General features: G+C 42.6%; 4 protein-coding genes and 1 pseudogene across 12 annotated transcripts in view; 3 read left to right on the forward strand and 2 right to left on the reverse strand.

Moving 5' to 3' along the window:
- Positions 1 to 1,063, forward strand: part of EI24 (EI24 autophagy associated transmembrane protein) — a 12,838-nt gene extending 11,775 nt beyond the window's left edge. For all 5 annotated transcript variants that reach the window (XM_048217198.2, XM_026505473.4, XM_026505476.4 and 2 more), the window contains one exon: positions 1 to 1,063. This exon is cut by the window's left edge and continues 88 nt beyond it. In XM_048217198.2, the coding sequence (XP_048073155.1) occupies positions 1 to 75 (75 nt within the window). In that variant the 3' untranslated portion in view covers positions 76 to 1,063.
- Positions 1,064 to 7,217: 6,154 nt separating this feature from the next.
- Positions 7,218 to 31,681, forward strand: STT3A (STT3 oligosaccharyltransferase complex catalytic subunit A). The gene is made up of 18 exons (XM_026505472.4): positions 7,218 to 7,350; positions 9,401 to 9,527; positions 10,416 to 10,476; positions 14,112 to 14,233; positions 14,598 to 14,743; positions 15,931 to 16,021; positions 16,879 to 16,985; positions 17,614 to 17,778; positions 19,169 to 19,349; positions 20,141 to 20,296; positions 21,812 to 21,903; positions 22,560 to 22,715; positions 22,941 to 23,129; positions 23,959 to 24,075; positions 24,191 to 24,293; positions 29,416 to 29,604; positions 30,392 to 30,507; positions 31,119 to 31,681. Exons 2-18 carry the CDS (start codon positions 9,440 to 9,442, stop codon positions 31,155 to 31,157), a joined length of 2,118 nt encoding a protein of 705 aa, XP_026361257.1. The 5' UTR covers positions 7,218 to 7,350; positions 9,401 to 9,439; the 3' UTR covers positions 31,158 to 31,681.
- Positions 31,682 to 34,990: 3,309 nt separating this feature from the next.
- Positions 34,991 to 65,043, forward strand: CHEK1 (checkpoint kinase 1). Of its 5 annotated transcripts, none has more exons than XM_057316671.1 (14): positions 34,991 to 36,480; positions 37,211 to 37,285; positions 38,331 to 38,554; positions 39,833 to 39,897; positions 39,992 to 40,061; positions 50,153 to 50,341; positions 51,198 to 51,302; positions 53,274 to 53,369; positions 55,390 to 55,425; positions 56,848 to 56,956; positions 57,145 to 57,322; positions 57,585 to 57,716; positions 60,249 to 60,350; positions 61,541 to 65,043. In XM_057316671.1, exons 2-14 carry the CDS (start codon positions 37,221 to 37,223, stop codon positions 61,634 to 61,636), a joined length of 1,467 nt encoding a protein of 488 aa, XP_057172654.1. In that variant the 5' UTR covers positions 34,991 to 36,480; positions 37,211 to 37,220; the 3' UTR covers positions 61,637 to 65,043. The 5 variants fall into 5 exon arrangements, with proteins under 5 accessions (XP_057172654.1, XP_026361256.1, XP_057172652.1 ...); XM_057316669.1 differs by lacking the exon at positions 34,991 to 36,480 and adding an exon at positions 36,828 to 37,105; XM_026505471.4 differs by lacking the exon at positions 55,390 to 55,425 and having other exon boundaries at positions 34,996 to 36,480.
- A 17,053-nt stretch (positions 65,044 to 82,096) lies between these two features.
- Positions 82,097 to 87,414, reverse strand: ACRV1 (acrosomal vesicle protein 1). Its single transcript, XM_044386485.2, has 6 exons — positions 87,363 to 87,414; positions 84,969 to 85,037; positions 84,511 to 84,713; positions 84,417 to 84,450; positions 82,969 to 83,088; positions 82,097 to 82,221 (listed from the first exon to the last, which is right to left on the reverse strand). Exons 1-6 carry the CDS (start codon positions 87,412 to 87,414, stop codon positions 82,097 to 82,099), a joined length of 603 nt encoding a protein of 200 aa, XP_044242420.1.
- Positions 87,415 to 97,220: 9,806 nt separating this feature from the next.
- On the reverse strand, positions 97,221 to 103,201 carry LOC123001389 (40S ribosomal protein S20-like; annotated as a pseudogene).
- Between the last annotated feature and the right edge of the window lie 11,647 nt (positions 103,202 to 114,848).

Below are 114,848 nucleotides of genomic sequence, written 5' to 3' on the forward strand. Positions count from 1 at the left end.
AGCTCAACCTCTGCAGAGAAATTCCCTTCACCGCATCCGTCTCCCGCCAAACTGAAGGCTGCTGCAGGCCACTGAGTCGCCTGCCATCCAGAGGGGATGGGTGGGGTTGGAAGGAGGCTGTAGGGGCTCTTTTCCTTGTCCCCTCCTCTGCCAGGGAAGGCAGGACCCGCTCTGCCAAGGGCCCTCTGCATATTCCCTTCTCTCTGAGGAATTGGGATTTTGTCTCTGGTGCACTAAAGGCAGAATCTTCTTGACACCAGTGTGTGGATTTTTAACACCGGTGAGTCTGAATGGACCACAGGTTTTTCTGTAGCTCTTTTCTAGCACTTGCCAGCCCCCGTGCCTGGACTGATTGGAATACTATTTTTGTCCCTGTGCCATTGACCCTCCCAGCTCCCCGTCCTGCCTTCTCCCACCCTCGGATGAATGGATTTTGTAATTCTAGCTGTTGTATTTTGTGGACCTGTTTTTTTGTTGTTGTTGTTGTTGTTGTTTTTCTGTGAAGCACATATATTGGATGTGGGAGGTAAAGGAGTATCTCATTTGCTCCTGGTCACTCCCTTTATAGCCATCACTGTCTATTGTTTCTTGTAACTCAGGTTAGATTTTGGTCTCTCTTGCTCCACTGCAAAAAAACAAGCCTGAAGAGATGGGACAGGAGGAAAGACCTCATAGCCAGATCTGGGTTTTGAAGAGTGATTTTCTTTCTTCCCCTTGAAGGGGAAAAAGCTTTTTTCACTGGTACATTTAGAGTCCCCCAGCTAAAGGGAGGTACCAGTTCTGGACAGGTGCCACTGCAACACCGAATGCTCAGAGAACCTGAACTTGGAACTCTGAAGGTCTGAAGGGTACTGCTGGCCACTGCCGGGTCTGTCTGGTATTTCAAAGGAATATTGGGTGCTGCAAATAGGAACTGAAGGGGTAAACTTATTAAACCCATTAAGCCTGTGATTGGTTGGTATTTTCCTGTCATTTTAAAGAGACTAAATATGGGGAAAGGGGCAGATGTCAAAACACTTGTCCAATTTTAAAATGTCACAATTAAACGTGAGCTGGTTTCCGACAAGCGTGTAATGTTTGAATTTTCAAAAATCATCACCTCACGAAACGTTAAAAAGGTTAAGTGGAACACGTGACTTTGCCTTGAACAATTTGGTTGTAGTTTTGAGAGATTAGTCCTGAAAAATGTTCCCTGAGGAAGTGTGGATTATGTGATTATAATCATATTTACATCTTATGATAGAATTGGGAATTGTTTTTAAGTCCATTATGTATGTCTCCTGTGTATTCATGAAGGGCGAGAGATCCTTTCAGGTTTCAGTGTATTGAACATTTCATTAGGGAAGGGATTAGACATTTGGTTGAGAGAAACCTTCATTATTTACAAGACAGTAAGGATGTAAAAATCATTGCTGGGAGATGTACAAGCAAGTTCAAAGTACAGAAGGTTTTAAAATAGTGGGCATCTTGGAAGCGGGTGTTGTTAGCAGCTTGTGCACAAGAAATTGTAAAAGACATGAGATTTCGTCCCAATATTCCCCTCTGACCCCTCTGGTCATTCAACCAGGTTGCTGTGGGGTGGTTTGAAGAAGACCTCAGTATTTCAGCAGCCATTACCTTAAAGTGAACTTAAAGTTTTTACCACTGGCTTTGTTCTTTAAGGGCCCACATCTTAGCTGCCTGAAATTTGTGTTTGTACCAACTAAGCTGGTCTTAGTTTAGAAGGGTGAGGGGTTAAGTGGATGAAGGCACGTGATTCTTATCCAGCACTGTGCCTAGCTATAGAAAAATGCTCAAAGTTGGAAGTGAGGAATCTACAGAATTTTATTAATGTCATCGAAAGGCCAGGCCTGTACGATGATGGATTAGGCATATCTACAGTAAAAATCTGGCAACCATCTCAAATAAGATGTCCACAAAAGCTGTGTGAATTCCTCTTAAATTTTCACTAGGGCAGTGGTTAGGAAATCAGGATCAAAGGAACAGTAGGCTGTTTTTGCTAAGTTCAGAAAGGCAAGTTGAGGCAAACTGACTAACTGAAAGGAAGGGAGATCATACTGCTAAACATGAAAGGGCTTGAGTTTTAACCATGCAACCAGTAGGATCTTAGGCATCCTGTTCACAAAAGTTCTTGTCAGGGACAGGCATCAGCTTGAACAGGCGTATGGGATTCAAAACACTGCCCTTACGTCCTATCTAGAGCTCAGTTGCCCATGATAGCAACTTGAAAAATTGGCAAGTGGATACTTCAGACCTGAGTACGTTTGCTAAGTCTGTTGGAAACTTTTCAGTGGGCAGATTCATGTACTGACTTGTTAATTGCTCTGCACTTAGTAAGGAGCCAAGATAAAGTTGAAGAGGAATTGTGACAAACTGGAGCAAACCCAGAAGAGGGCAGCCCGTGGCTAGAGGTTTTTGAATCACCTTAAAAGGATAACAGCTGTGGGAATAAAAAGGCAACTATAGTTGTTCACCGTCTATTCATTTTCCATCCTCTTGTATTTTCTGATTATAGAAATAGTACATTCAGCTTCTGTACTCACGTATTTACATCCACCAAGACTGCTCTGGTAAAGGTTATCAGCTCAGTAGTACAATGGAATAGACCTTTCCCTCCTCCCCCATTAACATGACTTCAGGTCAGTGTAACATGCCTTTTGAACAATGACAGCCATGTATCAGTGAAGTATTTTGGATGGACCTAAAGCGAGTCCATAGAGCCCAGTCAAGGATTGAGTGGGGGAATGGATGGCTTCATCATGTAACATTTAAGTGCCTCCTCTGTTGGGCACTTTGCAAAGCACGGGGGATTCAAGGGCAAACCAGAAAGATGATTACTGTCCTCTTGGACCTAACAGCACAGTGAGGGAGAGTGACAAGTGATCAAACAAATTCAAAAAATAACACGTTCAAATAGCTACTACTTTCCATAGGTCTCAAAGCTAGATAAAACATTGAATTTCAGGGAATCTCAGTTGGGTGAGAGGTTAGGCTATACATTCAGCCTCCTATTCTTGTACTCATTCTCTGATTTCAAGTTTAAATATTTTGTAGTGCTTTCAGACCTATGGGGAAAATAATGACCATTTGATCATTGAGATAAATCTTAAATCATTTAGAAAAATAGTTCTCGATCAACATCAGAATCATCTCTGGAGCTTTCTCCAAATACACGTATCACCTGACCTGGAGGAAATTTAATTCCAGAACAAAAGGTAACTTTAAAAATTCTATTAACTATTCTCATAGAAATTTGAGAAACTATTGCATCCATAAAGTAAGAACAGATTGTTGTGAAAAGGGGGCAGAATAGGAAAGTTATTGGAACTTAAAGCAGTTGTGCAAGTAAAATGGCTTTTAAAAGTGATAGATGTGCACAGACATTTTTCCAAAGAAAACCTACAGATGGCCAAGAGACACATGGAAAGATGTTCAACATCACTCATAATCAGGGAAATGCAAATCAAAACTATAATGAGATACCTCACACCTGTCAGAATGGCTAAAATAAAAAACACAAGAAACAAGTGTTGGCGAGGATGTAGAGTAAAAGGGACGCTCATGCACTATTGGTGGGAATGCAAACCGGTGCAGCCACTGTGGAAAACAGCATGGAGTTTCCTCAAAAAATTAAAAACAGAACCACCCTATGATCCAGTAATAGCACTTCTGGGTATTTACCCCCAAAATACAAAAATACTATTTCAAAGGGATGCATGCACGCTTATGTTTATTGTAGCATTATTTACTTTATCCAAACTTTGGAAGCAGTCCAAGTGTTCTTCAATAGGTGAATGGGTAAAGAAGTGGTATATATATATATATATATATATATATATATATATATATATATATATATATATATATATATGGTGAAATATTATTCAGCCATAAAAAGAATGAAATCTTGCCATTTGCAATGACACGGATGGAGCTAGAGAATACAATGCTAAGTGAAATAAGGCAGAGAAAGACAAATATTATATGATCTCACTCATATGTGGAGTTTAAGAAACAAAACAAACGAGCATAGAAAAAAGACAAACCAAGAAACAAACTCTTAACTATAGAGAACAAATTGGTGGTTACCAGAGAGGAGGCGGATGGGGAGCTGGGAGGAAATAGGGGAAGGGGATTAAAGAATACACACCATGATAAAAAAAAAAGATAAAGTATAAAAAAGTGACAGGAGACTAAATTAGAGAATTGCAAGATAAAATTGAGGAAATTTCTCAGAACAGAGCAGAATGATCAAGACATGGAAAAAGTTAATCATGGAAATGTCCAGGAATCAGGAGGTCTGACATTCGTCTGAATAGCACCTTCAGAAATGAGAACAGGAACATGGAGACAGGAATAAAACCAAAGAAAATTTCCTGGACTTATGATGAAATTGGTATTTTCAGATAGAAAGGGCCTGCAGAGAGTAAAGATGAAAATGAGAGCAAAAATGAAAGGAGAACACAAGTACATGGGATAACTAAGGGAAAGTCATTTATCAGAAAAATAGGTTACTTACAAAGGACTGTGATTCACACGGGCATCAGACTTCTCAAGAACAACTCTAGATAACAGAAAGTAAAATTGTAATGCTTTAAAAGGGACACTTTTTTGTGTGGTCATGGGTATAGGCAATGTGTGCGTCCCTATTTTGTTCCCATAATTCTAGCAACGTTACAGAGGGCAAAACAAAGGCATTGTTTGCTTTCCATTCAGCTTTTCTGAAAAAGTTACTTGAAAAATCTACCAAAGGGAAAAATAAATCCAAGAAATAGATGACTAATTAAAACAAAAAGCATCCAACCAAACATGAAACAGTGAAATAAGTGCATTAAGAAGAAATCTTAGTAATGTAGCTTTGCGGCACACTTGGAAAGGTAGATTCTGGGGAGAGAATCTTCAAGAAGAAAATAAATACTGTTACTCTGGTGTGTCTCAGATAAGATGAAGGCATGTGTTTTTTTGATTAATGATGTAAAAGAGGTAAGTAGACACTTCAGGAAAGACCACGGGCTCCACAGGAATGACCTGACTCCTACAAAGCAAGCAAAAATAGCATTATTCTAAGCAATTGATGGAATAATAAAAATAGTGTTTCTGAAAGAACCAACTCTAAACTTCTGGTTCAATAAAGCAGGAGGGAGAAGGATTAACTCATATGCTGACTTCATGTATATTTTCTGGGTTTACAATAATTTTCGCCGTGACTTTGCTATCCCGACTTTGATTTAATTATAGATTAGACTTTCCCTATCAACTGGTAGTGAAGAATCAGCCTAAAAATCGGCTTCAAGGGGTGCCTGGGTGGCTCAGTCCGTTAGGCGTCTGTCTTCGGCTGGGGTCATGATCCCAGGGTCCTGAGATCCAGAGCCCGGAGACAGGTTCCGTGCTCAGTGGGGAGCCTGCTTCTCCCTCTCCTTCTGCAGCTCCCCTTGCTTGTGTGTTCTCCCTCTCTCTGTTTCTGTTAAATAAATAAAATCTTTTAAAAAATGAGCTTCAGTTTTAAACTTTGGTTTTTGGTAGTATATTTTGACTTTTGAAAAAGTTGATTTAGTTTTACTGCCCGGAAACTTAAGGATGCCCTTTAAGAAACATGTTCAATAATTTAAAAAAAAAAATTAATGAAAACCCAAGATCTTATGTTCTTCATTTTTTTTTTTTTTAAGATTTTATTTATTTGACACAGAGAGAGACAGCCAGCGAGAGAGGGAACACTGGCAGGGGGAGTGGGAGAGGAAGAAGCAGGCTCCCAGTGAGGAGCCTGATGTGGGGCTCTGATCCCAGGACTCTGGGATCACGCCCTGAGCCGAAGGCAGACACTTAACGACTGAGCCACCCAGGCGCCCCCTTATGTTCTTCAAAAAGTATCTTTTTTTTTTTTTTTTAACTTTAAAGGAATCTAATTTTAGTTCCTTTTTCTTTTTTGACAGAACCCGCCCCCCCCACACCCTAATTCTTGTTTTGAAGAAGCATTTACTTGAAGTTCTTCAAGTAATTCCTTCAGGTTCCGCTATAGTTTCCTTGCGTTAATAAAATTACATTGACCACACTGTAAAAACAAAACAAAAAAGCAGAGAGCTGTTGAATCATAACGTCCCAGGATTAACCTGGTCATGCGAATTGTGAAAAGCACTGATTTTGAAGCACAGATTTAAATGCGCTTTCGGTATGTTTGGTCTGTTGCATTCATTGTAGCTTAAATAGTAAGATAAACGAGTGGCACTGACACTGACTTTGAAGAGTTACCGACGCTCCCATTTTCTTTAGTGTTAACTTTTGCCCACTGCAGTGTGTGTGTATACGTGCGTGTTTGAGAGGCAATGGAATTGGCTGCTGAACTTCGCCCTCTTCTCTGCCTTCAGCATTTCTCTCTTGGGGGGAAGGTGGCTAAGGGGGAGAGAGGGAGGAGAGAACAGTGCTTAGGGCAGCTGGCAGATACCTTACGAAGGGGTGAGCTGACAAGGCACAGCAAGGCTGCGTGCTGGGTCTCCGGATAAAGCCTGTCTACTACTTGGAAGGGCTGCCTCTGCGGCAGTGGCTGACTCTTACTAGTCGGGCAGCGGAGACCCTAACAGTTTAACCCCCACGATCCCTTTAGGCCTAGGCATACTCGCTCACGAAGTCGGGGGCTTCAGAAAGGCATATGCCTCGAGAAACGTGGCAGGGCTCTCTCATCTATCGCAGTTCAGGGGAGCATTGTCAAAAACAGCTCTTGAGCGAATTCCGACAAATCTTGCACAAGATGTAGCGGCCTGGACCAGAAAGCATTTGAGTTTTCATTGAGAAGAGGTAGAAGAGTCTTCCCTCCTCTTGTTTAACCTTACGTTAGGTAACGGTCAAATTCTGCATTCTCTCCCTAACCGAGACTAGAAGTCTCCTGGCCCGGCTCTTTGGGGTTTGTAGATTCGGTTTATCGCTCCGCGTAGTTTCCGCTTCTGGTCACATGACTGGGGTAAACCCGCCACACCTTCACCCCGGCGACTCCTTCTCTGTCCGCAGACCGACACGTCACTCCTCGGCTCTCAACCAAACTGCTCCGAGCACGTTCTTTCCGCGCTCTCGCTCTCAAGAGCAAGCCTATCACAGCTCGGCGGGAGCACGAGGTCCCGCCTCCTAACTGCTAAGTGATATCTGTATTGTCCAGTTAAGAAGTGGGAGCGCGGCTTTGTCCACGCCTCTGGCTCTGACAGACAGTTCCTCAATCCTATCGCTCTTTCGAAGTGTGGTATCGACCCTGAGGCAGCCAATGGGAAGCGGTCCAGGAGGCGAACCAGGCCGCTGCCAAGGTTGGGTGCGCCGCTGAACGGATGGCAGAGGGAGCCGAGCGGATTCCTGAGGAACGCTGGCCAGGTGAGAAGGCCTTAGGCTATAACTTGAGAATTAGCTGCAAGTGCAGCCCAGGGTGTTGGTGGCGCTGAACGAAGAGCAGGAGGTGGGCTTATTGGAGGCGGGTGGGGTGTGTGAAGCGGAGTCGAGGGCCTTGCAGAGGAGGGGGCGTGGGATGTGGGGTGGGGACATCCTGGAATGGAAGGATGTGAGGGTCTGGGATGGGGCGTGCGCTTAGGCCAGAAGGGTGTGGGAAAGATCGGATCCTGGGACTAGTCCTGGAGAGGAAGGCGCTCAGGATGCTGAGGTGGTGGGGTGCCTGCGATGGCTAGTGTCAGAGGTGTTGAGTTATGTGAAGGTGGGAGGCAGGGAGTTGGGACCCGCTAGAGTGAGCCGAAGAGGGGCGTGGAGGGGAGTAAAAGAGTGAGAGGGTGCGAGAAAGTGTGTAGGCAAACTGGGCTGGGGAAGTTGCAGTCTTGGAAACTAGAACGAGGATGGGACTAGGATGCCACAGCTCGCAGCCACCGTTGAGGAGAGCAGATGGTAAGTATATGAAACGTGTCTTTGCCCTTATATGCTTTAGCGATGTGCTAAAAGGACCAGCGAGCACACTAAGAAAACTCCCCTAAGGTCCTGACTTAAATGACCAGTTCCTGTACTCAGTTTTCAGGTAGAGGTTCTAGTACTCTCATTTCCTCTGCTGACTCTTCTAGGTATATGGCTCATATCAACTCAGTGGTATAGACATTTTTCTGTTTCAGGCATTCCAGAAAAATACGAACCTGCGGGGTGTGGCAGGATTATTGACTTCCTAGAGTTAGGTGTTTATTTTTTATTACAAGATAGGGTAAAACTTTCGGGTTGTAATTTAAAAACATGTAAAACTGCCCCTCTGGGATAGTTAATTATGGAAAAGATGTTGGAGCTAGGAATGTATGATTGATTCTTAATGCCTTCCACCTAGTCCGGTGTTATTTTTTCCCCTCTTTTCCTCCAGTAATAGTGAGAAAAGGATTGGGAGGGATGAAGGTTCCTTTTTTCCCCTGCAGTCTTGAACAATGTTGCATATTCTTTATTACTATGTTCTTTATCATTTAGCCCTTGGTAGCTTATGGTTTAAGAAGGTAGCACTATCTTAAACAGAAATAGCTAACCTCCTTCCTTCAACATTTTACTTTAATCTAGTGTTTTTTTTTTTTTTCTTCCCTGCGCTTTTCTTGTCTCAGTAGGAAAAATTTGTTTTCTTTTCCTTTCGGATTGTCATCTAGTTCCATGAGCTGTCTCTGAGATCAGTGGCTTAAATCAGCAGTGTCAATTACAGACAAGTCTTGAGACAGGGAATTGGAAGTGGCTGTAGATCTGAGCAGTGTTGCAGCGTGATATATGGAATTGAAAGTGTAGTGATCTGTGTATGCATATCTCTCCCTCTTGAGTGCATCACTACCTGAATTAGTGATCAGTCATGCTCTTTAGTTGACCCTGTGAACCCGTTGGGATTTGGAACAGAAAGAAGCTTGTAGGCAGTCAGTTGCTGCTGAAATGTAGGGCAATAAATTGGGCATATTCAGTCATGACTTATTTCTCTGATTTCTACTTTCATCTCTGTACTTAATATTAATTTCCTGCTTTCTTTCATTCTGTCCTGCTTTTTTCTAGAATGCTCTCTCCATTTAATTATTTTTTTCTCTATTTCCAATTTTTCTGATTTTCTTTGCATCTTTTTCCCTAACCACCTTTTTTCTATTCCCATGTTTGCTCTTTACTCCTATTGTACCGCACTCTTGCCAGTAGTGATTATGTACTTGTTAGCTGTGAAGGAGTAGGAAGCGGAATTATGGTGATAGAGTCCAATCACTCCTTTTGCGTCTTGACACATAGACCTGACTTATGCCTACTTCCTTGCCAGTCAGTAATAACTCAGGCAAGGCTTGGGTGTTAGTATCAGCTCTGACCCTCTCGTGTGTGTTCTTTAGCTCCTGTCTCCTTTATGGTTTTTTGTCACCATAAAATATAAAAATGAATTAGATAAATTGACAGTGTTTAATAACCTATACTGTTGACTTTTCCATTTCAGCTATTTGAGTGTCATCTGCTGCTACCCATTGATGTCAAGATGACTAAGCTGGGATTTTTACGGTTGTCCTATGAGAAGCAGGACACACTTCTGAAGCTTCTCATTCTGTCAATGGCTGCTGTGTTATGTGAGTGTGCATGTGGACCTCTCTTTCTTTGGGGATGGAAAGGAGAAAATCTTGAAAAAAAAAATCAAGAATGGCTTTCTTAGATGCCTTGTTCTTTTCAGTAGATTGTGATATGTTCTTTTTACTGTTATCCATCAGCGTAATTTTATGAAGACAAAATACAGGAAACACGGGATTATAAAAGTCAGGGCTAGAGATCATCTGAGAAAGAATGAGAAGCATGCTGTACTAATTCTGTTTTTTCATAGGACTGAAAGATATACTGGGGACCCTTGTACACTGAATTTTTTAAAGATAATTATCTTCAGTCTAGTTGCCTACTTTAGTATTTCTGAAACTCTCTTCAGAACTTATTGTATTTTTAGATTTTCTAGCTCTTGATGAATCAGAAGTATAGTCTTGATTTGCCTTACCTCTTAGTTTGCTTCAAAGTAAGGGTTAGTTGTGGGGAGGGGAGGTTAACATATAAAAAAGATGACCATGTAAGTTGATTGCAGTATTAATAGGGGAATGCATTGTTACAGGCCTTGATAATAAGTAGTTAAATGTGTACTACCTACATGGAAAGTGTAGGTGTCATTGTCAGGGGAAAGTGAATTTCTTGTGTTTCTCCTGTGTGGGAGAGATGGATAAATACTTTATTCAGGGGTCTTCTCTCTCCTTTTTTTTTTAAAGTAAACTCTGCCCCCAACATGGGGTTCAACTCATGACCCCAAGATCAAGAGTCACATGCTGTACTGACTGAGCCAGCTAGGCAACCCTATTTAGGGATCATTTTATATTTCCTGTGACTTCTGTGCTGGATAATACTATTATCTCTATAATACTATAATCTATTATTTTTCATGGCAGACTACCATTAAAATATTAACTCTCTGGTTTTTGTAGCGTTCTCCACTCGTCTCTTTGCCGTCCTGAGATTTGAAAGTGTCATCCATGAGTTTGATCCGTGAGTACTTTTGCTTGGTCTGGTATTTGCTTTGGGAAGCTTTCAGGTTCATGGGTTTCAAATTGCAAAGTCTAATCAGCTCTCGGTGATGGGGATGTGCTTCCTATATATTTAGGGCGAAAAACCCTCAAGTTTTCCAAAGGAGATAATTGCTTCCTTTTGAGACATTTCTGTTGGAATTAACCAAGTAATTCTCTCAAGCTCATTATCTGGCTGGGCTAAGAGAAGTCTGGCTGCTCAGCTTGGTCCACAGTTAGTGATACAAATTGAGGGAAAGGGACCTGGTGTGTGTTTAAGGCTCAGAAGAAAATCACAAGTCATGAACTTGAGATTTATGACTTTTTGTTTAATAATTTATCTGATAGAAATTGGGCTTGTTAGTTAAGTTCTAAGATATTGGGGCAAATTTAAAGCCATGAGTTTGATTAGGGATTTTAGGGGAGTGTTCATTTTGTTTTAAACACTGTTTTACAGATTATCCCTAAATCCTTACAACCCTAAGGAGATGGAGGTGCTATTTTCTCCTTTATGTAAATGAGGAGACTGAGGCTGGGAGAGGCTATTGAAGGTTATGTGTTTGCAGGAGCCAAAATTTGAATCTAGGTTTGTCCATCTCTAGACACTAGAGTCACTATGTTGTATTGCTTAAGGTTCAGGCCTAATTAAATATTTGAAAAGCCAGAATCATAGGTTCTTCAAGTGTCATTAATATTTTAAAAATAGCATATTTTAGCTTATGGAACATTGATTCAAAAGTTGATTTGCGAATTTGTTATTTTGTGGAGGTATTTGAAAGCACTTTGGAGGCACACAAATATTTTCTTTGGGGCCTCTCAAATCAATTTGTATTTTTTTTTGTCATGAATGAGAAAACATATCCTTTCGTTTCTTGATCACCAGTCTGTTAAGGCTTTTTCTCAGATTCTCTAGGTGAAAAAACATTGAGGCGAGATGGTCAGGGAAAATGAGACTATCTGCTCTGTAGCCACAGACCTAGAAGGAACTGTAAAGATCTTGTGATTTGATGCTTTCTTTGGTGGAGCAGGAAACTGAGGCCTGGGTTGTGACTCCAGTCGAGACCTTTTCCCACTAATTTATACTTCCTCTGCGTTACTCTCCCTGCCTTTAGGTAAAGGACATAGTTCTCACACATGTTGACTGCCTGCTACCCTCTTCCCTGTGTTTCTCTGACAGTTACCAAAATAACACTCATCAGCAACAGACAGAAGGATAGAGATTTCTGCCATCTGCTGCTTCTGCTTACTTCAGTTGCTAAAACTTGACTGACCAAGAAGGGAGTAGGGTTAGAGGGATGGGCAGGAAAGGTGGTTAGTCATCATTACCTTTAGTAATGAAAAATTCCTTTTATTTATTTATATTTTTTCCTTATTTCTTTTTACTTTTTTAATTAAAATTTTATTTGAATGTAGTTGGTACACAGTGCTACATTAGTTTCAGGTGTACTACATAGTGATTGGACAAGTTTATACATTATGGTGTGTTCAGCACAAATGTAGCTATCATCTGTCACCATACAATGTTATTCCAAATCATTGACTGTATCCCTATGCTGTGCCTTTTATGCCTGGGACTTATTCATTCCATAATTGGAAGCCTGTATCTCCCTTGCTTTTTCATCCATTTAGCCCATTCCCCCAACCTCCACCCCTCTGGTAACCATCAGTTTGTTCTCTGTATTTGCAGGTCTGATTCTGCTTTTTGTTTGTTTTTTGTTTGTTTGTTGTTTTTTTTTTAAAGATTTTATTTATTTATTTGACAGAGATAGAAACAGCCAGCGAGAGAGGGAGCACAAGCAGGGGGAGTGGGAGAGGAAGAAGCAGGCTCCCAGCGTTGGAGCCTGATGTGGGGCTCGATCCCATAACGCCGGGATCACGCCCTGAGCCGAAGGCAGGCACTTAACCGCTGTGCCACCCAGGCGCCCCTTGTTTGTTTATTATTGTGAAATCATATGGTATTTGTCTTTCTCAGTCTGACTTTCTTTTAGCATAATACCTTCTAGGTCTATCCATGTTGCAGCAAATGGCATGATCTCATCTTTTTTATGGTTGTGTAATATTCCCATCGTGTGTGTGTGTGTGTGTGTGTGTGTGTGTGTGTGTGTGTACACACCACATCATCCTTATCCATTCATCTACTGATGGACTCTTAGGTTGCTTCTGTATCCGTAGATAATGCTGCAGTAAACATATGGGTGTATATATCTTCAAATTAGTGTTTTCATTTTCTTTAGGTAAATTCTCAGTAGAGGAATTACTGGATCATATAGTATTTCTGTTTTTAATTTTTTGAGGAACCTCTGTACTGTTTTCCACAGTGGCTGTGCCAATTTACATTCCCACCAGCAGTGCATGAGGGTTCCTTTTTTTCCACATCCTTGCCAATACTTGTTATTTCTTATCTTTTTAATATTAGCCATTCTGACAGGTTAAGGTGATATCTCATTGTGGTTTTGATTTGCATTTCCCTGATGATAAGTGATGTTGACCATCTTTTCATGTGTCTGTTGGTCATTCTTATTTTTATTTTTTATTATTTTTTCCTTATTTCTTTTATTTATCTATTTATTTATTTTTTATTTTATTTATTTATTTTTTTTAAAGATTTTATTTATTCATTTGACAGAGATAGAGACAGCCAGCGAGAGAGGGAACACAAGCAGGGAGAGTGGGAGAGAAAGAGCAGGCTCCCAGCAGAGGAGCCTGATGTGGGGCTCGATCCCAGAACGCCGGGATCACGCCCTGAGCCGAAGGCAGGCACTTAACCGCTGTGCCACCCAGGCGCCCCTCCTTATTTCTTTTAAAATAAGAAACAGAAGAGGTTACATACCTTGGATCTAAAGAATTGTGTCTTTCCATGTATAGCTCCAAGCATTTTATATCAATTTTTAAAAAGATCTTATTTTTAAGTAATCTCTATACCCAATGTGGGGCTCAAACTTACAACCCTGAGATCAAGAGTTACATGCCCTACCAGCTGAGCCAGACAGGCGCCCCTCAATATTTTTTGTGTAATTTATATTTTAATGCTATTATGTAGGTGGCATTCAGAACTATTTTAAATAACATGAGTAGGATTGTTGTAAGTTTAAGCACTCGTTAAGAAGTTTGTGTACTGAGTTGATTAAAAAAATTGTTAGGTGTATAGGTGTTATACCAACATCTTTAGAGATGCTTATCATTTGAAGGTATCCTTGTGTCCTCCTGTGTGGTATCAAAATGTTCTTTTGTATGTTCCTGTCTCTTGGAAAGGGCCAAATTTATTGGTGCTTACATCTCAGCTGTTGTGTGTTTGGTGCTTGAATTCTCTGACTGGTGCTGATGCCAACTAATTGACAGGCTGGTGAAGGATCCTGCTTGAGTTAGGCTCCGGTTGCATTTCCTTCTTAGAGAAGCAGTGCTTTAGTTGAGACAAGCATGGAGCTAGAAGTGAGGGGACTTAACGGTAGTGAAAAATGATTTTTATACTTGCCATAATTTTTGGTACCAAATTGATTTTTATTGGAACAATGATAAGTTCCTCAGTGGCGAAACCTGAGCAACAAAATTCTCTGCAAATTGGTAAAAGTATTTGAGTATGAAAAGGAGGAGACACCGATCATTTCTTTCTTGCCATAGGTACTTTAATTATCGGACTACCCGGTTCCTGGCTGAAGAGGGATTTTACAAATTCCATAACTGGTTCGATGACCGGGCCTGGTACCCTTTGGGACGAATCATTGGAGGAACAATTTATCCAGGTGAGAGGAACAGGATTTTTTTGTTTTTTAAGTTTTTTAAGAGAAATAAGGCATTTCTATATTGTAGAACAGTTTCTCTTATTTCTAGTATATTCATTTTGTGACAATTGTCACTTCATTCTGATTATAGATTCCTAAAAATGGGTCTAATATGTACAAGAGAATATGTATGGGAGATGGGATGGGTGGATTTTTCATAAATTCTGGAATTTATGGGCCTACCACAGTTGCTGTGTTAGTATTTCTGGTGGCTTGTCAGGACCTATGTTATCACTTTATTGATACTTCGATTTTCTCTTTCTCTTTCCCTTAAGTTCTTTGTCTTACTAAGATAACCTAATGGGGTTTCTTCTTCCTGTTACAGGCTTAATGATCACCTCTGCTGCAATCTACCACGTACTTCATTTTTTCCACATCACCATCGACATTCGGAATGTCTGTGTGTTCCTGGCCCCTCTCTTCTCTTCCTTCACCACCATCGTCACGTACCACCTTACCAAAGAGCTCAAGGTGAAGGATTTGGGGTGATAGGCTTGGGAATGAATGTTGTTGAACCCCTCTAGTAATTGCTAACGAGTGGGGGATTGAGAGCCTCAGAAGGGCAGGGAGCCAGAGACAGCTTTGGCTAGCCTGAATTACTGGGTTCACTCCAGCCCCTTCCTAGAATATGTGGTTTCTCTTTATTAGCAACTATTTGCCCTTATAAGAGAACATTTGAAGGTCAAGTGTAAATTTTTACATAAGGAAAAAAAAAACATTTAAAATGTAAAATGTGAGTTTTAAATTTTGAAGTCCTCACAACCTGAGGGAGAGGAAAAATAACTACAGGAAGCGTTCCAAAACAGTTAATTTTTCCTACTGGCAATGCACATTTAGCAATTACGTGTTGATTTTTTTTCAGCATTTATTTAAAAATTATTAAACTACTTTTGTAGTAGGCTCCATAATACTGACTCTCTGTTTCTAGGTTTCTATATTGCTGATCCTGGCTCCTTGGATGCTATTCTTAGTTTGTGGCTATGGTGTCAGGGAGATACCTGAGAGGTGATACACTAGTAGGAGGTCTTGGGACACTTGAGTTTAGTTTGGAAACCTTTTCATCCTTCTCTTTGCTGCCCTTGTTCCAAATTTGACTCTTACCAACAGACCAGTCCTTACTCTCTTTTGGAGTGAGTCATATTTCGTTGTTCCTCTCTTCTGAGCTCACAGATTGCCTTGTGATATTCCAGCTTTATTATCCAAACTCCTGGCATCGTTAGTCAAGATAGATGATCACCTTTTGGCTTTTTAACTAAAATAATAATTGTCTTCCTTTGATTATCTTTGCATTCCTTTTAGAGGTGTGACTGTTCGGCAGTGCGCAGATATTGTTAGAGATAGGGACTCATAAGCCTTGGAATACTCCAGCAAACAGCCCATTCTGGGGCAGTGTCTGATGTCTGACAGCTTACATGATTCGTCTGTCCTTAGCATATGTGTATTCAGTTTCAGACAAGCTGGTCTCATCATGGGGAATTGGTTGTGAAGTTTTTAGCTTTCTTGTGCTGCAAACATTTCTAGCATTTCTTGCATCACTTCTACCTTGGAAAATGTTGGACTGTTCTCTGGGCCCATTTTAAGTAGAATGGACTAGTGGATTCTCTCTTCTCTTTTAGGAGTGGATAGTGTTAACTTCCTGTTACCCTCTTTTCTTATAGGACGCAGGGGCTGGACTTCTTGCTGCTGCCATGATTGCTGTAGTTCCTGGGTATATCTCCCGATCTGTGGCTGGCTCTTATGATAATGAAGGTAAGATTTAAAATGCTGAAGATTATCTGTTCATCTCATTATTCAGTAGATCTTCAGGAAGTGCAGTAGAATCTGAGTTCATATCTGATGTTTAGCAATAGCAAAAATGGTATCTGGGTGAGAAGATTAGAAATGGGCAGGAAGAGACCTCAGACAAATTTAAAGTCTCTCTCTCTGTCATCTCCTCCAGAAAGGTAGATGGTAATTTTCCTTATATAAGGCCTTTTGCTCTTTTCTGTATTCATAAAAGTAGAGTTAGTTTAGTGTTGAATGTTACTAATATTTGAACATTATAATCATTTGCTTTTTTTTCCTAGATAAGAGAAATGGATATTCTTCTTTTTTAAGGTTTTATTATTTATTTATTTAATTATTATTTATTTTTTCAAAGATTTTATTATTTGAGAGAGAGAGAGAGAGAGAGCAGGAGTGGTGGGGAGGGGCAGAGGGAGAGGGAGAGGCAGATTCCCTGCTGAGCACAGAGCCTGACTCAGGGCTTAATCCTAGGACTTCAGGATCATGACCTGAGCCAAAGGCAGGTGCTTAACCGGCTGAGCCAGGCAGGCGCCCTGAGAAATGGATATTCTTTTTTTTTTTTTTTTTTTCAGATTTTATTTATTTATTTGTCAGAGAGAGAGAGTGCACACAAGCAAGGGGGAGGGGCAAAGGGAGTGGAAGAAGCAGACTCCCCGCTGAGCAAGGATCCTGATGCGGGACTCAATCCCAAGACCCTGGGATCATGACCTGAGTTGAAGGCAGATGCTTAACCGACTGAGCCACCCAGGCACCCCCAGAACAATATTCTTAAATAGGATGCCAGTATGGCCTTTTACTGAATTGTTCTGTTCTTTCTTCAGGAATTGCCATCTTTTGCATGCTACTCACCTACTACATGTGGATCAAAGCAGTAAAGACTGGTTCCATCTATTGGGCAGCCAAGTGTGCCCTTGCTTATTTCTACATGGTAACTTTTCACTCCTTTCTTCCATGAGTGGCTCTATTGGGATCAACTGATATAAACTGGAAATAGCTCTTGGGCTTTGAGACCATGGATTGGAGGCTAGAAGTCTTTATTGTCTCTTGTGTCCCTACAAAGCCCAATCCAAGGCAGGTGTGGATGTCTATCCATTGTGTAATAGCAAGGTAGAGATAATGTTTTTAATTTTTAAAGTTCTTCAGATACCATGTGTCCTATGGGTACATATTGGTTATATTTTTTCCTGTTCAATCTTATGTATTCACTTAGACTTCTTCCCTTAACTGCTTCCACTTGCTGTGTATCCTTAAATCCTCCATATAACGTTATCATAGATTGCATCTAGATTAAGCCCGAGGGTTGGATCCTTCTTCTTTTGTGATCATGATGGCAGGAGGCATAGGGAATAGGGGATTGAGGTACAGTAATAGGTGTGAATTTAATTTTCCTATTTAAAGAAATCAGTTATTTAAACTCTTCATGCCACTTGGCATAAATGAAGTTTATAGTTACTGTAAAGAAATGTTCTTTGCAAGGTCATAGGTAATATCCTAAGGTATAGCGGGGGCCTGAGGAGGAATGCTTAGAGGAACTCTTCCTTTTAATTCTGTCATAGGTCTCTTCATGGGGAGGTTATGTGTTCTTGATCAACTTGATCCCTCTCCATGTACTGGTGCTGATGCTCACAGGACGTTTCTCCCACCGGATCTACGTGGCCTACTGTACTGTTTACTGCCTGGGCACCATTCTTTCCATGCAGATCTCCTTTGTGGGTTTTCAGGTGAGCCCTAGACTGAGTAGAGTTTTTAGCTGCTTCTGCTTTCTCTAAACAGCCCCAGCTAGCTTGATTTATCTTGGATTCCAGTGAAGAGAGTAAGATTTATTTGCAGTCTAACCTTGGACTGTTGTGTTAACTGAAGTGACAGAATCATTGGTCATTAAAGTCGGCTTCCAGGGTGCGTTAATATTTGTTCCATAAAGTTGGAATTGAATGACTGTTAATTGGGCTTAGGTTTGTTGGAGGAGAGATACTTTGATCTGAGTTGATATAAATGCAAAGTTATTTCCAGTCCTTTTTAATGTTGATGAGTTCATGTATTGGTAATGACCCCTGAACTTCTTGATGGGGCCTGTGTGAAAGTCCTTTAGGAAGCAAAACACAAACGTAACCACATTACTCGTAGGGTTAAGGGACAATTATGAAACCAAAGAATAATGTGGTATGTTTGATTTCTCATGTAAAATTCTGATGGAAATGGAACCCTTATTCAGAGGTCAGCAGTATTTTCCTTACTGATCACCTACTGTATGCAGTTTGCTAATCAGTGAAATATAAAAATTAAAAATAGGATCCTGGTCCTTAAGGGAGTTACAGTCTTGCAGGGAAGGAAATACATGCAGGTGTCTATATTCTGTTATATAACAGTTCTGGAAATGTAATTCCTGGGCCAGTAGCATCTGGGAACTTGTTAGAAATACAAATTCTGGGAGCAGCTGGCTGACTCAGGGCATGCGAGTTGATCTTGGGATTGTGAGTTTGAGTCCCATGTTGAGTGTAAAGAGTACAAAAAATAATAATAAATTTCAGTATTCTGAAGAAGCAAATAAATTCCAAATTTTTTATTTTAAAAAATGCAAATTCTGGGGCTTTATCGAGATTCACTGAATCAAACTATAGGGGAAGACTCCGAAATCTGTGTCTTAACACTCTTCTTTGCCCTCCCCATTTATGGTGTTCACTAGTTTGAGAACCATTGGTCTAAGCAAAGAAAGAATTTATAAGTAATGGAAGAGATCTAAAGGGCATGGAACATAGAGAGTAATGGATTTCAGGTTAGGCAGATTAGGAGGAAATGGTATTTGCATTAGGCCTTGAGTGATGAGAAATTCTGTGAATGTAAATTTTGGGAAAGTGAGAAAATTGCTATCTAGGCTAACGAAATAGCCTGAGCAAAGTCCAAAGTTATGATAATGATAGAGTATTGGATGCTTTGGAGGACTCTTTGGAAAATGCAGCAGGCGAATTAGACCCTCCCCTCCATTGGCCCTAATTCCTCTGAGGCCTCAGAACTCATTTGACCCTTTGTTTGGTCCGAACTAGGTCAGGATATTCAGGTCTCGGCTAGATCCATTGTTTTCCAGCATTGTCATATATATGCTTTTACCTACAGCCTGTCCTTTCATCAGAGCACATGGCGGCCTTTGGGGTCTTTGGTCTCTGCCAGATCCATGCCTTTGTGGATTATCTGCGCAGCAAGTTGAATCCACAGCAGTTTGAAGTTCTTTTCCGAAGTGTCATTTCCTTGGTAGGCTTTGTCCTTCTCACCGTGGGAGCTCTCCTCATGCTGACAGGTAGGGAAGGCTCACAGCTTTTGTAAATGGGTATGGAACATATAATAAACTTTAAAAATATGGGTTATTTCTTGACCATGGAAAGGTTCATTCTTTTCCTCCTCAGAGTATAAATTCCTGCTTCTCACATTCAGTCCACTTGTCATCCCATTGTTTGGATTCTGCGTAGTTAAGAACGTCTGGTTAAAGTAGCTCTTAATGTCAGAAACATCACACTTAGTGAAAGGACTGTATCTCACCTTGCTAATTTCTCTCTCTCTCTCTCTCTCTCTTTTTTTTTTCCCTTTCCTGTTGGTAGGGTGGGAGAAATCAACACTGCCGGCCATACCCTACAAAGATGGCCTTGTCTAATCCCATATGCACTAACCCGTGGCTGTTTAGCATGCTATGTTTTCTTCAGTTCTCAGAGGCTGATTTGATTCTGTCCAAGTCTCTGTGTATTGTCTACTTTGGAGCAGCACTGGAGGGTATAGCTGAGTTAGTTTATAGAGTTGGCCATGGTTTGGCCAAATTTGACCTAAAACCCTTTGAGGTTTTTTTGCCTCCCATCTTTTGCCTCCCATCTCTGAGTTTATGTACAGCCTGACTTTATTCTGCTAGCTGTGCTGGCAGAAGTACTCTCAAGTTTGAAAGAAACGATGGTTGAAATTCTCAAAGTATTGATGGCATTTTAACAAAAACCTACTCTGTCTCAGAGACTTTTACTAAAATGGAAAATTGTGATTAGTTAGGATCAGAGGTTATTTTGTTTCAGGAGTGATTGTGAAATGTTTTTTGCTTCTTTGCTCCAGGAAAAATTTCTCCCTGGACGGGGCGTTTCTACTCACTGCTGGATCCTTCTTATGCTAAGAACAACATCCCCATCATTGCTTCTGTGTCTGAGCACCAGCCCACGACCTGGTCCTCATACTATTTTGATCTGCAGCTTCTGGTCTTCATGTTTCCAGGTCTGTCTGCCTTGTGTTCTGAGGTGGCCTTTTGGAAGAATCTCCCACTGATTGAAAATAAGTAAATTACCCTCATCCCTGTGTTTCGTTGTTTCTGTTTTTTGCCTGTTTTACCCTGTGCCATACAAATGATGGCTAAGCATTTTTCTAATATTTGAGGGAGAGTAGGAGTCAGAAGTTGAACAGTTAGAGATGCTGGCAAGTTCAGAGCCTCCTAGTTTTCTGTTCATTTGTGTTATAAGTTAAAATTCAACTCGAATTTGAATTCAGGTTTTGGCTTTTGTTTTTGAGTACCTTCAGTGTACCTCTCTCCCACCCCCCATCCATTACTCCTCCCTGGTTGTTTCTTGGCAGTACTGAAGTTTGAGAATAGGCATGGCTGATTGTAAAGACTCAGCTACTTATCTTCTAGCCAATCCAGATATGTTTTTGGATTTACTAGAGGCGGCGTGCTTCCTTTTTTTTTTTTAAATTGTGTAACTTCTATTTTTTTTTTCCAAATGAAATTAAGTTGTCTATTGTAGAAAATATAGACAAGTTAAAAAAAAGTAAAAATTTCACCACACATCTGTTGCTAGTGTTAACATTTTGATGTATATTCATCCAGTTATTTATTCATTTATTTATTTTAGGTTTGTTTTTTTTAAGATTTTATTTGAGAGAGAGAGAGAGAGCACTTGAGGTGAGGGGCAGAGAGAGAAGCAGACTCTCCACTGATCAGGGAGCCCTATGTGAGGCTTGATCCTGGGACCCTGGGATCATGACCTGAGCCTAAGGCAGATGCTTAACCGACTGAGCCACCCAGGCACCCCTTAGTTATTTTTTTTAATTAAAAAAATTTTTTTTAGTAATCTCTGTACCCAGCATGCAGCTCAAACTCATGACCCCAAGATCAAGTGTTACATGCTCTTCTGACTGAGCCAGCCAGGCCCCCTCATCCAGTTATTATTGAATAAAAATAAGATGATATAGTTTTTCCCCAATTTTTTTCGTTTTATAAAGAATCATAATTTTGTTGTTTAGTGTTATTTTAGAGATATGATATTTAAATACATTATCTGTTTTTTTTTTTTTTTTAAAGATTTTATTTATTTATTCGACAGAGAGAGACAGCCAGCGAGAGAGGGAACACAAGCAGGGGGAGTGGGAGAAGAAGAAGCAGGCTCATAGCAGAGGAGCCTGATGCGGGGGTCGATCCCGGAATGCCGGGATCACGCCCTGAGCCGAAGGCAGGCGCTTAACTGCTGTGCCACCCAGGCGCCCCAAATACATTATCTGTTTTAAGTACAGAGATATGTAAAGAAAGCAAATGGTCCGTAATATCTTGCAGCAATATTTTAATTGATGTATTGTATTCTATTATATAAATGTACTATAAAAACTATCTCGTTTATGTTGGAAAATAGGTGGTTTCTGAATTTTTGCTATTTTAAAGAGTTCTGTAGTAAACATCTTTGCTCGTATCTATGATTATTTATTTTAGTTGCTTACTTCTTTTTATTTTTACTTTTATAGTTGGTCTCTATTACTGCTTCAGCAACCTGTCTGATGCCCGGATTTTCATCATCATGTATGGTGTGACCAGCATGTACTTTTCGGCTGTCATGGTGAGGAATGCCCTCAGTCCTAGCAACAGTTCTGCCCCTGACTCTGAGGGGCATGGCAGGATTCAGAATGTACTGATGATTGTGCCCATGCTTCCCTCGGAGCATTTGAGCACTGAGTTGTAAAGCTGCTCACTGTTGCTGCTCCTTCTCAAGGATGTATGATGGACTCATACATTCTGGTTGTGGGGCCCAACTTGCTTGGATTCATAACCTTGTGTCAGGAAGGGGCACATATACTCTGCTGGAGAAAGTGACTGTAGGCAGGTTTCTTCCCCTCTCTTTCTGTATGTCTTAAGAAAGGAGCTGACATTTTTTCCTTAAAGCCCTGGGAGGATTGCCAAGTGTTAGATTGTTGAAAGAGGAGAGATTTTATATATTGTAGTACAACAGTGTTTCTTTTAAACCGTAGTTAAATACGTTCTTTAACATATCGTTATTCGGGACACATACATATATACATACATAACTGAAAACAGTTTAAGAAATACATACTTATACTGTAGATATATCAAGTATCTTCTCATATTTTCTTCTTTTTTAATTGAGAAATCATGTTTGTTGAAAACCACTGAACTGATGTCATGATGTACTAATAGGTTGAAATCTGTAATTTGTAAAACGCTGATTGGACTGTGTTTGCTTCCTGTCTCTTGTAGGTGCGTCTAATGCTAGTGTTGGCACCTGTTATGTGCATTCTTTCTGGCATTGGAGTCTCCCAGGTGCTGTCCACGTACATGAAGAATTTGGACATAAGTCGTCCAGACAAAAAGAGCAAGAAGCAACAGGATTCCACTTACCCGATTAAGAATGAAGTGAGAATTAAGCAACACTAAGAACAGACTTGGGAAACTCTGTGTGTGTGTGTGTGTGTGTGTGTGTATTTTTTGAGTGAGGAAATAGAGTGTTATCATAGTGGTCAGAGTGAACTCGTATAGCCCCTGACTTGTTTTGATTCATCTCATCTATATTGTGTGTAAGAAGCTGCTCTGAGTTGTATACATTTAATTTGCTTTACACCACAGTTCTTCCTTATTTAGGTGGCAAGTGGAATGATACTGGTCATGGCTTTCTTTCTCATCACCTACACCTTTCATTCAACCTGGGTGACCAGCGAGGCCTACTCTTCTCCCTCCATTGTGCTGTCTGCCCGTGGTGGGGATGGCAGTAGGATCATTTTTGATGACTTTCGAGAAGCATACTATTGGCTTCGTCACAATACTCCAGAGGTAAAAATTTGGGGGGAGTGGGATTGAGGGGTACAGGGAAGTGGGAGCCATTTGCTGTGATAGTGAATCATATAGCTTTTAGATGGGTGGAAAGCCTGGAGAAATTGGAACTATAGAACCCTGGTGTTGAATGAGCCCTAAAGGTCATCTTCCATTCAATTCAGGATTTCTTCTGTATCCTTACTGGTAATCATCTACACTCTGACAGTGTGGTGATTTTATTATGAGGTAGACCATCCCAATTGTAAAGAAATCAGAAAATAGAAACAAGAAAAAAGATACTGATTTTCCGTAAAGTGATCACCTGATGATAAGCACTTTTAACATTTTGGTTTGTACTTTCTGAGAACCTGAAGTGATTTTCTTTGCAGTAGCTATTGGGAATAGCCCTTCTGAGTTAGACTCTTAATCAAAGCTGTTGAGAATTTCTTAATTCTTGTCCATTATATTCTGTGGTTTATATTCCCTCCCATCTTGATATTAACTGTTTTTTGTGTATTGTGTTAAATATTGTTAATAATTATATTTAATATGATTATCTGATGATACCAGATTATTTATTTGGAAATATTATGCAATCCCCTATACCTACCTACCTTCCTATTATGCTTGTTTATATAAGGTGATCTGAGATGAAAGTATTGGAAATGTTGGATTGTTTAATTTGCACTGAGATTTCCTACATTTATATTATAAATGTAGGACCAAGTGCCAAGATTTATCCTGGTTAGGCAGTGCCTCACTTACTATCCGATGCCTTTCCAGTTCTTCTCTTGTATTTGATTTTTGGAGGCAGTGACCTTATTTTCATTTCCCATTCTTCTTTCAGGATGCGAAAGTCATGTCATGGTGGGATTATGGCTATCAGATTACGGCTATGGCGAATCGAACAATTTTAGTGGACAATAACACATGGAATAATACCCATATTTCTCGAGTAGGGCAGGTAAAGTGAAGGAATCATTTGAGTGCTTGGCACACAGGATTCTGTTGGGGAATATTTCTCTCTGAGGGATATGACTTGGAATTTTGCTCTGAGAAATGTGCATTTATTTTTCTAGGCAATGGCGTCCACAGAAGAAAAAGCCTATGAGATCATGAGGGAGCTTGATGTTAGCTATGTGCTGGTCATTTTTGGAGGCCTTACTGGGTATTCCTCTGATGGTATGTACTTGATTCTATTTCTAACTGTAGGTCATAGATTCTAAGAAAACTAGATGAATCTCCTATTTTTCTGTTTCTGTTTTTTTTTTTTTTTTTACTAATATCAACATATTTTGGTTGGGGAAGTTCCTAAGTATTTGCAACTTTAGGGTTTATATGTTTTGTTTTGTTTTTTGGCAACGAGTAAGAGATAAAAATAAATAATTCTCATATAGGTATGCCATGTTATAATTGTCTAAAGAGCTAGGAGTAGTTCCACAACCAGTAAACAAAGAACATAAAGCTTAGCTGAACCTCTTGTGTTCATTTCACAGTATATATAAATAAAAAAGTAATAGCAAAGTAAAATACAATGTGAAGAAAAAGAACATAAGGCATCTGAAAATGAACTTAAGAATTAGCATTTTTAGTGGGTTTAAGCCATAGATTCATATGCCAGTTTAAAAGAAACTGTTTCATATTTTTGTGTGTGTATGTGTGTGTCTGTATGTATGGCATATGTTACCATGTTCCCTGTGATTAATAGCAAAACCATGTTTTTAGAAGACTTGTCAAAATGTGGTACTCTGCCTTAAAAAAACTATAAAAAACTAAAGCAATAACTATTTTATACTTGAAAATGTTAAACATTTTTGAAGGTTTAGAATAAAAAGTGGTAGATACTACCCAGTCCCCAAACCTAAACTCCCTATGATATCAGTTTACAGAGGCAATCATTTCTTCAGTTGTTTCTTCTAGTACTTATGTTCATATTTCTAAAAATATGTATATTCCTCTATTCATTGATTATTTTAGATATGCTGTGTCAACTTACAATTGTAAAGAAGAAATTTTGTTCTTTTTATCACTCCCCACTTCCTCCTTTTCCTCTTGATTCTTCTTAGTGGGGTCAATTTTTAATTTTTGGTTAAATAAAGATAAAGTATTTTCAAAATTGTGACTATGTAAACATTCATTGCTGAGTCAGCCAGTATACCGTGGTTATATTCTTATCTAAAATAACTTTTGTTTTCCTATAATTAATAACTACCTCATATTTTTATCTTAATTTTCTTCAAATATATGACTGCTTCTTAGAGATGTTTAAATTTTAGATTATATGTCTGTGTATATATACAAATAAAGTGTATGTATATACACATTCTAATTATCTAAAATTATCACTACCACATGTAATGTGTACATTCATATATATAAAAATACATATACACAAACACATACACAAATATTTTTCTGTAGTATTTGGCTATGTTGTGACTATTAGAAAACGTATAAATGATTACACACAAACAGTGCTGGTAAATTGTGAAAGTTCAAGTCTGTGGACACATGTCTCTGCTATCATCATTCTTCTTCTGCATGTACAAGGCACACATGGAAACCAATCTTCTAATTTTATACTTGGTACTTTATATGTATATATACATACACTTTAAACAGAAGTATGTTTAATGCTACATAAAAACAAATGTCATTATCTGGATTATATTGTAATTTTTTTGTGTGAAATTAAGGAAAGTAGCATGTGAGACACTTGACAAAGTAACTTAACATGAAAAGATAGTGCTAAGATGAAGAGGTTTCAATTTTTAAAGTGAACTTTGCATTGAACTTTTTTTTGAATGCAGATATTGTAAGTATATAGCATGATCAGTTTTCACAAGGGGAACATATCCATGTAACTAGCACCCAAATCAAGAAACAGAATATAACTAGTGTCCTAGAATTCTTCTTTATACATCCCGCATCTGCCCCCACCCCCAGTCTTCTAAGGGTGACTGCTATCTTGGCTTCTAATGCCATTTGTTTGTTTGTTTTTTTTTTTAAAGATTTTTAAAATTTATTTATTCGACAGAGATAGAGACAGCCAGCGAGAGAGGGAACACAAGCAGGGGGAGTGGGAGAGGAAGAAGCAGGCTCATAGCGGAGGAGCCTGATGTGGGGCTCGATCCCATAACGCCGGGATCACGCCCTGAGCCGAAGGCAGACGCTTAACTGTTGTGCCACCCAGGCGCCCCCATTTGTTTGTTTTTTAAACAGATTTATTGAGGCATTTTAACATATTGTACACTGCATATATTTAAAATCTGTAATTTGGTAAGTTTTGACACAAATATATACATATCTGGGTAGTTTTGCTTGTTTTTGAACTTTATAAATGGAGTAGTACAGTATGTACCCTTTGTTTCTGGCTTTTTTTGGTCAATATTATGTATCTAGGATTCATTCATATTGCGGGTCATAATAATTTCTTAATTCTCAGGGCACCTGAGTGGCTCAGTTGGTTAGGCGTCTGCCTTCCACTCAGGTCATGATCCTGGAGTCCCCGGATTGAGTCCTGCATCAGACTCCCTGCTTGGCAGGGAGTCTGCTTTTCCCTCTGCCCTTCACCCCACTCTCTCTCATTTTCTCTCTCAAATAAATAAGATCTTTAAAAAAATTTCTTAATTCTCATTCCTGTGTAGTATTCCATTGTGTAAATATGTGTAATATATGCATTTTATTTTATTAAAGATTTTATTGAGAGAGAGGGAGCACAAGTGGGGGGGGGCAGAAGCAGGGGGAGAAGCAGACTCCCTGCTGAGCAGGGAGCCCAATATGGGGCTTGATTCCAGGATCCTGGGATCTCGACCTTAGCCGAACGCAGATGCTTAACCAACTGAGTCACCCAGGTGCCCCAGTGTACGCATTTTAGTGTTGATGGGTTCAGTTTGGGACTGTCACAAATGATGCTCTTATGAACATTATCGTGCTTGTCTTCTGGTGAGCATATATATAATTTTAATAAAGAATGGAATTGCTAGTTTAGAAGGAATGTATGTGTTCAGCTTTAATAGGTACTGGCAAAGAGATTTCTAAAGTGGTAGTACCAATTTACATTCCTACCAGTAGTGTCTGAAATTCTTGGTTGCTCTGCATTCTTGCTTAACATTCAGTATTACAAATCTTTCATTTACTCCTGTATGTGGTGGTAATACAGATGTTCTAATAAAGATGGAGAAACTGTTCCTTCATAAACACTTGGTTATGTAGGAATATAAAAATGTGACAATCAGATTTAGTTAGGTCAAACTGATGCATAATTGTGAGAATGATAGCATAGGTTAAGTTTATGTAAAGAAAGACTCAGAAAGAAAACCTTAACAGAGAAAAGCTTTCTTTAGACATTGTGCTATGTTTTTGAATTGTTGCAAGAGTAGTGATTTGACAATTTCTCTGATCTATATATGGAAGCTAGACTTTAAAAAAAAAATAAGATAACTACTGAAAAAAGAACACTATCATCTAAATTTATGAAAACATGCATGTGAAAATCATGAAAGAAGTATTGTTTTATTTTCTCATATTGAATTTATTTCTCAAGGTCAAATAATTAGGCTGCATTTGTTGGAATTCTGAAAAACTCAAGAGGTATTGTATGGTGAAAAGGAGTGAACCCAAAATCTAGAGATTGTTGCTATTATTATTATTTAAACATGGTAACATTCCAGCTGGTGCCTTCTGTGAATACTTTTTAACATTTTATTTATGTATGTATGTATGTATTTATTTAAAACGATTTTATTTATTTATTTGACAGAGACAGCGAGAGAGGGAACACAAGCAGGGGGAGTGGAAGAGGGAGAAGCAGGCCCCTGCCGAGCAGGGAGCCTAATGCGGGGTTGGATCCCAGGATCCCAGGACCCTGGGATAACGACCTGCGCCGAAGGCAGACGCCCAAGAACTGAGCCACCCAGGCGCCTTTTAACATTTTAAAGTAGCTTCTCCCACCCTCCCTCTCTCCCTTCCTGCCTCCGTTCCTCTCCCTTCCTGCCTCCCTCTCTCTCTCCCCCTTTCAATCTTTTACAAACACACAAAAACACATGGACAAATGTGCCCCAAAACAGCCACTGGTATTGCCTTGATGGCTGATCCTCTCTTTCCCCCTGCCCTAACTCATTTTCAGTCATTATTCTTGCCTATCCCGAGTCTATTAAAAAAAATACCACATGATGGGGCGACTGGCTGGCTCAGTTGGTTAAGAGTCTGCCTTTGGCTCAGGTCATGATCTCAGGGTCCTGGGATGGAGCCCTGCATTGGGCTCTCTGCTCAGCAGGGAGCCTGTGAGCAGGGAGCCTGTTTCTCCCTCTCCCACGCCCCCTGCTTGCACTCTCTCTCAAATAAATAAAATATTTTTAAAATTAAAAAAACCCTACATCTCATAAAGTTGTATATGTTAATATATACAGCTTTTGGTATATCAGTCATACTTCAATAAAATGGTTTTCAAAAAAGCACACAAAACTTGGGCCCTGATGATGATTCTAAGATGTTTTGAGCATTTTTTTTTTTAAGATTTTATTTATTTGACAGATTTGGCAGCGAGAAAGGGAACACAAGCAGGGGGAAGGAGAGGGAGAAGCAGGCTTCCCACTGAGCAGGGAGCTGTATGCGGGGCTGGAGCCCTATGCGGGGCTCGATCCCAGAACGCTGAGATCATGACCTGAGCTGAAGGCAGATGCTTAACTGACTGAGCCACCCAGGTGCCCCTGGACTAGCCGCCTTTCAAGTTTTAGTAGCTACACGTGGCTAGTATACATAGCTACTGTATTGGACAGCTCAGACCAAATACCTGGGAATAATTTCTGTTGTGACTTAAGTCTGGACCAATAGCACAGGCTCTCAGAAGTCTAATAATCTACAGGAAAAGTTGCAAATTTTGAGGGAAAAGTTTTGCCCCCACATTGTATTTCTCATTTTCAAAAAATAGACTTAAACAGTACCATTTCGGGTGGCTGGGTGATGGACATTGGGGAGGGTATGTGCTATGGTGAGCGCTGTGAATTGTGTAAGACTGATGAATCACAGATCTGTACCCCTGAAACAGAGAATACATTATATGTTAATTAAAAAAAATCTAAAAGAAAAATTATTAAATAGTACCATGTCTCATTAGAAAAATATTTTGAGGGATTTTCTTAAAAGTAGTGGCTTTTGCAAATGTCATATCACTATGCTGTTACTTTAATATTGTATGTCAACTATACTTAAAAAAAAAAAGGAAAGAAATAATAGCTTTCATTAGGTGATTTAGCTCCAGCAACCTTTGTGACACAGCAGTTCTCTTTCTACTTTTTTCTAGACATCAACAAGTTTCTGTGGATGGTCCGGATTGGAGGGAGCACAGACACAGGCAAACATATTAAGGAACACGATTATTATACTCCAACTGGGGAGTTCCGTGTAGACCGTGAGGGTTCTCCAGTGCTGCTCAACTGCCTTATGTACAAGATGTGTTACTACCGCTTTGGCCAGGTCTACACAGAAGCCAGTGAGTGACTCAACATTAGTAATTATGTGATGCTAATACGTATAGTTTTTTTCATATGCCAAGCACTGTTCTAAGTGCTTTATGTCTATTAACTTGTTTGATCCTTACAACCCAAAACAGATACTAGTATTATTTCCATTTTATATATGAGGAATTTGAGGTACAAGTGAGTTACTTACCTGCCCAAAGTCACATAACTAGTAGCAGAGTTAGGTTAAACTCAGACAGTCTCGCTCTAGATTCTGTGATTTTACCCATTACATTTTATTGCCTCTGAGTGGAAGGTATTGCAGTGGAGAGAGGAATGAAGGGGGGATACAGTGATATAAAGGACTTTTCATTTCTTTAAAAATATGCCTGGAGAATAATCTGATTGGGTTAAGTCTTCCTTCTGACTTTAATTTCTTGGTTCTGCACTAGAGACAATACCTGAAGTGGATGCAGGCCTTTGACTTCTGATGGGTTCTTTTCTGATCCATGGGAGGGTTACTAGTATAACACAGAGGCCTCTGGGTAGCAATCCTCAGGAATGGAGGGGCTGGGAAATCAGCCCCCTGTCTTTTAGAAGTGGTAGCCTCTGTGGACTTTGCCAAGCATCAACCTGGAGAGGACCTGAGTCAGGGTAACACTTCATTTGTCCTAACTACCTGATGTCTTTTCTCTAAACAAACTTCAGGCTGAGAAATAACATTCCCATTAGTTGATGATTTACCAAATTGATTTACTCTTTCCTTATGAAATCAGCACTGTAGAAAGAAGTGTTTCTCCTTTTTTTGCCCTTTTCTAGAGCGTCCACCAGGCTTTGACCGTGTCCGGAATGCTGAGATTGGGAATAAAGACTTTGAACTTGATGTCCTGGAGGAAGCATATACCACAGAACATTGGCTAGTCAGGATATATAAGGTGAGCAGATGATGCACTGAGAAAGCAACTCTCATGTTTGTGGATTGGTTCTAGTGCTTACAAATGGGCCACAGATTTCTGATCAGGGACATTTCTAGTGTCAGAAAAGTAGTTTACAGCTCAGGATGTTACTGTTTTTATTTTAGATTGTTCTTTGAGAGTAGACACCCTAGTCTGCTGTCATTTTAGCTGTGGTTACAGTGATATTTTTCTAGTTGGGACTGTACTTGATCTGTTTTCGTCATTATTAGGTCTGGAGGGGAAAAAAGAGAAAGTGTATGTGTGTTTGTGTGTTTGTGTACATGCGTGTGCATATATGTGTGTATGTGCGTGTACACTATAATTTCTTCTCTCCCACTGAAGAATTTATGGCATAGAGTCACACAGAAGTGTGTTATATCTCTTACATAAGAAAAGATTGAGAACCCTTGATATATTTGGCAGGTAGATCTGCTCCTCAGAGGTACTCCAAAAGGCTAAGCAGAGAGTAGCTAGTCTCAAACCAGTGCTCATTTAATCACGGAGCCAAATCAGGCTGCAGAACCCAACTCAGTAATGCTCTTCCAAGTTGACCTGACTGTAAATATTAAAATGACATCTTTGTGTTGCAGGTAAAGGACCTGGATAATCGAGGCTTGTCACGGACATAAATGTTACGTCCACCTCTGATATGCTTCGCACTGAGCGTCACATTTAGGACGCTGAAGACGTTTTTTAAATATGCAGTTTATAAGAACAGAGCACGATGGGATTAGTATTGTCTGGAAGTTTTGCCCTGGGCGGTATGGGCTGGGCCAAATGGAATGATTTTTATAATTCTGAGCAGGTTACCAAATGAAATGTCATGGCTTTACTTTGGTCAATTAAAGGGGGGACCTTTTTTTTTAAATGTGCCTTATTTGTTTTGACTTATGACTGATTTGAGAAAGGCAAAAATTTGTGCTGGGCTGATAGAAGGACAGAAAGTAAACCTCATCCATGCTTTTAGCTCCCTCAATGAGCCATGTGGGGGCATTCTGTCTCTCTCAAATCAGGAACACTATCAAGGACTAGCTCAGATCCCACTTGTACAAATAGTTTTGTCATTTCAAAAATCGCAGCGCCTAACACAATGCCTTGCATATAGTGGGTGCTCAGTAAACTTTTATTAAATGAATAAATGTTTGTGGAACCAGAGGAGTGCTGTTTCTGGGCAGGAAAGTCTGTGTTGCCATCATGTCTCTGTTTCAACATCTCTTGTCCTTAGAGTCTCTTTCCTTTTATGAGGGACAAAAGGTGGCTAGCCATACCTGATCTCACCAGTATTCTTTGGGACTAGCTAGGTTTTTTGTTTTTGCTTTATTATTTTGAGCAAGAATAAATCAAGAGAGAATCACTTGAAGTTTTGAAGACTCAAGGCAGACAGTGAAATTGTTCTCTATGGAGAAGATGAAACTCCTCCAATATTATGTATAGAATTTGATGGTCAGGTGTTTTTGAATCAGCTGAAATATAATTGTACATTTCTACTTAAAGTCCATCTTTTCAGTACTCACTTATCCATGATATAGTAAACATCTCTTTGCTCATTTCCTTTAGCTTATATACTAAAACTCTTGTGATATATTTAAGGGTGAGCTTCTTAGTCTCAGCTAAATATGTGGCCCATGATCTGGTTTGAAGCCCTTGCCAAATAAGCTATAAATTAGAAGGGGGAGGAATTACTATTAGCAAGTACCTGGAGACAGTGCTAGCCCAACTGCAGTAAAGAAGAGAAACTTGAAAAAATTTTAACTCAAAGCACAATAGTTCCATCAATATTCAATGTCAGGACAAATAGCCTTAGATTCAGTATAGCAGGACAACTGTATGTATTTTACAACATAAGACATATTATCAGTGATGTCTATAAATCCTAAGTCATTAAAAACATAAGGTAACTGTTTAGTGTTACCTGTTTAAGAAATAGGAGCAATTACATGAATTTTAGATAAGTCCTAATGGTGCCCCTAAAGGGTATGCTCAGGTATTCTTGTATACCCAGGAAACTTAGCCTTCCATACCAATTTATATACTAAGTGCTTGACCTGTGGGTGAGATTTAGATTGGTGTAAGATTTAATTTACTATATGTAAATATATTACTTGATTTATATATAGAATTTCTCCCTAGTGGAAGAGGTTATTCTGAGCTTGTTTTTTTAAACCAATATGAGCAATACCAGGTACAGATCATTAGTGATCTTCTTCAGAAGCATATAAGGGATAATCACTATAGTTTTTAGTCTTATGATCTCAATTTTGTTACCTTCTAGGCTACATGAAGCTATCTTTTTAAAAAATTTACTTTTCACTTCCATTGTTCTAGTGCACTTAGTGTAAGAAAAATCACATAGTTCTAAAAAAGCAACACCACCTTTCCACCCCCCAGAGACAACTACTTTCAACTCTGCTGATTCTCGTATTACTTACCTCCATATCATTAAATAACTTGTTTTATTTTGCTGTGTGTTGATTTTTCAATTTTAGGTATCATCTGGTGACTTGGTGGTGTGGAAATTGAGGGTATAGCTCTTTCACCAGTCTGTGATTCCCATGACACACATATTCTTACCATTTTATGGTTCTGTCATAGTTACAACTTAGATGAGATCAATATTTCTTATCTTATGGTTTTCCACAACTAGGTCATGTGGTTACTCTTTTTTTTTTTTTTCCGGCCTAACTTTTTTTTTTTTTTTAATTTGTATTTTATACTTGATGCTCATTTCCCCCCAAACTGTCTTTGGTTTGTAACAGCATCCTTTCAATATGTTCAGACTTGTTAGGTATTCATTCTTAGAGAGGTCTTCTATTTTGGTATGTTCCAGTTTGGACTGGTTTACATTCCAGATTTGCTACCCAACCTGTTGGTATCCTTTCACTATCAAATTGTGTTAATCTCCTAACTTCCTTATCACCTCTACCTACCTTCCTGAGAAAAAATGTGTGGGAGATAAATTTCTTGAGATCTTGTCACACTCAGGGGATAGGTTAGCTACGTACAGAGTTCCAGGTTGGGGATAACTTTAACTTCGAATTATTTTGAAGGTATTGGCCCATTGTTTTCTGTCTTCTAAATGTTGTTGAGGAGCACAGTGCTATTCTTTTCTTTTTTAAAAAATTATATTTATTTATTTGAGATAGAGCATAAGCCAGGGGACAGTGGAGAAGGAGAAGCAGGCTCCCTACTGAGCCAGGGAGCCCGACGCAGGGCTTGATCCCAGGAGCCTGGGATCACATGACCTGAGCTGAAGGCAGACTCTTAACTGACTGAGCCACCCAGGCGCCCCTGCAGTGCTATTCTGATTCTTAAATTTTTTTGTATGTGTCCATTCCTCTAACTCCCACCCCAGACCTATTAAGATCCTCTCTCTGTATGTAATGTTTTGAAATTTTACCAATGATGCACTTGGGGATGGGTCATCCATTGTGCTAGGTTTTTTAAACTTTTAGGTATGGAAAATCAAGTTCCTCAGTTCTGGGAAATTTTCTTTTTCTTAATTAGGTATTCCCACAACTTCTCTTTCTGAAAATTACATTACTTGGATGTTGGACTTAACTGGGTTAGTCTCCTGATAGTCTATTTTACTCTTCTGTTTTCTACCTTTATTTTTCCTTCTGGGATATTTCCTAAACTTTTTTTTCTAACCTATTTAGTTTCCTTTTTTTCTGCTGTCATTTTTTTTAATGTCCAAAAGCTTTTTTTTTTAATACTCCTTTGTTTTAATATCTTTCATACTAAAGACCTTTTCAAATTCTTAGTTGTCTGCTCTTCTTAGTGGGGCCTAAAAAGTGGATTGGAAGGTCTGTTTGGGGTTGGGCTCACTAAACGTGGGCCTTTCTCTTGTGATCTGGCTGAGTTATCATTTTGTTACATAGGAACATATTTCTGTTGTTATGTAATTGTTTACATAGGAAATCCCTGATATTGGTATTTTTAGATCTTTTATATAGGTAAGATTCCTGCAAGAAGGCTTGTATATCCTCTTAGGGATACAAGCCCAGCTGGCAGATTTCTGGGAGTAAGGTGGAGCAAGAAGGCTTTGGGGTTCAGCCTTCAGTACATAAACTTAATACCTTTGTTTTCAGTAAGGTAATCAGGCCTTTAACTGTGCCTGATGCTCCCCAGTTAGGACAGGGTTTACCCTCTCAATTCTTGTACCAACTTTGGGGAGGAGCAGTTCTTTGGGTACACAAAGGAGGGAGAGGTTCTTTAGGCTTCTTACATAGTCTTTCAACCTATCCTCTTTTGAGCCCCACCTTCACCTTCACCTTCAGTTACCTGGAGTCACTAATCCAACTTGAGCCTTTTGGGAGTTCTGTGATGTGAATCAATTTGCTTTCCTTTCCTATTGCTGGCTTTTAAGATTCGGCTTTTAAGTTATCATTCATCTGAAACTTCTCAATTTCCAAAATTTTGTTTTTCATACTCCATTCTTGTGGGTTATTGCCTTTTACAAATTTAGTATTTTTATTATTAAATCGTTATTTTAATATTTACTATTCTAGTAAGATTTGAGAAGGCATGAAGGGCCATTGTGTGCACTGATTCTCTCACATGCTATCTTTAACTGGTGTTCTGCCTGAAATCTGTATACCTTATTCTTTTTTCAGGCTAAGATACCTTAATTCCGAAACTCAGACACAGGAACTGTGCAGGCCCTCCTCTTCCTTTCTTCATATTCTTTGGCAGCACAGTGTGAAAATGAGAGAAAACGGAGTAAATGACCTGGAAAACTTTATTACATGAAGCCTACTGTTGACATCACAGTTAAAAACTTCTCCAGTAAGCACTCTGAAGTGCTCTGGCCTTGTTTTGTCCCTGACTTTGCTTTAAAACAAATGTGTGCCTTTTTGCTAACATCTACACTCATTTTACTCTAGTAATAGTATCACGATCAAGAGCTTTATACTCAAGGTATGCAGACGAGTTTTCAGAACTGGAGAATTTAATGGAGATAATCTTGCCAGCATCTAGTTTATTGTCAAGGAGAGATATACCTACAGTTTTTCCGCATTATTTTGTTCTCAAGCAAGTACCTTTCCCCAGAATTTTCTTTCCCAAACTGGTTACTCTGCGTTTAAAATCAGCATCGTAAAATGAGGAAATAGTCCTTTGCCTCCACCTGTCTGTTTCTTACACACCAAGAATGAGAAAGCGGGTAGGACTTGGCTATGGGGATGCTGTTTCCTCAAAAAGGTTGGGATAAGATACGGTTTTGGAGTCTCGAGACAAGACAAGGCAAAACTGGTTATCCTGACACGCCCTCACACTACAAAAAGTAGCTTGCTTCAGCTGGATGCCTTCCACCCACACTGCAGCACAGCCTGTCTTGCCAGTCTTTTTTGGGTGCTTCTCGCTCCCGCCACAAAGTTCTTTCATTTTTCACAGGATCGGTTCGCAACAGCTGTTCCTAGTTTTTCAGCTCCACTTTGAGCTGTACCGCATTTGAACTTTTCAGAAGCAATACTTATGAGTGCGATTCGCACACTGCTGCCAGGCAGCTGTGCAACGGGGTGTGCAGGTCCAGAACCGCGGGGAGGGCACACGAAGACCCCGCAGCCAACAGACTGTGTGCCTGCGTCCGAGGGGGCTTCGGCTCCGCCCAGAAGCGCGAGCGCGGCCCGGCTGCGGGCCACGCACCGGATACCTGCTAGCGTTTGGGCCCAGAGATCCTTCGCGCTGATGTGCTCGATAGTTCTTAAACCTCTCCAGCCTGGATCTCCCCTCGACTCCAAACAAGCCCGGACGCGGCCGGCCTACGCATCCGAGAAAACCTCTCAGCGCCCGCAGCCCGCTACGGCCTCCCTTTCAAGTAGCGGGTCGAAGGGACGCGCGCTTTCCTGCTTTACGGCAAGGGTGCGCGCGTTTGCGACAGCGTGACGCCGGCAGAGTTTTGGCGGGAAAAGCGCTGCATTTGGATTCCTGTGGTGGCGGGCAAAGGACGGCCTGGTGAGGAGGGGCGGCCGGTAGGGTGTGAAAGGAGCCTGTAGAAGGAGTTCGGGGTCTACATTAGTTGGGAGGGGCGTGTTGGGAGAAAGTTATCGATGACGAGCGAAGGGGATCGGAGAGACTCCAGCTGAGGGGCGGTTTCGGGGGGTGGAGGAGTGTGGGACCAGGGGAACCCCTATGTGGGGGGATTGGAGAGCCTACCCCTCTGCGGGCTGGGGACCCCAGAGGTATGGGCGCCGGCCGTCTCGAGTGCCTGCCAGCCCTTCCTTCCGCTTCTTGGGGCAGCTTGGCCCCGCCCCAGGCTCCTCCCGGCCTTTGGGACGGCGTGGGGGTGGGAGTTGGAGCTGAACAAGGGGGGGGAGGAGGGGCTGCAGGCGTCGTAGTTAAACTGTCCGTCTCCACTGGCTCGCAGCCCCTCACCCGTCTCCCCCCCTGCCCGTCCGCAGTCATTCCCCTCAAAGCATTGGTGCCCCCGGCTCTTCAACACAGCCGCTGCTTTTTCTCAGAGGCCTGAGGAAGGCAGTCTCTGCTTGGTTGTGCGTGGGCACGGGGATGGTGATTTACACCACAACATGCCAGAATTTAGAATCCTTGCTTGTGGTTTAAAGCCTTGGATAAAATACGGGTGAGGTGTAAGGGGAGACCGAACTCTTAGCTATCCTGAGGGATCATGGCAGGGGGTTGAAGCTTATTCTCACCCCCATCTTTTCTGGGTTCCTCCCTTTTACAGCCGTGGAGTCATGGCAGTGCCCTTTGTGGAAGACTGGGACTTGGTGCAAACCCTGGGAGAAGGTGCCTATGGAGAGTGAGTTCGAGTTCGTTTACCCCGCCTTCACACCTGCTTTAGCTTTCCGTCTGTTGTCTTGAGTACATATTCGCTGTTTTGGAATTGTTTATTCTAGTACAGTGGCAACTTAGAGAACAGATCTTTGCATTTGAAGTCTAAGATTTTTGGGAACTGGAGCCGCACAATCTTTTGTAAGGATTAATCCCCCCGCCTCCCCCTTTTAAAAACATTTTCCCTGTAAAGAGCTGGAAGAGACTTGTGAAGTCGGTTTCTCCTCCCACATATTCCTTCCTGGGGTTTAAGCATAGTGGTTAAATGAGCAAATGAACAGACTCTGGAGTCAGACTGCCCGGTTTCAAATCTTCACGCATCCCATACTAACACCTTGGTTTGTGTTCTTGGGCAAACATCTTTTTTTTTTTTTTAAAGATTTTATTTATTTATTTGACAGAGACAGCCAGCGAGAGAGGGAACACAAGCAGGGGGACTGGGAGAGGAAGAGACAGGCTCCTAGCGGAGAAGCCTGATGTGGAGAAGCCTGATGTGGGGCTCGGCCCCAGAAGGCCCCAGAACCCCGGGATCACGCCCTTAGCCGAGGGCAGACACTTAAGGACTGTGCCACCCAGGCGCCCCTTAGGCAAACTTCTTAATGTGCGCCTCTGTTTCCTCAGCTCTAAGATGACAGTAATAGTACCTACCCCTTAGAACAGTTACCACAGACATATATAATATGAGGTTAATAAATCTTAGGTAGTGTTATTAAAATTAAATGAATAGAGCATGTGTATATGTGATGTGGCATGGAATTACTGTTACTCCGTTTTAGTTTATTTTATCAAGTATTAAATAACCTTTGGATGTACAACATAATGACTTTAGAGCATTAGTCATCGTGCTTCGCATTTCAGAAGGGAGTAGTATCTGTTGAGAGCATGGCAGAAACCATTTCCTTGGTTTGTACTGGGTAGAGAGAGTAATGAAGGTAAAACTGTTGATCGAGACATATTTAATCTTTTGAAGCTTTCATGAAATAGAATTCAGATGTCTTCCTTTTCCTTTTTAGGGTTCAACTTGCTGTGAATAGAAGAACTGAAGAAGCAGTTGCAGTCAAGATTGTAGACATGAAGCGTGCCATAGACTGTCCAGAAAATATTAAGAAAGAGATCTGTATCAATAAAATGTTAAATCATGAGAATGTAGTGAAATTCTATGGTCACAGGAGAGAAGGCAATATCCAGTATCTATTTCTGGAGTACTGTAGTGGAGGGGAACTTTTTGACAGAATTGGTATGGAAATAAGCTTTAAGATAACTATTCTACTAAATAAGTTTCTTTTTTTTTTTTTAATGTTTTTTTATTATATTATGTTAGTCACCATACAGTACATCCCCGGTACTAAATAAGTTTCTAAATTTGTTTTTTAATCTTGCGTCTACTATTTGGTCATTTTCCATTCAGAACTGCCTTATGCAACAGTGAAATTGGAGTAAGTTTTCTTGTTTTTGCAAGTTATATTAACACATTAAAACATATATGGAATCATCAAGGAAAACCTTCTCCCCAAATTGTGTATGTGATTTTGGTTAGGATTGCTGTTTTGTAGAGTTTAATCTCATGGCGAAGTATTATTAGTACAATGTATTATTTACCTGTACAGTGGTTTTTCTTTATAGACATTCCAGTTACATGAAATCATTACATATATTTACAGAGCCCCAATAATAGCATGTTGTTATATTTCTTCTTTAAGTGAAATTAACATGAGAATTTTGCAGAATTGCTTTGCCTATATTTAGTAAATTCTATACTTGCTACTTCAATGTTCTATGTAGGTTCAAAGGCTTGATATTGCAGAACACTAAGAAGTACGTAATAATATTATGTGGATCTATATTTATTATTTAAAGCTATTGTGTTCATATTTAAAAGCCGATTATTAGAATCTCCAGTATGTATCTCGGGAGAGAATTCAGTGTAAAAGAAACCAAGAGGTAAAGAGGGAGATCAATATATAAAAAGATAACTGACAATAGAACATTTCTTAATAAAACCGTATTTTCTGAAGGGACTTTGCAGGCATTCATGGCTTTGTAGTATGAGGGATTGTATGAAGTTTCATTTTGTTGTTAAATATTTAGTGAAATTACTTTGTATTTGCCCAGGCTTACACTTCGACAATTACATTTCAGGGGTGGGGAAAATATTGTCATAGCATTTAGAAAAAATTAGGGGAGAATTTGGAAGATACCAAATAACTGATGGTTAGTGTAAGATAAGCAGAGGCTTTCAAGGTATGGCTTCCAGTCTTGATTTGGATAGTAGTTTGTTGTTTCTCTCTATAACTTCCCTGTGATGTTAATTTATTTTTGCCACATAACAGATGGGGACATGTGAGTTATTAAGTATTGTATGAGTTAGTGGACACCAGAGTCTTTTAATTGTTATCATAAGATTCTGTTTGCCAGAGTACCATCACAAAAATCTAACCTTAGAGTTAGGAGACTGTGTGGTTGATTCCTGATTATGTTTACCTGGCAGACTAACTTTCATAATTAATTCTTACAGAGCCAGACATAGGCATGCCTGAACAAGATGCTCAGAGGTTCTTCCATCAACTCATGGCAGGGGTGGTAGGTACAGTTGTCTCTTTTCCTTTTGTTTAAAATTATTATGAATGAAGTAAGTTACCAAATTTTGGTATGTTTCCTTCTGTTTCTCTTTTAGGTTTATCTGCATGGTATTGGGATAACTCACAGGGATATTAAGCCAGAAAATCTCCTGTTGGATGAAAGGGGTAAGCTTAGCTTTTTGTCACTGCTGCCTAAATTATTTTATTTTATTTTAATTTTTTTTAAAGATCTTATTTACTTATTTGTTAGAGAGAGTACAAGCAGGGGGAGTGGCAGGCAGAGGGAGAAGCAGGCTGCCTGCTGAGCAAGAAGCCTGATGCGGGACTCAATCCCAGGACCCTGGGATCATGACCTGAGCCAAAGGCAGCCGCTTAACTGACTGAGCCACCCAGGCGTCCCCACCTAAATTATTTTAATCCATACAAGGCAGGTTTGAAGCTTTTGTGTTATTGAAATTTTAGGGCAGAAAATCTGAAAAGTCTAGGAAGTTTGAGAGACTCAGTATATTTAGACTTCACAAGTTCTTCCTGATATAGTTGTGGATGAGATAGAGAAATCTAACCTAGATGCAAGGGTAGCTCACTAAATGAATAGCTGTACGAATAGTCTTAAACAACTTTTCAGTGAATTAATAAAGGAAAGTTTCCATTGAAATACCCTGGACTTCAGCCTTATCCTGTTTGTTCTTTTTATTTATTTATTTAGTTTGTTTGTTTCACGTTTTTATTTAAGTTCCAATTAGTTAACATATAGTGTAATATTAGTTTCAGGAGTAGAATTTAGTGATTCATCACTTAACATATGACACCCAGTGCTCATCAAAAGTGCCCTCCTTAATACCCATCATACATTTAACCCATCCCCCCACCCACCTCCCCTCCAGCAACCCTCAGTTTGTTCTCTATAGTTAAGAGTCCTTTTTATGGTTTGTCTCTCTCCCTGCCCCCATGTTCATCTGTTTCGTTTCTTAAATTCCACATATGAGTGAAATCATATGGTATTTGTCTCTGATGGACTTATTTTGCTTAGCATAATACTTTCTAGTTCTATCCATGTCATTGCAAATGGCAAGAGTTCATTCTTTTTTATGGCTGAGTAATATCCCATTTTACACACACACACACACACACACACACACACACACACACACACAACTTCTTTATCCATTCAGCAGTCGGTGGACACTTGGGCTTTTTCCATAATTTGGTTATTGTTGATATTGCTGCTATCAACATCATGGTGCATGTGTCCTTTCAAATCGATATTTTTGTATCCTTTGGGTAAATACCTAGTAGTGCAGTTGCTGGGTTGTAGGGTAGTTCTGTTTTTTGGTTTTTTTTTTTAAAGATTTTATTTATTTGTGTATTTATTTGAGAGAAAGCAAGAGAGAGTGTGTGCATGTGGGGTGGAAGAGGGGCAAGCCAACTCCACACTGAGTGCAGAGTCCGACTTGGGGCTTGATCTAAGGACCCTGAGATTGTGACCTGAGTGGAAATCAAGAGTGGGAGGCTTAACCAACTGCACCACCCAGGCACCTTAGGGCAGTTCTATTTTTAACTTTTTGAGGAACCTTCATATTGTTTTCCAGAGTGGCTGCAACCAGTTTGCATTCCTACCAACAGTGCAGGGAGGTTCCCCTTTCTATGCATCCTCACCAGCATCTGTTGTTTCCTGTGTTGTTGACAGGTGTGAGGTGATATCTCATTGTAGTTTTGATTTGCATTTCCCTGATGATGACTGATATTGAGCCTGTTTTTGTGTGTCTGTTGGCCATCTGTATGTCTTTGGAAAAATGTCTATTTATATCTTCTGCCCATTTCTTAATTGGATTATTTGTTTATTGGGTGATGAGTTTGATAAATTCTTTATAGATCTTGGATAATAACCCTTTATCAGATATGTCACTTGCAAATATCTTCTCCCATTCCAAAGATTGCTATTTAGTTTTGTTGATTGTTTCCTTTGCTGTGAAGAAGCTTTTTATCTTGATGAAATCCCAATAGTTCAGTTTTGCTTTCCCTTTGCCTCCAGAGACGTGTGTAGTAAGAAGTTGCTACTGCTGATGTCAAAGAGGTTGCTGCCTGTGTTCCTCTCTAGGACGATGGTTTCCTGTCTCATGTTTAGGTCTTTCACCTATTTTTTTTTTTTTTTTTTTTTTTAGATTTTATTTATTTATTTGACAGAGAGCATGAGTGAGCACAAGCAAGGGGAGAAGCAGGCAGAGGGAGAGGGAGAGGCAGGCTCCCCATTGAGCAGAGAGCCCGACATGGGGCTCAATCCCAGGACTCTGGGATCATGACCTGAGCCGAAGGTGGATGCTTAACTGACTGAGCCACCCAGGCGCCCCTGGTCTTTCATCTATTTTGAATTTATTTTTGTGTATAGTGTAAGAAAGTAGTCCATTTTCATTCTTTTTTTTTTTTTGGAGAGAGGGAGAGAGTGTAATGGAGAGGGAGAGAGATACTCAGGCTTCACACTGAGTGCGGAGATCTCACGACTTGAGCTGAAACCAAGAGTTGGATGTTCAACGGAGTATGCCACCCAGGCACCCCTAATTTTATTCTTTTGCATGTTGCTGTCCAGTTTTCCCAACACCATTTGTTGAAGAGACTGTCTTTTTTCCATTGGATATTCTTTCCTGCTTGTTGAAAATTAGTTGACCAGATAGTTGTGGGTCCATTTTTAAATTTTCTATTCTGTTCCATTGATTTCTGTATCTGTTTTTATGCCCGTACCATACTGTTAATGATTACAGCTTTGTAATACAGCTTAAAGTCCAGAATTGGGATGCCTCCAGCTTTGCTTTTCTTTTTCAAGATTGCTTTGGCTATTCGGGGTCTTTTTTGGTTCTGTACAAATTTTAGGATTGTTTATTCTAGCTGTGTGAAAAATGCTGGTGGTATTTTGATAGGGATTGCATTAAATGTGTAGATTGCTTTGGATGGTATAGACATTTTAACAATATTTGTTCTTCCAGTCCGTGAGCATGGAATGTTTTTCCACTTCTTCATGTCCTCTTCAATTTCTTTCATAAGTATTCTATAGTTTTAGAGTACAGATCTTTTACCTCTGGTTAGTTTTATTCCTAGGTATCTTATGGTTTTGGGTACAGTTGATTCCTTGATTTTCTGCTGCTGCTTTATTGGTGTATAGAAATCTAACTGATTTCTGTACATTGATTTTGTGTCCTGCAGCTTTAGCGAATTTGTGTATCAGTTCCAGCAATTTTTTGGTGGAGTCTTTTGGGTTTTCTACATAGAGTATCATGTCATGTGCAAATAGTGAGTGTTTGACTTCTTCCTTGCTAATTTGGATGCCTTTTTTTTTTTTTTTTGTGGTCTGATTGCTGAGGCTAGGATTTCCAGTACTATGTTAAATAACAGTGAGAGTGGCCATCCCTGTCTTATTCCTGACTGTAGAGGAAAAGCTCTCAGTTTTTCCCCACTGAGGATAATATTAGCTGTAGGTCTTTTGAATATGGCTTTTATGATGTTGTGGCGTATTCCCTCTATCCCTACTTTGTTGAAGATTTTTATCAAGAGTGGATGCTAAATTTTGTCAAATGCTTTTTTTGCATCTATTGAGAGGAGCATATGGTTCTTATCCTTTCTTTTATTAGTGTGATATATCATCTTGATTGATCTGTGAATACTGAACCACCCTTGCAACCCAGGGATAAAGCACAGCAAAGAGCCAGTGTCCAGGTTAACTGCCCTCAGCAGGTGTCTCAGCACCTATGCTGAGGGGCAGAGGAGGAAAATGGTGCCCTCTGGCTCTTTTATTCCTGGAGAGGCAATGCCCCCTCTGCCAGATGTGTGCCAAGAAGGGAATACTGTCTCTCCCATTGTGTCCCAGATCGCACCATCTTCTCCCAGGCTATCTGCCCTCCTCCCAAGGAGCACTGCAGCACCCTCAGGGCTCCACACCAGCCATGCTGCAGACCTCTAAAACTCTATAGTCTTTCAGTCTCACTAGTCATAAAAACTCACAAAATCAGCCCTTCTCATTTTTTCCCAGTCAGTGGCTTTGGGGAAGTGTTTTCCTTGTGCAATCTCCCATGTGCTCTTCTCTTTCTCTCTTGCTTCTCTCTTTGACCAGGGCTTCCTCCCCTCTGCAGCACCCATGATCCTCTTCTCCCCCAAATCACATCTCCACACCTCCTACCTTCCATAGTTTAGCCTCATCTCTCCTAATTGTGCGGTTTGTTCTGTCAGCCCTCAGATCGATTTCTGGATATTCAGAATGATTTGATATTTACCTAGCTGTGTTCGAGGGATGAAGCAAGCCTAGCGTCCTCCTACTCTGCCACTTAGCTCCACCCTGTTAGTCTTTTTAATCTGTGACTGGGATGGAGATGGAAAAGAGTTTAGTTACATTTCATGGACGTCATAAAAACTGAGAGGGATGGATAGTGAAACTATTAGCTTATTGAGTAAGGATCAAAAAAGAAGACAGAGGGGCGCTTGTGTGGCTCATTTGGTTGAGCACCCCACTCTTGGTTTCAGCTCAGGTCATGATGTCAGGGTGGTGGGATCGAGCCCCACACAGGGTTCTGTGATCAGCAGAGAGTCTGCTTGAGATTCTCTCCCTCCCTCTCCCCCTCCCCTGCTTGTGCTCTAGCTCACTTTCTTTAAAATAAATACATAAATTCTAAAAAAAGAAAAAAAAAGATGACAAATGTCAGCAGCATGAGGCAGTGATTTTTGTCTTTTCTTTTTAATGCCCATTTAAGGCATTAGAATAGTGACTCGCAAATAGTAGGCTTTCAAAAATATTTATTGAATGAATGAATACAGCAGGCCAGAGAGATGAGTCAAGTTTTAACAAGTTGTTTTCCAAGACAGAAAAATCTGAAGTCCAGGATAAGTACATTTGAATGGTATTATCTTTGGCAGCAAAACAGGTTAAAAAAGACTTTTACTAGACAGCAGACTTCGTATTGATCACCTGTGTCATGTAGTCTTGAGAAAACTAAGGTGATATTGTTGAGAACGAGGAAGATAGCAGTCCAGCACTGCTTTGGTGAGGCCATACTGGAAATAATGGGTGCCCTGGCACACTACCACAAAAGTCATGTAGACCTGTGAAGTGCTTTTGAGAGTGACCAGACTGGTGGAAGGGCCACAAACCGTGAAATAAGGAATAACTGAAGGAGCCCAGGGGAAACTTGATAGTGCTTAAGTGCAGTTCTTTAGACCTTGTGAGTGAAAACCTCATGGAAGCATTGGATTAGTGCAAGCGTGGACCACGTTGTTGGATCTATCCAAAAATTGAATAGGTTGCTTTGGAATGTAGAAAGTTTATAACATGAGAATCAAACACTGGATTATTAATTATCAGAGATATTGTAAAGGGAACTTAAACATTGCTTGGCTAGTTGGACTAAAGTATTTTTAAGAGCTTGTCCAACCCTGAGGTTTAGTGTTTCTGACAGTATTGTTCACCACAGCAAGTCACTGCACTTTCTTATTAGCCTCCCAGCCTTTTCCTGAACTCTGTAATTGACCTTCATACAAGGAGATGAGTTAAGGAAAGCCAGTTTATTTAATAAGTAATGGAGATGTGAATATGTAATAATATTTGGAATATGAAACCTTTGTTTCCAAAGTAAAAATATTGGTTTTTTTAAATTTATAAAGATAAAAGTTAATCATGAAGTAAGATGAAAAGTATCAAGAAGAAAGTAAAAAAATCACCAGAAACCCACTAATGAGTTATAACTACTGTTAATTTTTAGTGAATATCTTTTAGATAAACATTTATTAAGCCATCTACCTAGCTACCTAAGATCCTCCTTTGGTTATTTAGGCTTCTTGCAAGTTGCTTTATAAGGCACATAACAAAATTTTAGATATTCAGAAAATTTGGTGTATGGGGAAAAGCAACTGAATAGTTGATTGATGAGTCCCAGGAAATGAGAGCACAGCTGGAGAATTCCTTTAGCTTCCATTTTTCATTCTATTTCTATTACTTTTTGAATACTAACACCCTTTAAAAAAATTTTTTTTTCCTCCTCTGCATTATTTACAATTAATCAATTTTTCTGTTCCCTGGATTGTTTCTATGTGTTATTTTTTTTTTTTTTAAGATTTTATTTATTTGACAGAGACAGAGAGAGAAAGAAGTAGCACTAGCAGGGGGAGCAGCAGGCAGAAGGACAGGGAGAAGCAGGCTCCCCACTGAGCAGGGAGCCCCGCATGGGGCTCCATCCAAGGACCCTGAGATCATGACCTGAGCTGAAGGCAGATGCTTAACCGACTGAGCCACCCAGGCGCCCCTGAATGCTTATAGCCTTGAATGCTTATAGTACAGTCAGTTCATCCCCTTCCTCATCTACAAATTAAGTCTTTTTTTGAGTAAATGTAGGTTTCAAGCTGCATAAAGCCCTCTGGGAAAAAAGAATTGCTTGTCTCTAACTATGACAGGCAGTACAGCATAGTGTTAAGAGCGTGGGATTTAGAGTCATTTGAACCTAGGGTTAATCTAGGCAACCTCATAGTAGGTGTATGGCCTTGGGTAAGTTGGCCATTACTTACCTTCTCTCTGCCTTACTGTCCTTCTTTATAACTGGTGATAGTAAGAGAATCTATTTGGGTTGTTAGGATAAAGGAGACATACATATCTTTACCCACATATGTATAAACATAAGTTAGATCATAGGATATATCCTTTTTTAATGTGCATGTAGACTTTATTTTTCAGAACTTTATATTGTATTTATATCATATAAAAACCTTTATAGTTACTTAAAACTTAAAAAAAATTTAGGGGCGCCTGGGTGGCTCAGTTGTTAAGTGTCTGCCTTCGGCTCAGGTCATGATCCCGGGGTCCTGGGATCGAGCCCCTTGTTGGGCTCCCTGCTCAACGGGAAGCCTGCTTCTCCCTCTCCCACTCCCCCTGCTTGTGTTCCCTTTCTCGCTGTTTCTCTCTCTGTCAAATAGATAAAATCTTAAAAAAAAAAAAAACAAAAAACAAACAAAAAAAAACTTAAAAAAAAATTTAGGCATGGGGCACGTGGCTGGCTTAGTTGGTAGAACCTGCTACTCTTGATCTTGGGGTTGTGAGTTTGAGCCCCATGTTGGGTGTAGTGTACTTTTTTTTTTTTTTAAAGATTTTATTTATTTGAGAGAGAGAGAGTGAGCACATAAGCAGGCAGAGGGGCAGAGGGAGAGGGGAGAGGCGGACTCTCTGCTGGGCAGGGAGCCCGATGTGAGGCTCTATTCCAGGACTCTGAGATCATTACCTGAGCTGAAAGTAGATGCTTAACCGAGCCACCCAGGCGCCCAGGATGTAGAGCTTACTTAAAAAAGTTCAGGCACATAAAAATTTATTTAAAACATATATAATATAATAAAGTAAAAATACGGTAACTACCTGTGTACTAACCTGGCTTAAAAAGTAAAACATTAGGGTGCCTGGGTGGCTCAATTGGTTACGCTTTTACCTTTGACTCAGGTCATGATCCCAGAGTCCTGGGATCAAGCCCAGCATCGGGCTCCCTGCTCCATGGGGAGTCTGCTTCTCCCTCTGCCCCTCTCTCTCCGCCCCCTGCCCCTGCTCATGCTTGCTCTCTCGCTCTCACTCTTGCTCTCGCAAAAATAAATAAATAAATAAAATCTTTTTTTTTTTTTAAAGATTTTGTTTATTTATTTGACAGAGATGGAGACAGCCAGCGAGAGAGGGAACACAAGCAGGGGGAGTGGGAGAGGAAGAAGCAGGCTCATAGCGGAGCCTGATGTGGGGCTCGATCCCAGAACGCCGGGATCACGCCCTGAGCCGAAGGCAGACGCTTAACCGCTGTGCCACCCAGGCGCCCCATAAATAAAATCTTAAAAAGAATAAAACATTATACGTATGTACATTGCTCAAAGCAGTGGTGTTTATAATAGCAAAAAATTGGAAACAACCTAAATGTCTATCAGCAATAGAATAGATAAATTATGAAATGGATGATTTATAGGTACAAGTAATGACAGGGATATGTTTCATAGAAGTATTCATAAATGTATGATTCTATATACATGAAGTTCAAAAATATGTAAAATCTATATATAGTTTAGAGATACAAATAGGAAAATCACAAAGGAAAAAAGAGCATATTAAAACACAAATCAAAATGGTGGTCACTTCTGAGAAGGCAGGGAAGGGAATATATTGAGGGAAGTAATTATAGGGGATTTCAAAGGAAATAGAATGTTCTTAAATTGAGTATTGGATAAATGGATGTTCATTATATTCCTTATATCCTGCATATTATATAAATATTCTTTTGTTCCTATTCAATATTTAACAATAGTGTTTTTTAAAAAGAAAGCATTATGAATATAGCCTAAGTCCTGTGTATTCCTTCACAAATGTATTCCCTTTTTCTCAGAGATAACCACATTCCTCAATTTAGAATTTATTATGTAGAATTCTTTAACCTGAGTTTTATGTTGGAGACATAAGGAAACAACAAAATTCAAGGAATGTTACAGTTATCCATTAGCATTTTCACTGGTAACTTGTCACTCATAATCTCAGTTGTTTGTCAAGATTGTGTCATGTATAGGTATTAAAAGGATAATTACAGTAGCTACCTCCCAATTCAAATGCAGGTAAATATCATCAATGCCTTACATATTATATTGTGTGGATATACTTGATTTTCAAAGAATCAAACCCCAATTTTAGGACATTAAAGTTGTTTCTAGATTTAAAAAGAAAGAACAGCAAAGTCTGTTCTATAAATTCGTGAAGAGGCCCAATATAAAAATTGGGTCATGTTGTAATGGATATTTGCTATGGCACTTTTTTTGTTTCACTTATACCCTATTCCATGTCAGTACTATAGATAGATTTTTTTTTCTTTGATGATTTTATTTATTCCTGAGAAAGCAGGGGGAGGAGCAGAGGGAGAGGGACAAGCAGATTCTGCACTGAGTGTGGAGCCAGACGCACGAGGCTTGATCCCAGGACCTCAAGATCGTGACCTGAGACACAACCAAGAGTTGGACACTCAACTGACTGAGCCACCCAGGCACCCCCCCCCTTTTTTTTAAAGCAATTTATCAACATAGTTTTCATTGTATAAATGTGCAGTAAGATTTTATCATTTCTTCATTGATGGATATTTAAGCTATTTACAGGTAATATTGCTAGGAATATCCTTATGTTTGTGAATTTTAGGAAGTGTTTCTGTGTTTGTGGTCCTGGAAATGGGAATTGCTAGTTCAAAGAGTGAATATTTCAAATTTCCAGATTGCCCTCTAAAAAGGTTATACCATTTGACACTTTGGTAGTAGGGGGAGTTCTCTTCCTCCTAAGATTAGATTAGATTCCCTTGCTATAAGATCTTGTAATGCTTTATATTTTTATAACTTCCACAACAGTTGTCTATTTTTAATCTTCAGTAATTTATTTACCTGCATTGGCTAGCACAGTGTCACTCAGTTATGGTGGATACTCACTAAGGGCAGGATAAGTTGAAAGTTCTGCCTTCAGTTTGCGTGTGTTAAAGGTGGGAAGTTAGAGGAAATTTGCTCTTCTGGTTTATTTTTTTGTACACAGTTCCTCCTTTTCTAAACTTAGCCATTTTGACAAGACATTCTAGAGGTTTGTGGATCTTTAGCTTTGGTACATCTTTACATATTTTCTTCCTGCCAACTCGGTTTGTTTGCTGCCGAGAAAATTGTGCCTGTCATGTTATTGGTGTCTCCTTCCTGCCCTCTGTACAAGGTGATGAAGGTCTTGGCTCTGCTTTCAAGCTAGGACTAGAGTGTCGTTTTTCCAGAAGGGCAACCCCTTTTGACTCCAATGTCTTTCTTTAACCTGATCCAAACTGTTTTGTGTATTTAAGTTAATAGAAGCGTTGAGGCCTTTTTCTAGTTTTAGTTATGTGATGATATCTTTTATTTCTTCTTTTTTAAAATTTATTTTTTGGGGTGCCTGAGTGGCTCAGTCAGTTAAGCGTCTGCCTTCGGTCAGGTCATGATCCCAAGGCCCTGGGATAGAGCCCAGAGTCTGGCTCCCTGCTCAGCAGGGAGTGTGCTTCTTCCTCTCCCTCTGCCCCTCCCTACTGCTTGTGCTCTCTCACTTGTGCTCTATCAAATAAATAAAATCTTTAAAAAATTTTTCTTTTTTCGTCATTTTAAGGTAGAAATGTGCTATGCACTTTAAGAAACACCATTGATTTTCCAATAAAACTTAATTCGTTTAAGTATATCTATTTATAAAACATTTTTATCCAGTGCCATTCATTTTTCTTTTGGTTTAGATAACCTCAAAATCTCTGACTTTGGCTTGGCAACAGTGTTTCGGCATAATAATCGTGAACGTTTATTGAACAAGATGTGTGGTACTTTACCTTATGTTGCTCCAGAACTTCTAAAGAGAAAAGAATTTCATGCAGAACCAGTTGATGTTTGGTCCTGTGGAATAGTACTTACGGCAATGTTGGCTGGAGGTAAGAACTATTTAATCATGATGAAACTTGCGTCCTATGGAAAGCCAGATTTGTTATACCAAAATAAATGAAACAAACCAAGGGAATCCATATTTATATGATAATATTTTATTTTATTTATTTTATTTTTTTTAAGATTTTATTTATTTATTTGTCAGAGAGAGCACAAGCAGGGGAATGGGAGAGGGAGAAGCAGATTCCCTGCCGAGCAAGGAGCCCGATGCGGGACTTGATCCCGGAACTCTGGGATCATGACCCAAGCTGAAGGCAGATGCTTAACGGAGTGAGCCACCCAGGCGTCCCCTATATGATAGTATTTTTTTTTTTTTAAAGATTTTATTTATTTATTTGACAGAGATAGAGACAGCCAGTGAGAGAGGGAACACAAGCAGGGGAAGTGGGAGAGGAAGAAGCAGGCTCATAGCAGAGGAGCCCGATGTGGGGCTCGATCCCATAACGCCGGGATCACGCCCTGAGCCGAAGGCAGACGCTTAACTGCTGTGCCACCCAGGCGCCCCTATATGATAGTATTTTAATAGTGAACTTATTTATAACTAAGTTGGAACTTTGAATCCCAAAGCTTTTTAAAAATGAGGTATGTATAGCTATTAAATGAAATATCACGATAGCAATCTCTTAAGATTCATGTGAATAATTTTGGAAATAGTAGAGCAGAAGTGGTTTATCTTTGAAGTGCTCTAAAATTTCTGTGAGTTGGCATTCTTAGTTTGAAAACCATACTGAATTAATTTGGAGAAAACTTTTAATGTATTTGTATCATTGACTATTTTCCTTTAAAATGTTTACTATATAATAATGTGAATACTCGGAAAACCGGGACTTGTTTCTTTTTTAGAATTGCCATGGGACCAGCCCAGTGACAGTTGTCAGGAATATTCTGATTGGAAAGAGAAAAAAACATACCTCAACCCTTGGAAAAAAATTGATTCAGCTCCTCTAGGTAACTAGGTTATGTTGATTGAAAGTACTGATTTCTTAGATTATGAAGCCTAGTGATATTTGAATTTTTTCTTATATATATATTTTTTTTTCTTTTTAACTTTTAAAAAATCACATAACTAATCTGTGATCCTTGCAGGTAGATTAGAAATATTAATTAAAAAAAAAAACAACCATATAATCCCAGCACTCAGAAATAGCTTCTTTTAATATTTTGATATGCAGTTCTATACTTTGTTGTAAAGATGTATAACAAATATATACGTTTGTTATATATGTATATTATTTACAAGTATGTGTGTTTTTACAGAAAATGAGATCACACTGCACTATGCTATTTATAACCTGCTTTTTTGTCTTAATGCTGTAGTCATGGACATTTTTCCATGACTATAATTGTAGGTCTACATCATTGTTTTTAAAGGTTGTGATGGAATTCTGCTATGTGGGTATGTTTTACTATATTCATCCAATTCACTTTTTTTTAGAGATTTATATATTTTTAAAATTTTTCACTTAATGAAAGAGATACGGTGATCATCCACATAAGGCACATAACTTTAAATCATTTAATTAAAAAACAAATCCAGAAGTGTCAGGGAGGTATGCAGTTTTTAATTATTATGGTTTGCTTGGCCAAATTGCTTTTTAGAAAGTTCGTACCATTTCATCACAATCTCAATAGTTAATATTTTAAAATGTTTTAAAAGATTTATTTTATTTATTTATTTATTTTTAAAGATTTTATTTATTTGACAGAGCACGCACGCACAGCTGGGAGAGCAGCCAGTAGAGGGAGAAGCAGGCTCCCCACTGAGTAGGGAGCCTGATGCAGGGCTCAATCCCAGGACCCTGGGATCATGACCTGAGCCAAAGGCAGACGCTTAACTGACTGAGCCACCCAGGCACCCCAAAGATTTATTTATTATATATATAGAGAGAGCACACATAGTGCACGTGTGCAGTGAGGAGGGATAGAGAGTATCTTCCAGACTCCGCACTGAGCATGGAACCCAATGTGGGTCTTGATCTCAGAACACTGAGATCACGACCTTAGAGGAAACTAAGAGTTGGTTGCTTAACTGACTGAGCCACCCAGGCACCCCTATACTCACTGTTTCTTATTTTTATTTTAAATTTAATACCAGTGAGGTTGTACATCCATGCTAGCTTATTGTCCATTTTTGTGGATGATCCGTTTTACTCACTTGTGGCAGGGAGATTTTCTTATTACTTCGTATGAGTTTTTTTTTTAAACGTTAATGTCATTTGGTCTTTGCATTTGTTACAAATATTTTTCACAATTTGCCATGCATTTTTATTTCATTTATGCTATTTTCACATGCAGAAGTTTTATATTTTTATTCAAATCTATTATTTTGTTCTTTGCAGTTTTCGGACTATATTGTTATGTTTGGAAAGGTCTTCCCTACCCCTAACTTTAGAAAAATAATCCCTGTGTTTTTGTGTTTTTATAGTTTCAGTTTTTCATTTAAATCTTTGATCCATTAGAAAATAATTTTGGCTTTCGGAGATGCATGAATTTTTTATTAAGATAATTAAGATACTTTAGGATGATAGTTGCTTACATTATTGTCTCTTAAAAAGTTACTGGAAAGTAAATTTTCCTTATAAAACTGTGAGAATGAGGATGTAACATGACGTATTGGAACAGTGAAGTTTGGTATTGAAGATGGATGAGGGCTTTTGTATCTGTTTCTTATGTTGTCACATGGGGAGAAACATTTCCACCTGGCTCTTGTTCTCCTTATTTGCAGACAGCTGAGAATCAGATCTGAGAATGTAGCAAAGAGCAACTACATGAAATTAAAGCAATAATGTAGTAGCTTTATTCTTTCTCTGGCCCAGAAATATTTGGATATAAGGAGACTAATAGAGATTATGTTCCACAGCACAAGTTTCTAATCTTTATGACTCTTTTGTAAATGTTGTATTAATATTTTATTTTCAGCTTTGCTCCATAAAATCTTAGTTGAGAATCCATCAGTAAGGATTACCATCCCAGACATCAAAAAAGATAGATGGTACAACAAACCACTCAAGAAAGGTAATATCCTGAAAAATACAAATATTTTTTTCTGTGCAAGAAAAGACACTTGCAGTTAGTATTACGAATTAGTAACACAAGATACCTGTGGTCTCTGACCTCATGTACGTTGGTTATAATGTCTAGTAAGGAAAACAAATACAAAAAATAATTTTGAAGTTTATTAATAAAGTGGAAAGTCAGAGTACTATAGCTAAGTATTTGACCAAGTCTTAAGTGACAGAGAAAATTTGTCTTCCTGAGGAAATCACATTAAATCTAAGGTCTGAAGATTAAAGGGGAGCTAGTCAGATGAGTACTAGCAAGATCAGTGGCAGATTCTGAACAGAGAAAGCCGCATCTGGAGAGTCTTAGAATTTGGAAGGTGGTACATTTGAGGAACTTGAAAGAAGGCCATTATGGCAGGGACCATGTCTGGCTTGCTTATCATGGTGTCACCAGTGGTTAGCACCGTATGTTGTACATTGTAGGCTCTTAGTAAATGTTTATTGAGTAAATGAATGAATAAAGAAGGGGGAGAGGGAGAGAAGTTTGAGATGAAGGTGGAAAGGTAGATAGTGACCAAATTGTGGAGGGGGGCCTTGTAAACCATTTTAAGGATTTTGGACTTTAACTTAAGGCCGTTGAGGAAGCTTTTGAGAGATTGTAAGCCAGGAAATACATGATCATATATGTGGTTTTAAAAGATCTTTCTGGTTAATTTTTTTTTTCATTGTTTTTGACATTTTTGGTCCTAGATGTGAGAAGATGGTACCTCGATGAGGTTAGTGGCAATGGGATTGGAAAAAGAAGTAGATTCCAAAGAAATTTACCAATTAGAATTGATAGGACTGGTGATTGTTTATATATAGAAAATGAAAAAGGATGAGGAATCCAGGATGACTCCTTTCTGGGTTGACCAACTCAGAAAACAGTGGTGCCATTTATTGGGATATAACTCAGGAAAAACATAATTGGGGGAAAATTTTATTTGATTTTGGACATATTGAATTTGAGAAGTAAAATTGTCTAATAAGGGGATATGTGTGTATATTGTGTAACTCAGGAAATAGGACCAGGCTTGAGATGTTGATCTTCAGGTGTTTTCTGCAAATAGATGGTAATTTAAACTGGTAGATGAAATTGAGTATATGAAACTTTAAGGAATGCCAACAGTAAGTGGTAGGTATAGGCCAGGGAAACAGAAAAATAGCCAAAGAGATGGGAGGAACATCAGGAGCATATGAAGAAATTGACGCTAAGAGAAGAAAATGCATGATAGTAGCAAATACTGTTAAGTGAATTAATAACATGAAGCCTAAAAGTTTACCCAGTAGTTATTCATGATTGTGGCAGGAACAGGTTTGGTGGAGACCTGGGAGTAATTGTCAAGTACAGTAGACAGCTCATTCAAGCAGTCTGACTGTGATTGGGAGGAGAGAGGACAATGGCTGGAGATGGATGAGGAGTTTTTAACTCTTCTTGAATGTGTCTTTTACCTTTCACTCTGTTCTAATAGGAATCCAACTGTCCCCTGAGAACACAGGCTTCCTCTCCAGTGGTAGACGTTTTCTTTCCCACATGCTCCTACCCTTGAAACATGGGGTGGGGCAAACATCCTTTTTGTCTTTCATTGCCACTTTCTCCCTTTTTCCCACATTTCTCTCCCGCTGCATTTTAAATTTCATTATTATCAGATTACCACCCACAGTTCCATCCTTGTTACAGTCAGCTTCTGAACCCCCAATTAAAATTCCTGCAACATTGTTATCTCTCCAACTTGATTCTGATGTACATTTTCTCAGGGTTTTTGGTGATTTAAATATTCATTTGGATGATCCTTCCAATATCCTGATCTCATATTTCCTTGACCTTCTCTCCTCTAGTGATCTCTTCAAGTATCCTACTTTGACTACTGGTATATTTTTTTTTCTGGTTTCCTCTTCTAGTACCCTGACTCCAGCAATCCTTTGATCCTACTTAGATATGCAGTCCACTAATTCTACTTCCTTTAACTGTCTTTTATCTGCTCCCTCCCTAGGTCCTCAGTTCCATCCTCACTACTTTAAATCCCAAGGTCAGTCATTATAATGACTTCTTTACATTCAGCTTCAGGTTTCTGGCCCTATTCTGTCTTCATCATGCGTACTGGTCAAAACCTAACCAGTCTTCTGCCTACTCTACATTTACACCTGCACAGCTGATTGCATTTGGACCCAAATACATAACAGTGTTCACTTTAAATTCAGGATCACTAATCTCAAGTGAGCCCTTAATTCTGCCAGGCAATTATAATGCATTTCTTCACTTTTTTCACAACCTCACTCCTCTAAATCATATTTGTATACCTTTTCCTTTTTCTTCAACTTCTAATACCTCCTTCCCCATCCTCACTCTCAGTTGGTGACAATACTTCCTGTTTCACTGAGAAATAGAAACAATCATAAGGGAACTTCCATAGGCTCCCATCACCATTCCTCCTCACCTAACCAGCTGCCTCTGTGCTCATATACTCTGCTTTCTCCTCAGTTGCTATGAATAAATTGTCTGCTTCAGATACAAGCCAACTCAGTCTTGTGCACGAGGCCCAGTTCTCTTTTGCTTATTCAGGGACGTTGTCTAGCAATTCTTCTGTCTTCCTCTTGCATCATTAATTTTTCTTTCTCTCCTACTTTCTCATCAGCATACCGGCATGCTTTTTTTTTCTTCTTACTGCCCAATGCATAGTAGCCTTAATAAAATATTTAGATGAATGAATTAATAAATAAAATGTTTGGCTAAATATAAGTGTGTTTAAATGGTTTCGGGACAGTTCCAGTTGAGAGGAAAAGGCTGAAGGTCTAAGAGAGAAGGAATGAAGGAGCATCAAGACCCCTGAAGAGAAAGGAGGGTATGGAGCTCACATACAAGTAGAGGGATGGGCGTTGGATAGGAGCATGGAAGGGAGGGAAGGATGGGTAGTTGTAGGAATTTGACAAGAGTGTAGAAGTTTTGAAGTAATCATTTGGAGAAAGGGAGAGGAAACTGACTACAGAAACATAGGACCGACTGTCAGTGTTGAGGATCCAGCTAAGGGTAGTAACCATGAATTTATAGTGGCATCATTTTCTGTATAATAATTATTCTTGGTACCTTTTTCAGGGGAGCAGAGAATGTTGGATAGAGTAGATTCATAATGTTTATTGCCATTATCATAAATTATTTTTTATTTTAAAAAATTTTGATTTTTTAACTAGGTCTCTTTGTCTCCATAGACCATTGTCTGTTACTATAAATGGTACCATTAAAATTATGGCCTTAATGTGAAACCTCACACTTGGAACATACTTACACATCAGGATTTGTGAAATGTGTAATTTGACAAGTCAGTCCTCCTAAGTTTATAATGACCACATTTCTTATGTACAAAGAGCCACTGTTTATCATATAACTATTTTGTTTTGAATAAATGCGTTTAGATGTGGTTTTAAAACATTTGTATTTATGTTTTCTTTTTTAGGGGCAAAGAGGCCCCGAGTCACTTCAGGTGGTGTATCAGAGTCTCCTAGTGGATTTTCTAAGCACATTCAGTCCAATTTGGACTTCTCGCCAGTGAACAGTGCCTCTAGGTAAAATTAATCAATAAAGATAAAATAGTTATTGAATATAATATTCCCATAAGAAATAATGCATGTATGTATTTTTTCTTAATAATGAATATATTTTTATCAGTGTGAGAATGGTAATGTGATATAAGAAAGGCCCAATTGATTTTATCTGAAGATACATTTTTTTCCCCCATATCTTAATGCCCCAGTGAAGAAAATGTGAAGTACTCCAGTTCCCAGCCAGAACCACGGACAGGTCTTTCCTTATGGGACACCAGCCCTTCCTATATTGATAAACTGGTACAAGGGATCAGTTTTTCCCAACCCACATGCCCTGATCATATGCTCCTGAACAGTCAGTTACTTGGCACCCCAGGATCCTCACAGGTAAAGGAATTTAGTTTTTTCAAATAAGTGATGAAAAACCTCTTAAGTTTTTGTCGTAAAGCCTTTTATTTAATGTAAAAATCTTAGAAATATGGTATTGACATTTTAGCATATAGAGTTTTTTTTTTAACAAGGAAGAGAGAATTAGAGGATGCTTTCCTGTATAAGCAGCTTCAGAAAAGAATTTTCAGACCAAATAACTATGATATGACTGCTTTTGGTGATACCAGATTTATTTAGGTTTCCTCTGTTTGACGTGTAGAACCCTTGGCAGCGCTTGGTTAAAAGGATGACACGGTTTTTTACCAAATTGGATGCAGACAAATCTTATCAATGCCTGAAAGAGACTTGTGAGAAATTGGGCTATCAATGGAAAAAGAGTTGTATGAATCAGGTATGTTTCATTGATTTTCCTGAAGAAAAATATAAATATTTAAGTAAAAAATGATCATTATCATTATATTTTTGAAAAAGATACAGTTGGGGGGGTATCTGGGTGGCTCACTCAGTTAGGCATCTACCTTCGGCTAGGTCATGACCCAGGGTGCTGGGATTGTTTCCCACATCAGGCTCTTTGCTCAACAGGGAGTCTGCTTCTCCCTCTGCCTGCCACTCCCCCTGCTTGTGCTCTCTCCCTCTTTCTCTCTCTCTGTCTGGGGGGGGAAAAAAACTTTAAAAAAAACAATTGAAATTGAAAAGACTTAGGTAAAATGTTCTTTACCTTAAATAATATTGAAAGTCTTCTTTAAGGTTATTAAAAATATCAAGAGAGGCAAGTCATGTTTTTATAAACTGTATATACGTAAATTATAACAGTAGCAAAGATTCCCTTCTATGACAGCTGACTACATTAACAATCTCATATTTCTTCCATCTCCCCCGCTCCCCCCTACCAGTTTTTGTTGTTTATGTTATTATAGCATATTTGTGACATTGAAATTCTAATCTGTTTTTAGGCTTTTCAAAAACCTAATGTCATAAAAAACAATTAGAGGCGAATATTATGTATTTAAGAGGCCTGAAAAATAATGTAATGTATGATCTCTCACTAAATCATGGATTTAAAGAAAAGAAAGCTATAAAGGATGTTATTGGGACAGTTGGGGAAATTTGCATATGGTTTTAAATTAGATAATGTTTTTGTATCAGTGCCAGATTTCTTGGGTGTTATCATAATATTGTGGTTTGCAGAAGAATGTCTTTGTTCATAGGAGAAACATGTTGAAGTGAAGTGTTTGTCTTCAGTAGCTTGGTTGAAAAACTTAAAAAAAAAAAAAAAGACAACCACATTAAAAAAAAGACAAGTAAACATATACTTATCTAGGTTGATAAGACCAATGAAGGGTATATGGTTATTTATTGTAGATTCTTTCAGGGTGTTTTTTTTTTTTTTTTTTTTTGTCTTATAAATTTGTAAGCTTTCAAAATTAAAAGTTAGGGGAAATTGTTACTGTGCAGAAATCTGAGGCCAGCCTGATTTTCCTCTCACTAGTGTAGGCAATTTACTTTTTTTTTTTAGTCAGGTAGGTTTATTGAGATGAAATTCATGTAACCTAAAAATCATCACTTTAACCATTTTAAAGTGTATAATTTAGTGGTTTTGGTATATTCACAAGATTGTGCTACCATCATTATTTAATTCCAGAACATCCCATTGCCCTGAAAATAAACTCTATACCAATTAACAGTCACTCCTCATTCTTTCCTCCCTTCATTTCCTTGGCAGCCACTGATTTACTTTCTGTCTCTGTGGACTGTCTATTCTGGATGTTTTGTATAAATAGAATTATATAATATCATATAAATGGCCTTTTGTGTCTGTCTTTTTTTACTTAGCATAATGTTTTCAAGGTTAATCTGTGTTGTTTACATTTATCAGTACTTCATTCCTTTTTATGGGAGAATAATCTTCCATTATGTGGATAGAAGACTGCATTTTATTTATCCATTTACCTGTTGATGGACATTTGGGATGTTTCTGCTTTTTGGCTATTATGAGTAATGTTGCTACGAACATTTTTTTTTTAAAGATTTTATTTATTTATTTGACAGAGACAGCCAGTGAGAGAGGGAACACAAGCAGGGGAAGTGGGAGAGGAAGAAGCAGGCTCTTAGCAGAGGAGCCTGATGTGGGGCTCGATCCCATAACGCTGGGATCACGCCCTGAGCCGAAGGCAGACGCTTAACCGCTGTGCCACCCAGGCGCCCCACTACGAACATTTTTGTACTAGTTTTTGTATGAACTTTGCCAGGGCTGTCATAAAAAAATACCACAGAGTGGGTGCTTAAACAGCAGAAATTTATTTTTTCACAATTCTAGAGACAGAAGTCAAAGATCAAGGCGCTGGCAGGTTTGGTTTCTTCTAAGGCCTTTCTTCTTGGCTTTCAGATGGCTGTCCTCTTGCTGCTTCCTCATCTGGCCTTTCCTCCTTGCGCATGCGTACCTGGTTACTGTCTCTCTCTGTATCCTAATTTTTTTTTTCTTACAAAGATACCAGTCATATTGGATCAGGGCCCACTTAGTGGTTTCATTTTAACTCAGTTACTTCTTTAAAGGCCCAGTCTTAAAATACAGTCACATTCTGAGGGGTTAGGGATTCAGCATATGAATTTTGAGGGGACACAGTTCAGCCTGTAACAATATGTTTTCAATTTCTTAGGTATGTACCTGCTAATGGAATTGCTAAAGCATATAGTAACTCTATGTTTAACTTTTTGAGGAGCTGCCAAGTGGTTTTCCAAAGCAGCGCACCGTTGTACATTCCCACCAGCAGTGTATGTGTTAAGCATCTTATACTTTCCTGGAACATGAGGTTCCAGTGTTTCACAATTGTGGTATACCAGTGTATTTTTTAGTCATTCCTTGAAATGAGAAGTATTACAGATGTTTTTGTAATTTGGACTAAACTTATTTTTATTGCCTTAGGTTACTGTATCAACAACTGATAGGAGAAACAATAAACTGATTTTCAAAGTGAATTTGGTAGAAATGGATGAGAAGATCTTGGTCGACTTTCGGCTTTCTAAGGTACGTATAACAACACTTTTTTTTTTTTAAACTTTTTTTTGCTGTTATTAAAGAAGTATTATGTGTTCATAGTAGAAACCTAGAAAATATGAAAACATATAAAGGAGAAAATAAGAATCAAGTTTAATCTTATCATCTAGAGAGAAAGAGACCTATTTTATACTGTATTTCATTATGGTAGTCTTACTACTTCTTTAGTATGTGCTATATGGAAATGCTCTTAAATGTACAGATTTATTTTGGCATTATATTTGTATATACATGGCATTTGTAAATATATGGTAACTTGCTTTTTTTCATTCAGTGTTCTGAACATTCGTTTTTGTCATCCTTCTAAAACAGTTTTTTCAAATGACATTTTCCTTATTATAGAAGTTTTTTTGTAGAACATGTAAATAAGTAAAAATAAGATAAAAATAATCCTAAATTATACGTTCAACAGGAATTACCCTGAATATTTAAAAACATTCTAAACTTCTTATTTAATCCATATATATCTTTTTAATAACAATTATATGTTTGTCAAAATGTACAATATAACTGATGAACATTTATCTGTTACAAGTAAGTCTGTGATTAATATTTATATACATAAAGTCTTATTCACATTTCTGGTTATTTCTTTAGAAATTACTGATTCTGAGGTTATAGTTTGGCCTTGGTATATAAGACCAAAATAACATTTTCTCTGTTTACTGAGAGATTGTACGTGACTCTAAAGGAGGTTAGAGAAAAAGATCACATTCTGAAGTTGGAAATTTGCTGCATTACCATTGTCTAAATGTTTAGTGTGGAATTAAATTATTAAGATCCTAGTGTAATGAAATTCTTCTTATAACTGAATAACAACAAAATACTTGGCAAGACTTCAGTGTAGTTGTATAGCTTAATTTTAGTTTGCAAACCCCCGGTGCCTATGGAAAACAGTGACTTAGGTCCCTATTTAAAGCATCGCTTTAATTTTTCTGCTCTCTGAGCCCAGTGTGTTAGGAATAGTGATGGGCCCAAAAACAAGTTGGAATTATTTATGTAGCCACTTCTGCTAGGATATTTGGTCTTCATAAGAGGACCTGAAGAGAATTGTAGCTGGACATATCTGAGGGTGTTTGTCTCTTCTTACCACTAAAGAGAGTTTGATTTTATGGCAGTCTCTTTTTTGATACTATTTTTGGATATTATTCCTAATATAGGGTGATGGATTAGAATTCAAGAGACACTTCCTGAAGATTAAAGGGAAGCTGAATGATGTTGTGAGCAGCCAGAAGGTTTGGCTTCCTGCCACATGAGAGATCCATTGGATTCCTGGTGAATATAGTGCTGCTATGTTGACATTATTCTTCCTAGAGAAGATTATCCTATTCTGCAAACTGCAAACAGTAGTCTCTGAAGAGTTGTCTTCCCTCTAGCCAAACATTTTCCAATTCTTTTTATATGTACTTCATACAAACAATACCTATATCTTCATTGTAAGTAAAGGTTTGGGGAATGAATGGATAGAATTCACTAGATACTTCTTCATCCTGTGTTTAGTGTCTAAAGACCCATGTGATGGAAACCAAGCTTTGGGGATACATGAGCTTACCAGCTTTTATACCAATGTAATGAAAGAGGATATTCTTGTCGCATTGTTAAAAAAAATTTGGTTTTATCCAAAAAGTAGGTGTTTCCTCCGTGTTGATTTAATTATATGGATGGATTAGTAATAAAGCAGTCCTGTGACTTTTGGACAGTAGATTTATCAGTCTGTAAAGTGAAGCCAACTTCAAAAAATATATCCTCGAGATTTGTACTTATATTTTCACAAGGGCCTTACCAAGTATATAAATCTGTTTTTGAATTATAACTGTTAATTAAAATTGCAAGTAGGTATGTTTTCTCCATTGTAGTTAATAATATATAAAATACTGGTTGGTCTTTCAAGTAGAAGTTGAGCATGGACTCTAGTGCTTAACTACCTTTACTCTAAAATTACTATTGCACATTTTAAATATTTTTCTATATTATTTTCTACTTTCACAGCCATATTTTAATTCTTTATTACAGAAATAAATTCTATTTTGAAAATGAATAGATAACTCTGTGGACTTCTTGGTGACCAAGCTTCTAGGTAGTAGGGAATAAAAGAGGAGGGAGAAGTAAGGAAGAACTGTGATAGAAATAGATCTGATTCCTAAATCTTTTACTGTTAGATTTACTAAGACTTTGTTCGTCTGATGAAATTTATATTAATTTTTGAATGTATTAGGTTGGGACCTGTATTCCTTTTTCTTGGTAATTTATAAAGTTAATCATCTTAGTCTGAAGCTAAGAATATGTGAAATTTTATGGTTAGAGTTTATCGCTTATTAGTGTATACTGGTAAATGTATTAACTGCAGTATATCCGTAGGAGAAATAAATTTGAAGCAATAGGTGACTCCTAAGAATTGAGCCAGTAAATTCTCAAACATGAAGAATTTTGTTCTTGATAATTGTCATTAGTAACTGAAAAACAAAGTTATCTCAGGCTTTGACCTCTCCCATGAGCTTTAGACGTTTAAAAACACAGCCAAGCAGACGTTTCCACTTGACTAATAGTGACCACATGACAAAAACCAGCTTTTGGTCCCTGCCTTCCAACCTGTTCCTCCCCAGTTTCTCCCAATCCCAGTAAATGGCTACATTCATCTCTCTAGTTCCTTAGGCCAAAACCCCAGGAATCCTCCTTGACCTGGTTTTCATACTGTACATTTAATTCAGTAAATCCTGTTTGATTTAGCACATTTATCCACAATCTATCCTACTTCACACCTCTACTAGAAGCACTCTAGTTGAAGGCACTGTTACCTCTCTTTTCATATTACTTATCTTTCAGCAGTTCAAAAAGGCAGTCAGAATGATCTTTCTAAAATGTGAATCAGGTATCCTCCCCCTGTTCTCAACTCTCATGGCTTTTCATCATACTTAAACAAAATTCAAAATATTCTCTCTCACCTCCTGGTGTTATGGGATCTGCTGTCTTACCAGCGCCTGGGCCTCCTCTGCCACTCTCTTATTTATCCTGCCCTAGCTGCATTTGTTTTGCTGTTCTGCTCATTTCATGAGCAGACACATTCTCATCTCAAGATCTTCTCCTTTGCTGTTGCCTCTCCCTGGAGTGCTTTATTCCCAAACATTCTTGTGGCTTGTACTTAAGTGTCACCCATTATGCAGAGTCTTCCCTTGACTTAATCTAAAATGTTACCCACTTCTATCATTCTTTATTTTTCATCATAACACTTACTATCTGACATTATATTTTTATTTACCTATTAAACGTCTACTTCCCTCATTGCAGTATGTAATATATAAACTCCTTGAGGTCAGGGATCCTATATGTCCTGTTCAGTTCTGTGTCCCCAGCACCTAGAACTGTGCCTCATGTATTACGGCATGCAGTGAATAGTTGTTTAATGAAGAAGCAGATACTCTTTTGATCTGGTTTATCCTCAGAATATATCTTGGAGCTGAAGCCTTCTGTCCATTTTGATTGCTGCCACTCTAGTTCAAGCTCCTTCATCTCCTCCCTGGACTTCCTACTAAAAACTAATGTCTTCCCACTTCCACTCTTGCCTTTTCCCAACCCTCTTTCCCTCAAAGTGTTTTCTTGACACAGGTCCTAACTTCTTGTTTTTTAAACGATAAATTGTACTCTGACACTCCCTTGCTTAAAAACCTCCAGTGCTGGGGCGCCTGGGTGGCACAGCGGTTAAGCGTTTGCCTTCGGCTCAGGGCGTGATCCCGGAGTTCTGGGATCGAGCCCCACGTCAGGCTCTTCCGCTATGAGCCTGCTTCTTCCTCTCCCACTCCCCCTGCTTGTGTTCCCTCTCTCGCTGGCTGTCTCTCTCTCTGTCGAATAAATAAATAATATCTTAAAAAAAAAAAAAAAAAAAACCTCCACTGCCTTCCCACTGCATCAAAAATGGAATTTAAATTCTTTGCTTGAACTGCAAGATACACCATCTGTCCTCTTTGTTCATCATACTACAGGCCGAGTAGCCTTCTACTACTGCTTCTTCCATTCATTAAGCATGCCAAAGCTCATTCCCCTTTCAGGGCTTTTATGTTTACAGCTACCACCACCTGGAACCCCTTCCAGTAGTTCGCATGACTTATTTAGCATTCAGATCTCAGCCCAAATGTTTCTGCTATCCCCAGTCACTGTCCCACTGTTTTGTTTTCTTCACAGAACTGATTACTATCTGAAATTTATCGACTGTCTTCCCCCACCAAAATGTAAACTTAGACTTCATCATTTCTTTTCCCCTTTGTATATCTCCCCCCCCCCCCCGCCCCACTTCTTGCCCCTTTGTATATCTTGTATGTGGAACAGTACCTGGAATATAGTAGGTCCGAAATAAATATTTGTTGAATAAATGAATTAAATATCAGATGAAGAAAATGCTACAGAATATTGTAAGGGGAAGGCAAATAGATGGCTAGTAAACAAACTTTCTCAGCTGTTGGAATTTGTGTAGAATGGGGAAGTTCTATTCAGACTTGGACGGATTAGCTCTCACATTTATAATTATGTGAGCATTGGCAACCACCTCTGTAAAGAGACTGGTAATAACTACATTTTAGAGTTGTTTTTAATCTTAAACGAGTTAATGTGTATGAAGATGGTAGTATACTGTGTTGCATAAAAGGCATTCAATAAACATAAGCTGCCATAATTCTTTGCAATGTTCATTATGCTGTTGGTAGAGGCGTTTACTCCCATTATTAAAAGTAATGTTTGTTTATCGATGGAAATTTGCAAAATGTAAAAATGGGGGGAATGGAATTATTACCCAGAAATAGCTAAAATTTTGATGGAAAGGTCAACATGTGCTGCATTGTATGTATGCATAGTGTGATGTGTGAAGTGGGTATGATTGTTGAGATAAATATAAATACATAAAATGTGTATGGTTTAACAAGCAGTTGTAAAGTTAATCTGTTTAACCAAACTCAATGGAAGAGAGATCATTTCTGGACCCTCACAAGCCTTCCGTTGTACCCCTTCCCACTCAGAACCTACTCCTTTCCCCCAGAAGTAATCATAAAATTTATTTTTATAGGGGCGCCTGGGTGGCACAGTGGTTAAGCGTCTGCCTTCGGCTCAGGGCGTGATCCCGGCGTTGTGGGATCGAGCCCCACATCAGGCTCCTCCGCTATGAGCCTGCTTCATCCTCTCCCACTCCCCCTGCTTGTGTTCCCTCTCTCACTGGCTGTCTCTATCTCTGTCGAATAAATAAATAAAATCTTTAAAAAAATTATTTTTATAATCTCTCCTTGGTTTTCTCCGCTATTTATGCATCTTTATTTAATTTTTTTTAAAAAGACTTTTATTTATTTAGAGAGAGAGGGTAAGAGCGAGCACAAGCAGGTTAGGGGCAGAGGGAGAAGCAGACTCCTTACTCGGTCTGATGTGGGGCTCAGTCCCAGGACCCCGGGACCCTGGGACTCTGGGGCTACAACCTGAGCCAAAGGCAGAGGCTTAACCGACAGAGCCACCCAGGCGCCCCTATTTATGCATCTATAAATGATATAGTTTAGTTTTGCCCGTTCTAGAACTCATATAAATGAAATTATGCTGTATGGAATTTTTATGTTGCTTTTTTATTTTTATTAGCATGAATAACTTGCATGTATCAAATTCATTGATTTTAATTACTGTACAGTATGCCATTTATGAACATATCACTAATTATGTATTCTCTCACTGCTAATGGATGTTTGGATTATTTACAGTTTGACACTATTATTAACACTCCTGCTAAGAACACTGTTGTACATGTCTGTGAATTTCTCCAGGTCCTGGAGACTAGCGTGTATACCTACGAGTGGGAGGATGGGTTTTAGGATATGCGTATCTTCAACTTGAGTAATGGCAAACTGTTTCAAAAGTGATTGTACCAATTTATACTGCCATGAAAAGAGGATGCAATGGCTGGAAAAGCAGTTTGGAATGATCTATTAGTATCAGAATTTTCATAGCAGCAGAATATGTGTCTCTAGTATTTCAGACTGTCCCCTCGATTTGATGCTGTCAGTCTAATTTTTGCCAAGTTACTGGTGTGTAATATTTGTTTGGTATTAATTTGCTCATTCCTAAGTTTAAATAAGTTTGAGTATATCTTATGATGTGCCTCCCCCAGTCTTTTCCTCATTTTTCTGTTGTTTTTTTTTCCTTAATGATTTCAGTTCTTCATATGTTCAGCACACTGGTTCTTTGTCAGTTGCACGAGGAGCTTGTACACTGTCTATTCTGTGGGTTATTGTTTCACATTTCGTGGAAGTTTATGATTTTAATATGGTTCTGTTAAGACCTCCCCTGGCTAGCTTTGTTTCCTATTTAGGACTCATTCTCTACTTCAAGGTCATGAAGATTTTCTTGTATATTATTTTCTAAAAGCTTTATAGTTTTGGCTTTCATGTTTAGAAATACAGTCCACCTGAAAGTGGATTTTGTGTATCATGTGAGGGTAGAGGTCAAGGTTCATTTCTTCCCCCACTTGGCCATCCAATGTAACACTGGTTAATTGAAAAGATTATCCTTTTCCTACCGATATCCATTCAGTGTTCAGATTTCCAGTTCTTATTTTTTACAGGACATTTTTTTTTTTTTAAGATTTTATTTATTTGGGGGAGAGAGCAAGAGAGAGATTGAGAGAATGAGTGGGGGAGGGGCAGAGGGAGAAGCAGACTCCCTGCCTAGCAGGGAGCTAGATGCTGGACTTGATCCCAGGACCCTGGGATCATGACTTGAGCCAAAAGCAGACACACTTAACCCACTGAGCCAGCCAGCCATCCTGTCTCATTCATATTCTAATTGGAATTTTTTGTATTGGGTTTTGGAAATGATATGTCCTAGACTTTAGTTCCTTGTTGGATATGTGATTTACAAATATGCTCTCCCATTCTGTAGTTTGCCTTTTCATCCTCTTAACAAGTCTGGAAACAGCAAAAGTTTTATATTTCAGTGAAGTCCAGCTATTAATTTTTCATTTTATGAATGATGTTTGTGGGATCTGTTAGACACAGAGTCTAACAATCCTTTGTCTGGACTTAGATCTCAAAGGTTTTTCCTACATTATTTCTTAAAGTTTTTGTTTTTTCATTTTACATTTAAGGCTATGATGCATTTTGAGTTAATTTTTATGTAAAATATGAGCCTTAGGTCGAGTTTAGTTTTTTGTTTTTGTTTTTTTGCCTCTGAATGTCTAGTGTTGCATTGCCATATGCTGAAAAGGTTATCTTTCCTCCACTGAATTGCTTTTGCACCTTTGTAAAAACATCAGTTGGGTGTATTTGTAGGTCTGTTTCTGAGCTCTGTTCTGTTCCATTGTTCTGTATGTCTTTCTGTTTGTCCAGTAATACTGCACAGCCTTGATTACTACACATATATATTGTGAATTTGGTAGATTGATTCCTTCCAGTTTATCCTTTTCAAAACTGTTTTAGATATTCTAGTCTTTTGTCTTTTCATATACATTTCAGAATAATTTTGTCTGAATCTAAAAAGAGAAATTTTCTGGGTATTAGTTTTAATTGTAAAATATATACAACATAAAATTTATCATTTTAATTACTTTTAAGTGTGGGTTCAGTAGTGTTCGGTACATTCACACTTTGTGTAATTATCACCATCACCCATTCTTAGTAGTTGTTCATCTTCCTACACCAAAACTTTCATACTCATGAAACAGTAACTCCTCATTTACCCTTCCCTACTAGCTCCTGGCACCCACCATTCTACTGTCCATGAATTTGAAAACTTCTAGTCCTTCATATAAGTAGAATCAAACAACATTAGTCCTTTTGTGTTTGGTTTATTTCACTCAGCATTTGTTTTCAAGATTCACCCATGTTTTAGCATATATCAGATTTCGTTCCTTTTAAAGGCTGCATAATATCCATTATATTTATAATTCACATTTTGTTTATCCATTTATCTTTTGATGGACATTTGAATTGTTTGTCCTTGTTGGCTGTTGTGAATAATGCTGCTGTGAACATGGGTGTACAAATATCTATTTGAGTTTGTGCTTTCAGTTCTTTTGGGTATATACCTAGAAGTGGAATTGCTAGTTATATGGTAAATCTGTTTTTAATATTTTGAGATGACCCCATATTGTTTGCCATAGTGGCTGTACCATTTTACATTCCCACCATCCTAGAGTTATAACAATATATTTAAAATTAACACCAACTTAATTTTGTCATGAAAGGACTCTAGTCCACCACAACTTTGCTTCTTCCTTTCCCCATCTTATTTTACTGATGTCACAAATTATGTCTTTATATATTATATACCCATTAACATAGATTTACAATTATTTTTTACTCATTTATCTTTTAAATCCTGTGCAAAAGTGGAGTTCTGATTGTTTTCTCCCTATACATAAGGCTTCATGTTTCTTTGGCTGTTTTTAATATTTTTTTTTCTTTGAATATGGAGGTTCCTCAAAAAATTAAAAATAGGAATATCATACAATCCAGTAATTCCACTTCAGGGTATTTACCAAAACAAAAAACAAAAAACCCACCCAAAAACACTAATTCAGGGGCGCCTGGGTGGCACAGCGGTTAAGCGTCTGCCTTCGGCTCAGGGCGTGATCCCAGCGTTATGGGATCGAGCCCCACATCAGGCTCCTCCGCTATGAGCCTGCTTCTTCCTCTCCCACTCCCCCTGCTTGTGCTCCCTCTCTCGCTGGCTGTCTCTATCTCTGTCGAATAAATAAAATCTTAAAAAAAAAAAAAAACACTAATTCAAAAAGATACATTCATCTTATGTTTAAGTATGGAGAGTATCCACCCCAACAGTGGAGATGGAGGAGCTGTGAAAGGGGCCGGAAAACTCTGGTAAGACAGAATGTTGCCCCCGTGTCCAGTAAGAAAGAGATGGGCTTACCAGATACTGACAGCATTACTGTGAGCTCTGAGGCAGTGATGGTGGTGGGGGCAACAGACCCCAGGCCCCATCCGTCTTTGGTGGCCAGACCCAGTAGGTTCACCAGGCCTATATTTGGGTTAGGGGATTGGTTTGAGTTGGAAGTGATTGGACGGGAGATAGTCTTACAGAACACAATCTAACTTCCAGTGCCCCTTTTTGCCACAGATAGCGCAAGGCTTTGGTGGTGGTTTGGGGTTGGGGCAAGCTCTTGCCTAGTGGCCCTGTTGGCTGCATTTAAAGCATGGTCCTGGTGAGCTTATGTGTGGGGCATTAGGTTTTTGAGGACCCTGGGAGCCTTGCCTGATGGCAGCTGCCAGTATCTGATATTTTGCCTGATTTCTTGAGTTTTTTGGGTTTTTTTGCTCCCCCTCTCTATTATCAAAGACCTTAAAGGCCACCTTAATTAAATCCCATTGTGGGGTTTGTGGGCCATCTTCTAGTTTTTGGAGTTTTTATGGATATTTGGGGCCAATTGTGAAATGAAGTGTAAGTGAAGATAGATCCTTTCTTTGTGTGTGTTGGTGGTGAGAGTAGTGTATCTCGTTACAGCTTTTGAAAGCCAGGAGTAGGAGGAGGCAGGGTTTTCATCGGGCCCTGGGCGACTTTTTTTTTTTTTTTTAATCTTTTTATAATTGATGGCCTTGAGGGCAGTGTTACCCATACCAGCCAGGAGGTAGATAACCATGTGGCCCCTACTCTGTCTATCGGGTGTATTGGGCAGGTAGTCCCAGTTGAGATCAATTTTGGGGACAATGATGGTATCAGTGGGGTTGTGGGTGGCATCCTGTTGATGGAGTGTGTCTGCATGAATTTGAGCTGCTGCTCAGATATGTTCCCTGTCCTTAGGGGAGAGGGTGGACAATAGGATGAATTAGATGTAGTAGGTAAGATTATAGGACTGGTTGATGTATAGGAATTCTTTTCAGAAGGTGGTAGGGTCGGTGACCAAGGAGCCTAAGCACTTTTTAATTTGGGAAAGGTCAGCAAGGGAGAGTGGCACATGAATGCAGACAATGCGTTTTGCCCCTGCCGTCTCCCTGAGGAGGGGAGTATGTTGGCAGGGGCATGAGATTTTTTTTTGAGGGGGATGGGGGAGGAGGCACCAAGGGATGGGCTGGAGAGGGGGGCAGAGAAGTGGGAGGTGGTAATGGCAGTAATGCGTCTGCCTGAAGTTGTAGGCAAAAGGTGTTTTTGGGAGGGAAGAGGGGGAGGTTTTGTTTTGAGGAGAAGGACTGGCAGGGTGAATAGGGTTGACAGAGAGAGGGTTTAGATTGGAGGTTGACAAAGGCCTGCATATAAGGGACCTCAGACCATTTTCTATTGTGTTGGAGGAAGTTTCTGAGGTCACGCTGTACTTGGAAATTAAAAGCACCATTTTTTGGCCAGCAATTATCATTATCTGGTTCGTAGTGTGGCCAGGCCATACTGCAATAGAAAATGAGATGTTTTTGGCTTAATGCTGGAGGTCAGGCCCAAGACATCTAAGAGGAGTGTTACGAGGGGGTTTTGAGGGGGTCTGACCCACGATGGAGGCTGAGAGAATGAGGATTCCAGTTCCCAAAGAAATGAAAAATATTAGATGAGAGGGGTGTCCCCAAAGACTTCTATTTTTTTAAGGAAGCAGCGGGGAGCGCTCAGAGAGTGTCCGCTGAGAGCATGCCGCCACCATAGCCTGGATGCCCGGCAGATAGAAGATATGAGAGGGTTCCAGGGATGGAGAAATGGGAAAACTCACCTGCATGAAGACAGCTGGTGTTGGATGTGATGTCCAGCAATGGGAAGTGGCCCCTGCTGGAGCCATGGGGCGGAGAAGAGAAGGCAACAGGAGGGGGAAATCTAGGCTGAGACAGGGTCAGAAGCAAGGAGCCCACCCAGATTGGAGAGTTAGCCAGGGGCGGGCTGCTGGTGCCCGCTGCTTCTCCTCTTGCAGGATGGTTTTCTCGCTATGGAGCCAGAGCCCTGTGTCCAGAGTTTCCGCACCAAAATGTTAGGTTAATCCCTGCAGTGAGGGGTGAAGGAGAGAGGGAGACAGCGGCTCTATGGCAAACACAGGTGTTACTGTGGCAACAGAACCCAGCAGAGGGCGTCCCCAGCTAAGGCTGGAGCCCACACTGCTGACAGGCTGGGGGCCAGTCCCAGGTTCGGGTGTAGGAGGCCAGTACTGCTGTCTTGCAGTGGGGAACATTTCTGTGGCTAGCCCTTGCTAGGGTCACTAAGGAGGATCGCCTTATTGTTAGACAGTTCTTTTGTCAAAGGGATGTTCACTATAGTGTTTTTTGTTTTGTTTTGTTTTGTCTTGTTTTGTTTTAGCAACAGTCAAGGCATGTATCCATTTCTGAGAAATCCGGAGATTTCAGTCTGGGCTTACACCATATTCAGGAAAGCCATCTAAGGGTTAGAAATCACATGGTGGTGTGCCCCACCCCCGAGAGGCAGGCAGAAAAGCTGGGGCTCCCCGCAGCCAGCCTGTTCATTCTGGGGTGGAAGTGCAGCCCTGTGCCTCAGCTCCCACTGGCGAGCCCTCCCAGCCAGGGTGGTAAAGCCCGATACTCAGGCCTGTGGCTCTGCCCTGCCTTCCGCTCCCTGGTCATGCACACGCAATGGGACCTGGCATCCCAGCGCTGCTGCTGCTGCTGCTCTCCGTCCCCTTCCTGCTGGGCTTCCTGCACAGGACAGATGCTGCTGGGCTTCAGGAAGGACGATGGGGTCTGGCTCTAAGTGAGCTGTGAATTGGTGGGCCACGGGGAGGTGAAGAGCAAGGCACAAGGGCCTAACCTTAACCTCAGAGGTGATCACAGCCTTCGCCCCCTCACCCCATGTGTGTCCTCCCCCTCTGCCTCCCCTCTCTGTTTCTTCCACTTCTGTCCCTGCTCTTCCCTTTCTCCTTCCTCCCCCCTTTCCCAATTTTACTTCACCTCCTTCCCACCTCAGTTCTAATCCCTGACACTCCCTGGCCCCTCAGGCCTTCTTGCTGAGAGCCCTCAATTTGAGTTGAAAGGGAGCAAAGAAGGTTTTGTGGGTGGTGAAGGCAATGTGGGCTCCTCTCAGGAAGGACTGGGGAGATGGTCATGGGACCATATGAGTGGGGCTGGAGGAGCTACGGGGTAGGACCTGACCTTTCCCAGGCAGCACAGTCCATCCCTGGGAGGAGATGGGGAGCCTGTCAGTCCTCCCAGGTATGAGCCAAGCACCCAGAAATCCCGTGCTTTCAGCCACCTCATCGGGCCTGGCAACTGGCCATTGTCCAGGCTGCCAGTGGCCCAGAGGGTGTGCTCTCTTCTGACCTGGGGGAAGGCAGGGCCCGGAGAGCCTCATTATGCCTGTTTTCGCTTTCCAATTTTAGAATATATCCAGCATCCAAAGGTCAACAGCTGTTGGGCTTTCATCACCCGGGGGTTTTCCCAGGCTGGGCAAAGTGCCATCCACACTGAAGGGAACCAACAGAGCTTTCTGAGGACAGACCATGAAGGTAAGGTGGGGCCTGAGACATCACCTGGGTGACCATTGCCTGATTTTGAGGCAGGTGGCTCTCAGGAGCCCTGGGATCAAAAGCAGAGAGATCAGGAAGGGTTTTTTTCTAAAAAGTTGCAAAAGGGGCCATGGCCAGAATGCATCATGGATTTCCCTGTGGGGGATTGCTTTAAGTTAATTTCCCCAGAGCTCTATAATCTGCTTCCTGGAATTATAATCTGGAAATTCCTTACAGGGCTTGGCATTCAGATCTTCCCTGCACACTCCACCCTTAAGCACTGGGAAAGCTCTCCCAGATCGGGGTTCTGTTACTGTATGCAAAATTAGTGTTTGAGCCAAGGGCCAAAATCAACATGGCAGTATTTAAATATCATCTAAGCATACACCTGAGAGTGAATAAAGGACCGTGAAATCATTTTTGGGGAAAAAAAGTTGCACAAGGGTCCTGGATCTGGTGCTGAACTGCCACTGGCCCTTGACTGGACCAACAGAGTTATCAGGGGAAAAGGGGCTTGTTGAGGGGTCCCTGGGTCTTTGGGGAGTCCCCACGCAGACTCAGGGATGGGAGGGACTGGCTATGCAAATTCCAGCGGAGCTTGTTTGTGGTAGTGCTTTTGGGAACTGGAGGCCTTGGGGGCAAGGTGAGGGCTTGGGGGAAGATGGCCCACTAGGGGCCCCCCATGTCCTTGCAGGGTGGTGGCTTGATCTTGGAGGCTACAAATCAGAGATCCTCTTCTCTTGTCTTCCTCTCCAGATGACAGTCTCCCATATGGACACCAGGACTGGGGGACCTCTCCGTGCCTGTCTTGAGACCAAGGGCTCAGATTCCTTTTGAATCCCCCAGTGACACTGTGAACAACTGTAGAGAGTTGGGCCATCTATGACCTGCTCAGTTATTCATTGAGCCCCTTTCTGTGCTCCTGTAGCCTCAAAGGATGAGGCCACCTTGCCCCTGTTCAAGCCCTGAAGCCTGGTCCTATTCAGCTCTGGGTATTGACATTTCCACAGCTTCCCCCACCAGATCAAGGCTTCTGTTTCCCATGGCACTTGGTGCTCTTTTTCTCAGATTCTTGTCTCCTCCCTTTCTCTCTCTGTACCTCCATCCCTCTCTCCCTTCTCCTATCACTGGCTGGAATATAACAAGCTCGTCCCCCTCCTTCTTTCCCTTCCTTCAATGCATATTTTCTGCCTGCTAGGCTCTGTAATTAGATGTTGATTTTAGAACAGCGAATAAAACAGACCTGATCCCTGCCCTCAATGTGCCTTCCATTTAGAGGCTCCTTTTCTGCCAGTCTGACCAGTGTCATAATGGCTCCAATATCTTGCCTCTCTCTTACTCACAGAACTTAGGGCTGGAAGGGACTCCTCCTGGCCCTTTGTCATACCCCCCCCCCCGACACACACAGACACACAGACACACACACACAGACACACACAGACACACACACACACACACACACACACTTCCTCAGTCTTTCCCCCTTTCCACCGTGTAGCTTTTTTCTTAATAAATCCTGTATCTTTTTAAGTTGATGTTGTTTGGAATTTTTGTTTTTATGTTTAAATTACATAAGTAAAATATTCAATTTAGAAAAAAGTATGAAATAGTGGCCAAAAGAGACATCACTAGCAATCCCATCCTATCATGTAGAGATATACCTTGTTTTAGGGCTTATGGTACACACCTTTAATTTATCACAATTTACTTAAAGTGCCTTTTTCTCCTGGTGTCTTCACGATTTGGTCTTTATCTTTGGTTTTAAGCAGTTTGGTGGTTGTGGTGGTGTTTTCAGTACTCATCTGTGTGAGATTCTTATAGCTTCTTTGGATCTGTGTTTTGATGTTTTTCATTATTTTTGGAAAATGTTGACTATAATGTTTTTAAGTATATATTCCATCCCATTTTCTCTTTCTTCTCTGCCTGGGAAACTGATCGCATATGTTAGAATGTTTGGTATTATCCCACAGCTGTTGGATGCTATGTGCTGGTATATTATTGTTATTATTTATTATTTTATTGTTATTATATCTACTCATGTTTCAGTCTCATTTCTATTGCCCAGTCTTCAAGTGCACTGCTTCTTTCCTTTGCTGTATTGAGTCTACTAATGAGCCCAGCACAGAAAATCTTTACCTCTGATATTGTGTTTTTTTATTTCTAGCATAGGACTCTTTTTAGAGATTGCATTTCTCCTTTCAAATTCTTCGTCTGTTTGTCTAAACTGTCTAACTTTTTCACTCAACCTTTTAACATATTTTAGTTGAGTTCCCTGATGAATAGTTCCAACAATGGGCCATTGCACAGTTCAGTTATGAGAATTACTTTATCTCTTGACAATGGGTTATTTTCTCTTTTTTTTTGTATTTGTAATTTTTAAATCAATGTTTGGCACAGTGGATAGAATTGTAAAGAATGAGATAAATAGTATTAACACCTAGAAATGGACATGCTTCTTCTTGAGTGAGGCTGTCAGTGTGAGGGGATGAATTAGTCTAGATGGGAATTGCGATAGGTTACACTTTATTGTTGCTGTTGTTACTTTCCAGGGGCCACAAGCTTCAAATTCCTCCCCTGTTGGAGTGCTGTTTTCTGGTGCCTTGGAGGGTGTCAGGGAGGGTTTCCCTTTGTGTTCATGCCCCTACCCCATTTATGTCTCCCTAAATTTGGTAAGTTTGTAGCTATGATTTAAGTGTATTTTCAGTCCTGCTTTCTTTCTTCTCTTCTTTTGGGACTCCAATGGCATGTATCTTCCGTTACAGTTTAATGGATCCCTCAGGCTTTGTTCTTTGTGTTTATATATACAGTTTTGGTTTTTGCTGTTTTTTGTTCTATTGGGTGATTTCTATTTTTTCTTTTCTATTTTTCTATCTTCTGGTTCATTCTTTCCTCTTTCCCCTCCATTCTGTTGATGAGTCCAATCCACTGAGGTTTTTATTATGGTTATATTTTTTAGTCCTAAAATTTTTATTTGGTATTTCTTTGTTTTTTTTTTCTTTGCTGAAACATTTTATCTACTGAGGCTTTCCATTCACTTGTTTCAAGAATGTTCATAATTCCTCATGGAAGCACATTTATTATGGTTGCTAAAATCTTTTTCAGATAATCAAACATATCTATCATCTCAATTTTGGCATAGATTGATTGTCTTTTTTTTTTCCTCTTCTTCCATTTAGTCTGGGCTTTTCCTGGTTCTTGATATGAAGAGTGATTTTTTGAAACTTGGACATTTTTAAACTATGTCCTGGACATTGAATCTTACTTAAACCTTTTGTTTTAGTTTCCTTTTTTACAACACTGTTCCAGCAATGAGGGAGAAAATACCTTGTTACTATCCAGTAGAGACAGATATCCAGGTTTCCCATTTGGCCCCCATTGACACCCAAGTTGGGAGGCCCTTCATTGCTGCTGTGCAGGTTAGAGTTCCAGCTCCACAAGTGGTCTCCACTGATACTATCATGGGGGCTGTCTCATTACTGCTGGGTAATGGGGAAACTCCCAACCCCACTATACTTCCTCTGATACCACTCCAATGGGAATGGGAACTCCCCATTATTGCTAAGTGCAGGCAGAAATCCTGGCTTTCCACATGGCCTATGCTGACAGTGTTTGGCAAGGGCCTTGTTTCTTACTGGGGGATGAAATTCCCAACTCCCTCTTTGGCCTTCTTTGACACAACCACAGCAGGGGTGTTGGGCTCCTAATTATAGGCTCATTAGGGTGGGAGTGCAGGCTCCTCACTTGGCCTTTGCTTGCTTTGGTGGGTATGGGACCATAGTTGTTTCTGTGGTATTTAGCTGTAATTGATTGGTTATTGTCTTTGATGGGAGGGAGGGGGAGTGTATGAGGCTTCCCTTTGTTACTGAGAGTGAGATGGAAACAGGAAGAAACCTTGGTTTTTTTCACTGCCACAGTAAAGAATTACAGGACAGCAAAACAAAAGTAAAGCAGAGCAAAGTTTTATTAAAGAGAAACAATGGAAAACACTCCGCCCCCCCCAACAGCCACAATTTTCTACCTTTATTTGAGTCAATCAAATACTTTTTAGTATTCCATTTTAATTTTTCCATTGGCTTTTTAGCTGTACCTTTGTGTATTTTTTAAAATGATTTTTCTCCAAGGATTACTGTATCTCTTCACACTGAATTAAATTAATATTGTACTACTTCACTTAAAAATAAGAAGTTTTTTTTTTTTTTAAAGATTTTATTTATTTATTCGACAGAGATAGAGACAGCCAGCGAGAGAGGGAACACAAGCAGGGGGAGTGGGAGAGGAAGAAGCAGGCTCACAGCAGAAGAGCCTGATGTGGGGCTCGATCCCAGATCGCCGGGATCACGCCTTGAGCCGAAGGCAGACGCTCAACCGCTGTGCCACCCAGGCGCCCCTGTTTTTTTTTTTTTTTAAGTTGGCTTCATGCCCAGCCTGGAGCCCAACATGGGGATTGAACTAACAACCCTGAGATCAAGACCCGAGCTGAAACCAAGAGTTGGATGCTTAACTGACTGAGCTAGCCAGGTGCCTTCAAAATAAGAAACTTCTGAAAGTGTAGTTCCAGTTACCTCCTTTTCCTTTGTGCTATTATTGTTATATATATATATATCTTTTTACATTAAAAAGAATTTTAGCTTTAAGCAGACATGGCTTTTAAAATTAGCAAAAGAAATAGTATACATGTCTTAAATTTACCACATTTATTATATCTGTCCTCCACATTTCTTCCTGTAGGTCAGAGTTGCCATCTGGTGTCCTTTTCCTTTAGCTTCCTTGAGCACGAAGAAATTACTTTAGCTTTTTTTTTTTGTTTTCCTTCTGTAGTACAGGTCTGTTGGTTGTGAATTCTCTTCCTATTTCGTTATATGAAAATGTCTTTGTTACCTTCATTTTTGAAGGATAATTAATTGTCTTGTTTGTAACATTTTGGCTGACAGGTTTTTTCTTTTATGGCTTTAAACATATAATTCTCAGGGTGCCTGGGTGGCTCAGTCGGTTAAGTATCTGCCTTCAGCTCAGGTCATCATCCCAGGGTCCTGGGATCAAGCCCCACATCAGGCTCCCTGCTCAGCGGGGAGCCTGCTTCTCCCTCTCCCTCTGCTCCTCCTCCTGCTTGTTCTCTCTTTCTCAATTTAAATAAATAAATAAATAATCTTTTTTTTTTTTTTTAAAGATTTTGTTTATTTATTCGACAGAGATAGAGACAGCCAGCGAGAGAGGGAACACAAGCGGGGGGAGTGGGAGAGGAAGAAGCAGACTCATAGCGGAGGAGCCTGATGTGGGGCTCGATCCCATAACGCCAGGATCACGCCCCGAGCCGAAGGCAGACGCTCAACTGCTGTGCCACCCAGGTGCCCCAATAAATAATCTTAAACATGTAATTCTCTTGTTTTCTGCTCTCCATTGTCTCTGATGAGAAGTCAGCTGACATTTGTATCAGTGTTCTCTTATATACATATTACAGTGTATCTTTTGTTTGGACCAATTTTGAGGTTTTATTCTTTATCTTTGAATTTTAGTAATTTGACTGTTATGTGCCTATGTGTTTTTCTATCGTGTTTATCCAACCTTTGGTTCACTGAACTTCTTAGATATGTAAGTTTGTTTTTCACCCAATTTGGGAAAATTTTGGCCATTATTTTTTTTAAATGCTTTTTCTGTCTTATTATCTCTCTCCTGTTCTTCTGGGACTCCAATTAATTATATGTTCTGTTGCTTGATATTGTCCCACAAATCACTGAGATTTTGTTCACATTCTTTGATATTTTTTTCTTCTGTTTTTCAAATTGGATAATTTCTGTTGAGCTCTCTTCAAGATTGCTGACTCTTATGTGGTCTCCAATATGCTGTTAAGATCATCTTGTGATTTTTTTCAGTTATTGTAGTTTCAGTTCTAAAATTTCCGTTTGGTTCTTTTTTGTAGTTTTAGTTTCTGTTTTGAGATTGCTTATCTTTTTTATAATTTTAGTTTCTGTTTTGAGATTCCTTATCTGTTCATTCATATGACACTATTTTCCTTTAGATTTTTGAACACATCTCTAATAGCTGCTTATTGCTTTTGTTTACTAATTCCAATGTCTGGTACATCTTGGGGTCAGTATCCTTTTTTTCTTTGCTATGGGTCACATTTTTATTTCTATGTCTGCTAATTTCTTATTATATAGTGGACATAGTGAATGGTGCATTTTAGAGGCTCTGGACTCTGTGTGTTCCTCTGAAGAGTGTTGACTTGTGTTTTCCTAGGTTGACTTGTAGTCCAAACTCTGTTTTCTTTGAGGTAGACAGCAGCACACATCTCTGCTCAGTTCTTTCAGCATCCAGCTGCTATTGTCAGACCTCCTGGAGTCAGAGATCAGCCAAGAATTTGGTCACAGTTTATACTCATTTTGAGGTTTAATTGTGGCTTCTTTCTTTCCTGGATTTCCCTAATTTGGTGGCTGCTCTGCCAGCCCTAATCTTTGTTCTCTGAATCCTCAAACCAGTCAACTGTGGGTTTTTGCCCTCCCTTGATATGTGGACTAAGAAGTCCTCTCAGGCATAAGACCACAGACTTGCAAATCTCACTTGGCACTCTTCCTATCTCTTGGGGGAAGACTTCTCTCCAGTTTCTCTCAAGGAACTTTCAAATAGTTCTTTCTTATTTTTCACCCTGTTTATAATTGTTATCTAAAAGATGGTTAGTTCGACCAAACTATTCCACTATTAATTAAAGCCAGAACTCCCTTCCCTTACATTTTGATCACATATTTGAACTTATTTCCTCAACATATGTAGCTATATTTATAGAATAGATTTGGCTAATATTTATCCCCTTCCCTCAAAAAAAAAAAAAGTCAATAATTTTAGTAGGATTTCATTTTTCTTCTTGACCTCAGTGGACCATATTTCTTTCTTTCTTTCTTTCTTTCTTTCTTTCTTTCTTTCTTTCTTTCTTTCTTTCTTTCTTTCTTCCTTCCTTCCTTCCTTCCTTCCTTCCTTCCTTCTTTCTTTCTTTCTTTCTTTCTTTCTTCTTTCTTTTTAAGATTTTATTTATTTGAGAGAGAGAGAGAGCACAAGTAGGTGAAGAGGCAGAGAAGAGAGAATATCCAAGCAGATTCCTCCTGAGTGGGGAGCCCCACATGGGGCTTGATCTCAGGACCCATGAGATCAGGACCTGAGCCAAAACCAAGAGTTGGATGCTTAACAGACTGAGCCACCCAGGTGCCCCAGTAGACCATATTTTAAGTTGAGAATTCTTTTGGGATTTTAGTTCCAGGTTTTGGGCCTTTATTTTTGAATGCCAGTTTATCAAGGGATGGTACTCTGTATCCAAAATAATTTTCACTCAGAAATTTGAAAAGGAGCCTGATGGAATCTCTGGACCACCACCATTTATTTTGGCTTGTGACAAACTCTCCAATTTGTCTTGCTTAGGATCCTGTAATCTTAATAATTTTGTAAAATTGTTTTCAGGATTAAAAGAGAAAGCATAAACAAACTGCTACATGCATCACATAGCATGGAGTATATATTCTGTAAGTGCTAGTTACCACTCTCTTCACAATCATGATTGTCTGCATGGAAATACGTATCCAAAGTCAGTGCCCAGCCCATTTGGTTTTAAGCAAATAGTACATACTTAAATCCATAGGTGAAAATATTAAATTAACCACAGTTTATATTTCTCTATTAAAGTGCAAAAATGTTTAATGTGTTGTCAATTTGGATAATCCCATATAAAAACAAATAAATATGAATGTAAGCATCACTGAGTTTTAGACAATGGAAATTAAAATTATATAGAGAAAAATACCTCTAATAATTGTTAAAAAAAAAAAAAGAAATTTGGAGATAAGTTCCATTGTCTTCTAGCCAACAGTTACTGCCAATGAAGAGTCTATTACCAATGTTTTTGGGAGAGGGTCCATGATGTGTGTATGTGTATGTGTGTACAATTTTTTAAATTTCACAAACAGTAAAATCTGTTTTTCAAAAAAATATTTTATTTGAGAGAGCGAGAGAGAGAACACGAGCAGGGGGTAGGGGCAGAGGGAGAGGGAGAAGCAGTTTCCCCGTTGAGCAGAGAGCCTGACGTGGGGCTTGATCCCAGGTCCCTGGGATCAGGACCTGAGCTGAAGGCAGACGCTTAACTGACTGAGCCACCCAGGCATCCCAGTATTCCAAGAGTTCTTAAGTATGAAATCTAAAGCCCTCTCCATAAAAGAAAAAATTGGATTTTATCAAAATCGAAGGCTTTTGCTCTGCACAAAACACTGTTAAGACCACCCAGCTGATCTCAGGAGGTCTTAATTAGAGGTGGGAGAGCAGTGGCAAAAAAGGGCTTGTGTTGGAAGAGAGGATTGATTTTGATCTTGAAAGAACTATTCTGCCTAATATTTATCATGTGGTGGAAACAACTCAAATTGAAATCATGCAGATTGGGTTTTGAAATCCGGCCCTGGCTCAATGTAACACTGTAACCATGGCAAGTTTGGAACATGATGTACTAATAAATAAATTCTATGTATTTGTAAACTAAGGATGATTCTGTCTTTCTTGTCTGCCTTACTGGACTCTTTGCTGAGGATCAGATGAGACCATGTATGTGAAGACACATTAAAGAATATAACACTAATACAAGATGAGAGAGGCACTATTATAGTATTTCCACCTGCTCCTCTCTACTGAGATGATCCAGTAACATTGTGTGAGAAAAAGATTTATGCAATATGACCTACTATATATTTATATAGCAAATAAAAAAGAGTCATTTTATTGTTATGTTAAGAGTAAACTCAGACTGAAAACTCAAGAGCCAAAAAAGGGGTGAGTTTTGGACACCATCCCAGGATGGTAGAAGGGGTGGGGTTTCTATTGTGATAGAAATGCAGGGGGTCAGGGAAGGTCTCACAGTATTGTTTAAGCTACCCTGCATTTCTCTCTGTGGTCTCTGCCCTGGGGGACCCCTCCACTTTGATGAATGTGGAGGGATTTAAAACGCATCCACTGTAGTGTGTGGAGAGGAAGCAAGCTCAGGCTGACCCTGCAACTGGCTGATGGGAAAAGAAGTCCGTCTCCAGTCTATATTCTTGACCATGCAGAATTTATTGAGAAAGAAAAGAATGTTGGGAGATGGGATAAGGGAAGGGCAGACGACAGAGAAGAATGGGTAACGGGGCATGGAGAGGAGAGGAAAGGTGAGATATTTGAACATCCTGTCTGACGCTCAGGCGGAGCAGATGTGATTAGTTATTGACTGGGAAGAAACAAAATATAAATCGAGCCCTGTAGGGTGATGGAGAATTTTTGCTGCCTGAGTCAGGGCAGGAAGCAAGGGCACAGGCTTCTAGGTCTTGTTGCAAAAAGATTGGTTCCGACAGCATATGATTTGCATCCTGGTTCCATGGGAGAAGAGGTTCATAGATGGGCACATGTTCTCACACCCCTGAACCATGAATTGGAGTTTTCCACCTGAAAGAAGCAGAGACAGACTGTAGTGAGCAGAAGGCTTCCTCCTCCGACCTTCGCCTTCATCCATGGTCCCCAGTGTCCCCGTGCAGGCACGACCAAGACCTCTAGCTTGTATATTCTTCCTCCCCCTCTCCTTCCAACTGTCTTTTCTGGGCCCTTCCCCACATCTGTTGTCCACTGCCTGCCTTGAGGGACTAGACAAACCACAAGGGAAGTCAGGCAGTGTGGTTCACCGGATGGCAGTAACCTTATTTTGGGGATGAGGAGTGAGTATAAGGGTAGAGAGTATGGGAATATAGCAAGATAGGTCTGGCAACCTGTGAACACTGACTGATAGACAATTCTTTATTCATGTATTCAGCATTTACTAAATGCCTAAATGTGCTAAGTGCTAGGAATATATACCCATGAACAAGACAGACACAGTCCTGAGCTTATGTTATGGTCAATGTCTCAACATCTCAAGGTGGTGCAACTCATGCATTTCTTTTACAGGAAGAGACAGCCAGTCTCCCTGTCTCTTTTTAAGACACCATAGACCTGCTGGGAAGGGCCTCTACCTCCCCATCAGTAACAAGAATTCTGCTCTTAATTCTTGAAAGGATAAGGTTCTCCTGACTCTCCAGTTTCTGGGGAATCACAGCTTGACCCCGCCTTGGGCTCCCACCACCCCAGTTGCTCCCAAGAGTACTCAAGTTAGTTGATGTGTTTCTCTGGCACAGACTGTACTATGAAGTCTCCACATACCTTCAAAGATCTTCTTTAACATGCACTGCTGGGAATTCTGAGTGGAGCAGACTCCCTCTCCACGAAGACATTTTCCTTGATCATTCATATATGAGCATGTGTGGCAATTTAATATTGGGCCTGCAAATTTAAGATAAGCCTGATGAAATTTCCTGATGGACCAGGCAGAGAGCCATGAGTCACAAGGAGAGGGATGATGGACAGCAAGTAGCCTGGATACAACACATGTCATTGTTTGGTTCTTTGGACATTTGAGGGCCCTGAATCTGATAGATCATAGTCTCTCTTCTGGACCAGGGGCAATTCCTTCATTATTACTGCTTCATCTATAATTTTCATTGCTGAAGAATCCCAAATTTCTCTCTATAATACTGATGTTTACTCCAATTCATATCCCCACTGGCTCCTGCCACGTCTAACTCCATAGGAGCCAAGTAGAGCTTTAATCACATGACTGGCTCCCCTTTTTACTCCCCCATCATACTCTCACCCACAAGGCACACTTAGAGTAAGAACTGACTGATTAATAAGCTATGTTAGAATGCTCTAATGTTGCAAACGCTGAAAGAGTGACCGTTCTCCGTTTTCAAGTTGACCTTCAACAATGTCAATTTGTCACAAAGGACATTCTTTTTGAAATGCTTCCATTTTGCCTCTTTTATTATCTCCATTGCCAATTCCCTAGTTAAGGAAGCGTAAAGAAATAGGAAGCATGTGAGCTTCGAAGTCAGACCAACTTAAGTTTGAATCCAAGGATTGCTACTTTCTAGCTATGCGCCGTTAGCCCCACTTCTCTCATCTGAAGATTTGGAATACTACTTCTTATGCAATGGGAGGAAATATGAAGTGCTTATGTCTGGGAATATCTTCAGGGGTCAAACTCTGGATCTTGTTTTCCTTTCTTGAACAACTCCTTTTTTAGTAAAAGCCCAAGAATTGCAGTTGTGCTGGGAACTTCTTTATGACTAACAGACAAAAGTGTGTTCATGCTCTATTTTCCGTGTTCAGACAAAAGAAAGCCACCAGCTTCAGGGCTAGTCGTCTCTTTCCAGAGTTTGCGAGGCATTCTAACATAGTTTGTTGAGGCAGATTAAGCATGAAGCTCATGAAGGTTAGTGTCCCATGAGCCCCTTCCAAGGGAGCCGTGGGCATTTATATTCATAATTTCTTACATTGAGTGAAGTTGGAGGGACTGCAGGCATTTTGTATTTGTGTTATTTTATTTTTTTTTAAAGAGCCCTCAAAATGGTTTAGCCTTCAGGGCTCCACAAAACGTATATCCTGCCTCCTGGTATTATTGTAAAGAGATGTCTGTGACGTGTTTGTGAACTAGTCTTTCTTCTATGCCCTCTCCTTAAAGGTGGGTTTCTTAATGTGCTGCCTATTTCTCCGCTGAAGTCAAGGACTAGCACCCGTCCAGATGCACCTCACCTGAAAATGTGCCTCACCTGAAAATGTGCTTGAAGGTGGAATGCCTGAAGGCTGTTCACCCAGTGGCTTTTCACCTGACGCCTGTTCACTTGAAGCCTGTTCAGCTGAAGCTTGTTCACCTGAAGCCTGTTCACCAGAAGGTTTCTCACCGGAAGCTTGTTCACCTGAAGGCTTTTCAGCTGAGGCCTGTTCACCGGAAGGCTGTTCACCTGAAGGCTTTTCAGCTGAGGCCTGTTCACCGGAAGGCTTTTCACCAGAAGCCTGTTCACCAGAAGCCTGTTCACTGGAAGGCTTTTCACCAGAGGGCTGTTCACCTGAAGGTTGTTCTCCAGAAGTGTGCTCACCTGTGGTGTGTTCGCCTGAAGTGTGTTCACCCATAGCATGCTCACCTGAAGTGTGTTCACCTGAAGCATGTTCACCTGAAGTATGCTCACTTGAAGTGTGCTCACTTGAAGCGTGTTCAGCTGAAGTGTGCCCGCCCGAAGCGTGCTCGCTTAAAGTGCTCTCGCCTGCAGAAGTCTCATATAAGGCCTCACCATCTGAAGGGTTTCCGAGTGAAAAGTACTCACCTGAAAATTGCTGAACTGAAGCTTGATGGTCCATAGAGCCAGGAGGCTCATCAGGCTGACCTGATGCTCCTGGGATGGAGAAGGAACAGAAGAGAGAGTGAAGGTGAGAGAAAGAATGTCCAGGACAAAGACTGCTTTTCTTATGCAGTAAGGCTAATATGGGATTCCTGGGTTTCCTGTGTGCCTGGTCAGGCATCTGAAGGTATTGCAGATGTTGGAGGAAATCAACCCATTACCCAAGAGACCATGAAGGACGGAGGCGTTAATGAAACACACGGAGACCGCCTCTGGCATTTAAGAAAGTATTTTAAAGATCCACGTTATTAAGAAACATACAGGGGGACCCACTCACCCATGTACCAAAAGCACCCGAAGGGAAAATGGTGTGCCTCCCCGACAAAGCCAGCATCAGGAAATCAGTGTGCCATCGATCACATTATCAGAAGTCTACCACCAGCCCTCCCTCCGGTTCCTCTCTGGGTGAAAGGCAGGAAGGACGAAAATACAAAAGGGAAAGAGAAAGCAACTTGGTTCAATAGATAAGTAATTCTAGCTGAAATTGAAGGTAGAAGATTTTACCCTTTGGACAGGATAATTTTTAAACCAGAGATGACAAATATCTAATGAACCCACAAAAATGATCAGACCGGATTTAAGACATTTTTATTTGGCAAATTCAAGTTCTTTCTTACACTGTGTCCCCAATCCATGTGGGTTGGACACTCAAAGTTGGGATCAGTTATTAAGATAAAAACATTCTTTGCATATTTATTTCTGAATTGAGATTCCTTGTGATGGACCATTTGTACCGACTTCATGTAGTTGCATGAGTTTTCCTTCTTTCTGTCTTTCTTTCTTTTTTTAAGATTTTATTTATTTGACAGAAAGAGGCAGTGAGAGAGGGAACACAAGGAAGGGGAGTGGGAGAGGTAGAAGCAGGCTTCCCACTGAGCAGGGAGCCCGATGTGGGGCTCGATCCCAGGACCCTGGGATCATGACCTGGGCTAAGGCAGACGCTTAATGGCTGAGCCACCCAGGTGCCCCAGTTGCATGAGTTTTCAGTAAGATAAATTGTGAAGTGCCTAGTGTATTGCCTAAGTGTTCAATTAATTTTATTTTTCTCTCCTTCCCACTTCATACTGGGACTTAAGAAAACTCTTAGCCAGTCATTCTCTTCTGGCCAGTCCCTTCTACCTTGAATCCATCTCACCAATGACTATTAGACAAATATTCTTTAGGTAGGACTTTTCATTTTATTGAATGTAGCACCAAACAATTTGATTATTACTCTGTGATTAGACTGAGTAACCCAGAGGAGGGTGGGTAGACTATAAAGACTGAATTATTAATCCTAGCCAAAAGCTGAGAGGAATGACAAGATCTGTTGAGGACAAGGTAGCCTAGGGTGCTGAATTACCCTTATCTCTGTAAGAGTCCTGCCATAGATACATATATTCTGGGTAATTCACAGTCTTTATAATTGATGACTTTCTGAAAGACTAGAATTAGAATATGTTGATAAAGGAAAGGTAAGGTTTGGAAAGGCTTTGGGGAGGTTTTTATTTTTAAAAGTTGTTGCTGAATATTATCTGCTTGACTGATTCTTTTAACAGTTAACAGAAGTTTTAAGAAAGAGATTTCTGATGTAGAAAGGAAGCTTGAAAGAGCACATTCATTTCTTAGTCGTTCTTAGAGTTGATGACTCACTGCTTCGCCACGTGGCTGGTATATACTACCATCTGGTAGCTATGTATCTACGTTTCTGAATCAACTTTTGACAGTCTAAAAGAGCAAAAACCAAAATCTCAGACAACCAACATTACGGAAAACACTTTGTCACTTAGCCGACAGTTCAGAGCTCATGGCCTCTCTCTTCTCCTCTAGGAGGAATGAGGGAACACAGCCCATCATGAATGAGGACCCTAAGGGGGTCCTAGATGGGTAGAACCTGGCCATGAAGGAGAGACTCTTAGGGTCTCTGGCCCATATCCCTGCTGTGCTCTGAGACGGCTTTCTGGGTACATCACATTCCCATCTCCTTGTATCTTTCCTTGCTACATTAACTACAGAAAGATCCCTTGCACTCAGTTCCTTGGGACAAACCTTCATTGGACTTCCACAGAACCATTAGGCCTAGCTTCTCATCTCACAGAGCATCAGGTACAAATGGTGAGTGGCTGAAAGAAGTAGTAGGAATGAGACTGTGCCAAGCCAGCAGGCTTCTCTGATGGTAAAGCCATTACGAGGAGGAATCAACTGGCTCTCAGAGTTGAACTGGTTCAGCTATTTCTGATTCTGAGTCAGATTGGTTTGGGTAACTAATATTCTGGTCTTCTTTCTTCAAGGGCTGGAAGACCTGAAAGAAGTCTCCCAGAGCCAAGATAGGGGACTCACCTCTGGCACATCCAATCAGATAAAGACTCATTAGTAAGAGAAACTTCTTCATCTGGATTTTGGGAAAGAGGAGACCCTGGCGTAGGGCACCCAAGAGCTGTGAAGGAAAACTGTGAGCAGAAGCTCCCAATGCTAAGCTACAGCTCCTGAGAATTCTAGAACCTCAGAGACCACCCATGTGCCTCACAATGGGTTGAGCTCTGAGGTTCTCATGTTGGCTGCTCAGGCAGGATGGCTTTCTAACAAATCAGGGCGAACTGTGCGAGTGAAGGCTGATTTGCCATGTATAGCATGGTGTATGGGGGCTCTTTGCCCCATCCTTAAAAAAAAAATCATATTACCAAAATAACATATTCTCTTTGTAATACATTTTAAAAGCTATTTATTCTCTTTTTGAAATGTTCTTGACAGTGAGGTGTGATTGGCTGATTATTTTGTGTTTGGCCCTTTGAATCAGCCCCTTTTTTTGGCCCTGGAGGCTAATCTCAATTGTCTTGATCCCCTGACTGCTGATGGTGTTCACACTGGATTTAGCCAGTGGAAGATTAGAGGGGGAAATACACACACACACACACACACACACACACACACACACAGATTGAGATAAAAGTATTTATTCTATATTCTTCTTCCTTTTCAGCCATGGTTTTTTTTTGTTTTGTTTTGTTTTGTTTTTGATTTTATTTATTTATTGGACACAGAAAGACACAGTGAGAGAGGGAACACCAGCAGGGGGAGCGGGAGAGGGAGAAGCAGGCTTCCCACTGAGCAGGGAGCCTGATGCAGGACTTGATCCCAGGACCCTGGGATCATGACCTGAGCTGAAGGCAGACGCTTAATGACTGAGCCACCCAGGCGCCCCTCTGCCATGGTTTTGACACTGGTTGGGTCTTGACATGACAAAGCTTCTGTTGGGTTTTCTGTCTTCTATGGCTCCTGCTCTCAACCAGGCTATGGTAACATGTCGGTTGGGGCAGGAAACTAATGACAAATAAATGATATGGGCCCGAAAAAGGATCAACAAGAGATTGTTGAAAGCTGTGCCTTGAGCTGTCATTTCTCTCAAGGGGGTAGAATATGGATACAGTGAAGCATCCACCTGGTAAAAAGCTAGAGCTCTTGGGGGTTGGTGGCAGAGATGCTCTGGCCTCACCTCCTACTTCTTCCCTGCCCACCTCCCTTGGGCCACTTTGTTACATGTAGGACTGAAAGCTGGATCCAGAATAGATGCATTTATCACTCCTATAATTGTTCGTTTAATATTTATCTCCTCCTTTAGACTCTAGGCTCCTTGAAAGCAGGGTCCCTGTCTGTCTTGATCACTGTAGTATCCCTGCTACCTAGTGGCAATTTTGCCACAAATACGTACTTAATAAATGCTTTCTGAATGAAGGAATGGATGAATTGCCTTTTCTGGGCCTCTCTCTGCCTCATAGAGGAAAATTTATAGAGAGCTCTTAGAGTGGGCTGGCTTAAGGTTGTGGGTCAGCTGGAGAAAGCAGGGTCACCAGGGGTCAAAAGTTGCAGAGGGAGGCCTACCCTACTTGGCATGTGTTGGAGGACAAAACTAGGATTTGTGGGTCTGAGGCTGGGCTTCTGTGGATGGAAGAAATGCATGAAGGAGCAGGTTGTTGATAATTTTTTCTCCATGTGGAGAGAGTCTGGAGAAACAGCTGCGGGATCATACTGAGTTAGACTGTTGTTGATAGAAGCAGTGGAAATTCATGGAAAGGGAGAGGCACTATGTATATCACCCACCAGCTGTTTAAAATTTGGTGGCACCCTTTTTTGCAATTTTCAGAACTCTCTGGAACATTGCTCCCTCACCCTTCCCTAGTCACAGTATTGAAAGGCAGGACCTAAAGCCTGAATGGCCTCTCCTTAAACCTCAGCCTCCAACTTTTTCCTCCCTCTTTTTCTTAAGGTTGGCCTTACGGAACTGTATCCCAATTCCACCCAGGCTGGCTTTCCTTAGGCTGTACTTTGGAAAGTTTCTCCCTGTGTCCAGTGGTCTGGCACTTCGGAGCCAAACCTGCACTGAGTATCTGAGCACATTGTATAAAAAAACATGGAGTGATGGAGAATTTGCTGTGGGACCAGAAGTGTTCCGGAGCTAAGATGTCCAGAGGTGTTCCAGTCCCTGTGTCCTTCCTCTGCCCATCTCTGCCATCCTAGATGAGGGGAACCTCCAGTTTCTAAAGGCCCGAAGTGAAGCGAAGAACCCGCTAGGTCAGCCCTGGTAATATTTACAGCCTGTAGCCTGGTTTAAAAAGAGCTGAGCCAAATGGTCTTCTCCCAAGGGCTTGCGGGGGGAGCACAGAAAGAGAGAGACAACTAGGCTCCCTAGGAATAGTCTTGTCTATGGAGAGCTGAGAACCTTTCACTTGACCAGCTTCTTTGTGTGGTGGTGACTTAACCCGTGATGTGCTGGGAACTGGCTTGAACTGACTGATGAGAGCTGATTGGTCAAGTTTCAGGAATTCCACAAGCTGGTTGTTGAACACAGATATTTTTAAAATTAACATATAAACTGACAAATTATATTAGAAACAAAGGTAAGAAATACTCAAAACCTCATCACTTCTTAATTATTTTATGACATTTTACTATTTACTATCTGTGCTCATAAGGTTGTTTAGTACTATTGTATCTGTATGAAGAAAATACTCTTTTTTTTTTTTTAAAGATTTTATTTATTTATTCGACAGAGATAGAGACAGCCAGCGAGAGAGGGAACACAAGCAGGGGGAGTGGGAGAGGAAGAAGCAGGCTCCTAGCGGAGAAGCCTGACATGGGGCTCGATCCCACAACGCCGGGATCACGCCCTGAGCCGAAGGCAGATGCTTAACCGCTGTGCCACCCAGGCGCCCCGAGGGAAATACTCTTAATGCTGGGCACATCTCTTCTCAACTCCCTGGTCAGTGATGTCAGCATGGTAGCTGAAAATTGCCATTTGCACCGTGGAAATCCACAAATGCTACAAATCAGGACTTCCCATCCAGCCTTGCCCCACAAGCCAGTTGTCAAATGTTTACCAGCACACCAGGGGGCTGACCCATGTACGTATAACCCGGGGAAGGTGGCCAGCTTGTCTTGCTCTGCTGAAGGCCCCACTGTGAAGGCCATGTGTGCCTTGGCTTGCTTTGCTGTGAAGGCCACGTAGAATCCACCATTTTTAACCATGGAATACACTAGAGAAGCTTTACAAGAAGAAAGTACCCAATTTTGTAGACGAAAGTACCCAATTTTGTACCTTAAGTAGTTAGTAGAGGACACTGATGGAAAGCAGTAAAGATAAAATCCATCATGACCTAAGCAACATTCCAACCCATGTGGTACTTACAGCCAACGTCCCTAGGAAAGAGTACCCATTTGGGTTTCAATTCAGTTGGGTACTGGTTTCAGCCAGCTTCCAGTGGAAGTCTTGTGACCAGAAGTGACTAGACCATGGATATGAAGGGGCTCACATTAGACCAATGAGGAGGAAACCTCACACAGAAGTCTTAGGATTGGCAGCTGTCCTGGTGACTTAGGTGGCTGTCCTGTACCCAAGACAGACGACTTTCTATAAGGACAGGAGTAATGGGAGGGGCATCAAGTTTCTGGGTCTTATTACCATCCCAGCCAGGGTACTAACTTCCAGCCAAAAGGCCGGCTTCTCCTCCCCATGGAGTAGCCACGGGCTAGAGGATTGCAGCCTGAGCAATGGGCATGAAAGTGCTCCAGTAAGACCGTACTCTCTGAAAAGCCCCTGAACGAGAGAAAAGGATGAGAAGAGAAGTACTCACCAAGTTTGCACCAAAGCTCAGGGTCCAAATGCAAAGATTCAAAGCCCCACATTGGGCACCAAATGATGTGGTTTCTGGAATATAAGTAAAGTTTGGTGGGGTGGGATCTAAAGCCTATGGCCAAGATAGAATTCTTAAGATGTATTTGGTGTAAAAAGGTGCTTTTATTAAGGCACAGGGACAGGACCTGTGGGCAGGAAGAGCTGCTGCCCCAGGCTTGTGAGGGGTGGCTGGTTATGTATTTGGGGGTTGTGAGTAAGGAAAAGGGCGCCTTTCAAAAGAAACTTCCTATGCTAAAGAGGACCTACAAGAACAACAGAGGCCTTGCCACTGTCCGCTTAAGGTTGTCTTTCCCTCTAGCAAAGCATTAACATTAAGACAGTTGGGAATTTGCTTCTGGAAGTTACGTTCTTGATAAGAAGGCTTTCTTCTTGTAAATCACTAAGACCTTTGTAAACTGAGGGAGACTCCTGTCCTGCAGGAGTGTAATCTCTCTAAGTTAACCATTTGCTTTCCGTCCCTTGGCTTTAGGGCAGTGGGGAGTGGCTGAGGAATGTCACACAGACCCCACCTGGGGGGCGGGGGCTTGCGGGGTGTCAGCCTGTGCTCTGTCCTCAGCTAGCCCTCTGTTCCCTCCTCAATATTGTTCAAGTATTCAGCAGTAAGTCTGGGTCATAGCAAGCTTGCTATCAGGTCATACGCTGTTTTGGGATGACATAGCTGTCTCAGCCTTGTCAGACTTCAGAGGTGGACTGGGGAATAATTAGACCCCTATGGAGTAAGCCCTTTATTTCAGCGGGTTTCCCGTTCTTAAGCTGGGAGAGATGCAGGGGAGAGCAGATCCGTTCACTCTTGAGTTCTGCATTTGGGTAAGGGTGGCCCCAAGGTCTGGGGTGTGGCTAGGGGTGCAGAGGAGCCTGAAGCCAAAGCTACAAAACTTTCTTTTCCCAGATCAGTGTTTGTTTTGTGTTTAAAGATTTTTGTTTAAGCAATCTCTACACCCAACATGGGGCTTGAACTCACAACCCCAAGATCCAGGGTTGCTTGCTCCACCCACCAAGCCAGCCAGGCACCCCTCCAGAGGAGTGTTTCTAAACTGCGTTCCTCACCGTATAAACACACCAAAATGTCTAGTCTGGAATGCAGGCTGCCCAGAAAATAAACCCGTTAGGTAAACCCCCGTGACAAGGGATTGAGGAGAGAGAGAGAGAATGGGAGAGGGAGACAGCGGCTCTATGGCAGACACAGGTGTTACTGCGGCAACAGAACCCGGCAGAGGGCGTCCCCAGCTAAGGCTGGAGCCCACGCTGCTGACAGGCTGGGGCCAGTGCCAGGCTCGGGTGGAGGCCAGTACTGCTGTCTTGCAGTGGGGAACATTTCTGTGGCTAGCCCTTGCTAGGGTTACTAAGGAGGATCGCCTTGTTGTTAGGCTGTTCTTTTGTCGAAATGTTGTGGAAAAACTAAAAATCAGACCAGCGAAAGACCAAATGACATTTGGAGAAGTAGGAGAACTCAGGTTTATTCTAAACCCGTGGACCCAGATGAGCTCATGCTCCAAATTCTGGGCCCCGGGCCACAGGGTTCCAGGGCTTTTATAGGGCCCTGCAGACAGTCAGCTTCCAAGGGCTACACTGACTGCTGGTCAGTGGGCTTAAACTAGGGGACTGGGGGCTGCTTTAGGTGGGAACGGTAGTGCGGGGAGCCTGTTCCCAGAAGCCTGTTTACAGAAGCAGAAATGGCTGATTATCTCTTGCTCCCAGGAAGGCTTCTGGTTATCTCTAGCTTATTGTTAGTGACTTTCCATTTTGTGGGGCCTCCTGGCCTGGGACTGCTCAGGGTCATTTTCCTCTTCAAGAAGGGAAGTTCACTATACTCTGTGTGTGTGTGTGTGTGTGTGTGTGTGTGTGTGTGTGTGTGTTTTAAGCAAGAGTCAAGGCACTTATCCATTTCTGAGAAATCAGGAGGTTTCAGTCTGGGCTCACACCATATTCAGGAAAGCCATCTAAGGATAAGAAATCACATGGTGGTGTGCCCCACCCCCGAGAGGCAGGCAGGAAGCCTGGGGCTCCCCGCAGCCAGCCTGTTCATTCTGGGGTGGAAGTGCAGCCCTGTGCCTCAGCTCCCACTGACGAGCCCTCCCAGCCGGGGTGGTAAAGCCCTATACTCAGGCCTGTGGCTCTGCCCTGCCTTCTGCTCCCCGGGCCTGCACACGCAATGGGACCCGTCATCCCACCGCTGCTGCTGCTGTCACCGATCGTGTTGCTCATCACCTGTTACATGCTGGGATACCTGCAGAGAAGTCGAGCGTCTGGGCATCATGGAGGACCTATGCGACAGGCTGCAGGTGAGCTGTGAATTGGTGGGCCACGGGGAGGTGAAGAGCAAGGGCCTAACCTTAACCTCAGAGGTGATCACAGCCTTCGCCCCCTCACCCCATGTGTGTCCTCCCCCTCTGCCTCCCCTCTCTGTTTCTTCCACTTCTGTCCCTGCTCTTCCCTTTCTCCTTCCTCCCCCCTTTCCCAATTTTACTTCACCTCCTTCCCACCTCAGTTCTAATCCCTGACACTCCCTGGCTCCTCAGGCCTTCTTGCTGAGAGCCCTCAATTTGAGTTGAAAGGGAGCAAAGAAGGTTTTGTGGGTGGTGAAGGCAATGTGGGCTCCTCTCAGGAAGGATTGGGGAGATGGTCATGGGACCATATGAGTGGGGCTGGAGGAGCTACGGGGTAGGACCTGACCTTTCCCAGGCAGCACAGTCCATCCCTGGGAGGAGATGGGGAGCCTGTCAGTCCTCCCAGGTATGAGCCAAGCACCCAGAAATCCCGTGCTTTCAGCCACCTCATCGGGCCTGGCAACTGGCCATTGTCCAGGCTGCCAGTGGCCCAGAGGGTGTGCTCTCTCCTGACCTGGGGGAAGGCAGGGCCCGGAGAGCCTCATTATGCCTGTTTTCACTTTCCAATTTTAGGATATTTCCAGAATGTAAGATGGAATGCTAATGTGTATTTCAATGCCCAAATGGATATCAGTGAAGTTGAGGTTTCCATGGGTGGGCAAAGTGCCATCCACACTGAAGGGAACCAACAGAGCTTTCTGAGGACAGACCATGAAGGTAAGGTGGGGCCTGAGACATCACCTGGGTGACCTTTGCCTGATTTTGAGGCAGGTGGCTCTCAGGAGCCCTGGGATCAAAAGCAGAGAGATCAGGAGGGGATTTTTCTTAAAAAGCTGCAAAAGGCGCCATGGCCAGAATGCATCATGGATTTCCCTGTGGGGGACCGTGTTAAGTAAATGTCCCCACAGCTTTATAATCTGCTTCCTGGAGTTAAGATCTGGAAATTCCTTACAGGGCTTAGCATTTGGCTCTTCCCTACACACTCCACCCTTAACCACTGGGAAAGCTCTCCCAGATCGGGGTTCTGTTACTGTATGCAAAATTAGTGTTTGCATTGTTTGAGCCAAGGGCTGAAATCAACCTGGCAGTATTTAAATATCATCTAAGCGGGGCACCTGGGTGGCGCAGTCGTTAAGCGTCTGCCTTCGGCTCAGGGCGTGATCCCGGCGATCTGGGATCGAGCCCCACATCAGGCTCCTCCGCTATGAGCCTGTTTCTTCCTCTCCCACTCCCCCTGCTTGTGTTCCCTCTCTCGCTGGCTATCTCTCTCTGTCAAATAAATAAATAAAATCTTTAAAAAAATAAATAAATATCATCTAAGCATACACATGAGAGTGAATAAAGGACTGTGAAATCATTTTGGGGGAAAAAGTGGCACAAGGGTCCTGGATCTGGTGATGAACTGCCCCTGGCCCTTGACTGGACCAACAGAGTTATCAGGGGAAAAGGGCTTGTTGCGGGGTCCCTGGGTCTTTGTGGAGTCCCCATGCAGACTCAGGGATGGGAGCGACTAGCTATGCAAATTCAAGTGGAGCTTGCTTGTGGTAGTGCTTTAGGGACTTGGAGGCCTTGGGGGCAAGGTGAGGGCTTGGGGGAAGATGGCCCACTAGGGGCCTCTCCGTCCTTGCAGGGTGGTGGCTGATGTCCCTTCTTACCTGGCAACCTGAACCCTTAGGACCATGTGCTGTTTCTTCCCATTGGCTGAATCATTCATTCTCTCAAAAAATATGCATTTTTTACCCTGAATGTGGGACACACTTGATCTTGGAGGCCACAAATCAGAGATCCTCTTCTCTTGTCTTCCTCTCCAGATGACAGTCTCCCATATGGACACCAGGACCGTGGGGACCTCTCCGTGCCTGTCTTGAGACCAAGGGCTCAGATTCGTGAATCCCCCAGTGACACTGTGAACAATTGTAGAGAGTTAGCCCGTCTTTGACCTGCTCAGTCATTCATTGAGCCCTTTTCTCTGCTCCTGTAGCCTCGAAGGATGGGGCCACCTTGCCCCTGTTCAAACCCTAAAGCCTGGTCCTATTCAGCTCTGGGTATTGACATTTCCACAGCTTCCCCCACCAGATCAAGGCTTTCTGTTTCCCATCGCCCTTGGTGCTCTTTTTCTCAGATTCCTGTCTCCTCCCTTTCTCTCTCTGTACCTCCATCCCTCCCTTAGCCTTTTTCATCTCCCTGTGAATTGCTTTCTTTCCCTTTGAAGTCCTAGACTCCTAGCCCTTCTCCTTAGTTCAGATTAGCATAAATGCCTCATTCTGCCCATCTGTCCTTGGAATCTCACGTTTATGCAAATCCCCCATATGTACATTAGTAAATTTGATTTTTTCCCTGATAATCTGTCTCCTGTCAATTTAATTCTTAGGCCACGTATAAGAATCTTGAAGCGTATAGAAAATTTTTTCCTCCCCACCAATGTATTTCGGAGAAGGGGTTCTGTCATGTGAAATATTTATGATTAGCAAAATGAGTGGGTAGTTCTTACAAGAATGAGAAGACCAGCTACATGAGCTATGTGTGTCGCTGGCAGGATGTGTGAGGGCTGAGGTGGGGACAGCCAGGGCAGCCACTCTCCCCAGGCTCACAGGGCGGGGCATGACCTTGAGATTGCAAATGAAGCTGGTAGCTGGCAAGCTTTCCCTAATGTTCCCACACAGACTTCCCATATCTCTGAAAGGCCACCCTGCACTGGTTCCAGGAGCTCCCAGAAGACCAGGGGCTCTGCCCTGCCTTGTGCTCTCACTGAAGATGAGAGACAAGCAGGGGATTCTCCCAGCTCGCTGTTGTTGGTTCAGAAAGCTCCCCTAAAACCTCTTTTCCTTGTATACAAAAATCAACTTCAGGACAAAAACCATTTTGTGGCAGGAATTCCTGCTGACCTACTCAACTCTTTTTGTGTTCCCTTTCTCCCCTTTGCAAAATAGCTCCCACTTTCTCCCAGGAAGTTTCCAGCCCATTTTATGGCTGGCCTCAGGGAGGATTTTTTGGCCAGCGCAAACAGAAGTTGTTTGCGAACAACCTTCCCCACTTGCTGGTTTATCTGGAAACCTGAAGCCCTTGGCAGGATTACCTCGCTCGTGGGGAGAGGAGGGAATGCCTTGGGGGCTGTGGGACACTGGGATGACTTCTCCTCACCTTGATTCTGGCAGCGCCTGAAGGAGCGTGTGACGTCACAGGGACACGTTCCACTCAGAGAGGTGGCCCCTCGTCTCCATGGATTTTAGACTTGGCGGGACCCAGTGAGGCCCAAGCGTGAGACCAGAACAGGTGCCAGCAGCTCAGCACAGGCAGATGGCTCTGCTCGAAGTTCAGGCAAACGTTTGTGAACTTCACGGGTGTTGTCTTCTTCAGACGCTGCCCTGAAGGAAATAAGTGGAGGGGGGAAGACCTCAAAATCACAGAGATGGATTGTTTTAGCGTCTGGGTCGGTGGTGGTGGGGTGTTGGATTCTGGGTGACTTCAAGAGAATGAAACATGAGATATTTCCTGGACCCCAGATTATAGTATCAACAAATCCATACCTACTCCATCTTCGCTTCCTGCCCCAAGGAAGCTTGCAGAGAGCCCTCAAGTCATGTCTGAGGAAATTTATATTCAATTCAGATGAGTTTGAGCCCCTTGTATTTTCTTTTTTTTTTTTAAACAACTGATAATCAATTTATTTAAAAGGTTGATTTAAGCATTTGCAGTGGTGACTTCAATCTCAACTCCCGGCTCAATACTGATGGAAGTAATCTGCTGAACAAACTCAGGATGGTGCAAATCAGTGAGTCCCTTGTGGACCCTCATCTGGAAAGGATCTCATGTCTTAGAACCTTCACCACAGGGAGTTTTTCTTGTAGTGATTCTCAGTATCTTGGTAGGCATTCGAACTGGTCCTTTCACTTTGAGATTCTTTTCCTTTGCACCTCTGGTCAAGTCAGCACACACGTTTTCCAAATATTTTACATTGCGGCTGGTGAGAGTAATTCTAATTCGGTGAATCACCACCTCCAGTTCCATGGGTGTCTTCCTGGTGTCATTAAATGCCATGGCTGCAGTGTAGCTTCCTGACTGACTTGTTCTTGGTGAGAGAGAACAGCGGTGAGTCAGGAGCTGGAGCGGGGTGGCCAGAGCTCCGCTGTAGCTGCGACCACGTCTTCCTCTCCGCTCCTGGTGTCTTAGGTCTTTGTCACACCTCCACTGAATGTTGGAAGACCCAAGCCCTCCCACTGTGCCCTGCTATCCCTGGTCCTATAGTCTCTGCCAAACAAGGCTGTGTGATGGGTCTGTGGGAAGGATGGGGACAGGGTAGGAAATTTCTCATGACCTCCTGTACAACTCAAATTTTATACCTAAGGAAGGGAGGAGGTGTTGTAAGTCCTCATTTTCCACCTGATCTCTCTGAGGCCTCAGATACTAGGGGCAGCCAGTGTAACCCCTGTCTCCTGGTCAGAGCATGTCTGCTGGCCTTGCCTCCCCTACAGTCAGAGAGTGCCAGACTGGACTCACCTGTAGTGAGGCTGCAGGGGGTGGGGGTGGGGTCTCTTCCCAGACAGCCTACCAAAGGAAATACCGCAAACCAGCTGTTTCTAGAAGCCCCCACTGTCTGGGACGTGGAGCCAACTGGAGCCCAGAGGAGGAGGGGTCGGCACGAAAGTGTTCATGGCTCTGAGTGTTCCTTAGGGATCAAAGCACAGGTGGTGATGTTGGTCGTAGTGTGCACCTGCTCGTGGAGGCAGCAGGATGCCCAGCTCCTCCTTATCTCCCCCTCTATCCTGTTCCTCCCAGATGCGGACAGGGCAGAGGGCAGAGGTTGAGGGGATGGTCCTTGTGGTCTTGGTCTCTATGTTTCCAGTCCTGCTACTTGGCACTCATGCTGCTCTGGGAGGGGTCTGAGCATAAACGTCCTTTTCCTGATACTGAGGGGGACAGGGAAGACTGAGAGGGGCATAGGGTGTCGTACCTTGTGGGGCGCAAGATGCCCCCCCTCCCGACCAGAGACTGCCTCAGAGGAGAGCCTGATCTCTTCCACCCAGAGGAAGCGAGAAAGGGAGGGAGAGAGGGAGGGGTGGAGGGAGAGAGAGGTAATCCAGAGAAAGATGGGCATAGGAGGGGAGAAAAGTGAGCCCAGGGTTTAACTCTTATCAGTGGCAGGTGAGGAGGAGGACAGGCTAGGGGAAGGAAAAGGTGGCATGAGTTCAGGAGACGTTACCAGCTCAGGGGAGGCCTGTTTCCCTGGTTCCCAGAGAGCCGGGGGAGAGACTGTGCCGTCCCAATTAGGGCGGGGCCTGTGCGCATGCTCCCCACCCCCTTCAAAGGCTGAGCGTTTGCCCCTCGCTCTCTTCCCACCCGGAGAAAAGTGATCTCACTGACACTCAGGAGCACAGGTCACAAAGCGGAGAGCAGCCTTAAAGGTTCGCTTCGCGGCTGAACCTGAGACAGAGAAGAGGTCATCAGATTTCAAGGGCTCCCTGCGGTTGTCAAAGATGCCGCACGTGAGTGCCCAGCTGGACTCTTCCCCGCAGATCACGGACCAGGAAAGGCTTTTGCGTCTGCTTCGCCAGGGAGGACTTGCGGATTCAGGACATCAAGTACTGTCCTGGGTCACACTGCTTTACAGAGACAAAATTAAGACTCACTTTAGTTAAGACTCAGACTTTATCTTTTCCTATGGCCCTGGCCCCCTAGAGCCCTCAAGGGCTGGGCCATGGCCTCATTCTCGCCACCTCCCCAGCACCCAGCTGGAAATATCCAATATTGCCTTTAGCAATGAAGTTCTGGGTCACGTGGTTTTTTTCATGTGCGTGTGCCTGTTTTAAGATTTAAATATTTATTTGAGGTGGGGGTGGGGCAGAGGGAGAGGAAGCGAGAGTTCCAAGCAGAACCTGCTTTGAGCTCAGAGCCCCAAACAGGACTTGATTCCATGATCCCTAGATCAGGACCTGAGCAAAAACCAAGAGTCAGACCCTCAACCAACCTGTACCGCCCACACGCCCCTGGGTCACAGTTCTTAAATAAGAAAGGGCATGAATTGATTAAAGAGCTCTTCTGGGCAAAAATCACTGTGAACCACCCCTATGTCCACAGCTCAGCTGGTACTAGTGATTTAATTATGTTGTCCTTGGCCACTGCCCCAAACCTGTATAGCAGATGGGCCTTTGGGGATACCTGCCTCCCCGGGGTGGGGGGGGCAGCGTCTCCCTTACGGCTGTCTAGACACTGTGTGTGCTGACACTCCAGCTCAGCTCCAGGCCCCCCACCTCCACCACCACCTTGGCCCCTCTGTTCTCTTTGCAGGGACCTTGGCCCCTGGGGGGCCAGGGAGATGGAGGCTCCCTGCTCCCTAGTCCCCAGGGACAGCTGGCTTCAAACTGCCCTCGCCTCAAGCAGGGGCCAAGAAGAGTGTCTGAGCCTGGGGCTCACATGCTTATTTCTCCTAAAAACGTGGATATGAATGATTCCAGCCTCATTGCTTATGTGAAAGAAAGGTCATGGTTTTCTTCTGTATTTCTGTTCCTACTTGCTGAGGCTTGTGGTTTACATGTTTCTGAAAAATGCAAAAATGTTATTTCACAGATCACTGAAAATTACAAGAAATCACATGGTGGTAAGTTTGGAAGTTTCAGGAGGCAAGTGGCTGAAGAGGGAAGCCCCTGTAACCTCATCAATTCTACTTTATTTATTTACTCATTTTAGCAGCAGGATGGGAACAAGCTGAGCCATCCCTCGTAATAAATCCTTGCAAATGTCGGCATGGGGTCCCCAGGACTGCCTGGGTTCCGGGGGACTCGGGGACAGCTGCCCCTCACAGTCCGGGCTCCCATGTGGTGATGTTAGGGGAATGGCTCTACCAGAGCAAAGGGCATCGACCCCAAGGCTTGAGCTCAGCAACACGAAACCAACCAGCACGTAAATAAGTAACAGCAATGGAGAGAACATCTTTCAAATGATTTCTGCCTCTTCAGTCAAACAAAGAAACAAAACAAAAACAGACAGGGTGGGGACCACACAGAAATGGCGTGTGGCTACCCTGTCCTGTGTGCGGCTGCCTGACTCACACCTGGGACAGTGGAGAGCTTGTCCACAGGCCTGTCCTGGGGCCTCACTTAGAGCCTTCAGGACATGTCCACGTCTGCGTGTCCGTCGCCGTTCAGCATCCCAGGCGTCTAGCCTCAGCTGTGGCCATTCTGCTCTGCTCCGTCCTGAGGGCAGCAGGGGACCTGATCCCTGGCCCCTGTCCGTCCTCACACATGCACTCAGTGGCCTGAGGATTCCGGGGGGGCAGGCGGAGCAGTCTTGGCTCTCATGCAGTCACGACATTGGGAGCAAGGCTGCCCCTGCATGCAGCCTCTGCGGGGAGGGCACAGTCCAGCCGGGCCCTGTGTCCCCCTGTGCTGGGTACCACGCAGGCATCGGGCCCCATGGGGATTCAGAGGCTCCTCCTTCCTGAGGGGGGGGGGGCGCAGAGTGCAGCTGGTGACCCAGAAGGCACGACTCACTCAGATGGCCTGGGGGACTCAGCCAGCCTCCTTCCCCTCTCTCCCTCAGAGCCCTGCGAGGTCGGCCCGGTCTCTCTAGGACGTGCAGTCACCTCACAATCTTCCTCTCTAGCCCCTGGCTCTCTCCTTCCAAGGAACACCTGTTTCCTGAGCACCGTCCTCCAGCAGGCGCCGCTGGGTGGAAGCACCGCGTCCACGGCATTCTGGCTCTGCCCCCGCAGCCCACCGGGACACAGGGGGCTTCCAAGCACCTCTGTCCGAGGCCTGCTCTCCCCTCACCAGGAAAGCCCCAGTTTACTTGGAAATTCTGCATCCGTGCGTGTGAGTATGACACACTTGACTCTCTCATGGCCACTGTGGGTTCCAAGGTCTTCCTCTCCCTGGACTCAGGATCTCAGCGCATTTCACCTGCCACCGCTTCCTTTACCTGGGCTGACACCACCTCCGCAAGGAGAGTAGCCCCTTCGCCGAGTGTCACCCCTTCACCTTCGAAGGAACAAAGGGTATTTGGGCACGTGGGGATTTTGAGGGTCGAGGCTTCACAGAGGGGCGTGCTGCACAGGGTGCGAGACTGCCCTCCACACTCCTCTCCCAGCCCCCTCCCCTCTCTTTGCCCTGGAGCCCAGCAGCAAGCACAGCGCGGCCCAGAGACTTGCTCACATCACTAGGAGGAACGCTTTTCGTCTCCGCTCCCGACGTTGGCCCTGGTTCTACTTCCCAGATGTACTGGCTCAACCATCTCTCCACAAAAGCAAAGGTCTCAGCTTTTGTTTATTAATGATTTCATGTATTTATGTATTTATTTGAGGAGAGAGAGAGCAGGAGCAACGGGGAGGGGCAGAGGGAGAGAGAGAGAGGGCGAAGCAGACGCCCCGCTCAGCTGGGAGCCTGTTCCAGGTTTGGATCCCAGGGTCGGATCCCAGGACCCCGAGTTCATGACCTGAGCCAGGAGCAGAGGCTTAATGCCCCGAGGCACCCGGGAGCCCCTTGGCTTTTAGAAATGGAAACGATTGAAGGTTCCTTGTCTTCTCCCTCCTCAGCAGAGCCATCAGTCAGCCTCAAGACAATGCCAAGTCACTTCCAAGTCAGTTTTCTCTGATTCTGTTTGTCTCCGTTATGTGATTATTTTCCTTTAATCATCTGTAACACACATGCAGCCACTGTCTAGGACTCCCCCAAAAGCTCTGGATCGGGGATTCAGAAGTCAGTCCTTGGAGGCTTTCTGCAAATCCGAGGCAGCCCTGTGTGAGGCAGCTCAGGGCAGGGTCCCACTGGCCCCACCGCAGAACAAGCACAGGAGCCCAGGTCCAACCCATGTGGGCTGAAGCTTGTCAGGCTGCCCGCTGCCGCTGCTCAGGCTCTCACCTCGCACACAGGCAGCCACGCGCCTGTCTGTAGCTCGGAATCAGTCTGGAGCTCTGAGCATCCCTAGTGGACCCCTGAGCGGCCTGCACACCTGGGGCCTGACATCCCTGCACCTCCTGACCCGGGAATGCTCCCCGATGTCACAAGGGGGTAGTCACCGACCCGCTGCCCTGCCCTGCCTAGGAGGCTTGGTCTCAGGGGTGAGCTCAGATGGATTATTTGAGAATTGCTCATTTCGCTTCTCTTGATTGCCAAATTAGCAGAAAATAGAGAAGTGACGATGGTGTAGCAGAAATGAGAAGCGTAGTTTGCATGACTTAGTGCTCGATCTCACACAGAGAAGCAGTAACTGCGGGGCAGGGAGAACTCGGGCTTCCGCTGGAGGCTCCCGGGCCCCATCCAGGGCAGTCCAGAGCAGCCGTCCTGAGAACTGTGCAGGACCAGCGGGGTCGCAGTGCTGAAAGGAGCGTATGATAGATTGTGGCCGAGCGAGATGTCTTTAGGATTTCAAATTTTTGGTAAAGATTTTAAGTCGTTTCTGCACCAATGTGGGCTCGAGCTCACAACCCCGAGATCAGGAGTCACACATTCCACTGACTGAGACCCCCAAGTGCCCCAGGAATTGGAGATTTTTCCTTATCTAGGAATGCAAACCTGCTTATACCACGAAGCTAATTTTCATGTTATTTTCACATGCATTTTCAGCATCCGTGGTGCCTGGAACGCACCTGAGCTGGCAGAAGGTTCTGCCCAGAGCTGAGCCCTGAGCCTTTTAGACCACCATTGCTAGGTTTTTGAGAGGAAAACCCCAGCCCTTAATCCTGTCCCAGTTCCAAGAAGGAAGAGTCAGGGCCAGTGTGCAGTTCCCAGACTGGGTTGGGGCGCTTCTGCTGCTAGGTCCTTTCCCCAGTCCAAGTCCCAGGTCCATGGGAATTGGGGGTGGTGCCCTCGGGTCTCTCAAAGGCAGGACACAGTCACATTCTCGGTTCCTGCCCATAGATCGAGCTTCACCTGTTTGCCCCCTTGTGTACAGATGAAGGCTCCCGCTGATGGGGCGCTTGGAGGCCAAAATGCCACCTAAATTGGTGGGCCTAGGTGAGCACTGAGAGTATCAGAGCACTTGCCACCAAACCCAGGGATGTCTGAGTTCAGGGAGCTGGTCATGGAACCAGTCAGATGGGCCCTAGGGTCCCCGCCCGCCTAAGAAGACTTCCGGGAGAGGAGCTGCACCGGGAACCACCGCACAACTCACCCCAGGGCACGTTCCTTTCAGGGGATGAGTTTGGGTCCAAGAGCCCAGAGGATTCACCAAAGGAATGCTTAAACTCTAGACACTCAAAGGTGCTTTCTCCGGGCACGCGTGCTTAATTTATGTCTGAAACCTATGGTCCTGGAAGCTAGAAATATCTACCAAAATGAAAAAATGTTACTGTGTCCTGAAAGCTTGTTATGGTAACGATCAGGTTGAGGGCCCCAAAATCTGGTGCTTAGCACCCGTTTGGACCCGCCCAGACAGAAATGTGGGGGAACTGCGTTTGTGGCTAAACATCCTGCCAAACCACTGAAACCCTTCAGGATTACGACAACAGCCGTTACGAAGATGTGAGAAAATGTGAGAAGTGCACATACAAGGGTTCCAGAATTCAACAAGCAGGACGGGATACCTATTGTAACTGGCATGCAAAAGCTTCCAAAAGACCTCAAAATTCCAAAATAGCTTCATTGAGAGAGTCCTTGCAAAACACCAGTAAGAAACGACAGACTCGGGCTGTTCAATATGGCCAGCAATTGTTACTCTTTTTCTCCCAGAAACTACAGACTAGCTCTGTCCTTGAAATTGGCCAGATTGCGGAGCCTGATACAAGTTAAAAAAAAAAAAAAAAAAAAGTGTGCGTCCTTCCCTCAAGTAAAATGGACTAGTTCCCCAGAGGGGCAGAAAAGCCTCTGCAACCTTCCCGAAGGTATTTACTGCAGAAGAACACGTGGCTGGAGGGTGGCCCCACCTATGATAGCGTTTCAGGGGCAGCCCAGTTCCTGAGGCCTCGGAGTCCCTGCCCCACCTTACAGATCTCTGGGACACTAGAATGCAGCCCTGGAGACCAGCCACACTGCTGAGGCCTTGTCCCCAGTCCCCAGCCCTCCCCTGTTTATCCCAAAGGGCTTGTAGCTTGCACTCTGGGCCTCTGAGACGTAAATATCACAGGACAGACTTCAGGGAGGTGATCATATCAGGAGCTGGAACTGCATTTGGAACTTGGGCCCCTGGGGAATCCTGAGCGTGGGGAGTCTGAAGGTCTCTGTCCCAGCCATCTGCAAGGTCCATTTGCATGTGTTGGAGATGGGTGCTATTTTCTACCTCCAGATGGGATCCCCGAAATTCATTCGAAAAGGACTCTAGGTAACTGACATAAAGAAAATCAAGCACTTTCCTAAATTAAAGTCTTCATAGAGATTCTCAGAATGATCACAGGAACCAACCCCACTAGTTTTCAGGCTCATGGGCTCTGGCATAATCGTTGGCAAGGAAAAGCTAGCTTGAGTTTGGTTTCATGAAATCGGGCCTGTCTTCAGACGTAGCAGGATTAAAGATCGTGCAGAAATACCACGTGTATTCTACCTCGTCAAACCAGCTCATGCTCTCTCTCACAAAATTGTCAGCAAGCAAAATAGCTTGGAATGATGGCCACTGTGTCTAATGTCTCATTGAGTTGTTGTGAACGGTATAAAGATAATTATTAGGAGCAAAGAAAATAAATAGAAATAGCATAAAAACATTTTTAGGTGGACTTTGTAAGTTTCTGGGATCTTCTGGTCGTCTGACGCCTTAAGTGATCCTAAGCTGAAGGAGATGATAGGTAGCCAGTAACCGTCTAGGCCAAGACAGATAAGATCAAGGACTAAGACGGTAATTGCCAAACACCGACTTCCTTTCTCACAGGCCCCGCCAAAGAGACCTGGGTCGGTTAGTAAACATGTTACAAACCCTGAAACATTTTTACCAGAAGAAAATATGTTTCCAGAAATTATAAAACATATTCATACATTTGCCAAGCCCCAGAATGTTGAACAATAGGCTGTTCATGCTTGTAGACTTCTCTATTTTCACAAAAAATCAGGTTTCTAAGGGCGAAGAACTGTAATGTATGTAACTAAAACAAGCAGAAGAACTAAGGGAGACTCCCCCTGACGCAGGAAAGTGGGAGGTGTGCTTTCAATAATAAAGGGTAGAAAGAATGGAAAGGCATTCTTTGTTGAGGGAAAAGAAAGGAATTTTGTCCTAAGAGAGACCAATTATTTTAAAGTGGGGAAGAGAAAAAACCCAGGACAAAATCTGAATGTAAAAGAGAAAGCTGTAGAAGGTTTATGAGAAAGGAAACTTTGCAAAGGAATTTTGATGTGTGGTCAAATTAGAAAGCATTTAATTAAGTTAAATGAATTTTAGATTTATTTATTGGAGAGAGAGAGAGAGCAGAAGAGTAGAGAGAGAGGGGGAGAAAGACTTTTAATTTTTTTTAGAGATGTAGTTATTCGGTTTTAGAGAAAGAGAGCCAGAGCGGGGGAGGGGCAGCGGGACAGGGAGAGAGAGAGAGAAGCAGACTTTGTGCAGTGCTGGGCTCCACCCAGGGCTCGATCTCATGACCCCGAGCTCATGACCTGAGCGAAATCAAGAGTCACTCGGTTAACCAGCTGCCCCACACATAGTTAAATGAATTTTAATATCAAAAAGGAGCCTGTGCAAACTGGGCATTGGTTTTCTCTCTGTTAGAAGGACAGTTCCCTTGAGCTATTGATGTGTTCTTCATAAGGGATTGTAGAAGAATTTTCTTTACTCTTTTCAGTAATCTGCCAAGAAAGCAAAGATTTTGGGTTTTCCTTCATACATTATGACGCAGGAAAATGTTTCTACCATAACATTTCAGTCTTTCGTTCCTTCAACAGAAAAGTTCTCATCCACCTGCTGTCTGATCCGGCAGGACCTTCGTCAGGGTTTGCTTCTGGGGAACCCGTCACCCCGAGATCCTCGGACACCCACAGAGCTTCCTAGCTTACGTCTCCCTATTTACCGATTCAGTACACACGTGCCTTTAATGCCTAGAGCGCCGACGAACCCGGGAGGGAATCTTAGTGGGATTTAAACTCTGCGTCATGATGTTACAAGGTATCGCTGTGATGCGTGGGGGAGAGTCATTGACTCTTCATGTGTGTTGAATGAGCGACTTTGTTGTTTGTGAATGAAAACTATTCGTGAACATTTCCTCTGCTCAGCGTAGTATTGACCATTGTGCCAGAGAGTGGAGGCCAGGTTTGTGACAGTGACACTCAAGGGATCCTCTCTTCGAGGTGACCAGGTGGGCACAGGGGGGTTTTCTCTGGCTACGCAGACACAGCTGCGGACGTCACCAAAAAGGTGACCTGTGAGCAGGGACCTGAGGAAGCAGGTGAGTGAGGCCTGAGACTCCCAGAGAAAGACCTTTCAGAGCAGCAAGTGCAAAGGTCCTGAGGCAGGACTTGCTCGGGCTTTGCTTGAATCCCTAAGGAGCGTGGAGAGTCTGGAGTGGCGGGGTCATAGCAGGTGAGGGGAGAGAACCACTGGACCCCGGATCGTGCAGGGCCTCGCAGTCCCTGGAAGGATCCAGCTTTCCTGAGAGCGAGTTTCCGGGGAGGCAGGGAAGGTGTTGAGCAGACGGGGGACCTGATGTGCCCGTGGTGTCGCAGGAGCACTCTGCCTGCAGGTGTGCAGCACAAGGTGTGTGGGTGAGGAGGAGGGCTGGGGTGGAGGCAGGGAGACCAGCCAGGAGGCTGCTGGGGTCTGCCTGCTTTCCTCCCTTCCTTCCATCTTTCCTACCTTCCTTCCTTTCTTCTTTCTTTCTCTCTCTCTTTCTTTCTTCTTTTTCTCCTTTGTGGATCTGATGGGCTTTTTTAAAACACAATCTTCCAAATTTCTATGAAATAAGAAAATTCTATGATCATTGGTGAGTTCAAGAACAGTTTGAAAGCCTCCTCTGCATTTCTCCTCATTTATCTTTCTAACGAATTAAGTGTTTATTTGAACGAAGGCAGAAATCTCTGTCCTGTGTCACCTCAAAGCCAGGCGGACCCCTGAGCTTGTAGGCATTACAGCTCCGTTGTCTCCAGCAGCTGGTGCCACTCCTGATACGAAGGATGTCACTTGGGTTACTCGGCAGTCCCCCTGCTCTCCTCTGAGGAAAGGGTCCTACCCTCCTTCTTCTTGCCCCAGGTGCTGCGATCTCACAGTGACGGGTGCGGTGGGGTCTTACTCTGCGTTTCCTCCTTGACGCTTGCCAGACGCTTTCTACTAAAGATTTGTGTCTCACTTGAGGAAAATGGGAGAAACGTTTTTTGATGATAAATTCTTCCCATTGCTTTTCTGGAATGCCGTAGCTCGGTGTTGCCCTGTGGGTCGACCGTCCAGGTCGTAGGAATTCCGCATACATGGCTGTCTTTGTCATTTTTGTCTGCTCCGGGCCCCGGAAGGCAAGACGGGCGGGAGGGGAGAGGGGACAGACCAAGGGCCCAGACGGGGTTTTCAAGAAGAAGGAAGGAGCCGCTCACACATGCTTCCGGGGAGTTAGGGAGAGAAGGGCTGACGATGTTGAGGCCCGGTGTCCCAAACCTCCTGCCCTCCGTGGGCCCCTGAAGCTCAGGGCAGGGCAGCCTCGGGACCCCGGCCGGGCCTGATGGGGTCTGACCGGCTAAAGGTCAGGTCCGGAGAAAACGCTTTGAGGCTGGTGGTGTTCGCTGTTAACATAAAAATCGGAAGCGCCCCAAAGGCACGTCGCTCGGGTCCACGTGGGATTTGGCCTCCCCGCCACCCCCAGGCACAGTCACCCCAGCCTAAGCCACCGCCCAGAGGCCTCCCCCGTGTCTGCTCCGGTCCTCACTGACACACCAGTGGTGGACTCGGCTGAGGGGAAATGCGTGTCCTCTTCCCGCTCTTTGTCCCCGGGACTCTCCCCCCTCTGGCTGCAGGAGGCCTGTGGAGAGGGGGCTCCCGGAGAGCGGTCCCCCAGAGCGCGGAAGCCGTGCTGCTCCTTCCCGGACGCCGCCTCTCACTGGGCTTCCACCCGACCCGAGGGCTCTCTGCGAGCTGCCTGGGGCAGGAAGTGGAGCTGGAGTCGGAACGGACTTGTTGGTTCTGTAATCTGGGGTCCGAGCAAACCCTCATGTCTCCTTCTCTGAAGCCATCCATAGTCTGACACCCCAGCACCGCCGACCCAGACGCTGAAACGCTCCGTCTCTGTGATTTGGGGGGCTTCTCCCTCCTCTCATTTGCTTCAGGGCAGCGTCTGAAGAAGACACACAGCCGTGGAAGGTCACGAACGTTTGCCTGAACTCCGAGCAGAGCCATCTGCCTGCGCTGAGCTGCTGGCCCCTGTTCTGGTCTCACGCTTGGGCCTCGCTGGGTCCCGCCAAGTCTGAGATCCATGGAGACGAGGGGCCACCTCTCTGAGTGGACCGTGTCCCTGTGAGGTCACCTGCTCCTTCAGGCGCTGCCAGAATCAAGGTGAGGAGAAGTCATCCCAGTGTCCCACAGCCCCCAAGGCATTCCCTCCTCTCCCCACGAGCGAGGTAATCCTGCCAAGGGCTTCGGGCTTCCAGATAAACCAGCCAGTGGGGAAGGTTGTTCGCAAACAACTTCTGTTTGCGCTGGCCAAGAAATCCTCCCTGAGGCCAGCCATAAAATGGGCTGGAAACTTCCTGGGAGAAAGTGGGAGCTATTTTGCGAAGGGGAGAAAGGGAACACAAAAAGAGTTGAGGAGGTCAGCAGGAATCCTGCCACAAAATGGTTTTTGTCCTGAAGTTGAATCTTGTACACAAGGAAAAGAGGTGTTAGGGGAGCTTTCTAAAGCACCAGCAGCGAGCTGGCAGAATCCCCTGCTTGTCTCCCAACCTCAAGTGAGAGCGCAAGGCTGGGCAGAGCCCCTGGGTGGGCAGAGACCCCTGGCCTGGTGGCAGCTCTTGGGACCAGTGCTGGGTGGCCCCTCAGAGATAGGGGAAGTCTGTGTGGGAACGGGAGGGAAAGTTTACCGTCTACCAGCGTCACTTGGAATCTCAAGGTCATACCCAACCCTGTGAGCCCGAGGAGAGTGGCTGTCCCGGTACAGCCGTCCCCACCTCAGCCCCCTGCACTTCCTGCCAGCGACACACAGGACATGTAACTGCTCTTCTCATTCCTTTTATTTTTTTTTTCAATTTTATTTGTAGGGAATCTCTACGCCCCACACGGGGCTCAAACTCACCCCCGGGAATCAAGAGTTTCGTGCTCTTCCTCGAGCCAGCCAGGTCCCCCCTGGTCTTCTCCTGCTTTTAAGAACTTCCCCCCATTCTCTTAATCATAAATATTTCCCATTATGAAACCCTTGCCCCAGCTTTCCCCAGGATCACAGCCTGCCTCAGGGACAGCTTCCACCCTGTCCCCAGGCCCAGATCCCCACTGACATTGACCTCATCTGTGCCTACATTCCACAGCCAAGGGTGGTTGTGTTGTATGTCCTGTGCTGTGTTCTAGGAGAGCAATTTGACTGATTCTATTCTCCAGGATATAAATATTGTCTCCCGCCCCCAACCCCCCTACTTGTACGTGTTGGGGTCCCTGTCCCAGAAGCAGACCTGGGAGAGGACCTTCAGCCCTCCATCCCCTCTGGGCTAAGTCCTAATGTTCAAGTTCACTGTCATGTGCCGCCATGACATCAGTGTAACCGGGAGGGCCCGGAATGATCCAGCGAATTTCCCACCTCATTCTGATCCTGTAGATAAGGTTCCCAGGGACCAGTCCCTTCCTCAAGGCACCAGACGTGGTTCCTGTTCATCCCTGAAGAGCAGATTGCCGTTCCCTGACCGCTGTGGTATTATCCCTACGACCCAGTCCCATCTGCTCTGAAAACCCGGGGTCACCTAGTCTCTTCCTTCTACAGAGCCCACCCTGCACAGTCCCTGTGTGATGATGCTGTCCCCACGTGCCACCCCGTAAGGCCCTGTGTGGCGTGAGGTGTCCTCCTGCCCCTGCCGTGAGAGCGTGGGACTGCTCAGGGTTGTCAGTCTCATCTGTCCACTGTCACACAGGCTGCTTTTGGCCATCTTCGTAAAGAAGGCGTGGGAATCCCTCCCTCATCGATGGGGTGGGCAGGACGTGCACACCACCCTCTCAATCCAGGGGAGGACCCACATGTCCTGGGAGTCACGAGGGTCCGCTGGCCTGGGGATCTTGCAGGGAGAGTCAGGGAGAAGCTGCAAGGGGTGCCTGGCTTTGGGCTGAGCCCAGCAGCTGGTGCTGTCCGTCTTCTTGTCGGAGCTCTTCAGAAATCACGATCAGGGGGGTTAGAGACCCCCTTCTTTTTTTTTTTTTTTCTTTAAAATTTTTATGGAAATCCCAAAGAATCTCATAAGGGACAGGCAAAAGCACAAACAAGGATATATGTTAACATATGCTTCCTCCCCCCCACCCCGCCAGGGTGTTTTGTTTTGTTCTAAGAGGGGGAATCTTTTCTTTTTTTTAATTTTTTTAATTACATTGCGTTAGTCACCATACAGTACATCCCTGGTTTCTGATGTAAAGTTTGATGATTCATTAGTTGCGTATAACACCCAGTGCACCATGCAATACGTGCCCTCCTTACTACCCATCACCAGTCTATCCCATTCCCCCACCCTCCTCCCCTCTGAAGCCCTCAGTTTGTTAGAGACCCCCTTCTGACTGTAAACTATAAATGAGTCAATATGCTGATGGAGCCAGATGGGTCCGAAGACGGCCTCCCAGAAATTGAGACATGGACAAGTTCACTTCTCTAAGGTGAGCTGGGGAGACACGGTGCACAGGGATTAGAGAGAAACTGTTTCTGCAGAGGGGGCTCCCCACCCCCCCGGGACCGGCCCCTCCTGGAGCAGGACAGAGTATTGGCAATCTGTGCCGAGCAGGGCCCCGGGTGCCCTGGGGCAGAGAGCCGGAGCCCAGGCCTGGGTGCCAGGTCGCAGCTGTGCGAACCTGGCCAGGGTGCTGGCCTCAGTGTTCAAGGGCACAAAGTGGAGTGAACAGTGCCCAGCACACAGGAATCAGGGGCACAGATGGGGGTGCTCTTCATGCTCTTGCCCGGGGTCTGGTTCTGGGGGACGCTCAGATGAAAGTCATTATCCTTTGGAATCTTTGGAGCCTCCGGGCAGATGGAAAGTAAGAATAGTGTCGTGGAATGACCGCTCTGCTCTCGGGGGCTTTGCACACATTGCTGGTGAGGAAGCACAGCAGGAATAGCGTGTGTGTGAACTTGCCCTGAAGTCTCGGGGTCCATTCTGGCCCCGCATTCAGCCTCCAGCCGAAGAGTTGGGACTGAACGTCCCTACATTCCTTGTCTCCACTTAGGATTGTTCAACTTCCCGTGGTGTGAAAGCCATATATTTTCGGTAGAAACTGTACTTGGTTGTTTTTTTTTTTAATATTTTATTTATTATTTATTTGAGAGTCAGAGAAGAGCCAGAGCATGTATGGGAACAGGGGGAGGGGCCGGGGGAGAGGAAGAGAGAGAATCTCAAGCGGGCTCCACACTCAGCATGCACCAAGGCACTGGGGTCACTCTCACGACCCTAAGATCATGACCTGAGCTGAAATCAAGAGTTGGACCATTAATTGACTGAACCACTCAGGTCCCCCAAATGGTACTTAGATTTTAAATTTGGATCTTTCCCTGGGTGGGGAGAGGCACTGGGACATGCTCTCCATGGGGGTGGAAGTGGCAGGCCATGCTCCCAGTCAGCCCCGCTGACAGGAGGGCGACCACAAAGCTTGACAACCATCTGTCCCTGCAATCACGCTGTGACACCTTCATGACATTCTTCAGAAAATTACAGGAGACATTGGACTCTGGTATAAAATGGGCTCACGTCGATGATTTTGCCCAGCTATGGGCTGCTGTGAGTGTTCTGAGGGTCAACAGTGGGCCAGGCCACGTGATGATAGTTAGTTGGTGAGGTGTGTATTCAATGGTCTCTTGACTTTGGATTTTGTGACCCAAGATGGGTTTGCTGGGGTGTAACTTCATTGGATGTCAAGGAAGATCTGTTTTGGTTTCCTGTTGCTCCTGAAAAACCTACCACCGCTTAGTGGGTTAAACCAACACACACTTATTCTCTTAGTATTCCAGAAATCGGAAAATCTAAAATGAGTCTCATGTCGCTAAAATCCAGATGTGAGCAGTGCCAGATCCTTCTGGAGCTTCTGAGGGAAAAATCCTTTCCTTGCTTCTTTCAGCTCCGGGAGGCTGCTGGCATTCCTTGGCTTATGACCGCCTCCCATCGCCCCAACTTCTGCCTCCCTCACCACATTCCCCACTACGGATGAACCGATCTGTCTTCCTCCCATAAAGACCCTTGTGCTCACTCGAGTCCCAGGCAGAAAATCCAGTCTCATGGCCGCATCTCCAGGTCCTTAATGACATCTGTTTACCCCCTTTCTGCAGGACAATATTTGCCAGTCCCAGGGGTTGGGACTCGGACACGTCTGCAAGCCACCCTGTCACAGACACACAGACACACATATCTATGCGCACTAGTATGCACATATATATATATTTCAGATTTATATTTTCAGATCGGAGATTTATTTTCAGATTTATTTTCAGAAATGGAGTCACGTGATCACAAGGGTTGACAGGTCACATGTTAGGCCAGCCACCTGCAGTCTGGACACGGAGCAGTCTTTGGGCAGAGTATCTTCTCCTCCAGGACACTGTTTTGGCTGGACACCTGGACTAGCGTTTGACTCAGTAACTGAGGACAGAGCCTCCCCAAGGGGACGTGTAAAGCTAACCATCCCTGAGGTGGACATTCATGTTTTCCATCCTGTCCGGGGCGTCTTCAGCCGTTGTGTCTACGGCCATGTTTTCCGCTCCTTTCTCTCCCCTCCTGATTCTTCCACATGCGTCTGGGTGGGGGCCTGACGGTGCCCGCATGCCTCTGAGGTGCTGTTCATTCTAATGCTTTTCTCCTTATCCTCAGATCGCATAGTCTCTATCAACCTGTTTAACATCTCTGGTTCCTTCTTCAGCCGGTCAAAGGTACCGCGACCCCTCTGGTGACTTTTTCATGGAAGCTGACCTTATCAACTCCAGAATTTCCATTCGGTTCTCTTTCATACGTCTATCTCCTCGTTGCTATCGGAGGAGCTGTCGGGTCCCTTCAGTTGCTGAACACACCCATAAGGGCTGCTTGGCCACCTTGGTTAAATCAGACATCCGGCTGTCTCACCACAAGGGTCTTTCCCCCAGCTTTACTGAGGGATAATGGACAATAAAATGATATCTATTTAAGGGGGTACAAAGTAATGATTTCATACTTTGTGAAATGATGACCACATCAAGCTAATTAATCCCTTGGCACGATTACCTTTGTTGTGTGTGTGGTGATGAGTGAGGGATAGGCCGGGCTAGATAGGGAGAGACAGATAGGGGCCCACATGATCAGCCTCACAGAAATCCCAAAAATGCAGAGAGTAAGGAAACCAGAGATAAGGGAACACTCCAGACCCCTGCCCTAGGTGTCCGAGGCAGGAGTCTTATGACAGTCTCCTGTGGTCCACAGAAAATAACCGGACCCTAAAAAGAAAAAAGCCATTAAAGATGTTATTACCACTGGTGCTGCCAGCACAGAAGTGAAAAGATTTAAGTTGGGGGTCACCTGGGTGGCTCCATGGATTAAGCATCTGCCTTTGGTTCACGTCATGGTCTCAGGGTCCTGGGATCGAGTTCCGCATCGGGCTCCCTGCTCTCCCTCTCCCCCTGCTTGTGCTCTCTCTCTCTCTCTCTCAAATAAATACCAACCCTAAAAGCCCTCAGTGGCAACCCTGTCAGGACCCCTCTCACTCTGAAGAGCTTTTTCTATAGCCTTGCTTAATAAAGCTCTATTGCTTTCCTCACTCTCCATTGTCCACGAGATTCCTTCCACGAAGGTCTTGTCCATTGTCCACGAGAGTGAGACAAGAACCTCGCTCTCCCGCTCCGGGGAGGGCACGTTCAGCTTTCCCCACGTCAGATGTCAAGCACACCACGCAGCGTTAACGGCAGTCACCAGGCTCACACTAGTTCGTCAGCAGGGAGTCTGCTCGTCACTGAGCGTCTGAACCCTTTACCAACATCCCCCCACCCCCCTCACAGACTGTTTCCAGCACCACTTCTGTCCTGAGTGTGGGTCCCACGTGCCTGGGGCCTTTCTGGGATGCAACTGGACATTGGAGGTCAACTATGGTAGCAACTTTGGGGAGCAATTCCTGCTCTTTCGTCCCACCTCCCAGTGCTCTGGGTGGTTGTTTTCTTGACTGTATTTCGTGACTTGTCTGGACATTTGTCATGAAGTTGACTTGCCCGTAGGGAAAAACGTCTGCTGTCTCCCCACAGAGGGTCAGCTGCGTGCACACGCCCTGGGACCCAGGGAGGGTGGTTTAGCAGGACAT

Source organism: Ursus arctos, unplaced genomic scaffold (genome assembly GCF_023065955.2).
Source record: "Ursus arctos isolate Adak ecotype North America unplaced genomic scaffold, UrsArc2.0 scaffold_22, whole genome shotgun sequence".
Taxonomy (NCBI): Eukaryota; Metazoa; Chordata; class Mammalia; order Carnivora; family Ursidae; genus Ursus; species Ursus arctos.

Coding starts and splice junctions, on each gene's coding strand:
- ACRV1 (XM_044386485.2), bottom strand. CDS start 87,414: ATGAAGAAGTTTCTCTTACTAATGAGTCTTTATCTGATTGGATGTGCC. Junction 85,038..87,362: donor TCTGATTGGATGTGCCAGAG/GTGAGTCCCCTA, acceptor TCTCCATCCCAG/GAGCATCAGGTCAGCCTGAT. Junction 82,222..82,968: donor GTTAAAGAAGATCTTTGAAG/GTATGTGGAGAC, acceptor TGCTTCTTTCAG/GTGGAAAACTCCAATTCATG.
- STT3A (XM_026505472.4), top strand. CDS start 9,440: ATGACTAAGCTGGGATTTTTACGGTTGTCCTATGAGAAGCAGGACACA. Junction 16,986..17,613: donor CCCTTGCTTATTTCTACATG/GTAACTTTTCAC, acceptor ATTCTGTCATAG/GTCTCTTCATGGGGAGGTTA. Junction 24,076..24,190: donor ATATTTCTCGAGTAGGGCAG/GTAAAGTGAAGG, acceptor TTATTTTTCTAG/GCAATGGCGTCCACAGAAGA.
- CHEK1 (XM_057316669.1), top strand. CDS start 37,053: ATGCCAGAATTTAGAATCCTTGCTTGTGGTTTAAAGCCTTGGATAAAA. Junction 38,555..39,832: donor GGAACTTTTTGACAGAATTG/GTATGGAAATAA, acceptor TAATTCTTACAG/AGCCAGACATAGGCATGCCT. Junction 55,426..56,847: donor TCACTACTTTAAATCCCAAG/GTCAGTCATTAT, acceptor TTTCTTTTTTAG/GGGCAAAGAGGCCCCGAGTC.